Here is a 144,179-nt window from a genome sequence, read left to right as displayed (position 1 = left end):
TGGACTTTACTGTAGGGTTCAGATACATTGAGTTCTATTAGAAGTTCATTTTAGTTTGACTACATTTTTGACTAATGTAGCCCCCAAACCTTATGCTACAGTCACACTAGAGAAAACAGCAACTGGAGCCTTAAGTAATGAACTCGTAATGATCTCTTACTGACTTTGAAATGGTTACTTTCGAGGTGGGGAGTAGGTCTGCAAAACTCAAAGCCCTGTGTCTCAGACCCAGGACCATGATAGCCTCAGAGTGATTGCAATGTGTTTGGAAACAATTAGATTATGATTAGGTTTAGGCCAAGGGTTATGGTTAGGAATTCATTTTTGATGGTTAGGGTTAGTGGCTAGGGAAAGCATTGTTTGAACAAGGGACAGCAGCTTGTGCTACATTCCTTTTTACCAGCTGCCATTCAAAACGTATTGCCGTGTAGCTTGGCACTAAAAAAAATAAAAAGAAGAAGAAAAAAAAAGAAACGTAGAAAACCAAGGAGTGAAACACACATCCTGTTATTTTGTCAGTGTCACTGGTGCAATGACAGGAATAGGTTGGGTGGGTTGAGGAGGAGGGGGCAGTGGGGTGGTTGGTTGGACCTTGAAACCAAGCAAGCAAGAGAATGGACCCAACTGAGCAACGGGCTGGCAAGGCAGGCGAAAATAAACAGTGGGCTTGAAGAATCAATTCAGCGTGCCTGTCAGAAGACTGTCAAACTCCCCTCCATGATGGACAGTCTGGATGTTCACAGTCTATTCGCCGCCAGGCTGCGGAGCGGTGAGTAAGTGAACCATGCCGGCCGAGCAGACAATATGAAGAGGGAGTGCAGAGCAATATCTGCTGTTGCCATGCTAGATCAGCATAAACGTCAAGGCCACTCTGGTGTGGCCTGAGGGGTCTTCTGGGGAGAGTTACATCCAAGAGGTGGGTGTATTTGTGCGCATAGATTGTCAATATATGCATATGCTTGCAGTGTGATACGTATTAGTCACTGCGGGATTGTACGTGAAAAGTGATAACAAAAATCAGCCTTGAAATTTCAATTAACTCAATTCATTTACTTATGGCTCGATTTCTTTTTCATGGTGTCCATATACGCCTACACGAGTAGACGAGATGAATTCACAGAAAATCTCATATAGGGATGCTGTTGTGAGCAATTAACAGCTGGTTTTGTTCTCAAAATTAAGCAGAACACCCCCAAAACAAACAGAATCGTCTGTAATTATTCATAATTATCGCCCATGTTGTAGCCATGCAGAGACACCCGCAACGATAACAGGATTTTTTTTAAGCAGTTTAAGAACGGAACTCATCCAGGAGTTTATGCAAGACAGATAATATCATTCATCAAGTCTCGGGGAGGGGAGATTTGTTTTCCCCTTGTGTTTGACTTGTCATCATTGCTCAGTGGTGAGTAAATTGTGATTAAAAATAGATTACCAGTTAAAAATGAAACCTGTAACAGCAGACACTTCTTGAAGTTTGTTTGTTTTTTCCTTTAGTTTACTTTGATTAAAAAAAGAAATATATGTAATGCATACTAGCATTCTAACAATATGTAATCTACAAGCCTGCAATATTTGTAAATGATAATATTCATTTGAAGCTATAATTTCACAGAGTGCATAATCATTCAGATTATAATTAACATCTCCATGCATATAATAACTGATTGGTTACAAATTTTATGCTACCCCAATCATCTGCAGATTTTCCTAACATGCAAAAAAAAAACATCCAGTTTTTTCTTGGTGATTTTTTCTCTTTTTTTTTTTTTACATACAGCTCTCATTTCTTCACAAAGATAGATGTTTAAAATTCCAGCCCATGGTGACCTTTTGCTTAGTGGGAATTCACATGTACACATGGTGGGCTATTTTGTGTAATTAGAGGTCTGATCAGGGCTGGTTTGGTGTGATCATGGTGGAATTAATGTTTAAACACTCACTGAGAGCTTTATTTCAAACACGCCCAGTCTAGACTAGTGCAATCCAATATAGCAGCTATCTAATAAATGATCCTCGGTGGACCGCTTTTAAGGTCCTCTGTAAACCCCCTTTAAAAAAAATTTGCGCTGTTTTGCATGTGGTTTCTTCTAATTTTACCCCACAGTTTTTCATGTTAGTTTGAAGTGCCTTTCACTTCCTCCAAGCACAGTGTTTCATTTTTGATTTTGTCCCCAATGTCTTTGGAACTTCCAAGGCATCTTTTACAAATGTAAGACATAACACAAAGTTGTTTTTGTGAGAGTAGTGTTTTCCTTTGTGGTGTCCTTCCATTTACACTTATTCTTACACTGTCTGTGGACACACGGATAAAGGTTTTAGCAGGTTGTAGAGATTTCTGCAGGTGTTCTACTCTTACCCTTGGGTTCTTTTTCACCTCTTTCGGTATTGTATGTTGTGATCTTGGTGTGATCTTTGCAGGATTCCCAGTGCTTGAGAGAATAAGAACAGGGTTTATGTAACAGTTTCATTGTGGCTTGTGAAACCCAAACTTTTCTGATTTTGTGCATTTCTATAATGTTTCTTATACATTTTTGTGAATGGTTCACACTGACCAGTTATTACTGTGATGACGTTCTCAGTCTCTTTTTATTCATAAATAAGGGCACCTCCACTACCTTTACCATCAGTCTCTTTTTCGTAATTGGAATGCTGGACATCGAGTCAGTGTTGTGCGATGCTGCAAATTTTGGTATTGATGTGAGAGTAAACATAGAGCCAGTATTGCTAATACCAATACTGGTACTTTTCACTTATAAAGGCAGCTTATGTACTGGAGATCTGTGTGTCATGACTACTGAGATTAATCATCATTGAATTGCAAACTCTGAACACATTTTAACAACCACTAAATCACTGTAATTGTTACTTTTTAACAATAGTTCACACACGAAATACAACTTTAAGTTGTTTTTTGAATGTATTTTAAAACTGGGCGCTTTATAGAGTTGTAATATAAATGTCCATCCATCTACTTTCTTCCGCTAATCCAGGACGGGGTCACGGGGGCAGCAGCCTAAGTAGAAAAGGCCAGACCTCCCTTTCCCCAGCCACATCCTTTAGCTTGTCCTGGGGAAACTAAGGCTGTCATAAAACGGCTGTGCAGGCAGGCAGGCAGGAATGGACCCAAATGCAAACTCACAGAGACGAAAAATAAACTCAAAAACACAGCTTTATTAGCTGGCATGGAGGTGATACAAAGACTGGGATTCTGTAACTTAGTGAAACACAGGACGTGGCATGGAACTGAGGGAGACACTGACATGAATACACAGAAGATGCTTGAACCACCTAACCTGGCCCCTTTTGATGTGGAGGAGTAGCGGCTCTACTCTGAGCCCCCTCCTGAATGCCCGAGTTCCTCATCTATCTCTAAGTGAGAGGCCAGCCACCCTTTGGAGAAAGCTAATTTCCACTGCTTCTTATCCGCAATCTTGTTCTTTCAGCCACTACCCAGAGCTTGTAACTAAAGGTGATGAGGTAGGAACATAGATCAACCAGTAAATCAAGTGCTTCGCTTTTACATTTAGCTCTCATTTTGCCATGACAAACATTTACAGCATCTGCATGACTTCAGACGCTGCACCAATCCATCTGTCGATCTCCTGCTCCTCTCTCCTCTTACTCGTGAACAAGACCCCAAGATACTTAAACTCCTCCAGCTGGGTCAATAGTCCTGAGCCAGAGTGGGCACACCACTCTGGAGGTGCTAATTCTCATTCCTGCCACCTCACACTTTGCTGCGAACTGCGGAGGTTGTCACCTAATAAAGCCAACAGAACCACATCATCTGCGAAAAAACAAGAGATCCTGAGACCTCCCAAAGTGGAAACCTTCTCCCACTCGGCTAGGGTTAGAAATTCTGTCCATGAAAATTATGAACAGAACTGGTGACTAAGGCCAGCATTTGCAGAGTCTAACACCCACCGGGAGAAAGTCCGACTTATTCCCGGCAATTCAATCCCGGCAATTCAAGCCAAGCTCTTGCAATCACTGTATAATGACAGAATGGCTCAAAACAATGGGCCAGGCAGTCCATACTCCCGGAGCACCTTCCACAGAATACTCAGAGTGACACGACCAAATTCCTTCCCCAAGTCCACAAAATACATGTTGACTGGTTGGGTGAACTCCCGTGCACCCTAAAATATCCTTAAGAGTGTAAGGAGCAGTTTGATTTCCTCATTAGCAAATGTTAATTAACATGTGAATGCTTATATGAAGTTTTCTATTGAGCACTGAGCAAATAATGTTTAAGCATTTGCTGGCTTTTTTCACATATACTTTTCTTTTATGCAGTAGAACACGATGTTTTTGCTAACAATTTAAACCCTGATCATATTTCTCTGTGGACTGTGTAGTCTTTTAGTTGTTGCCTTCAGGCAAATGTAACACAATCTACCTACTAACTGTTTAGTACTACTAGTATTAAATACAAGCAGCAGCCTGCTGCAATACTACATATTGTCACTGGCATTTGACCAAACTAGCAACCACTAGCACCAAACTAACAAGGTCAGGAACAAAAAGCCTTGTGCCTGCCCAACACTGAATCACTGAAATAGACATGTCTTACAGATCAGCCTGACGATGCATTTAGATGACTACAGCATGTATAAGCATAAGAATATAGATAAGTATACACGAATCTTCCAACTTTTTGTTAGCTGTCTCATACAGTGCACTATATCTGCATTATTGAAACTCAAGTTTAGACTGCACAGGCATTTGATGTAGTCCTGCACATTCAAGGTAACTGTTTAAATCCAGCAGAACTGTCCTTTTTACCCCCTCCTCCCTGTTTGTTTCACAGTGACTTGCTGTGTCGGAGCGTTCATGCTCCATTGCTCTGGTCTGAGCGCTCAGCTTGCCTTGGGGTGTCTAGGTTCTGCAGCGCAAGACAGTAAATCCTCCCGTGTCTGATGGCTATTGATTAGGTATTCACATTCTGCCTCCCGCCTGGGAGAAAACAGCTCTGGCCTCCACTCCCTTTCACTCATCATCCCTGTCTCTCACTCACTGTTGCTCTTCCAAAGATATGACAGAATACAGTATACTATGTAGGATATAGGCACCGCTTTGCACTTTATTTCAGCCTCTCCTCAACTCCAAAAGCATTTCACTCGTGCTTTTGTTTATCTGAGATTATGACCCTCCCCTGACAGTGTTTCTCTTTTATTTCCTCTTGTCTTGTCATTTCCTCTTTGTCAAAGCCTAATTTTCACCCCTCTCTGCTACTCTAAAAATGTCACTCTCGTCATTTCTCTATGGGACACAGCGAGCACTGTGGATGTCATTACCACCCACTGAGGGAGTGTGGAAGCATTGCGTACTTGCGTGTCATCGCTGATCATGTTAATATATGCAGATGAGACTGTGCATATGAATCAAGTGTTTCCCCTTGGTGGAAGGTCTAAACACAGCTGACCAGGCATTCACCTTAACTGCTCCGTGACACCAGCTGCAAAATGCTGAATGAGAAGCAACTCGAAGGAGTAAACAAGTAGGCAGCCCTCAGAGGAGATAGAGAGTAGCTGTACATAGAAATACATAAAAACACATGAAAAAGAACAGGCTTCAAACACACACACAACAAAAGGGAACAGTCTGACGTGATTAGTGCATTTATTTCAAACGAAAAAAACAACAACCTCTCATTGACTCGTTGTGCTCATTCTGCTGAGAATCTCACTTCCTCAATAACTAAAGTCGTGTTGAAGCATGGCAGTAAAAGTAATTTAGGAGTCAAAAATTGGAGCTAAACTATTTATAGCTGAGGTGTGAGTAAACAGTATGCAAGTGCAGGTTACAATCACAACTTGAATACATCATTTTTATTTCCTCAGTATATCTCAGTGCCGCAGTTTAGTGTGTGTATTTACAACCCTTCGTCTCATGTCATATTTCACCAACGCAGCTTTTACCTAAAAATATGAGCATAATATAATCTCCTGGTGAAAAAAAACAACAAAAAACCCCAAGATTTTACCTTTTATGCAGAACTGACTAAATCTCAGTAGGCATTCGTGTTTGTGTGAGAGTCGGAGGCCCTTAATGAGTGTGTCTGTGCAGAAGAGGATGTGTTAAAGTGAGTAGAACTATAAGTGTGTGTGTGTGTGTGTGTGTGTGTGTGTGTGTGTGTGTGTGTGTGTGTGTGTGTGTGTGTGTGTGTGTGTGTGTGTGTGTGTGTGTGTCAGAGGGAAAGATAGAGCAAGTGAAGGATTGCTTATTTTTTTTATTTTCTGTGAGAAAGTGCAGTTGTGGAGAAGTGTGCTTCTGTGTATGTGTGCAAAAGATAGAGAGACATGCTTTCAGGATTTTGTTTAGGGATTGTCACTGTGGATGTCAGTGCGTACGTGAGTGTATGACAGAAAGAGGGATTACAGTATGTCTATGTGGGTGTATGTTTTTCTGTATGTGTCTGATTGTGAGAGAGTAAGAACAGTATGCATTCTTGTTTTTTTATGGGTCTCTAGAAATATATTGGCCTAAAATAAGTCTGTTTTCAGGATCTGACGCTCCTACTATGCTTGTGCATAAGCTGTGTATATTGGATGCATGCGACAGAGGATCCATAAACTGCCGGTCGCTGAGTTGGAGGCCTGCCCGGGAGCCTCTGCTTACCTTCTCTCAGGTGATTTAGGAATCTATCGATTTCATAGTCCTGCTTTGTTTTTCTGCTTTTTCATAAATAGCAGATCAAACTCGTGATCGCCCCTCTTTGTTTTGTTCTCTTTCTCCTGTGGGCTATTTTCGCTGACATTTCCACCACTATCCATGGTGCAGGGAAATCATTTCATTTTTCTGCACCTCTGCAGGCAATCCCAGGCAAAAACAGTGAGGATGATGACGAATATCCTGGGATCAATAAATAACGGTGCATAAGAAGTGTGTGATTAGCTCAGTATCATGGTGAAGTTAAAAGAAATAGTAAAACCACTACTGATGTTGTTAATGCAGTGGAATTAAATTCATAACTTTTTAAATAATACCAGGTTTAAGTGCTCAATTCAACCAAATTACAGGAAAAGGGTTGTCTTGGTTACCTGTAATGGTAAGATGAAGTGATGTGAAAATGGCTCTGATTTAGGTATCCACCTCCGGCGGAGGTGGGTGAGTTTTTTGTGGTGTTCATAGTATTAAGACATCAACAGCACTGCCTCACTGTGTCGCGTAACTGAAATCTCTAAGACAAATATCTCAACAGTTGAAAAATAAGATTAATATGACATTAATCAAAGTGCATGGGTGGTTTGGAGCACTTCTCAAAAGTTTGTGTGCACAGAGCTGCAAAATTTCACTGCTTTGCACTGTGACGAACACTCACAAGTTTGTCTGGAGCTTTCAGACAGCAGTAGGCTTTTCTATTTTTAGCATGTCTTTTAAGCTATGCAGAGAAAAAATTAATAGCATTAAATTACAGTCATAAAAGAAAGTTTTCAAATGTACACATTAATAACATGTAAGGGTGTACTTTCAAAAATACAGCCTTATTGTTTCTATAGGAATTCCAACTTTTAACCATCATCATGGACGGGTGGTGATCTGGTCTAAACAACCTGGGCAAATTCCAGTCATTAAGTCAACCATGAACTCCTTATACACCAAAGTATACAGTCCTCTGGAGTCAAACGTGAGCATTTAAAAGTTGGACAAAACTGAGTCATCCAATAGGACATTGATCTCAAGCACAGCAGCAAATCTACAGAATGGCTGAAAAAGAAAAGAATGACAGCGTGCTGCAAAGTGTTGCCGTCAGACTCCAGTCATGAACCCAACTGAAATGCTGTGGACTGAAGCAACGTTGTAAAGAAGAGTGGGCTAAAATCCCTCCACGACGATGTGAGAAACTGATAAGATCATACAGAAACTTATTACTTCATGATAATGTTACTCATAGTGCTTCTACAAGCTATTCAATCATGGGCTGTACTTAGTTTTTCACAGGACTGCATGGAGTCCTGTGAAAAGTTTTTTTCAGAGGACTGTGTGTACTATCAACCTCATTCATCCATCCTGTGTCAAACGAAATGGGATGTTCAAATGACATCTCTGTCTTAAACAGACAGAGTAAAAGTGCCTAAATACAGCAGCCAATGGCGATGAAGCAATAAGGATTATGGGGAAAAGATAAACAACGTAAATGTTGACTGATGTTAACAAATGGAGTGGAGAGTTAGTCCAGACAGGGTAGTGATTATGTGCCTACATTAGCTGATTGTTTCATTCAGACTTCCAAATTGCTGGTTCATCCATCGCCTGTTTAGATACGGGCTGACTCGTCAGGTCAAGTCACATTCACGCATGTTTGTGGGGCTCAAATTTTAATCTTCTTAGCGCTTTTCAACGCCGCTCTTCTAATAGGCTCACGGTAATGCTCCGGGTCTTCCACCCCTGCACCCTCCTCCACATGTTTCCTGTTTATGTTGGAAATCTAATGCATTTATCGAGAGGCGGTTTGCTCGCACCTGAATTCTTTTTGCTATTACAGATTTGTTAAGAATGGTGCCTTTTCCTTTAAATCTAAATGTTGAATCATTTGCTATAAAAGGTCAACCACTGTTCAATCATTTCCTTGGCTGAACAATGGCTGTGATAAAGTCAGTAATATTAATAACAAATAGTTTAATGATGATGATCATGAGGAAAAAATGGTGACAGTGTAATAATGATGATGTCATAGGAGAGGTACGAGCTTTTATGATGATGATAATGATGGTAGGAATTATCATTACGAGGCTGATATTAACGATGACAAATAAGGTGATGATGAGAGAGGTAATACGCTTTTTAAAAATAACTGCTTCAGATAGGAGTTATTTCGAGGAGTCAAATATTTGTCTTACTGATACAGGTTTATTTCTCACCTTGGTATTTTGGGGATTTGTTTCAAGCGTGACTGCAGAAAGGTGAAAAGAGAAAGTCTGCCTCCTTCTTTGATGTCTTTAAAGCTTTTAGGCATGTCAGTAGGGAACAGTGTGGACTGTCATGGTCCAGGATGAGGATCTTGGTTGGACTGTCTTCTCTGTGTTCAGGTCAGGTTTGGTTCCTCGCTCCAGGCAGGGTCAGGCCTTGAATCCCACTAAACTCACCTGCTCTTCTTTAGCCGGCAATCATGGACCTGTTTCGATTACAGTATCTTGTTTCCTTGTGTATTAATCACGCAGTGTCTCTGTCGCCAGGTCCTCTTGGTCTTGAGCGAGAATTTATGACTGTTTGTTACTCACCTGGCCTCCCAACACTAGTCCCGTTTTTCTCACGAAAGCCTCTGGGATTGTGCCTCCCCTGCCTCACTCATTTCCAGACCTCAGAAAGGATATCAGAACAGGCAAGGAACTCAGAACCTACAAGCCTCTGCGACCCTCACATGACCACCCCACCCTTGGGAACTTGTCCCCCACCTCTCTAATTAAACTCACTTTTGCATTATCTCCAAACAAAGTGGTGGTTACTCTGGACAGTAACCACCAGCTTCTAAAAGCCTCTAACTAGCTGCTCTCCTCTCTTCTAGAAAGCTGTTTCCAGTGACAACCGCTCCCAGTGTCCCCCCCCCCCCTTAAATCCCAGTTAATGTAAATAAAAGCAGACCTGAAACTGTCAGTTCCTGTCTGCACCTCCATTTGAGTCAGAAACCCTCTTAATGGTCTAGCTAGCCCATTTTTACCTTTATATATTTCATATACATGAGGGTTTTCTTGCCCATATAACACATAATGCAATGGAGCACACATTTATAACCTCATTAGACTGTTCTGAGTGGGGAAAACAGTGTATATTTCTGACAGTAAGGCTGTAAACAAACCTCCTTGCTGATTTATGGGATGCGCCCTCTTGTGACACCAACATTATAGGAGCAACAGAGCTCCACTGAACTTCAATCAGTGATTTCTTGTGGTGCAATCAGATTAAACCCAGCAGATAACAGCACAACCCCGAAGTCATGAATTATCAGCTAGCTAGCAAGCTTGGTTCACAAGGGATCCACAGAGTGAATCCACACGGGTGTTTTTGAAACTTTTTTGTTTATGTGTTTGTTTGATTCACAACACATAAATGCCTATATACACTCTTAAGCCTGTCCAAGACTTTATTATTTATTACAGTTGCCAATTTAACATTTATATAATAGTTATGACCTTCAGTAATATTTTAATATTTCAATCTCTTTGTTCAAAGTCAAATGAATTAATATGCACAATATTGTCAGCCTCATCTTTTCCTTTTGCAGATACAGTGGATCCAGTCAAACATCACAATACAAAGGATTAAATGCTTTTTCAACATTTCAGAATTAAATTAAAATGTCAATAAAAGAAAGGCAATATATAGATGTTCTGCTACAGATTCCAACATGTTAGTCTAAGAAACCCGTCTTTTACCTAAAACTCAGCAAATGTCTGGCTAGGGAAGGAAGCAACGCTGTTCTATTTGCTAAGATGAACAGCAGACCTCTGGAGTCAGAGAGTCAATAAATATCTGAAAATGACTCGGTTCTGTAATGTGTGCTCCAGCATCATGGAAAGCGAGCTCTAACTTGTTATTGATGCAGCGAATGGCGTTCAGGTTAGGGTTGATCTTTCACGTAGGAGAGTGGCTGCACCATCACTTGCAAAACCAACAAGCCGTGCACATAACATTTATTCAGAGCTGCCCAGCATATCAAGCCTTTTTAACTCGACTGCACAGATAGCAGCCCCAGTCCAAATGCAAAGTTGCAGATTTCTCCCCTTTGTCGGCAGTTCTGATGTAGGCAATCGGCACGTGTTTGAGACTCAGTAATGTTTTGTGAGGCTCAGGTAAAATATGCAGATCCAGTGCTATGAATGCATTTCATGTATTCTTTTATTTTATATAGTTATCACAGCAAAAAAGCACTACTTGGTGGCATAACGAAAATTTAAAGTGGAATGGGATCTGAGATACAAAAAATAATTCAACAGAGGCATGTAGACTATAGGAGGGGAAATCCCAGTAAATCCATGGTATCTGCTAATAAATCCATCCATCCTGTCCTGCTTATCCAACTCAGTCAATGCCAGCTGTCACAGTTCATGAAGTAGAGTACACCCTGGACACTTCATCAGTTGTTGCAGGGTTAACAAAGAGAGACAGAACCGTTTACGCTCATATTTGCAACTACGGCTGTTTTAGATTCACTAATTAACCTAACATGCATGTCTTTGGGAGGAAGCCAGAGTACCTGGAAAGCACACAGGCTTGCCACACAGAGGGACGTCAGCCAGGCTTAACCCAAGATCTTCATGCCGCCCTCGCTGCAAAAAAAACAACAACAACAACAAAAAACCCCGTGTAAATAAAAGACTAAAATTTCAATCTTCAAAACTGGAGCACAGACTTAGGCGGGCTGTTAGGGAAATTAACCGCCACTTGATTGAAGCAGAGTCTTCTAAGCATTGTTATCTGTGAAAATACTTTGAATTGTCTCAACGTGTTTTATTGTTTTCGGTAACTACCCCAAAACATTTTCACATTTTTATTTGAGCTCCAAAATATTGCGGGACTTGATTCTATAATTATTAGACGTCCATGCTTTGTCTTTATAATAATGATAACAAATTAGTTACTGCTGAGGAAGAGACTGGTGAGTGGATATAAATGATATAATGGCTAATATGATAATGATTGTGCTAATGATGAGAATGACATGACAAATGAAATGCTAAAGAGTAAAGACAGCAGCACTAATGAGGGCAAAATGAGAGGGAATAGAAGCTAGTGGCAGGTTTGCACCAACTAAGCCAACAAGTAAGCTCAGGCCTGTCTTCATATCAGGGGAAACAGCAGTGAAAAACTGCTCCCCATCGTGAAACAAACAATAAAGAGAGCTGGAAAGCAACCATAGCAACCATTTATCTCAATGTAATATCACTGATGGCATAAGGGTCCAAATTAGTTATAAAGCTTCAATTCATACTTGCATTTAGCTAATTTCCCACTGAATTATCATCCCCCTTTATCTCAAAAATGGCATCCCAATTTGTCTCTCTTTTTAGGGGATTCATTGGGATTTTGAAGCAGGCCCTATCCCTTGCGGATATGCATCTCCAAGAACACAGATGCTGTGTTGTTTGCTTTGCTGAGAGCCTCAAACTCCCCACAGATGCGCTCATTTCCCTGGGCAAAGGGAAATGACATGCCTCTGTGCAGAATTTGGACATATTCCCACTAATGATATAGAAATACTTGGCTAAGCAATTCTGCTGAGGACAGTTCCTGTCTCATTTGGGCAAGAGTCTTGTTTATATGTACGCAGCTCTACTCAGAACTGTGCTCTTATGTCACTTTCAAGTAGTAATTAGGCTGCAGACTGAAAAAAAGGGCCGCGTGTTGTGTGATCCACCGAATGAAGTCTTAAGCGCATATGCAAAATGTGGGCAAGAAAAAACACGTCAAATTGGAAGAATAACTGTGCCCAGTGCAACCCATATGCCACTGATTGTGGTTTCTCCAATTGTCTTGTGTAATTATTTAGCAGGAGAACCGCAGAGATCCGCTGACCACAACCTTGCCCTGGGACACGCTGCCAGCAGAATAATAATAAAGCACAAGAAGAAAATTGAGGCCACTCTCTCCAGTCTCAGGTCTTTCATTCGACATGAGTCAGACAGCAGAATGTGTTTGTATCATTTTGTGAAACCTAAATTAAATCTAAGTAGATGAGAGCAGGCCCCCAATCCTCTGAGGACTTTGTTTCTGTGTGAAAGAAGGAAGCAGGAGCAGAATTTAATATGGCTGAAACTAGCATTTGTGTTGGCAGTGTTGATTGTATGAGAGAGTGGTTTAAAAAAAAAAAAGCCAGGCCAAACTGAACCACTGGAATAAGCTCTGGGGATAAGTTGAAGGATTAAGGGGGGGAAAGGAAGACCGGGGCAACGGGAAAGAAGTTTCAAAAACGAGAGAAAGTGTCTACAGCAATGAGAGGGGGGGGGATGAAGATGAAGTGAGGCAGAGAGAAAAAATGAAACTGTCTAGAATGTGTTGAGACAGAGGATGAATGTTTGAGGCTATAGCTTTTAAAAACTCCAATAAAGTCAGCTGGCTCCTGGCTGCATTGGAAAATGGAAAAAGTAGGCTTTGAGTGGCGAGTCCAGGGGCCAGTGGAGCGAGGAGGGGCCCGGTGAGGCCAAGCAGCCGGGCAGCCTTCCTTTGTGAGCGAGAACTCATTTACAATGGTTAAGGCAGGGTGAGCTGCACTTAGATAGGCCAAAAAGAACTGCAGCTTTCATCTGCAGTCTTCAACAGAACTCCGATCCATCATGTGTTTGTAATGAAACACTAGATAGTTACAGCATTTGTTAATCATGTTCCTAAGACATGAATGCAGGAACACTTTGCACTGTGCCTTTGCCTGCCACTGCATGACTTATATCCAGCACAAAGCTTTGCTTTAAACCAGCATGGGGTGAAGTTGTGGAGGAAATGAGCCTGCTGGGCAATGATATGACTAAGAAGCTGCTCTGCTCACAGTAAACACCAACACCGTCTGGCCGGGCTGCAGTAATGACTGAAGAACCCTGCTGTGCCCTGACAGCCTGCTCCTCTCCACCTTCAATATTAATATCTTTTCTTAAAGTCAGGCAAAAAAAAACCAAAACACATCTGGCAATATGTTTTTGTTGTTGAACACAAAAGGTGAAATCTTGTTTTTAAGTCGTTCCCACAAACATCTCTCGAAGAAATGGTTTTTGGAGGACTAAACGTATTTAGTTCTTTTTGGTAAATTGTTTCAGCTAAACAGAAAGAGTTGAGCTCACGAACAGATGATTTTATCAAAGTGAAAATGAACAACTGCAAACACCTCTAAAGCTTATTAATTAAAATCTTTACCCTGCACAAATTGAATCGTGAAAAGGACACTTTGTGTTTCAGCAAAGGAATTTGCTGTAACAACTTTTTGGCAGACAATGTCCTGATGCAATTATTGTGCTCAGCATCCCAAAGCTTTGTCATTGCTTTGATATTGCTCGTTTTGGTACCAATATGCCTGCACAAACAAAAGTAAAAAAATGCATGCGGTCTTTGTTTCTAGGGTCTTTAGGCATTTATTATATTACATTTGTAGCCAATTTATATTATAGTTAATCTTCTACATTTTGTAATATTTAATTATCATTTGTGTTCCCTGTCTGTGGTTGTCTGGTTTCCCTGAGAGACCAGAGTGAGCCTTGTTCTCCCCAGTTAGTCAGTTAGTCCTGCCAAGTTTGTACATCCTAAGTCTGGGTCTCTGTCTAAGTGTTGTGCTTCCTGTTTTACTTTGATAGTCTCTCGTCTTGTGTGCATTTTGTTCAGTTTTGCTTCCCTTGGTTTATTAGTTGGATTCTGTTCAGCCGTGTTCCCCGGGTATCTCCACTCTCCCCTCATCTCATGAGTGTATTTAAGTCTTCAGTTTCCATTTGTTAATTATCACATCATTGTCAATCCTCCCTTTGTGTTCTGTGTATAGCAGTGAAGCCGCCTTTTTGAGTTTATCATCAGTCTCCAGAGTCCTGCATTTGGGTCCACTCCCAGCATTGTGACAGTATCCTACATCATTACACCACTTCATGTTTTTAATATAGTCATTATAATATGAACATACTGGATTTAACCATCAGAACTTGTAACACTGGGGATTACATTCAGGTCAGCTCTGTTTTGCATTGTGTCACTGCTGCATCACTATCTATCGTCATGCTATTACTTTATACTCTTTTGTTGACTTTTATACTGGGTGCAGCATCGCCCAGAGGCTTTGCTGTGAAAGTGGTTCTGCCGTTCATGTATTCCTGAAAGGTATTAACCATCTGTGGTTTAATTCCAGTTCTTTAATGGGGTCTTCACTCTGAACAATGGCTGCTAGCACCAGGACACAAAAAAACGCAAGCAGCCAGAAACAGCTGGTCTCCATGGCCCTGACACGTTGCAGCATTTTTAAATACGTGCACATCAGCAGTGATGTAGCCTTCAGTGTAGCATTAGAGTCAACACATGTGGGCATGTTATGTGAAAGCTCTAACCACTTGATTAAAAAATATTGCTCAAAGAAAGCAGAATTGTTCAATGAAATTCAGTTGTTTTTATACAGCACAAAATCACAACAATCACCTCAAGGCTCTTTATATCGTTATATAAAACCCTACAATAATACAAGTTTTCAGCCTAATCTTAAAAGTAGAGAGGGTGTCTGCCTCCCAAATCTAAACTGGGAGCTGTTTTCACAGATGACAGGCTGAAGCCTCCACTTCTCATTCTACTTTTAAATATCCTAGTAACCACGAATAAGCCTGCAGTCTGAGAATAAAGTGCTCTGTCGGGGTCATATGGTATTAATTGTTAAGCTTTACATCTTTAAAATACAAAGTCGATCCACAACATTAGAAACATCGAGAGGTAAAGTGAATTTTTAGTATCCACTGGAAAATACTGCGAAGTGAAAACCAAAGGAGAGAAAAGGTTTTTTTGTGGACTCTGAATCAAAACCCAAAAAACACATTCAGTGTGTGGCTCGGAAATATTTATTTTGCAAAGTCACTTGAATAAACCAAGGGTGAGCTGCAGCAGAGGTGACCACAGGTGAGGTTTAGTTCACTAAACAGGAGCAGGTTTCTGTCAAAGAGAAAGACTTATGTTGAGAATTTATTTTGCTTTTGAGGCAGCGAGAAGGCTGACTGGTCAGGAATTTTCCAAGAAGAAAACAGTAGAGGGTGGGCAGACCGGTGAGTGTCTGGAGGTAAGTGAATTCACAACTGCTCTTTCTGCAGGAGAGAATCAGCTCAGAATTTGAGAAGCTATTTGCACAGGAAGAGTCCTTCGGGTGACGCAGCAGGTTGCTGAGAGGCAGAGAGAAACACAAGGAGCTTTTAACCATCATAAGAGACGCTGATTACCACAACCACTTTCAACAACAAGCTTGAGCTGGTCCTTAAGTACTGGTGAGTGATGAACAAATGAGGAACAGGTGTCTCCACCAACAAGTGGGAAACCAGTAGGTGGAGTCCAGGGCAGAGCCTGTCTATCTCCATGTGAAAGCAGGGAAAAGGCAAAATCCCCAGACCATAACAGTTTAATGGAAAGTATGTTTCTGAAAACTGCTCAGTAATGACTTCAGGAACACAGCAAAACCCTTAAACTCCTATTCCAACCAAGGTTATGCAGCATACACTGGCAAAAGCCTCCACATGGGCTTCACCCTGCAACCAATAGGATCCAAGTGTCCACTGCCAGTGTCCTTGGACACCGCCTTAGGTGATTTATAAATGTCAATGGATTGTGACCTGGTCAACATAAGAATTTTCAATATATATATATATGTTTTTAGATATAAAAACGTGAAGGTATTGAGTATTAGATGACCAAAAAGCAGATGTATTTTCAGGATTTCATTCATCTTGCGGTCCGTCACTTTCATGTTGCAATTCATTACAGGGCCCCATCCACCTGTTAGGAAGCAGCTTTGTGCCTCAAATGTGTCGGGTATGTGCATAAAAAGCATTTGGCTATATTCAGAAGCAACTCCCTTGGGAGGAAAAGCATCCATTTTAGGGACAAGAACACAGTATTATCAAGGCCAAAAAGTATTTCCTGAAGGTATAATCAACGTTTGAATATATTTAGCAAAGAAGCAAACGTGTATTCTATTGCTCCACTTTTCCCCTACTTGGAAAGAGCTGAAAAGTTTGTAAGTGAAAACACAAGAGAGGTATTTCTCTGTCACAGCTGTCCAAATATTTCTTCCACGGTCTTGTCTTCTTGGCAACATGGCCTTCTCACCCTGATCTGCAAATATAGAGCAGGACAGGCTTCATTGGAGAAACTGCATTTCCTGGCAGTGCAGTGCAGACAAGAGTGAAAAGGTGCTACATCCACAGAGAGGGCGTGAGTCAATGGATTTGTCTGAAATTAAGAGCCCGTGGCCAACGAGAGATGAGGCTCACCTCGACGTCATACATAAATCCCAACTGCTCTCATTATTAAGTGAATTCATCTTGTCAGAAGCCGAGACGTGGCTCAATTTAGGCTCCAGATTGCCATCCAGCTTTATTGAGTGGTGTCTCTCCCAAGTCAGAGGGAAGAGACGCCCTTGCCAAACAAAGTTGGGGTGATGACGTCCTCCGTCGACATCTTTACAACTTCATCTTTCACTGACTTTGCATACGGTTGCACTACATGTTCTCACATTGTGCTGAGTCACAGTGATTTGGTACAAGGGGTTTGTTTTTTTTCTCTGTTAGGTTAGAACAGTGTGCATGTTTGTAAATGTGTGGGATTGCTCAAAATGTCAATTTGTAATGTGAGGTTTTGGTTTTGTTCTTTGCCACCGATGTGACCTATTTTATATCACTGTTGCTAACTTTCTCTGAAAGCACCGAAATCAAACTCAAAACACACACCTGTCTCTGTGTTGGTGTATTTCTGTGGGCGGTTTGTCATTATTTTGCAGTCTCTTTTACATAGCATAACAGTGGGAATGAAGCCCCAACTCCAGTCCTGCTGGTTAGCAGACTGAAGCCAGCATGGTCACTGTTGCATCCATGCTTGTCACTCTGGGTGTGTTATCATTAACAGAAGACAGATAGCAGAGAGGAAAGAAACATGAGGCCACTCGATGATCGATGTGGCAGGTCTCTCTCTTTTCGTCTTTTGCCCTCTCATTGTCAGTCTGAAAGCGAAAGGACTGTTTTTCTTCGGCATCTTAGGGTTCGGTTTGTTTTAAGAGGGCTGAATGTTCTGTTTGATAAGCTGGGGGAATGAATTCCTGGTGAGTGGGTTAATCTTGGGTCTGTGTACTCCACAGGAAGAAAATCAATTGGGGTTTTACTTATTTATTTATTTTTAATCTGTGTTCACGCTCAGCTGGAAATTTGGTTAACTTGTGGAAATAAGGTGTGGAGTTTTTATCACAATGAATTTTGTAGCCAGGTTTGTAGGAATGGTTTCTGCCTGTCTAGTCTGGAGTGTGGAATGATGTAAAGGCATTTTAATGATATTTTCCGTACTGTGAGAGCAGATGGCATCTTTAAATTAGCCTGTGGATTTTTGTGTCTTGTAAACAAACAGTTATATGTAGTCAGTTTTTTCTCATCACAATACATCGTGCTGTTTTTGTTTGTTTTAGGTTGGTAGATAATGTATGTTTCCTGGCACATCGTGTTGTTCATTAGACCATCGGTGTGGAGGAATGAGGACGTGTTTACTTTCAATTTCAAGTATATTGATTGTGATGTTGTTTGAGATATTGGCTGAACATGCAGCTTAAGCCTTACTAATAAGGTGTTTTTCCATAAAGCCATTGTGAAATCCATGAGTTTAACTCAGAATTAGACTCTGAAATAGGTCCAGGAGCTATTTCAAGATGTTATTCAACTCCTTGCCTATATGGCAAAAAGAAACTTCCAGGTAAATATGAAGCTTTTACTTTGTCACTTGGTAAAGTGAAGTACAAATAGGTGCTATATTTTAGGATCATATATGAATGCTTATAGAAAAATAACATTTTTGGAACTCGAAAGAATCAAGGAATAAAGTTGCATCTAAGAATCAGTATTTATTAATGATGCTTATCAGGGAAACAGTACATGTGCACAGAGCTACGAGGCAACTTCCAGGAAAGCTGACGTCATTTTCGGTAGAATTGATTGGTCAGTAGATGATGATTTCATACCTCAAACATAACCTACTTTAAATCAGCTTAGGTCTGCAGCGTAAGTTAGCATAGCAACATACCCTTTAGCCACACCAGAAGCTTGGTTTTTAATTTAACTGCAAACTGCGATCAAGTGAGTTGACAAACCTGAAAATCTCGAACAACAATTACGGCTTCTCTCTTGCTCTCACCTTAATGTTTTCTTTAACACCTTTTATGCAATATTACTATCATTTTTATTATCTCACTTCACCCGTCTCATCTTTTGTGGCGTGTGTGTACCATAAGCACAGGAATGTGTGACATATCTACATCAGATCAGGCATGGAAAAAGCCAAAGTCCACATTAGGAGATTTGGAGTGCTGATGGAGTAAATCACATGTTTGTTAGCCAGCATAATGTGGTTTATTTCACCCATCGTCTCCACTAAATAATTAACTGTTGTTAATTAATTTTGGTTAAATATGCATCTTCACAATATTAACTTTATAAAAAAAAAACACTATGTAAATTTTTAAATGTGACGCCAAGGGGTTCTTTACAAGCATGCATATGTAATGAGTTGGAAGCGAAAGTCCCATCTCACTGCTGCCGTAACCTTGTGCATGATGGCACTCATGCAAAGCACAACTTCTTGCTATCTGTGAGATGGAAGATATGGCCAACATGGGAATGAGAACAGGCACTGTGTTTTTCATTTCTTATTTAGAGTTTGCTTCCTGTGGTTTCATGGTATTGGTATACTGTGAGGCCAAAAAAAAAAGGCTGGTTTTGTTTTTTTAAATGTGACATTTCTCTTTACAAAAGGTGGTAAATACTGTTAGAAACGTTGCCTGTATTTGAGCTGTATTAAGCAACAGATCATCATTTACCCTTTAAAAAATTTAAAAGCTATATATATTGTAGATTTTTCAATAGCATTGACAAAGTTAACAATATTTTTACTGCTGGTGAACAAGCTTTACTCTGCATAGTAATGTTAGAACCCTTGTCTAATTTCCAAAGAAAATATTGAATTTCTAGCACTGGAAAAGCAATTTTATCTAACAACGTGGCCACCTGCTTTGGCGTGATCGCCTGGTAGCAGGCACAGCAAACTCAAGCTGCTTTGAGCAATGTTCATCAACAAGATTGGTCCACAAGAGGCCACAGTCAAAAATGGTACTTAAAACCTGAGTGCATACCATAAAATGAGCCTGTCTACATGTAGAGGCAGCTTCTTGTTAAGTTTGATTTATAGAAATAGCATGAAATTTATGTTAAACCAACACCATGATCCGTGATGTAGACTGGCTTTTAACTTCCAAGGAAAGTAACTACACAACTGTGATAGATCCACCACTAATATGCCCAAAAAATACAGTTTATTGATTAGCAACAGGATAATCCTTAAATTAAATAAAATGAAATAGGCCATTGTATCATGTTGGTCACAATATTGGCAATATCCTTCTAGTATATTGCCAATATGTAGTACTGTGTGAAACGTTTTTAAAGTGGTGAGCAATAGTTCTCCAGGCTCTCTGAAGATCTTTCAAAGTTTCTTTGGGCATTGGCTGCTTTTTCACTTTTCCTTGTTTGGTGGTTAAGACATTAAATACTGACTTATAGCAGAATTGAATGAAGAATAAAAAAGGCACTTAACCTAAGGCACCAGTGGTTGTGTCCACACATACCAATCAATTTTGTTAGGAACATATTTTGGGTTGTATCTAAGGGCACTTTGTTAGCCTGTTGCTAAAACACAGTATTTTTCCACATTTCTTTAGTTTTATAAAGTATAAAATAGTATTTTTTTTATACCCGTTAGTAAACAAGATGATTTCCAAGGCAATACTTGCCAAAAACATGTCACATTTCAGCATGCCATGTCATGTGTCCTTATAAAAATTAATGTAAACTGGAGAAATAGAGAACAAAAGAAGTGTCAGGACCAAAAACCATCGACAGCAGATAAACATCTTTTCAAAATTGATGGAATTACAAGCATAGGAAAGTACCAGATTTTGATCCATTAAATACCATCTGGAGAGCATTTAATTGACAATGGCTTCATTTTTCAGCATGACAATAATCCTAAACACTGCCAATACAGTAAAAGCGTCCCTGGACAGAAAAACACAAAATGGAAAACCATCAGGCTGTCACATGTTGGCTGTGAAGCAGACAGGTGGGACACAAACCTGGACTCAGCAAACAGAAGGTGAATTTAAATCGCAGCTTTATTGCTGATAACAGATTGAATTAATTAATGATCAAACATGGCAAGTAGAAACTGGGTGGTTGGGAGATTAAGACTAGGAAAGGAACATATGGATGGACAAGTACACAACAAATGACGAAGACAAAACAAGGAATAGAAAGAGATGCAGACAATATATACACACACAGGAGGCGATAGGAAAGTGGAGACGCCCACACACCCCACACAGCAGGGGCAAATCAGGAGTAATGAGGCATGGGAAACAAAACTGAACATAATGCACAAGAAACCATAAACAAGCCACCATAATAAATCAGGAAGCATTAACACTGGGACAGAGACAAAAACACACAAACTTGACATAGACAAAAGGTAGACAAACATAAAGACAAGACTGACATGGGAGATGTAACACAAACGCAGACTAGACACAGAAAAATCTCGAATAACTACAAACTATAACTATCAATACTGAATATGAAAAAACACACAACCCGAACAAATGTAATTTTAGATCAACTCAAAACCGGTTCAAGTCAAACAGAGAATATAATATAACAGAAACTGGAAATCCAAAAGTGAAAACGTTGGGTCCAAAACCCAGGATCATGACACAGGCATGGATTGGTCTCCCTAGAGTTCAGATCTCAACATTGCTGAAGCACTGTGGACTCAGCTCGACAGAGAACAGAACGAAAGACAGCCAAGATTCAAAGAAGAGCTTGGATTGTACTTCAAGGGGCCTGGAGAATTACTGCTAAAGACTAAAAAAAGTTTTGCTAACACTGTTCAGGCTGAGTTGAAAAAGAAAAGTGGGAATACAAAATCTTGACTTTCATGCTGTACAACATCTTTTCTCGCCTTATATATCATACTTGTGTGTCAATAAATTGTGTAACCTATTTCCCATTTTCCTAGCAAAATATAAAGGTGGCTTCAGACTTTTACTCACTACTGTATGTCATTTCCGTATTTTCATAGCTGTGACGATCCCTGTACAAACTCAATTTGTTGGAGTCTTTTCTCTTTCTCGCACTGCATTTCAGAAAAAGTGACTTGTTGTTCAAGATCTATTAACTCCAAGTCCAACATGATCACCTCAGTTTCGGTTGTGATTTCAGAGCAATGCAGACGCACTGATGCACAAATATAAATGGGAATAAAACATCACCAAAATAAGCCAAAAAAGGAAGTTGTTTGGTTAATAACTGTCATTAATTCCCCTATTTTTCTCTCTGTAATTTACAGATATTATCACATTGTGATCTAATTACATCAGTCTTTTATTTATCTGTTGTGCTTCTTTTGTAGTGCTTTCACTCTCTCCACTTCATTTGGTGGGTTTGTGCCCATCTAGAAAGTTTATCAGACACTCAAAAGAAGTCTTTTTTTATTCATAACTCTCCTTAATTATTTCCCACCTTTTTTATAAAAAGCATTTAGCGTGACATGAAAATAAAATACATGCTCTCTCCTTCTGTGTGCTTTGGAATTCATTCATACGGTCTGCAAAGGCATTATACATTAAATGCTGATACCTGATACACACACACACACACGATGCACACAACACACACTGTATCTCTCCAACCATTCACTGCCTGTGCATCTCCCATTTACAGCAAGAGATCTTCCAGATAACCCACTATCTCACAAATTAGAATAGTCACTCAGCCAGCTCCTCTTCAGCACATTCCTTAACCGCAGCAGATTTGTGACAGTCTCCACCACCAGGATTCAATTTAACTCTCCACTTGACATGCTGAGTATGAGATGGTGCTTTAGAACAATCTTTCTTGCGGAGGTGACAAGGATTTTCCACCGAGGCAAGTTTCACTGCTGACTATGGTGCATGATTTGGAAATGCCCTTATGTGCAGAGCTTGACCTTGCGTGCTTGTTTTACAATGCAGTCAAATGGGTGGCATTTTCAAACTGAGTGTAGCTACTGATGAGTTACATAGTTGCACAGCTTTACTCCCTCATTAAGTCTAAATGTCAGGCACTGCCACAGATGGAGTCATTTAACCTAGCTTGTGACAGTAAACACAGCTACTGCTATCAACCAAGAAGCGGTGCAGGTACAACAATTTGGGAGCAGATGTCAGCCTCCCTTTCAGTACAGCGCTCTTAAAATCACATATCATAAACCTTGAACCTTCTCAGCATAGTCGAATACACTGAAAGTTCTTGACCTCAGCGTGCTGTGAAGCAGTCTTTGCTCTGCGGTGCAAAAAAATGTGACTCAATGGCTTTTATGGGAAATAAAGGTATGAATCACACAAGAGAGATGGAATTAAAAATGCTGGGAAGGGTGCATTGAATATGAACAAATGCTGGGAACTCGCCAGACAGCAGAATTAATGAACCTTTAGGAATGAGTGGTAAAATAACTGACAGGCTAAACTTCAAATATACATTATATTGTGCACCTTATTGCTTTGAGGGCAAAGAAATGCTTTGTTTCCAGTTGAGGTTTTAGCCATTACCACTTGATACAATACACTTTTATGGTAGTTTTTATTATTTCATTTAAAACCTTAAAGTTGCTCATCAAAATTTACCCGACACAAACATGTTGTTTATTACCTTGTTTTTTCCTAGCAATGCATCCCAAAAGCTGGAGATATAAGTGATATAAAACAGACAATTAACAAATCCACACATTTGAGAAGCTGGAAGCAGCTTTTGATGCTCTTAAATTAATCTGTTATCAGAACTCTTGTTGTGTTGTTGTATTGTTCATTCCTAATCAGTTAATTGTTTTGGCACTATTTTCATCAGTGCTTTTATGTTCTAGCTCCACACCTTGTCAAACAAACACTGTCAATTCCAATGGTTAAATAATTTCCTTGTTTATTGTGTATGGTTAAAAGACTGGTTAATTAAGTGATTATTTTAACAATGCATTAAGCAGTTTGGTAAGTTTCCAAGCAAAGATGCCAGACATCCCCTAGTCTCAGTATGTAAGATATGAGCTTTATGCATATTAATATAGAGGAGCAAATTAAATCTGCAGGCAAGTTCAGGCTAAATTTACACTGTGTTATTTGCGCGTAACATGTCTGACTCTCCTCGTGTCATAACACATTCTCTCAGTTTGGCAGTCTGTTTAAGCTGCAAACATCCAGTCTTCTCCTCATATTATGTCTCAGTCACGCTAGAGTAAAAATAGGATGGCAATCTCTTTGCAACTATGAAAAATGAAAAAAACAAAAGACGGGTGGTTACATTGAATTTTTTGCACATTCAGCCACCAACTACAAGTCATTGCAGTAACTGGCTGGTCACATAGATGGCAAAATAGTCTGAAGGTTGCAAATTTTCGCCTAATTTATAAGCACGGACAGACTACTAACACACTACAGCCAGTCTGTACCGATCTGCAGTCCATGTATTCGCAATGAGAGACTCGACTCAGCTGGTTGTTTTTTGCCTATATAACAGCGAGGATGCCAAGCACCTATGTCACTTTGCAGTTAAATTGCCATCCAGCAGCAACTATATGACTCATTGTGAAGGAATTTCTGAATTTCCATCTCAAATCTGAGCTTCTAGTTAGACTGTTTCATACATACTTCTGTGTATGTATGTTACAAGAAATTTGCAACAAGCTTTGATAGATTTCATGATCTATCAGTTAACTGCTGAATTATCACAAGCGGACTGGATGAAAGTGGCAACTTGACCCTGTGGAGCAGGGAAATTATTTTACTGCTATTGTTAAATAATTGTCATCATTACCATTGCATTAATAATATAATCTGGAGTTTATATTGCATTCAGGGGTTGAACAGTGTGTGTCTTTCAGAAAGGCTAAAAGTCACAGGCTGACAGGAAACAGGCTTGGAGAGTTTTGCAGAAGTGAAAGTTATTTTGAGCAGCAGGCTAAGACGAGGCTTTAACAATGTAACAGATAGCTTTAAGAAGGCCTTAAGATGTTATGCATACAGTTATTATGTTGACCTTGTATTTCAGATGCAGTTATGACTATTTTATACACAATGCATATCTGTGCTTATTAAAGAGTTGGAGCTCGGTCAATTAATTGGGGGTTGGAAGCTTTGTTCGGCGCGATGTCCGGACAATCTATTGTGCAAGTGACTTGGAGCCATAGAAGGAATTGCAGTACATGCTTACAAAACACTTATATATCAGATCATTTTATATTAAGGTTTTAAGTAGAGGTTCTTGGTTAAAACATTTATTTAGTAGAAGACATACACATAGTCTCAGTGAGCCTCTGGTCTGGTGAAAGGTCAGAAGTGCAACAGGTGAATTGAGAAAGAGCATGTGAGGTCGTGACACACACACATGAGTTAGATTTATTTAGAGGAGAGATTAGTCATGTCTCGGCAAGAAAGAGGAACAATTCACTTTAAGACAAGAACGGAAAGTACCAGCCATGAAAATAGAAGATGATCTTCTGGGTTAAAAGTCCTTGTGGTGTTGATCTGATCTATGTATAAAATGTATCTGTGACGCATGAAGGGGCGTCAGTAAATCAAACCCTGATGCTATAAAATATCTGTTCATGCTTTGATTAAGTTGAAGCTCAATTGCTGTCGGCGTACAGAGTTGTCTTCCCACACGTGTGTATTCATTAAAAATCATTGTTTGACCAAGACCTTCTGGACCATGGGTGGTTTGTACTCTCCTTCCTCAATTTTGAACCTTAACATTTGGGGGCTCGTCCGGTGGTTGAGGAGGGAGAATTGGAGGTGTAGATGGAGAAATTTGGTCTGAGGTGGTCTGACGGGCAGACATGAATTCCAGTGGTCGAAGTGAGTGGGCATAAGCCGGCTTATCCAAAAGGTAAGGCACTACCTGTTGAATTATTTCCAAAGTGTGCCAAATTGGATATGATAAAATTTAAGTCTACTCACTGAAGTTACTGGTGGATGTCTGTTTTGATTTTGATGAAAAATCTCATGAGTTGAAGCAGTTAGAGTTCTGCTAAGAAGAAATGAAAGCAGTTAAGAGTCTGATAAGAAAAGTTTAAATACTGGGTTGAAGTCCCAAAGAAATTGAGTTCGAGTCTCAAGTAGTTTGGTAGGGAATTGGTTATTTTGTTGGATAGAGTCCAAATTTGGTCATAAGAGTGGACCTGAGCGGTCAAATTGACCACTAGGTTGCATCTGCCTCAGTCATACACTTGTGTTGGGTGTTGATTGTTGTTTCAAAGTATTATAAATTATTCTAGGACGGCAGTTCGAGTCTGCTAGGAAGCGCAGTTCTCGGAGGTAATGCTCCCTCCCGGCCAAGGACGCTTGGCCCTGACCTATCGGCGAATAGGGTTAGTACGGTTGGCAACCGGGGAGAACTTGGGAACCTCCAAAATAGCTAGGAGTTAGAGTCTCCTTACCGTTTGGAACGGTAGTCTGCGCTTTTTTGGACAGGAGAAGTTGGACTTCGGGCGTGTAACTTTAACCTAACACTTCGGGGTAAGCCTTGGCTGTGAAACGCCAAAAATAGAGCTTCAGGCAAAGTTTGGGTTGGTTGACGCTTTTAAATTGTGTTAGGGACTTTAGAGATGAGGCCAGAAACTGTTGGACAGATACTGGTTAATTGGTCGCAAAAAACTCACGATTGGGGCGATCGTGGCTCAAGAGTTGGGAGTTCGCCTTGTAATCGGAAGGTTGCCGGTTCGAGCCCCGGCTCGGACAGTCTCGGTCGTTGTGTCCTTGGGCAAGACACTTCACCTGTTGCCTACTGGTGGTGGTCAGAGGGCCCGGTGGCGCCAGTGTCCGGCAGCCTCGCCTCTGTCAGTGCGCCCCAGGGTGGCTGTGGTTACAATGTAGCTTGCCATCACCAGTGTGCGAATGTGTGTGTGAATGGGTGGATGACTGGATATGTAAAGCGCTTTGGGGTCCTTAGGGACTAGTAAAGCGCTATATAAATACAGGCCATTTACCATTTACCATTTATCCGCTGGGCGGTTATTTTAAATTTGTCGAAATTGTGTAGGCGCTAAAGCTGACAGATCTGACAGTGGTTGTAAATATAAGACGTCGTTGTAATATAGAATAAGAAAATTTGGTGTGAGAGATCTCTGTGTGTCGAGTCAGTAATGCACTGACTGCCTGCTGCTATTTTTAGACGGTGTGTGTGAGTGTGAAAATGCAAATTAGTAAGCAGTGAACTGTTTAAGCCACAGTTGGTTTTACAAATACTGCTGCAAACATTGTAGAGTGTGTGTTTAAGATGCCATTTATGTTTACTAGAGGGTTATAAATAAAGTTTTGAGTTGCCGTAGTGGATGTATAGTAATTGACTGAGTTTGGATGCAGATATATAAATATATTGAGTGCACTGTATATACTTAAGACTAACACATTACTTTCAGTAGTAACTTTTCTCCAGCATTAGTTGCTGGTGTGGTTTATTTTTTCAATTTCTTGTGTGTGCGGTGAGAATTAATGGAGGTTTCAATTTTTCGTTTGTTTGTTTTTGACTTGCTCTTTCTGATTATGACAAGCATGTCTAAAATACTCTTAGGAAAGTGTGTTTTGAGTTATATTCCTCAACTCTGGTCACAGTTTAAGTGTGTGAATGCGGTGACTAGAAGGTTTTGAATGATGAATAAAGGTGTGAGAGGTATTTCTTTGGTGATGTAAAGTAGGATGTTTTAAAGTTTGAAAGTGTTTTTAATTTGAGAGAGGCATGAGTGATGTTATAAGAGTTTGAGTTTCTTTTTCTTTCAGTTTAAAAACACATAAGTACATACACTTGGTACACCCGCTTACTCTTTTACTTTATTAAAACAGACGGTGTATTTGAGTTTGAATTTCAGTAATTGTATGTTGATATGGTAATTTAGTTTATGTTAGGTGAAGGAGATGTCCATCTCTGCGTCTTGTAGGATTGAAAGTGAAAGTTGAAGGTTGTGATGTGAATGCTGTGAGTACTCGATTTGAATGATTCTGTGTGATGTGTATAAAATACTAAATAATAATGACACTATGAAAGTTGATAGTAGAGTGAGTGCAAGGTGGTGTGTGAACAGAGGAAGTCTGAGAGAGAAGTGTGTGCGTAGGCAAAATGCAGAGTGTGTGCGTGAAATAAGGGAGTATTGTTTTTACATCAAGGTTTAGTAGAACTAAAGTAGAACGTCACAAACAAACAAAAAGAAGGTAAAATGAAGAGAGAAAATAACTGACAATTACATTAATGAATAGAAAACACACATACACAAAGTGCCATATGTGAAATTATTCTAGGAAGGAATCAGAAGTGAGATAGTTTAATATAAGATGCAATGAAGGAAGCAGCATACACTCCTTTAATTTCCAGAGCCAGTGTGTTCCCTCCCCTGCCCACTTGGGCCCCGTATCAGGCGAGTATGGAAGGCTGGATAGCCCATGACGGGTAAGATCCCACCTCGAAACCCTGGGACAACCTAAGGCAGGCACAGTCACGATTACTCGGCCTCACTCAGTCCCGGTGAGCTCAGACTCACGGGTGAGATGAAGGGAAGAAGACGGGACCTCAAGGGTAAAGCCGCTGGGCTGAGGCAGAGGGGGAGAGTGGCAAGTGGAGCCCTACCTTCTGGCTGAGGACAAGGAATGCTGCTATTTAAGGTAGGAAATCAGAATTTGGGTTAGTAAATTTGGGAAGGAGTAAATTGACTGTTTAAAGGCAAAATTATGAAGGAGTCTGACACACTGCAAAAGCAACATATGCAAATTCACACACACAAACAGAAAATGCATTAACCTTATAAAGACAAGACAAGCTCATGATGATTATTTGTATAGATACTGATTAAACCTGGCCAAGAACACAAACATATGCAATGAAGAACAGCTTGCTATTTTGTATGAATGATACAATGGTGTGAATGTTTAATAAAATACATTTGAGTTTGTAATTGAGGAATAGAAGAAGCCATATAACAAAGGGAGTTATGAAAGTGTTTAAAGTAGTTTTAAAAAGAGTGACTTAGGAGTGCTCTCGTACTGAGTGATCAACACTAGTGATCACTGTTGAAAGAAATAAAATGATTTAATGAGTTGGTAATGTTTAAACATATGTTTCTGTTGTTACAGCAACTCATTGAGAGATGACTCAGTATGCAAATTAGCTGGAGTGAGTGGTGACGAAGGAACTTCCTGTGTGTATGTGTGTGTGACTGAGGAAGTGACTTTCAGAAGAGGAAGCATGGCAGACAAGAGAAGTGCAGATTTGGGTAGGAAATTTATAGTTTAGTGATATGTTGTTGTAAGGGGGTTTTATGCTGAATTTCAGTATGTTAAAGGGGGTGATTTTTGTGTGCAAATTGTGTGGTTTTAATGAGACTTTCGGTGTATTGAGGAGGTGAAATTATGTGGTGGCAAAACTTTTGTGTGTTTAAGGTTGTTGAGGTTGTTGTGGTGAGGGGTTGATTCTGTCAGTTAGGTTGTTGTTGTTGTTTTTGTTTTTAATAGAGGGAGTTTTAGGAAACATCGACATGTCTAAAATTGGGCCCATTATTTTGTAACAGTGCACTTAAAGAAAACCTGTCAGGTGATTTTGTTTTGTGTTTTGTGAGCTAACAATCAGCTCTATTTTTTCATTTCTGTTTTAAGCAGGCCTGCAACAGTGAATAACGGCGCTGAAAATTCTCGGGAGGAGCAAATATAAGGGGGCTTTCCAGATTACAATTGGCTGAGGAGAAAGCTACCTGGGGACTATTCAGGTCGTAAGTCCCTGTAAAAAGGATTTTATGCGAGTCAATCCAGTCCAAAAGCATAAAGAAATATTTTCCTATGGAAAATAAAAAATGACTGAGCTCATTTTGCTGAGGGTGGAGAATCTGGCGTGGGACGCTCCACTATTAGCAAATATATGGTGTGACTGCATGTGAATGTGTGACTGGATGAAGGTGTGGATGAATACATGTGGACAAACAATTTGCTTTTGCCAGAGAAAATTTCTGTTTTGTTGACTGGGGTTAGATTATGGGATTATAGTATATTGTTGGGAGAATGCCAAATGCTAAAGGGGAAATATTTTTTGATATAACTCAGTTACCATTAATTGTAGAAACACATGACTGATAACTGTTCTGTTTTAAGTTTATTTTTATGACATAGATTGGATCATGAGTGGGGAAACTGAGCATTTTTAAGTTTTGTATAGTATCTTGACACATGAAATGTATCAAGATAAAGGGGGGTTTAGGGTTTAATAATTTAATTGTTTAATAATTTAGGATCATTTTAGGACCTTTTGGGTTTTTGATCATTTGGATATGGTAAAACTGAAACTGTTATTTTTAAGTTAAGGTTAAAGGATTAAAGTGAACTTGTCACGGTTTGCGGGGCAAGCCGTGTGGAGTTGTAGAAAAGGACCCAAAAGGCAGCAGCTCTGGTGCAGGTGAATATTTATTTACAACGGTGGGCACAAAACAGCACTGGTGGAAAAACAAGAAACCGGAAACCTAAACTGGGTAAGCTAATAACACAAACCAGAAACGAGGATGCAGGGAGGTTCGGGGAAATACACAAGAGACGCAGGGAGACCGAGGGGAAACAACACAGACGAACCAGCAACTATCATAACAGAAGACACAACTTAAATACACCCAGAGAACACAGGGAGATTACACACAGGTGGGGAACACAGGTGACACTGATAAACATAACGAGACAGGGCAGGAGTGAACACAACATTACGCATACTGACGAGAGACTGTCAAAGTAAAACAGGAAGTACACAGAGGTTCAGACAGGAGGAGAGAGAGCACGGGGAGAACACAGACATAACAGGCTGGGGGAAACATGGAATAAACACAAAGAGAGACGAGAGCTCATAAATACACAGAGGGGCACAAGGGGGTAAGAGTCACAAAGGGAAAAACACTTAGGGAACACCACAACAGGACACCTCAGAAAACCTGGCCTAAATAAGGAGCGAAAATACAAGGAATCAAGAATACTGGGCCAACATGGCCCAGGACCATGACAGAACTGAATCCTGTTTAGAAGATACAATGCCGGTTTTTCAAAGCTGTGAATAATTCTTAGAGGGAAAATTAGTGAGGGTTGAAGGAGTAGAACAGCTTTGATTTCTTTTTTGATTTTTAGAAGTGGTTATAATGTAGGCTTACACAGACAGATATTACACAGAAACACACATTTTGAACCTTAACAACCCCATTCGATCACCATTTTATCGCCATCTCTTGCAACAAAGTCTGTTTGAAGACAGAAGCTGACTGTGAGTGATCACAGACCTGTTCCCCATTCTTGAAGCAACCATTTCAAAAGCAATGAGATCACAGAGCATACTGCGCACAGTCACAGTAATTATGGTCATGACATGTCAGTGCTACTTTTTCTTTCTGCTGCCATCTGCTGATTCTCTTCCACCAACCCAGCATCCACCTGTAGGCTCCACCGTAAAATGTTTTGTCGTTCCCATTTTTTATTCTCCCTGGTTTGGCTGTACAGACAAAAATGAACTAATTTAACAATAATAATAATAATAAATAACACATGATAGCATTTTTCTGTATTTATTATATAAATCTGTTCGTTTAAGTCAGATTTTTCATGTTTGATCTTTTTTTAAAAACTATCTTCATTATCTTTCTATCTTCATTCATTTATAAGCTGCCATCGATATGCCATCATTCCAACATGATTTAAAAAGATGATGACATTAATGACAGAGGTGACAGTAGAAACTGAGCTGCCTTATCACAGCACAGCTTCCTCTCAAGTGAGGAGGCTTCAGTGACACCTGCTGGTGTACTGACACAAGAGATCCCACAAGAGCGCTCCAGAGCTTTCTCAATTTGACCAGCAGAAAAGTGCCACATTATTTCTTTTGTGAGTTTAATCACCAGCTGTATTTACATACCCCAGGAGTAAGCACTGGCGAGGTGACATTGAGCAGAAGCATAAACGCCTGAGAACCGAAGAATAAACAACGAATGTCACAGCTTATAATCCCGACACAGAGCTAAATACAATATTTAAATAAAATGACAAAAATCAAATGCCCATAATGTAGACATGTTGGATTTACTGAGAGGACAATGAATGAACTGACACTCATGAGAAATAAGACATGAGAAATTATGAGACATCGCCATCTAGTGTTTAAATTAAAATGATAATTTAAAGGTAAAATATTTATTTTCTTACCAGTTACTTGCTGCATTTTAAAGTAGTTTGTTCATTAAACTCCCCATAATTCCCTAACCTAATATACAAGATAAAAATCAGAAGATTTACTTTTATGAGCATGATGTTTGTTTTGTATCTTGTACATTTATAACCTGTGCAACATGTTAGTACCTGTGTCTTTATTTTTATTTTTCATTCAAGGTAGTATCATTTATTACCATATAATTACAAGAAATTATACAACCTGCATTAAGAATTTAAAGCAGCTTAGAAGGACTTAAATCTAGGACCTCCTGAGGACTTCCTGTTCATGTCAAGTTTAGTAGTCTACCAATAATATAATTTATTAAAATTTAAAAATGTGTCCTGTAGTTCATTTATTATTTGAGATATATTTATTTTCATTTTCCCCCAGGCTTATGTAACCCTTGTATTCAAGAGCTGGAATTTCATTTTTATGCACAAAACACTCAACCAATCTCAAATGACCTTACCTTTTGAATTAATAACTAAAATTGACTTTTGTTGTAGCAAAAACTCAAAAAATTGCAAAATATTTGCTTTCAAAGAGAAGCCTAAACTCAAAGAAGGGGGAAAAAAATCAATGTAAGCAAACTGCCAAATGAAACTGTTGAAATTTTGCATTACCGTTGAATCTGTTTTACTAATAACCTGCTTTGTTTCCCTATTGTAAACTGCACTTTGAAAATTCTCAAACTAGTAAATTAGACAGCTCATTTAACTGTAGACCCCCAAGGATCATGCTGCATTTAATGCATTTATACCATGCAATGTGCCATGAAATTTTTTGACGAGCACAAAATGTACCTTGCTGCCCCAGGTGCAATGTGCTGCACAAAATAAATAAGGTGAAATGAAGTGATACAGCGTAAGAGGTGTATCAATAGCAGAGTAATTAATGATGCTTAGAGAAAAGCCCCTTTGTGACAGCGGGGAGTCCGGTGTGTGTGCAGTAAAAAGAACCATTTCATTAAATAAACTCTTTGGCTTTGTGTCTGACTTTATAATGTAAACTAATAAAAATAAACTTTACATATATTTTAAAAAGCCCAGCAGACCAACATCAGTTCTGTAAATCTTGTACATCGCAGCAATGCCCAACACGTTCAGTGTAAAGAGAATGCAACATCTCTAATGAAACTGAAAGGATCCGATGTCTTCATGAACGAACATCTGATAAAAAGAAATGCGGACATTGCCAGGAAAGCACGTTACTTGAAGAAACAGGGAAAAATTCAAAATACATGGACCACCAACTGCAAAGTATTCATTAAACTCAATGGAACACCGGAACAAGCCAAAGTGTTGGTCATCAGAAATATGGAAGAGCTGGACAAATACTGAGGTCAACTTACTCTGGAGGTATGAATACACATGTGACGTGACACACAACACAACACATGGCACAGTCCAAAAGAACTTCATCTGCATCCGGCAACAATATCAACATGACTCATTGGAATTCTCTTTATGATAATCTGGAACTGAGAACATTTCGATACACAGACCATAATGTTCTAGACTTAGAAAAGGATATAGACCCGGAAAATAATTTCTTCTACAACATCAGCTGTAACTGCTGCTACTTCACTGATGAACAGTTTAAGCACACCATCAACACGGAAAATAAATTATCAATAATCCATTTTAATAGCAGAAGTCTGTATGCCAACTTCAACAATATAAAGGAATATCTAAATGAGTTGACAAATCCATTTGGAATTATTGCCATTTCTGAAACATGGATCAATGCGGAGAAAGGAATGGACTTTGGACTGGAGGGATATGAAGTGAATTTTGTAAATAGAAGGAACAAGAGTGGAGGGGGAGTAGCTGTGTATGTGGATAAAAACCTAAACTACAAGGTGGTAGAAAGTATGACAACTGTAATTGATAATTTACTAGAATGTATAACAATTGAAATTTATAAGGAAAAAGAAAAAAATGTAATAATTAGCTGTATATATAGAACACCTGGCTCTAGTATTCAAGTATTTAATGACTTCATAGAGGAAATATTCTCTAAAACAAATCAAAAAGTTATGTTTATCTGTGGTGATTTTAATATTGACCTGTTGAATCCAAAAAAGCATAAAATGACCGACGAATTCCTAAACACTATGTACAGTTTGAGTTTACATCCTAAAATAACCAGGCCTAGCAGAATTACACCACATTGTGCCACCTTACTTGACAATATTTTCACTAACAATATGGAAAACAACATTGTGAGCGGATTATTAATTAATGACATCAGTGATCACCTACCAGTTTTTGCAGTTTATGACACTAATTATAAGAAAAATCAGCATGAAGAACAACTGAGATACAGACGTGTAAGGACGGAAGAAACTATGACTGCATTTAAGAACGATCTATTAAATCAGGACTGGGACAAGGTGTACAAAGAAGCTGATATTGATATTGCATATGGCATATTTTTAAGAATATTCATGGAGTTGTACGATAAAAACTGTCCAACAATAAAATACAACAGAAAGCACAAATATTCAGATAGACCATGGCTCACTAAGGGTTTACAAAATGCATGTAAAAAGAAAAATACACTCTATAGGGAATACCTAAAACAAAGAACAAAAGAAGCTGAAAATAAATATAAAAAATACAAAAATAAGTTGACCAATATTATACGTGTATGTAGAAAGGAGTATTATAGTAAAATATTGAACAACAATAAACATAATATGAAAGGAATATGGGATGTTTTAAACGGTATCATTAAAAATAATTCTGGACAACAAAGTTATCCACAATACTTTATCGATAATGGCAATATTATGGAAAACACTGCTGATAAGGTCAACAGCTTTAATCATTATTTTGTAAATATTGGACCAAAACTGGCAGAACAAATTCCTGAGTCACTGCCATCAGTAGAATGTAGTGAAAACCTGATTGATAGGAACCCTAACTCAATGTTCCTCACATCAGTGGAGGAAAAAGAAATAATTGACATTGTACACATGTGTAAATATAAAACATCCACTGATTGTAATGATATTGACATGAAAATCGTCAAGAAGGTCATTGAAGGAATTGTAGGACCTCTAACATATATTTGCAACTTATCATTTCAGACGGGAAAAGTGCCAAACAAAATGAAAATAGCTAAAGTTGTGCCGCTGTATAAAACCGGGGATAGACGCCACTTCACAAATTACAGGCCTGTTTCTTTACTACCACAATTCTCCAAAATCCTAGAAAACCTGTTTAATAAACGATTAGACAAATTCTTAGATAAATATAAATTACTCTCTGACAGTCAATATGGATTCAGATCAAAAAGATCAACATCTCTGGCATTAATCGAATCAATTGAGGAGATTACGAATGCTATAGATCAGAAACAGTATGCAGCTGGAGTATTTCTGGATCTCAAGAAAGCATTCGACACAATCAATCATGACATATTAATTAATAAACTGGAACGGTATGGGATTAGGGGGGTTGTACTGCAATGGGTGAAAAATTATTTAAGTGACCGGAAACAATTTGTGAAGCTGGGTGTCCATTCCTCATCATGCTTGGACATTGCTTGTGGTGTTCCACAAGGCTCTGTACTGGGTCCAAAATTATTTATTATTTATATAAATGATATTTGTAAGGCATCTGATATATTAAAATTAGTATTATTTGCAGATGACACAAATATTTTTTGTTCTGGGGGGAATCTAAAGGAGCTGCTGGATACAATTACTTCAGAAATGTGCAAAATTAAAAAATGGTTTAACAGGAACAAACTATCGCTAAATCTAAGTAAAACTAAAATTATCTTATTTGGGAATTCCCTTAGAAATGCACAAGTGCAGATTCATGTAGATGGTGTGGAAATTGAAAGAGTACTTGAACATAAGTTTCTTGGTGTGATTATAGATGATAAATTAAACTGGAAGTCTCATATAAATCATATACATAACAAAATTTCAAGAAGTGTCTCAATCTTGAGTAAAGTAAAACACATTCTGGACCACAAATCACTCCACATTCTCTATTGTTCCCTGATTGCACCGTATTTGAATTACTGTGCAGAGGTTTGGGGCAATACTTACAAATGTTCGCTATCATCAATCTTTATATTACAAAAAAGGGCCATAAGGATAATCCATAAAACTGGTTACAGAGATCATACAAATCCACTATTCTTAAAATCAAAAATTCTAAAATTCACAGATCTGGTTCATTTTCTCACAGCACAAATTATATATAAAGCAATAAATAACCTGCTTCCTGACAATATTCTAAAAATGTTTTCTAAAAGGGAACGGGGATACAATTTGAGGGGGGAATTAAATTTAAAACATCCTCGTATCCGTACAACATTAAAAAGTTTTTGCATCTCTGTGTGTGGAGTGAAGCTGTGGAACAGACTAAGTAAAGATATGAAGCAATGTCCAAGCATGGCGCAGTTTAAAAAGCGGTTTAAGGATATGGTTTTTACAGGGTACAGGGAAAAGGTAGAGATTTGATAGGGTGTTCTTGTCTAATATTTTCATGTGTGTGCGCATGCACGGGTTTGTTGGTATGGGTATATATGTATGTGTATATGTATGTATGTATATATATATATGTGTATGTGTATATGTATGTACATATATATATATATATGTGTGTATGTGTGTGTATGTATGTGTGTATATGTGTATATATATATATATATATATATATATATATATATATATATATATATATATATATGTGTGTATATATATATATATATATATATATATTAAATATATATAAAATTGTAGGTTGTGTATCCTTCAGGTGTTAATGGGGTTATTGAAAATGTGTATATGTGCGTATGTGTGTATATACGTAGGTATGGATAGATAGAAACATATATGTGTATATATTAAAAAAAAAAAAAAAAAAAAAAAAAAATTACACATAACATATAATGTAATTACAAGGAGGTATTTCTGTAGTCTATTGATACTAGATAGTGGAAAAGGGGTGGGATTAAATAAGCTTATGCTTCTTCCTGCTCCTTTTTGAACATGGACGTTATTTGGAGTTGTGGTTGCTCGTTTTCCTTTTGTTTGCTTTGTTCATTTGTCTCTTTTAATTCTATTTTTTTTTTTTTATACTTTTTCAACATGTTCAAAATAAAGATTCAATCAATCAATCAATCAATCTAATGCTTGTCAAATTTATGACCTCGTTGAATGTATGCAGTATATAATGACATCGGCTAAACCTCACACAAATTGCTGTTAGTCAATAAAAATAATTATTCCATCTGCAGTAATTTATTTTTGGTACCGTGGCTCTGCTACACATGAAGAACGAGCACACCTCGCTGCCCATCCATGCACATAAATTAAAAGCCTAATAGAAATGAGCAGCAAGATGTGTCTGCATCACATAAAAGCAGCAATCAGTGACAACAGATATGACAGTAGTAGTTAGGTCTGACAGCACTATAAAGAGAAAATAGGGTTACATTTGGCTCCTAATACCTTTTGGGGTTAAGAGTCAAGCTAAAGTTTAAGTGTCCTGTATGAGATTTGGTAATTGGGTGTGTAGATTGATATCAGCTGATATATCCCGACTGGGCTGATTCTGCACTGACGTTTCTGAACAAGTGCTGGAAGTAACGGCGAACCAGCGATGGTCTTAATCTAGTTGAATCACCGTTATCATCATTTTAAAAACTGCTTAAACCTGTAAAAGTCACCATCAAGTTGTAAGAATCAATACCTGCGCTATCTGTAGATTAATGAGTGCAGTTATAGCATATTGTGCGTTAATGTTATCCTTTGTTCACCCATTTCCTATTACAACACTCTGAAAGCTGTGACAAAGCTCTTAGCGTAAATGTGACTTCTTCTTTTTTTAATAGACAAGGAATATTTTCATTCTCTCTACAATAAATCAAATGACAAGAAGTTCCAGCAAAACACAATATAAGCATTTCATCCTCATACAGTCCCAAAAGAGTTAAAACATTAGTGTGTTACACGCAGGCAGAGCTGCACTCATAAACATCTGAGTGTCAATACAGCGCCTAATTAGCAGCGGTGGAAAATGAAAGCAGGCGGAGGCTCACGCTGCACACATCAGTGAATCAATCAGTATGAATCTGCTCAGTTTGCATAAATGTAAACAAACGCTTCTTCTTCTTTTTTTTTCATCTAAATCAATCAGTTCCCCACCTATGAAAAACAAATGTTATTATGCTCATTAAACCATCATTCACCCATGAAATATATAAGGGGTTCTCCCTTTAACCTTAACACTGGAGTTTTGGGCCCTTGCCCCCACTACCATCCTTTACTATTCCAGGGCACTGAGTAGGTATTTCAGTATTAATTAATTATGTCCTTCGGCTGAATGTCCCAGCAAATAAAAATACTCAGGGGAGCAAAAGTTATGCAATCTTAATGAGCAAGCAATTTGAATCTTAAGAACTGCTGTCTCTAACAGAATCAGCATTACAGCTATCATCAATATCAGCTCCAGATCCATATCTGTACTCTTTATGTGTGCCCAGGATCACCATTCCCAACATCTTTATTAGTTTTTTTTTAATGCTGATGTCCGTTTTTTCATTTTCTTCTGTTTTAAGTTGGGACAGGTGCTTTTTCTTCTTTCAAATTTCAAATGTGTTGCTCCTGTACTCTGATTACCCCATTTTTTAAATATAAATACACATATCACAGATATTTCCGTGACACCTAAGCTCAATCTTCAGCAAACCTTTCTATGAAGTTGACGTCATTAAAAGCAGGCTAGACACTCCACACAGGTAAACAAGTCATAATAACGTTTTTGTTAGAGATGAAAATGTATTCTCTGCCAACATTTGATGCTGGAGGAGTTTTATCAGTTTTCACTTCACTCCATTTACAATTATTAAAACTTTTGACTTGTAATTTCCTGCAACTCAACCCTTTGTTATACAATAAATTCTTCTTGTTTTAAATACAGTACAGTGTTAGATCCTTAGAGGCCTCAGTCAGCTTAAACATTTCCTACTATGTTTACATTTGGTAAGTGCTCACTTACCAGCAGGTTACTCAGTAGCTTAGTTGCTATTTTAAGTAAAGCCAAACAAGGGAAGTCTCTCACTTTTGCAATTGTTTAGCGATGCCGGTAACATACAGAAGTGTCATCATCTATAGGCACTGCAAGTGTCTATTAGTTGTAATGTAACTCTGTAACTCTATAGGGCAGGGTTTCAAATTATCCCGTGCCTCTTTACCAGTGCCTTTAGGAACACTATTGAAATTAATAACATTAAAAACAACTTTTATTTCCAAGTTTCCCATGTGATATAAACCCAGGTGGGATCATTTTCTAAATCCAAGGAATGGAAGTCATAATATATTTTCTAATATATTATATCTGATGCTATTACTCCAAGTGTTCTGCATTGGAACAATTCCCAACTCTCTGCACGTGAATTGCACTGTGTAGATGTTTACACTCACAATATCTTGTTTCATTAATCATGTCACTTGGGGGAAAGAGGGTGTTACCATCCCCAATGCCCTCATCAAAAACAAAGCTCTCCAGACAGAAGTGAAGCAGGTGTTTTCTATTACATGTCATGAATATGAGCTCTTTGACTGTTCACCACCAGGACACCCATTAAATATCCAATATGTCATCATTAAAATGTTGTAAATGTCACCCATTCATAAAAATGTTTTGTTGCACCGAATACATTTTGGAAAGTGTCACGGCAGTGCTTCTCTTCCAAAGTGTTACAAATTCATATGATAATGATATTCTAATGATACTCTAATGAGCTTTTAATTAGTCTGCTCCATTTTGTTTCTGTTTTGTAGTATCAGATGGATTTCATGGCCTGAAGAATGATGCGTGCCAAGCCTGCATAAAGATTTTTTTTTTTTAATCCAATAACTTTTAATTTCATGTGTTGTAAACATAAGGCAGCACTTGTGCTTTATTTCCCACTGCTGCCTTCAAACTCAGGTTTTACCTGGAGGTAGGGTGAGTGTGTGCGTGTTTTTGATATACTCATAGTATGTTATGGGGCATTCAAATGTTATCATTGTGGTGACCATTCTCCTCTTTTTCAATAACAACAAATAAATATATAAATAAAAGCCTTCATTGAAATGAATCCATCAGTATAGGTATGAAGATTTTGTTAAGGGTGATAGTAAACTTCAGTTGGGGTGGATAATGATTAGGATTAGTCATGTAGTTATGGTTAGGTTGGTCGTCATTCCGAAGCCTATGAAGTCATAAAAATATAGTGTGCATGTGTGTGTGTGTGTTTGTGTGCCAGTTTTGAGCCTTTCTAATTAAAATACTGCCTACAGTAGCAAGAAAATGCCTGCTTTATCTGCTCATTTCTCTACAATACTAAAAAGTTGCCTTTGCACCACATGATGGCGCTGTGGCATCAGCTTTATGACTCAGACCACTCAAGCAAATTTGTAGGTGGGGGTTGTATTTGTGCTTTAACCCGTTCGACTGCCACTACGTGACGGTTTACGGGCAAGACTGGGCTTGCTCCTGGAGGAGAGAGACCTCTCAGAGGCACAACAGATATTTTTCAAAGATGGATGGAAAAGCAGCAACAAAATAAAAAGCCTCTGGGCATTAAGAATTTGATTTCCTGGCTTATTTCTCAAGTGAAACTGAAACCAGTGGGTAGAAAAACATCTGTGTAGTAGTTCATAGAGAATAGTACAGATGGAATACGTCTTTAAGGGGCATCCATACACTTCCTTTTTCTTTTTTTTCAGCTATTGCTTGGCACTATTTCAAGCCAAGCGAGGTTAATTTAGAGAGATACAGCAAAGGCGTACTTACATTTATGACAGACAGTATGTTTTTTGTTGCATCAGCTCCAAGTTGATGATCCTCTGTGCATAACGTTAGCAAGCTGCAATTAAAAATGAATATACTGTGACCATGACTGTGAATTAATAAATAAATAGGTCTTGGCACGGACAGCTGAGGGTGATCATGCACAACCTTCGCAGGAGTGGTTTACAGCCGGGTGACTGATGACTTGTGCAGAAGCAGAGTCCACTCAAGAATGCTGTTACCGAATGTAAAATGAATGAGCTTTGCAACAACATCACAGAGCTGCATTACATAAAAATCCTGTGCATGACACTTTGCTACACCTTTATGTTGTACTGTTGTAGGCCCCCAAAAACAACAGATGTTCTGACTGCTCAGTGGCCATCTAACCTTAAGAAGCGTTTTATTTATGAAATTTAGGTCATAGCCACGTAGCAAATTACATACATCCAGTTTCCTAACCAGAGTCAAGGTGGGAATATTTTAGCTGTTGCGGAATAAGAGACAGGGTACAACCTATACAAGTCACCACTCCATCACGGGGCTCTAACACAGAGAAATAACCAATTTAGAATCAACTATTATCCTAACAGTCTTATCTCTGGACTGTGGGAGGAAGCTCAGGTACCCAGAGAGAGCACATCTGGGCACAGGTCAGTGGTTTCAAACTCAGGTCTCTTTTGCTGTGAGGTGACAGTCCTAATCACTTTATAAAAACGTCTTTGGGTTTATTAATATCTCACAATCTTTTGTATTTAAGGTCAACACACACACACACACACACACACACACGTTGTGGCTAAAACTTCGTAAATGTTTTTTTAAAGCATTACCCAGACTGTAAAATACTTTAGAGGCAAGTCCTTGCCTGTGTATTGTGCAGTTCTTCGAGTTTTCATTTTGGTAGATGGATGTAAAATATTAATAACACAATTTGGAAAATCTGCGTCAGCGAACTACCGTAAAAACATGACTCACTCTAATGTGAATTCCTGTCATCCCTTTACCTGGTGGAAAAATGTGGGGTAGTTTCCTTCTTCTGTCTACACATACTCCCAACTGCATTTACTGTGTAAAGCAAGACAGAAATGTTGGATATTAAAGCTATTTGTCTTATCGCTCAGTTTAGACATACGGTTATTATGAGGGCAGAGAATATGCCAAGAGTAATGCAAGAGGCTGTAACAGATAAGTGATGGCGAGTGAGAGCTGATGACCTAATACTGTGCACAGTGTCTTTATTCTGCACTGTACCAGTCACAAGGTCGAGTACCACGCTTACGGGGGAGTCGTGCCCTCCATTGGCCGGTGACACCGGGTCTGTCAGTCTGTGAGCTCCCATGCAATTCACCAATCCAACGCGGGTGTGCGCACTGCCGCTTTCAAGTCAACGATTCCCATCAGAGTCTGCATCACTGAGAACGACGCGCAATCAGGAAATTAGACCTACGCGCCTTCAAAATAAATGAAACAATATGGTTTGCAAATGAACTTCGCACTGGCACAGAGCAGTAAAGTGCTTCTGTATCACCGCCGGATATACTATAAAAAGAGGAAACACAATTCAAAATAAGGAAGAAACAAGACAAAATGAGGTTCTTCTGTACCCAGCAGGTTGATTCTGTTCATCTGGACGTAGCGTTTTCAATGGGAGAAACGTTTCGTCACTCATCCAGGTGACTTCTTCTGTCTTAGATCATTTACTTACCTGGATGGTTGAGCATGCGTCAAGACATCAAGACAAGGTTCTTCTGTTTCACAATAAAACGAAATAACTCGGATTAACTAACCTGAGAAAATCAGCAACCGTAGGGGTATTTGAGATGTCTTAGTCCTTTCCAAAACAGAAATAATAAATAACTTTTCTTTTGTTTTATTTGCCAGGCCAGACAATACACTGAACACAGGTTAAAACAACACAGTTGAACACACTGTGGTGTTTGGAAATGTGCAATGAATTTGCATCTGTTTACATGTTTGTTTTATGATGTATTTGTTGTATTTTTAAGTAAAAATACATAATAAGAATAAATAATATATTTAGTTCCAACCCTAAAGTATATATAACTCCAGCTCCACTTTAAGCTACTGCACCTGAAGCGCGCGCATTCTTTACTTTGAAATTATCTCACCGGATGTGGAGTCTCATCCCCCTCCCCATTCTCCGATCTCTGTTGACACCGGCCATTCAGCAGATCCCCACAGAGCAGCCTCGACTGCCGGATTCACAGACCCCAGCTCCCCTCAGTTCCTGTTTCCGCCGCAGCCGTCCTACTCAGTTTTGTGGAGCAACACGTCTCGGCTGTCTGCTGCTTCAGGACCCAGCCTCCGCAGCTCGGGTCGGGTGCCTCTGGAAGCCGGCGTATCAAGTCAAGGTAGGTAGCGGATCACGCTGCTCGCATGGCGGAAATGTTGAAGCAGCAGAGGCAGTGCTCAGCCCGTTACATCCCGGCCTGTTGACTGCGTCGCTGGTTAGATCAAACAGCGGTCACGGTAGGAAGCGATTTCAGGTCCCGTTACATCCGCGCTTTTTACTCTCCATCAGGGGGTCTCTCTTGTTGACACCTGGCTGCTTTACATACCCACAAACTGCCTTGCGACCCCCCCCCCGGTTTATTTTTTTGTTTTGTTTTTTTTTTTACCGCTCGTTCGCGTTGAGAAGAGCAAGTGCTCGGAACAAATTGGTTTACAGTGTGACCGCGTCAGGACCCGGGTAGTTAGTGTGAAAGCGCCTTTTAAGACCCAATAATCACCTGAATGAACGTGCAGCGGGTTAATTTTTGACATCAACAGTGCTAGAAATGTGTAGCCTATATGCTAGCCGCTTTTCTATGTGTCGTTAAATAAGGATGCAATGCTTTTGACCTCCAGTCTCGCGCACACAACGTGTTAATAAAGACACATGACACCGGCGTGTGTGTTTGACAAGTGTCTGCCTCCCTTCCTTTGCTGTGTTGTATTTATGCGTGGCGGCCAGACAAAGCAACTGCCTGTGTGTAAGCCTCAGTGCACAACTGCTAGTATCTGGAATCGCTTTGTATCACCAGAGCCAGGCGTGCGTTTGTTTTCGATATCTGGAGGTATGGGTAGTGTTTGCTGAGGCCTCTGATATGGGGTTTTTGAGAAATAAAAACTGCTCAGTTAAGTTCATGCTGCATCGCGTCAGGTAGGTCAGAGGGGGTGAGCTCTGCTCCCCATCGTGCACGTTCCGATAAAGCTGGCGATGCTGTGCACGACATCGCCCACACGCACGGAGGAAGTATGTGTTTTGTGTGTGGTGTAGTTCCACTGATAAGAATCTGGACCGTCAGGGCTGGTAAGGCCTGAGGTTCAGCTCCCAGCAGGAGCACCCATTAGAAGATGTATTCCTTCATAGTGATGTGAGGACCACCAAATAGCTCGTGATAAATGTACAACTTAGGCAGCAAAAGCTCTTGGTATATGAATGGCTGTAATACTGCGATGATGTCAGAGCTCTAGCTAAAATCAAAGCATGTCAGAAAGAAGCATAGTGAAAGGCTCTTGTTTAATTGTGTTCCATAAGACAGATTATAAGTGCGGTATCTTATTTCTTTTTCATAAAAATCGATTTGTAAAGGATGGCTCTCTTTCTTTTTTTCTTTCTTTTTGCTTGACTTTATTATTTCATATCACTTAATGTCTGGAGCAGATATTACAAGATATATCTCATCTCCATGAAGCACACAAGTGATTTTTCTTTCTTCAATGGCATATGGCCCGACTATAATTTATTAGTCTGTAATGTTGTATAGTGCCACAATCATCCCCAGAGTGTTGATCCATTTGCTGCCCATATCCCTTGTGCTCCCATTTGAATTATATTTGCTGACAAGGGAGAAATACAACACCTATGGACAACTAATTCATCATTAATGTTATCTAATAAAGTCAGCCTTGGTAACTGGAAGCAGATTGATTGAGTTAGTAGCCCTAATCCATTCATGAATAAGTAAACAGCTGTATATATTGCTGGGACAGCAGTCTATGCCACGGCAGGGGAGCTCGGTCTTGGATTCCAGTGGCAGCCACTGTGCTGCTTCAGATAGACGCGTGGTTATATTTGAGTTGCTTTAAACTGTCAGGGGGCAATTATTTTACATAAAAGCAACTGTGACTCACGCTTTGGCAACAATTTGCTTTGATCTGGGCTTTGCCATTTGAGGAATGAATGGGCATAGCCATGGGTGGACCCATTTATACCAGCCAAGTATTAATAATTTCATTAGAGTAGTTCATTCGCGGGTGTCTTATTTGGGTGAAGCGCTTAGATCAAGCAGTAGTGATAACGCTCACATGCAGTTACCCTGAAAATTTACTTGGCATGTTTGAACTTTTTTTTTGTAAAATGCCACCCCTGATTGTGTTCCTTCTGTTTGTTGGGTTTATTAGAATAGACACATATTACATTTGCAGCTATGTAGCTGCTGGCACGCATGATACTGCATCTATAATGCAGGAGAATGTGCTTTCCAGAGAAGTACACTTCAGCTGATCCATTCCCCCCCCCATTCCCCTTTTGTTTCCCTGCCTCTGTCTCTGCCCTTTGCGCTTCCACCTTCAGTGCCTCATGCCGCTGTCTGTCTTCATTTTTTTTGACTAATGACTTCATTAAACATATTACTGTTGCTCTGGCAAAGAGGTTGGATGCGGGGCGATGAGCAAAAATGGGCGGCGACTCATTTAATAGGTGTATTTAACGTGTGCACGTTTGTCACGTGGCGAGCACCGTTCCTCTGTTTGGCTTAGCGCAGCGAGTCCCTGCCAATAGGGCTGGGCGATATGACCCAAAATTCATATCTCGATATTTTTTAGCTGGATGGCGATATAAGATATATATCTCGATTTTTTTTTTTTAAGCCATAAAGTAAGAACAAAAAGAGAGTTCTTAGTCAAAGCTGTGTCCCAGATGTCACACAGGCACTTTTATTAACATACAGCACAGATGTACATGAAAAATTACTCAAAATTAAATTATGAGCATTCATTAAATAATAATGCTCCATAAATAAAAGAAAACAAGGTTGTTTTTGTGCTAAACAAAGAGCTCACAATTGTGCAGTCAAAATGTAAACTAAAAGACGCTGAGCGTAATAACAAAGACAGATTTCACAGCTGCTCTGTTCCCAAGTTTTACTGTGTGACTGACAGCCTGGAGTTTGAAATCCGCTTCATAACCACCTCTCTTACAGGTGCCATTTATGGTCCTTATACACACACAATACGGTAATATTACGTTGAAGCACAGTACGTATCACTCCGCGAAGCTCCTCGGTAGCCGTAATGCGCCGACAATCTATCAAGCGGTGCAGCTCCGTAGCTTACCAAAGTCGTACTCAAACATTTTTGACAGATTGCTGAGCGCTGTGTACCACATAAAATCGGTTCGCGGCCATCAAGCACAACCAGAATTCATACATAAGGCGCGCTATCAACTTTTGAGAGAATGAAAGGATTTTAGGGTTAGCGCTGTTAGCTCGTTAGCATGTTTAGCTCGTTAGCACGTTGACGCCGTCCAGCCCCACGCATGGGGCGATGCGCAGTAACTCGTTAACGGAGATTTGCCGTGTCCGTCTTGTCGCTGCCTGCACGTGAAGCGATGGGGGAGGAGGGGGAGTTGTCTTCAGTGAAGGCGAGGCGGAGTAACGTTGCGTAGAGACAAAAGTGGACGAAAGAGAGGCAAACTTGCGGCTCCACAACTATAATTATAACGTAACATAGACTATATCGATATAAAGGATATTGTCACATCTTATATCTCGTATAAAAATATATCGATATGTTTTAAAAACTCGATATATCGCCCAGCTCTACCTGCCAAGTGGTGTTTTTATTTAAAATAGGATTTGTTTTTCATTTCAATTCTTTCTGCAGCACCAGCCTGTCACCTGCACAGCAAGCGCCTCTGTTTGCATGAAAAGCCATTCTAATTTCAAGCATCACAGTGTTTTGGCTTAGTGTACAGTTTTTGTGTGTATAATGCTTGATGTTGGCTTCGGGGTGCTGTGTATACATCCCCTTTCTCCCCCTGTTGTCCCAGATATATCCTTTTTTTTTCTTTTTCCCCTCTCTAAAAATGTCAGACGGATGAGAAGGCTGAATTGTGCTGTGGAGGAAACAAACAGCACATTTTGAAGACATGCTCCCAGTTTTGGGGCTTCATGCTATAAACACAAAGAACAACTGAAGTGAAGAGGCTATGCAAGACATGGCAGTGCTTGTAGGGAGATGCAGTAACAATGTTACCAAAAGAGGCTCATCCGCAAGCATTGATTTGTTGGTATTGTTAATCTCTGTGCTGGGTATTCGAATTCCAGACAATGTACTGTAAATAGAGCAGAGGCCATTGAAAAGACGCTTTTGCTTTTGTTGTCCCTGCTTTTGGGGAGAAAAAGGCGGAAATGATTATGTATGGAAACATGGACACATACCCATTTTTGAGCCGTATTATCAGGAGCTCGGTCTGTAAAGATAGAAGAGATAAAGAATAGCTGGTTCATGAATGCGGTTCAGTGAGCAATTGCTGTATGACTAGTGCTGGCATTTGGCTGGCATTTTTCATATTAGAGGGGTTGTTTGGGGTTTGTTTTATCTCTCTTTTGCCCTCTAGGATTTGAAAACGTCCTTATGGAGATGAGAAAATAATCACTAACATATTAAGATGTTAATGAGTTTGTTGGGACTGTGTTTTGTGGGTTTGGCTAGGATCTGTAGAAGAAACGAGCTGAGCAGCATTCAGGTATTGTACTTTTTGTGCACCTGCAGAATGCAGCATTTCTAAAGGGCAAAATCGGTAGGAAAAAGACCTTTCTGCATCACTCTTCTCCTGCTGTCATCCTGCTGGAGGGCCATTATTATCCGTATTGTAAGACAGAGTGACTGTCTAGTGATTGCATGAGCCAATCACAAGGCGAGTATAGGGCAGGTTTCCATGGTGAAAAGCGGGCTGGCCCGTGAGGTTGCTGAAGCTCAGCTTGAGTAGGCTAGCCTGATCCAGGCTGATAGCATTCTCCGCCAGCAGAAGAAGAAAAAGGGCCCTGGAAGGCCTGCCCTGCTGTCTGCCTGTCTAAATGTCTTGTTGTTTGTCTTCCCATCTTTACTCGCTTGAATATCTAAGGACAGGATAGAAGAAGAAGTTTGGAATAGGAATTCAGTCAGACAGGCGCAATAGGAGCTTGAGCCGATAGCCATGTGCCATCAGATTTGATTTGTGTAGGGAGTGGAGATGGATCACATGTCTTTGCTACATCTATCTCGGGTGGGGTTGGAGGATGTTAGAACATGCACTGGGGTTGAGGGATAGCTCTGAGTGTACCCTGTTCCTGTTACTTTTGTTGTGACCAGTCAGACATTCGGACCAGGGCTCCCCCTAGAAGAGTATGCTGCCCCCTCTCTGTTTGGCCCTGCAGGGAGGCTGCCCAGCCTGCAGTTCACCCGCATCACTGAGAATGTGTACTTGTGCGTGCACACTCCCTTGTGTAGGCTTGCTTTTGCTTTTTCTTGGGGAGTTATTGCTGCAGCAGTCTGAGGTGGGAAGTGGGTCTTACGACATTTCTTCTCGGCTCATTGGAGCCATCCATAAATAGGCATGTACCCATCCACTTGCAGCTTTTAAATTTCCTCCTTCCCCTGTTTCTTCTGCTTTTCAGTAGGAGGCACTTAAGTCCCCCTTGCTGCACACTCTCCCACGTGCCTTTGCATTAATTTATGTCTTTCTATGTAATATATGTATGTATTCTAGTTTTGTATCTTTGTGTAAGCATCACACGAAGACAAGTAGAATGCAAGCGGTGCCTTTTCTGCTTGTGGAACTGAATTCATATGGGTATGAGACACAGTGGGAATTTTTAGCTCATCACAAGTTGCTCAGGGATTCACTGTGGGACACAGACAGCTGAAACCACCCATCTACCCACAAAACCCCTGATGCTCAGTGCCCATGGCCCATCAAACAGCCTTGTTAACCCCTCTGAGTCCACAGCTCAGGCCAGGATCAGCACAGGCATGGAGGGCTGGAGGGATTCAGAGATGCTAAAAATTCTTTGCCATCTGACAAGTTTACTGTGCTGTGTTGTTTTTATGGACCCTACACTGTCTAAGTTAAAACAAGATCTAAAATTAACAGACTCTAAGGAATGTTTTGAGCACAGGAGATTCCAGAAAGTACAAGTCGTCACTAGTGTCATCCAAGGCTGAACGGGACAGATATTTTGGAGTAAAGAAGAGGCAGATGGGTATGGATGGAAAATTAGGAGGGAAGAGAGTCTCAGTAACTGGGGCAGCTGTGTAGCTTGAAGCACAAATGCTCAGATTGCCCACCTCACCCCTGCTTTAAAAAAACAAACAGAGTCAGAGAGCCAGATGCTGGACATTAGGATCACAGTGACAATAATTCGCATTCATTCGAACACAGAATGCACAGGCCCTCCACAACACACACACACACACACACACACACACACACACACACACACACACACACACACACACACACACACACACACACACACAGGGTAGAAAAGAACACGACTATGAGCTCATCTGACAGAATGGGTGCATTTCCCACACTTGGGTAAAAAGGTTGTGTGACAGGCGTGCACGGGGGTTGTGGATATTATTCTGTTTTCAGCATCAAACGAAAATTCCCAGCAGCACACAAGGACTGCTGAATGTCCTCCATTTAGCCAGTGGTATCCAATGGTACTAGCCAGTATTGGATGGCCTGCATGTGACCTCTATGCAGGTCCGGAGAGGGTTCAACCCCAGGCTCCTGTGAAAGTGGGACCTGGACTGTGATGAAAGGCGTGCATTATCGTTCTCCCAGGCAGGGGGCCTATTTGTGTCACTGTTGCCAGGTCTGCTTCCTGAAGGGTTTATTTGCCTTGATGGGGAGAGTGTTTGGGGATTTTTGCAGTCGCACTATTGATCCTTAAGGGAGAAATTCATCTCTGTAACCTCCATTGAGAGGTCAGAATGCAGGGTCAGCCACACTGTGTGGCCATTGTAGCTTGAAGAGATGCCGTGTTTAGCACCGAGCCCCCCAATGTGTGTGCCAAGTTCACAAGAGGTGGTTAATGTGAATCTGTCCATCTCTATATTTGTCACAGAGTTCACTATGAGTGTGTGTGACATTTGCTGCGTGTGTTACTGATGGTTGTCGGTGTAGGGCGGCGGCTGAGAGGATTGAGTGGGATCGTAGAGGATTGGCCTGATTGGATTTCCGTTGTAGGAGGCTTGTCACCTGGCACAGCATGGCGCTCTGGAAGACAGCAGGGTAGCAATCAGACAGCAGTCACACTGTGAATATACAGCAAAATTTGCATTCAGGCATTGCGGACCCAAGCATTCACCGTAAAAAAGAAAATATTAGATTGCACTTTCTCTGTACCGTAAATGATGACTCACAGATTTATTTATTTATTTATTTATTTTAACCAGCTTCAAGAGACCTGCATACAATGCAGTTAAAAGATATTTGGTGTTTTCTGAGTAATATTGGTTAGTTTAGAGCTGATTGTAATTTTTAGGTAGTATTCAGTACACCAAGTATGCACTCGGTATGTTAAAGTTAAATTGAAAAGGCTAAAACGATGGGGCATTTCTATATTACGATCGTTAGTCTGTATTTTTCAAACTAGTGATGATATAGTCATCCCATACTGACGAACCGATACACCAAAAAAGATCCTAAAAGCTCAGATATGCCCACTCTGTTTCCCTCCTAAATATGAACTGTCTGTTTCCCTAAGCTGAATAAAACAGCTTGCTCCATTGAGCTTGTCGAGCCTTTTTACTGGGGGTTGTTGAAAAGCACTCTGGGAAATATAGGAAATCGCTAACTGAAGTAGAATTAGATGTGGAAAGCTGAAGGAAAGTGGGCACAACAAAATAGTAATTATAAAAATCACAGAATAACTCCTGGAATGCATTGTTCATCACATATTGATGGTTTTCAGTGCTGTGAGAGCATCTTATAAAATATATTTTTTTGTTGTTTTCTCAAAGCTCTCTTTTAGTGCTTTCCTTTAGTGGATTTAATTGAAGACACCAGCCAAAAGTCAGATGGCATTTTTCTTTTTTTAAACAAAGAAGGACTTGAATCTTAACTAGAGAACAGCAAAAGGTGCGTTCATCTGTAATCATTAACATACTTTAACCAATTAAGTCCTTAAACCTAACATATTAAGGTCTGTCTAACAGATTCAAATTGAAGTGGATATAAGCAGCCGTCTCCTAGTTCAGTTTCTATGTATAAAGCCCATCTTGGAAGTAGAGCTGGGCGATATATCGAGTTTTTAAAACATATCGATATATTTTTATACGAGATATAAGATGTGACAATATCCTTTATATCGATATAGTCTATGTTACGTTATAATTATAGTTGTGGAGCCGCAAGTTTGCCTCTCTTTCGTCCACTTTTGTCTCTACGCAACGTTACTCCGCCTCGCCTTCACTGAAGACAACTCCCCTTCCTCCCCCATCGCTTCACATGCAGGCAGCGACAAGACGGACACGGCAAATCTCCGTTAACGAGTTACTGCGCATCGCCCCATGCGTGGGGCTGGACGGCGTCAACGTGCTAACGAGCTAAACATGCTAACGAGCTAACAGCGCTAACCCTAAAATCCTTTCATTCTCTCAAAAGTTGATAGCGCGCCTTATGTATGAATTCTGGTTGTGCTTGATGGCCGCGAACTGATTTTATGTGGTACACAGCGCTCAGCAATCTGTCAAAAATGTTTGAGTACGACTTTGGTAAGCTACGGAGCTGCACCGCTTGATAGATTGTCGGCGCATTACGGCTACCGAGGAGCTTCGCGGAGTGATACGTACTGTGCATCAACGTAATATTACCGTATTGTGTGTGGATAAGGACCATAAATGGCACCTGTAAGAGACGTGGTTATGAAGCGGATTTCAAACTCCAGGCTATCAGTCACACAGTAAAACTTGGGAACAGAGCAGCTGTGAAATCTGTCTGTCTTTGTTATTACGCTCAGCGTCTTTTAGTTTACATTTTGACTGCACAATTGTGAGCTCTTTGTTTAGCACAAAAACAACCTTGTTTTCTTTTATTTATGGAGCATTATTATTTAATGAATGCTCATAATTTAATTTTGAGTAATTTTTCATGTACATCTGTGCTGTATGTTAATAAAAGTGCCTGTGTGACATCTGGGACACAGCTTTGACTAAGAACTCTCTTTTTGTTCTTACTTTATGGCTTAAAAAAAAAATCGAGATATATATCTTATATCGCCATCCAGCTAAAAAATATCGAGATATGAATTTTGGGTCATATCGCCCAGCCCTACTTGGAAGCGTCTTTCTGCTTTTACGTTCAAACGAGCGGCATTGTTGTTTCCTTGGATTTAAACTTGTACAAAGTGCAAATTTTATTAAAATTTTAAGCACAGCTAGATTGAATTTGTTGGAATTCAAACACTGTCTGCTCATCCTCCACAACTATGTATCTGGTAGATAACATCACATCAACAAACACAGCCCAGATCGGTGTGCTGTCCGTTTTTTTTCTCTTTAATTTTGTCTGTCTGCTACTCTCATAAATCTGATCTTTGGAAGGACTGCAAGATGTCAGCAAATTATCCTAAAGCACTGCAGTCCTGGTGTTCCTCAAAGACAGTAACTCAGTATTGATTGTGGTGGACAGAAGTTTTTTTTGGGTTAATTTTCCAGATAAAGAGAAATGTTTGCTCATTCCGCAAACTGGGGTCTCTCAGAAGAGATTACAGCGTGTTCCTCACGATGATTATACCTGTGCAGCGTGCTCGCCCAAAGACAAAAGAGAGCAACACTGCAAAATGGGGACAACAGCGCGTTTGACGCATACTGCAGTTGCGATGCATTTGCAGAATGGATTCAAGGTTTTATTAGTTAGCTTAATAGATGTAACTTGAAACATTTCCAGGAGCTTTTGCTTTTGGTATATAGTTGAAATGTGTCTCATGGGACCTCCTTGATGTCCAGTCTCATGCTGGTTAATGGTATTTCTGGGTATTAAGGAGTACTGTGTGCCAGAGAAGTCTCACTTCCAATCTTTCATTTATTGATTGAGTTATAAAATTAATTTGTAATGCTCATGTTGCAGGCTTTGCATTAGAGCAGTGTCAGGATGAATTTCCAGTCCAAGTATAGTGCAGATGCCAGTTGTTTGTGGGTTGCAGTACAAAAAATGAGTGTGTGTGTTTATTCCCAAGACATCATTTACATCAAGTTGTCCATCCATCAAATAGGAGCAAATTGATTTTTTTTCTTTTTCTCAGTTCCACATCACTCTTAAAATATATAATTGGAGAAGTGAAAAAGATGTTCTTTTGCAAACGGTAACCGCAACTGTACAAATGAATCAAGCTGTACTTTTGGTACAAAGCAGTGTCTGAGGGGTTTACATGCGTCTTTTTTTTGCATGTACTGACATCTTTCCTGTAAGGTTACGCCTTCACAGTTGCTTCACAAAATAATGTTTCAGGAACAAACATCTTCCTGTGTTATTTGTTGTTGAGCGTAGTGTAGAAGTCTGCTGCAGCAGAGCGCACTTTCTTTTCTGTTACTCGGGTACAACTTGAACTAGTGGCTGCTACAGTGCAAGGTTAAGTGTTCTCTGGTGTTTCTGTAACATCAACCAGACTTCTATATATTAGCAGTTTGCTTGGAGGAAGAAACCAGCCTGAGACTAAAGGTTTTGATGTGGAGAAGTGTGTTGGAAGCTCATTTTATTTCTGATAGCCGGAAAGAAAAGAGGAACAAAGCAAACATTTTCATTTTCTCTCTCATCATGTATCTTTGTCCCAGCTTTGGTTCCTACTTGCTTTAATTTCTGATTTATTTATTTTTTTAGTTCTTGTTGGAGAGGAGGATGTTATTTCTCAAAAAAAGAAAGAAAGAAAGAAAAAACTCCCAACAAAAAAACACTGCAGCTGTAACATCTTGCTCTGTTTGTTTACCCGGGAAAGACTGTGAATCCTGCGGGACCTATTCTCCAGATCCAGCACCTGTGCTTTAGCTCTGAGTCAGGTTCATAGGCCACCTTTGCTTTCCCACATCAGCACTTTTCTTTTAAATTTTGTATCTTGCTGTCTCTGCAAGATCGTTGATGCCACTGAGTTCTCCTCTGTGTTTGTGAGAGTGGCAGCACTGGCATTCACCTATGGCAAAGCCCCTTAGTAAACCAGCATGTGACCATTTGCATCTGACATTCTTGTCATGTTGCCCTAGAGGTGTTGCATCATATAGCCTCACCTCCTACTCTTCCCATCTTTATGTGCTGTCGCTGTACCATCCCCACCACAACCCCACTGCTCCTCAGTGCCAGAGCTATCAGTGCAGTGGACTTTAAAGGGCCTGCTTGGCAGACCCATTTGTCAGTTTTAGCTGTGGTCTGGGAGAGTAATAACAACGTGCCAGTCAGATATAAGAGCCCCTAATGGGGACTCAGTGAGATGACACAGCAGTCCAAGGCCTATTATGCAGTTGGATCTGTATAGGACAGATGGGGAGAGAAGACAAAAGAGAGCAAGTGACCGACTGGATCAAAAAAGGCAAAACTTGAAACATTCCTCACAGAAACGGCAGGAAAGTGGAGCACAAGACCAAATAGACAGGATGGAGGTATTCTGAAGCAGTGGGGATGCATTCTGTTTGTCTACGTCGGTGGCCCAGAGCTAGTTTTGACGAGGATCGAGGAGACACTCGTGTGATGCCAACCACATGACCAGATTTTCAAATATGCATCTGTGAAAAAGCTGAGTGACGAGCTGCTCCAGAAACAGAAAACAGCCTCTCCCAGCCTGATTTTCTTTCTGTCTTTTTTTTTAACTTTACTTTGATCTTGTTACAACAGCAAAGAATTGAAGTTGGCACATCAACTCAGTGAGGAGCTTTTCAACACCTAGCAAGGGCTTTGCCTCCTCACTTTGATTTGTGGAGTAAATGAAGGATTTTCATAGATGAATCAAGTGTTATGGTTGTCCTCCAACTTTTGATGTTTTAAATAAAACTGAAAACAGTTGCAGCCACCCGAACGGCGGATGAATGAAGAGAGCCGCAACCCCGGACGCCCTTTTATTTTTCGCCACTCCACTTGCACTGCACAGAGCGTGTACTCGAGAGTCATAGTGTTACCCTATAGTTGTGTCCTTGATTCGAGAGGTGATTTACATATCCCCTCTTGAACTACTTGTCCTAGTGAACGAGCAGGTCTTTACAGCGTGAACAGGGACAAGCCCGACGAAGGTCAAGCTGTAAAGGTCAAAGTTCATCTGTAAGCTACCCCATCAATCGAAAGCTGACCCATCCACTCGACTGAAATAACAAAAGACCTCATGCACTCTGTCTCTTGTTCCTTCATGGCAGCATCATCCGCCTTACTCACTTTTTGCTCTCCTCTGGCAATTGGCGCCCTAATTGAGGCACTCTTGAGCCATGTTTATCACCGTGGCAACGTTGCCCTGCAGATAATCATTGTCTTGTGGATTAGCATAACAACAGAGAAGAGGCTTTTGCTTTAATTCCTCTAACACTGGACCAAGCTCCTTTGTGTCGGCTCACCTGCCAGGCTTGTCTTAACTGGGATTAGAATCATAGGCCCTCACATTGCGCTCATAGTTATTTGAACTCTCTCAGCGCCTTTGGATGTTTCTTACAGAAATGATTTTTACCTAATCATTTTTGACCATTTCAAAGTTGGGAGGAAAAATGTGAATCTCCATCATCTATTCAAGTACTCGGGTCCATTAACTAGGCTTCATCCTGCCCTGCTCTCCTAGGATGTGAGTTATTAAGATTATCTATTTATAGCAAGAGAAAGGAAAACACAACCGCTAGCTTTGTCCAAGCAGCTTGTAGAGTATTGTTTGTCCAAAATGGATTTAATGCTGTTCTTGGGTCTTAGGTTTTGAAGATAAATCGATATGTTTTCAGATAAGATAAAGGATGAAACAATGCAGTTTATAGCTACAGTACGTGCAAAAATATTGAGCCTCCTGTCATTTTTTTTATATTTTACTATGGAATTGGTGCCTAAACATTCTTGGGCAAGCTTTTTTCTTCCAGGCTTCGCATGACTCTTCCCCTACATATTGATAACAACTTCCATCCATCCATCTTCATCCGCTTTATCCGAGGCCGGGTCGCGGGGGCAGCAGCCTAAGCAAAGAGGCCCAGACCTCCCTCTCCCCAGCCACCTCCTCCAGCTTATCCGGGGGAATACCAAGGCGTTCCCAGGCCAGCCGAGAGATATAATCTCTCCAGCGTGTCCTGGGTCTGCCCCGGGGCCTCCTCCTCCTCCCCCTTGATAACAACTGGAACAAAAAAATTTAAATTTACATTCATCCCTCAATTGACGCAGATTTTCATTCCAGTTGTAGAATAGTTTCTTTAAATCTACCCTGCACCCTCCTTTCTCAGGAGGTTCAGCGGTGAATCAACGCAAGGCCCAGATGCATCTCTGTGGTGCTGTGTCAGGTGTAGTTCTTAAAGAAATGACTTTCAAATACTGTTTACGTGATGTAGGCATGCTACTTCTTCTTTTTGTCCTGCTACCTCAAATTTTGTAAAGGGTACACTGCACACCATTTCAAGTTTTCAGCTAACAGCTCGTTGCGACAGACTGCTAGTAACAAAGTGTCTAAAGAAATCATCAATTCTCTTGCTAAGTTAATCTTTATCCCCTGAGTTGGGCGCCTTGCTGCTGTGCTTTAGTGTTTATTAAGTTAGTGTTAAGTGGCTGAACAAAAGGGGGGGCAACATTCTTTTGAACATGGTCACGTATATGGACTGAATTGAAAATGAGTGAAAAAACGGCCCATGTCATCCTCCTCATTAGAAGTATTAAGAAATGAGGGCCAGTGCAAGATTTTTGCACAGTACTGTATACAATTTGATATCACATTAAATAAAGTTTCCTAATCTCTTTTCTGATGTGTCAATGCTTGTAACTTTCAGGCAGCCCTGCCCCTACACTTGCTCTGCACCTCCAACTCACTCACAAATAACTCATTGCTCAAGTTGATGCTCTGTCTTCCTTTGACCCATTTTTCAAAAAAAAACAAAACTCTTATCTACCGATTGTTTCCTTAACCAATTATTCTTAAAATGCACCTCCTTCTGCTCGCTCCAGAAATAAATTGTGTGTGAAAGCACGTGGTTCAATATGCTTCAAACGAACTAGTTAATATTTGCCCTGCCAACAATTTAAAAGTGTTTAGACCTTTCAGAGGTGCGAAAAAAGTTGGTACAGAGACTAAATTTAAAACTCTTTGTACTTTTAAAATCTTTGGATACCTCACCAGTGTTTTTTTTTTTTTTGTTTTTTTTTTAAATGCCTGTCTACATGAAGGGAGCGTGCTATTCAAATGCTCAGTTTGTTTCAGAATGTTACAAAAATTGTTGGAGGCGATGGCTGTTTCAATTCCTGCTCGAGCACGCTGACAGTTTTAATCTTTGTTGGAAGTCGTAACCTAGCAGACACCAAAGTCTAACCTGCAAATGTGAAAAAATATTCAAACTAATTCAAATTACACCCATGTAACATTAATATAACATTCAAAATGGCATGCAGAAATGCCTGGCTGGATTTGTGAGAAGTGAGTCACAGCTGGGAGAAAGTGGGCGGCTGGTGGCAAGTGTAGGGAGAGGAGGCAGGCATGTAACAGGAGCACGCTATGATGTCCTTTCCTAATCTGCCGGTGCACTGCAGAAGGGGCTCCCATGGGAGATTGGGTGTAACCACTTGTCTGTGCCTGCTGGCAGAGGGGAGCTGGGAGAGAGGCGGAGGAGTGAAGGGGAGAGGAAAGACATATGGGGGAGCGGGGGCAGCCGCTGACCTCGTAAGCGCACAAGATTAGGAAGAATAATAAAAAGAGGTCTTTGCAGTGCTTCACTAATACGCGTGGTAATTTAAAGACACTCCGAAAAGAAATGTCAGCGATGTGTGGGTGGACACATTTAATGTGTGCGTATGAGTGAGAGCGAGAGAGATGGAGAGAATGATGTACACGCAACAATCCCCATGGAGGATTCCTGTGGTAAACCATTCTCAGCGTCTCAAGCAAACAAATGGTGAGCCGTGCAAAAATAATTTCAGGCCCTCTCAAAAAGATGACCACACCATGAAAAGGAAGCTCCTTTTTACGATTAGCAGGACTCTATATGCTTTTGCCCCACACACACACACACACACACACCCTTCTTTGTCCTTTTTATTTTGTGGGATGCTGGTTTCACACGTTTCCTGCGGCTGAGTGTGTTATCCCTTTGCCAAGCTTTCCCCCATTCTGATTAGCTGGTTCTTAAACCCAGGAGCCAACAGTGTTTAATTCAGTTTAACTTTCACTTGGCAAGACCATGGCAACATAACATAGCCAGTAGCTCTGCATAACATTTCTCATATTAAATCTGACGAAGTTTTGCGACCATTCTTTGACCCATTTTTTTCCTAAATAATCTAAATAATGATTAACACTCCTGGCTCGTTGTGTTCACCTGCAACATAGAGCTGAGCAGTGGGGGAGGGCGAGTGGTATGAGGTAGGCTGCTGGAGGAGGTGACATCTGTGACCCAGAACAACAGTGGTGGATGCTGGACACATGCTCCTTCCTCAAAGGCTACTGGCACCCTTTCTGCCTCATTGGGCTCATGCCCACAAACACACACACCACATTTTTAAATACATCAGAATGAAGCCACTGTACATTCAGTTACTGTGAAGTGAAATTGATTCAACTTACCTTTAGGATATAAAGACTGTTTAAAATATTTCCCCCATACACAATCATTTTGCCCGTTACACTGTATAGATTTTCTTCTTCATTTGAGACTGTTAACCTACAGTCAACGAGCTGCCGGCAGTAACTTTGCAGAGCTGATACTAGCTCAGTTTTTCCTAAACTCAAATGGAAAACCCATCTGAGGAATGACTGCTGCTCCACTTTCTTCATTATTATAACAGCAGAGACACACACACACACACACACAAAATGTACTACTGCACATGTGCATTCCAAATTTAGAACTTTCTCTTGCTTCAAAAAGTGAAAATCAGATGATTGATCGTGCTTGCGGAGTTATTAACCCATTATATTTACAAAGCCATTAGCTGCCTGATAATTGAACTGTTAATTAAAGAAAAGGCCTTAGTTCCCCCCTACTGAGTCCCAAACCTCCCTCGCTGAGATGAAGACTATTGCATACAGTAAAGTCCACATAAGCCACACATACACACACACACACACACACACACACACACACACACACACACACACACACACACACACACTTGTCATTACTAATGCTGAAATCTCAGAATAAGTCAAAAGTGTTATTCTTTAATTTTCTTTTCTAAACACAGCTCTACACCTCCGTGTTGCCCTTTCCGTCTTCCAAACTCTCTAGAGGGAGTGTGTTTCTCCTCCTGGTTTCTTTTTGCATTCTGATAAAGCAAACGCTCCCTCTGATGTGCTTTATCTCCTCTCATCTCCTGCAGTAAAAGACTGTCTCTGTTTGTTTTATACTTCCTGCCAGCTCTTTCTTTTTACTTTTTTTTTTTTTTAAAGCCTTCTCATCTCAGGCGACACCCAGTGCTTCATCCCAGCGCACAATGGATCAAAATTGTCAGAATAACTAAATGGTGTGCTGACCTACCTCCCGACCCTTGCTGTTTATCAAATTCTATCATATACTGTAGCTGGATACCCTCTACCCCCACCCCCCTCCATCCGCAGCCTCCCATTCTGTGAAAGGTATAGATTTGTTGCTCCACATCTCTGGCAGTGCAGTGCTCTGTTTGCTTACTGCCGTTGACATAGTGTGTGTCCAGTGCAGTCTACGCTTGGCTGCATCAGGGTAATGCTGCTGGCTAGCACAGATCCAGCAAACAAGCAACATATATTATATTGGAGGCAGAGAAAGAGGACGTATATAGCCAAGGGGGCCACAGTGTGGATGTTTTGTATGCATACTAGTGTTTTTTTTTTTTTTTCGTCCATGATTGTGTTAGTTTGTGCATTGACCTACTATGGTGGCTACTAGGGCTGGGCGATATGACCCAAAATTCATATCTCGATATTTTTTAGCTGGATGGCGATATAAGATATATATCTCGATTTTTTTTTTAAAGCTATAAGTTAAGAACAAAAAGAGAGTTCTTAGTCACACTGTGTCCCAGATGTCACACGGGCACTTTTATTTACATACAGCGTAGATGTACATGAAGAAATTACTCAAAAATAAATTATCAGCATTTATTAAATAATCATGGTCCATAAATAAAAGAAAACAATGTTGTTTTTGTGCATAACAAAAAGCTCACAATTGTGCAGTCAAAATGTAAACTAATAGACGCTGAGCATAATAACAAAGAGACAGATTTCACAGCTGCACCACGTCTCTGAACAGGTGCCGTTTGTGGTCCTTATACACACACAGTACGTATCACTCCGCGAGGCTCCTCCTCGGTAGCCGTAATGCTCCGACAATCCATCAAGCGGTGCAGCTCCGTAGCTTAGCAAAGTCATATTAAAACATTTTTTTGACAGATTGCTGAGCGCTGTGTACCACATAAAATCGGTTCGCGGTCAGTAAGCACAACCAGAATTCATACATAAGGCGCACTGTCGATTTTTGAGAAAATGAAAGGATTTTAGGCCGTGCAGCTCCTCCGGGCTGCATGTCGTTAGCGCGGTTAGCTCGTTAGCGCGGTTAGCTCGCTAACACGTTGACGCCGTCCAGCCCCACGCACGGTAACTCGCTAATGGAGATTTTCCGCTTTCATCTTGTCATTGCCTGCAGGTGAAGCTATGGGGGAGGCGGAGTTGTGTTCAGTGAAGGAGAGGCGAGGCCGAGTAACGTTGCGTAGAGACAAAAGTGGACGAAAGAGAGGCAAACCTGCGGCTCCACAAGTATAATTATAACGTAACATAGACTATATCGATATAAACGATATTGTCACATCTTATATCTCGTATGAAAATATATCGATATTTTTAAAAAACTCGATATATCGCCCAGCCCTAGTGGCTACACTGCAAGAAGCACTAGACCCAGACTGTGTCAGACCTGCTCTAACCAGGCTTAAGGCAGTGGTGTAATGGCATCAGTCAAACTTGCCAGAAGGAGAAGCAGGGGACCAGTGCACAGCGGGCAAATTTGTGTACACTCACAGCATGCAGCTTTGCATTGCTTGTTCATGTGCGGTCTAAAGCATTGGTCAACATAACTCTGGGAAACTGGAAAAAGAGAGGTTTAAATCGTCAACTGATTAAGCTGAATAAGAATTAAAATAACAGTTTTGTAAGCTTTCAGTTTAAATCTTTGAGTTTTGGAATGTAAGTCTGTCCAAATAAAAAAAGAACAAATAAACTAAAGGCTCTAAACTGGAGCTATGAGATATTTCATTGTTTAGGAACATCTTTTTCCAGCTCTACTACACTAATGGAAACAGGTCAAGTCAGGCACACAGTTAAAACACAGTTGGGTAAAAGAACAGCGGAATGAATCACTATATGAGGGGATGCTGAAAAGGTGAGGATACCCTTTTATCAAGCTAATGCCGTAAATGATACGCTTTGAAAAAGCTGACTACTGGATGCTGGAAAGACGATGAAAACGCTGGAGCTGTAAGCCTCTCTGCAAACGGGACCTATTATGTTCATAACTTTATTCCTGGGCCCTGTAAGAGTAGCTTTGCGGTTTAAAAGTAATCCTTATTTACCTCATGCAGGGTCTTTGTGCAGCCCCTCAGTTAATCCACTTCCTGGACAAAGCTGTTTCAGCTTCCTTCCTGCTCCCATTAAGGCTGATTGGCTTTCCTTTGCAACCAGAAGATTTAAGTAATGGGTAGGTGGTGCTCCTGTACGTTCAGTCTCTGCTCATGCACATCGTATAAAGCCAAGAGTTGTAAACAAATAAATAAAGAAAAAGCATAACAGCTCCTCTTTTTATAGAGCTGCATCTTAACCTTAGAGACAACCAGTTAAATGAAGGTGTAATTAATGTTTCTAAGTCAGTCAAATAAAGGATAAATGCAAATAAGTTAATAAATAACTGCTAATGTGAAATTTGAGTAAATCTGAGATGCCCAATCAGGATTACACAGTCAGCAGTCGTTTAGTGAAGACTTGTTTGCAAAGGACTTGCTCCAGGCAGTCTTCCTGCCCGTCCACACTGAACTCCAGTGCCACCACGGAGCTTTGTTTTCTTTCTCTAGCCTTAAAATGTCTCTTTGTGTCTTTGAGAAAGCACTGAAATTAATTTTACAGTAGGTTTGCCACTGGCTTTAGAGGCAGTTGGCTCTGCCTGAGAGGGGCCACTGCCCTAAAATAAAGGTGGTGAAGGATTGTAGCTGGTTTTCTGTTCACTTCCCTTTTTCCGTAAAGCATTGATTTCATTTAATTCCGTGGCCATGAGTTTAAAAACGTTGCTTTTTTTTGGTTTGTTTGTTTCTCGCTGTGGATTTTTCTGTCTCCTGCTACATTAATATTTTCATTTCATGTCTTTCATCATATTTGTCAGCCTCTTCATAATTTTCTGTGGCATGTGAATGCAAAAGGCTCAGGTCATGTGATTAATATCAAAGGACCAGCAGTTCTGTTAAGGGATGCCCCTGTCAATATGCTCTGACACACTTACAATATCTCATTTTCTCTCCATCTGTCCCCCTGCGCTTCCTTTATTTCTCACGGCCCGTTATATAAACACGGGTTGCTGACAGATATGTAGAGTCACACAAACTCATCATGGCCTCCTGATAACTGTAACGTTGCTTGTACTCGATCCGTCTCTTTCTCTCTTTCCGCACACATGAAGGCAGACACTGGCATGAGCTCAGGTGTGGATATGAGGTGACAGTCTGCGCTCCCTGTCAGATCCTGAGCTCCCACCAACTTTCCAGATGGCCATTGGAGTCGGCTCCACGCCTTCTGCTCACATGACACTCCCCGTGTCCTTCCAGCCCCTGCTCCCTTTAGCAAAGTACAAAATTGCAAATGAAGAGAAAAATGTTTTGCACACAATCTTGTAGCAATTACAGTTTAGGGATTTCTGGCACTTACTTCCAAAGTGAATTGCAAAGTGAAATATACTGAAAAGGTCAAAGCTACAAAACACTCTGTTTCTGTTGAAAAGCTTAATTCTGAGAAAGCCACGAGCCAGAAAACCTTTAAAGTTTATATATGTAAACGAATGACTGTGGATAGGGATAATGTCATTTTGATTTGATAACTTTGATTACTGTGGCCACTATTTACTTAGGGCCATTTCCTTTGTGTGTTTAATTTTAATCCAACTGAAAACCAAATAGATAAATAAATGGGGTGGGTGTGGGTGGGGCTTGCGCCATCTGCTAGAGTTAGACCCACACTAGAGGGTGTTTTTGACCCCATCTCACAAAAGCCACTGGCAGTCCCTGTTGGCTGCAGCCTCCACCAAAGTAAAAAAAAATTGCTGCTGCTGCTGCTTACCATTAAAGATATTTCCACATGAGGAAGGATACATAAACTTTGTTATGACTCTCCATTATTTTGCTTAAGCAGTTTGGGTGAAAACACTGCTGTAAAGTAGAGAGATGTGCTGGATTCAAAACACAAGACAATACAAGAGCATCATTATGTCATTACACAACCTTGTGGTGGGGCAAGCCCAGAAACGCGTAACTTAGCCGGAGGTTTCCTGGTCAGATGGCTAAACCACTTCAACTTCAACTTGATGTTTCGTTATCCTGATTGAGCTTTTCTTCCTTTCTCGTAGGGAGAGCTTTTGGAAGAAGCTCATTTCTGCTGGTCTACAATCTAATGTGGTCATAGGTGAGGGTTGGAACGTAGATCGACCAGTAAATTAATGGCTTTGCTTTAGCTCTTAGCTATCTCATCATCACAGCAGACAGGTGTAGCATCCCTATCACCACTGATGCCTCACCAGTCATTTTGTCAGTCTCTTTTCTATTTATTTTTTATAGTTATAATTACTTAGTCTCATCTTGAATTACTTGAAACAGGTGTGGTGTCTTTTTGGCCTTTTTAGCACATGAAGTCTGGGAAAAGTCTCTGGAGAATCAAGCTGGGACGTTGTCTAAAGTTGGACATCACACTAGGGACCTGGCAGGATAAGGACCATCATGCAATTCAGCATCTGGCAGTTAGACTGGTCAAATCGAAAACTTTAGAGTTTTAAAAATTGCTTGTTTCCTGGTGTTCTGTAAACAAAAGCGTAGTAAACAACCAGCATTTCAAGCTAACTCTTCCTTTTTTCAGTCAAATTCTAGATTTGCATTTTCGCAATAAGGAAGTAAAAAAAACAAAAAACAAACAGAGATAGAGAATCATGTAAATTTGCACAGCAAAAATGGGAAGAATGACTAGCAGGTTCCTGGTGCAGAAGCTTTAGTCATGGGAAAGACCCACCAGGCACTCACTATATTTATCTCGTAGGCGAAAATGAAACAGCTTTTATAAATGGTCCAAAGATTGAATTTGCTGGATATGTCAGCAACACAAAAACAGGAAAAACTGACTTGAATTTTTTTATTTCTTTCTTCTTTTTTTTTTAAACACAGATCATTAAATTATTCAGTGAAAGTCTGCAGAGGATGTGCGCACTTGTTTTGCAATGCCCTGTTTCACATTCATACAGCAGCTCAGATTCACTGGGGGAGTCCTGCAGGAGAACCACATGTTTGTTTCTTACAGTATGCCACAGCTATGCCCGAGCAGGTTGGATAGTGTGTACTTTACCAGTGGGTACATGTGGGAGTGGGGGGGAGGGTCATTTAGCATCATTGGGGGAACTTCTGGTCATACTGCCATGTGTTTGACTTGTTCCTGGTCTCCATTTATCAACCTTGATTCAAGCCACGTGTTAATCCTTTAATTTGGTTCCCATCATCACACCTTTCTCTCATTATTGCTACAAGCCTCAGCTATTCAAAAGATGTATTCCCATTTGCTCTCCATGCTCAGCAGCACCCCTTTTCATTAACGTGCTTCATTCACTCAACACTGTTCTGTTAATACATTCCTCCTTTCACCCCCCAAGTGAATTCTTTTGTGCTGTGTATTATAAACTCCCAATTTTTTTTTAAAAATCCCCATCATGATCATCTCTCCTGCCGCCCATTCCCCCTGTTCTTTTTCATCCCCTTTTAGTCTTCCTCGCCATGTGCTCTGTGTACCCATCCTCCCACAACCGTCTCCCCCTCTCCTTGCATTTCGCTCTCCCTCCCTGTCTCCGTCCTTACTGCAGGGTTGAATCATCCCCGTTTCTGCTTGCCTTGTCACATTTGGCCCCCATGCGTGGCTGTCCAGGCCTCATCACACGGCGATGGCTCTAGCTGGGCTGACATCTCGCCGCAGAGCTACAGGCTTCTGATGTCCGTGGCGCTGGCGCTGACCTGTCCCTCACTGCAAAGCACTGACATCATCAAAATTGAGACACGTTTCTGCCCCGGGGGTTGTTAATTGCCAAGTATGGTATGAGCATCCATGTCATTTTCAGATTAAAAGACGAAAGAGACATGAGAATTTTTATGTCTTCGTCCTTTTTTTTTTTTTTCCTCCCCCTTTCTTTTTCTTTTATCAAAGACCTGCACTAACTGGCTGCAGATTTTTAGGCCTTTTCATGTAGTTCGTATCCCGCCGTCTCCTCACTTGGTATTCTTTGGTTGTTGTCGGTTAGAGGGACCACATCAGCACTATTCTCTTCAGAGCTGTCCCTCACAAGAGAGCTAACTCTTCCACGCACACTCGGCTTCAAACGACACACCTCAGATCACACGCGCGCATATGCTCACATGCACTTTGAGCAGCAGAACTTCCGCCCTTGATGTGAAAGTGCATACAAATGGCAGCAGCGGCAGACTCCTCAGTGGAAAATTGAGTCACGGTCCTTCTGCTCGCATACACTGACAGGCAAGCCAAGCAAAAAATGGAATCAAAATGTCACTATATTGGGGAGTGTGTGGGCATGAGCAATGTTTCTGCGTGATTCTGTAATAAGCACATGCAAATCAAATCAAGCCAACCCCAGGCTCATTAAATAAAACATGGGGGTAGGGACAAGTTCCTCCTCGTACTGTAACCTTGCACATTCATAATAAGTGCTCCTCCCTAATGTGAAGTGGATAGATGTTATGCAGGTTGACATCATGTGGCTGTGTGCTTCTTAACTATGTCCTGCTGTTCTGCAGGGTCCTGTAGTATGAGGTCATTGTTCAGATTTGGCTTCTGCAAGACGCGTTTTGATCTGGTACATACTTTCCTTTTGTAGACTGTGCCACCAAATTTATCCGCATCCTAAAATCTGTTGCAGTGAGATAATACTGCAACAGATAATTTCTTTTTAGTTAAAAAAACAGAAATACGTAATAAAGCATGGAGCAAAATAAACCATAAAATGCACCAAAAAAATGTAATTTGACTTATTTAAGGGCTCTTAAATATTAGGCCATTATTTTAGATATTTCATAAATTTAAGGATAAAAACTTGGTTGAGATTGCTCCTCTACTACTGGCTGGGAGTTATTTGTCAGCAAAAGCATTCAAATTGTTATTGTTTCAGTAATTACGGAGGATGCAGCAATCTAACCTTTTTATTCCTTGCACGGTATTAAATTGCTGATGTTATCTTGCAAATGCAGAAAACAAGGGATACCAGCAGAAACTGCTAGCACTGAAAATCACTTGATGGGCCGTTACTGAATAAAACACTAGATTTTACAGTTCAAAAGATGGCCTTTGGCACTTTCTTGTAACCACACAAAAGTTGCATTTAGGATTACTGACTAAAACCTAGTATGTGTAGCAAATGTGTTAAATTCATTTCCATCCCCTTAAAAATATTTCTCAAATTAAAATTCAGTGGCACTAATCAACACCTGAGTGGCATGAAGTTTGACTGAGCAGTGTGAATCTTAGTAACTGTTGCCAGAGCTAATGAAGGCTAGTATTCTCCTTGTGTTCAAGCAAACTCCATTTCTCTTTTGTTTATGTGTTTTTGTTATTTAAATACCACGTTGTGTTTTGGCTGTACCACTTGGTCATGTGAAAAAGAACGTTTACACAGGACTCTGCAGTTTTCTGAAAAAGTACACCTTTTTGACTTCCATTGGAATTAATGGATTAATTGGAAGTAGCACCCAGGTGCTGCTAATGAAATGAAGCATTCGGGTGTGTGTTAACACAAGAGCTGATGTCCCAGAAAATGAAATCCAAGGTCAGGCCGTGCAGTGCAGATAGTTTTAAAAAAAAGAAAGAAAAGAAAACCCTCAACAGCTATATCTCAGGCTTCGGTTAGCATGTTAAAGTTCATGACGGTTCAGGAAGCTGAACAAGAATGACTTGTTTAGAGGGGTTGCCAAGAGAAATTCGTTTTTTTTTCTTCTAAACAGAACAAGGCAACACAGCTTAGGTTTATAAAGTTAAATCTGAACCAACCACAAGTTTAGGAGCAGTATCTTTTGGACAGGTGAATCTGAGATATTTGGAGATATTTGACCATAAGGAACAGCTTAAGAAAAAAAAAAACACACACACACACACACACACACACTTTCTACCAACTGTCATGCACAGTGGTTGGAGGAGTGATGATTTGGTCTTTTGTAGCCACAGGATCTGGGCACCACAGTCAACCGTCAACTCCTCTGTACACCAAAGTATTCTAGATACAAATGTCTGTCAAAGGCCAGCAGTCTGACAGCTAAAGCTAGGCTAAAAATAGATCATGCAACATGACAATGATCCCAAGCACAGCAGCACATCTGCAACCGAATGGCTAAAAAAGAAAAGACTTGCAATGGAAGTGTCGCAATGGCCAAGTCCGAATCTAGACCTCAACCTGTGGTGGGACCTTAAAGAAACCTGTGAATAAACAAATGCCCATAAACCTCAATGAACTGAAGCAGTCTCTCATGCAGCATTTTCAGTTTTTATTCATTTTAGAATTTGAATTCTTCGGTATTTAAAGGTATTGATGTACAACTAAATGCTGATTTTATGTTTTTTTTCCTTTGCAGGCATAAAGCAAAAATCTTGTAAAGCCCACTTATTTTGTGGACCATTTTAAAGTATTACTGCAATATCTGTAATATAGTTCATTTATCAAAATCTGACAGCCTCCTGCAGTATTAGACGTCACTTCTGTCTCTTGATTTGATTTAAGCGCTGCCAGGATAGCTGTAACAAACACTTCTGGGAGATGGGCAGAGAAGCTGCTGGGTGTCAGGATTTGATACCCCCACTGATCTTGGCGATCTCTAGCCAGCGCAGCACGTCATAGGAATGAGAAAAATAAAAGGAAAGGAGAGCCCATTTAGATCTGGCCATGCTGATCCATCCAGAGTGATGGGTGAGGACTGCGGCTGTGACAGACAGTGTTCATTAATGTTCCAGCTTTTGCTGTAGAGTCCAATCAGAGGTCTCCACACACAAGCACTCTCAAAGACTAAACCTCTCTCACATACACATGACCATCCAAGCAATGAGACAGGCGGGGTAAGCGTAGGCACTGATGGCTTCACTGCCTCAATTGATGGGTGCTTAGAGGGGAGTGGAAAAAGGAGAGCAGGAGATGCAGGGCCAGGAACACTGAGCATGAGAGAGATGAAGCGGCGGGTCTGCTCTGTCGATGACTCTCTGATAGCCTGAGATTAACGCCACTTCTGCTCAACATGCAAAACCATTACATTAACCCATATGCTGCCCAGCTGTTTCTAATAACTGCTTTAGCCCTGAAACGCTCTTTGGGTGTCACCAGGTACCCTACAACTCTAATAAAGCTGCCTCACTGCTAGGTGCTGAATTATACTAGTCAAAAGCTGTTAGTCATTTAGCCAATGCTTGTATCCAGAGTGAGTCACAAGGACGGCAACAATGGAATTAGTTTATGGTCATAAATTGCCAGCGGTACAGGGTGCCAATATTGCGTAAATAGCTAGCATAGCTGCGTTGTGGCAGAATGTGATCGTGAAACTACAGTTGCTGCAGTGTGACAGACTTGGCAAGGATCAGAGCAGTGTCTGTCACAGCACCGCGTGTGTTTGTACTGTCATTCAAATGTTTACCTCCCAAATACCCATCTGAAATGTAATCAGCAATGTGTGTATTGATTGTAAGCCTGTTTGGGGGTGTGATTGACTCAAACGCTGGACAAACAGCCAGATTGCCTGCAAGCATTTTCCGTAGATAAAAAGGACAAATGCTGAATGGGTTTGCCTCTCTGTGATCTGTCCTTGACCTACCTAAGCACAGGAGTGTAAAGTAATTATGCTAGTATGTGAGTAAGTATGCTAGGGGTGTTTTGTGAATGGGTTGCTTTATAGAGATAAGTCCATTTTTAGTTTAATTTGAAAGTGTCAGATTCTGCTTAAACATCAGTGTGATGCCATTGCTGTGAAAAAGAACCTTTTTTAAACCATAATTAATGAAAGCATGTCTTGTTTTTTGTTGGTCTGCTCAAATAGATTGGATCTATAGGCAACCAGAGCAAGTTTCCTCTGAACAATAGAAACGATATGAGGAAGAAAACAACTTCCTCATGTGGAATAGAGTTTTTGCAATTCTTACCAACAACCGTATTTAATATGAAGCAGAAGATTACCACTGAAATATATGTGGAAGATTACAAATTGACAAAAGTAATGAGTAATAATCAAAAGTCTCGAGCTTTCCTCAGCTGTAATTTAACAGAAATTGTAACTTTGTAAAAGCCAATGTGTAATTGCCTCAGTAATGATGCACGCATGGAGAAGCGTTTTAAATTGAATTTTTTGAAACATTTTTTAGGAAAGTCTTACACTCTCCAGAGAGCACTTGTCTGTTTCACAATTATTTAACTTATCAAGTAGCTTGTGTCCCAGAAAACGATGCGTTTTTTAAATCAGTCTGATTGTTACGTTGTTAGTATCCTTCATTAATCTCGGTTCGTTAACTAATGCTATGTGTTATATAACTTGGTTTAACTTTGATTTGCTCACATTTTTCCACAGTAAGCGTTCTGCTGTATGACTCTAACCTGAGCGTGCATATCCTGCTTTACTGTGAAAAGTCCTGTGTAATCACATGAGGCAGTGGGAAGCAGACACGAGAGCAATCATTCTCATTAGCGGAACTCATACTTCTGGGTTTGCTCTGTGTGTACAAGTAGTTTTAAGTGTCTGCTGGACACATAACAGCCTACATAGCTTGGAGCGGTTGGGAATGAAAACAGATCAGGTTTTGCTCCATCAGGAGTCGGGTGGTGTAATGAATTCCAGTAGGCTGAGCATGCTAACGAGTTCATTATTCCTGCTTCGTTTAGGGGTAATTAGCATTTTGCATCCAAAGCCATTCAACATTGGCTCGCTCGTGTCGAATTAGGGCAAGTGTGAATTTAGATAAATATTTGCATAAGCGTGATTTCAGTGGTGGCGATTCTTCTGACACATCTAAAACTTTAGGGAGTGAAAAGGATCTCTATCGAGGTTCAGAATCTCTTGATGGGACCATCAACAGAGCATTAATACTAACCTATTTGCCGGCTTCAAACCTGCTTTCTCGCCATCATTTTTTGTTTTCATATTTCTGCATTATCTTAACAAGCAACAAAGCATACAAGCTAGATCAGATAAGAAGACTTGTTTAGGTGTCAGAATAACAGCTTCCTTTAGTTGTTTGTGTGCGACACTTATTCTCTTATTTCCTTGAGTACGTAGTCATGACGGTGGATGTGCAAATGCATTTATTTCAAACCTCAGAAGTCTCCCGTGCTTCATTAAATATTTTTTACGGAGGACGTCCAATCAATGTTAGTGAAAAGACAGATTCAAGCACATCCCAGTAGAGACAGATTGATTTTTCTAAAATGTCAGTGATTTACTTTCTCTTACCAAATGTGCAACATTGACAGTTGCATGTGTTTTAGCCCTCATCAGTACATTTTTGTACATTTTTACTTCAACAATTTTGCAGACCCCAGAGGGGTCTAAGGAGCTTGGAAAGAAAAGCGTCCGGCTTGAAGACGTTGCACCTCTCATCCGAGAAGCTTCTTCAGTTCTAAGGTCAAATGGTGGAGAGTCCCAGATTTAAGCCTTATGGGAAGTAAAATGTCTTCAAGCAACTTAAAGAAGTCCAGACGCTTTTCTTTCCAAGATCCTTAAACTACGATGACCTGGATGACTTGAGAACCTTCACAGACAGATCCCAGAGGGCTTTGCCAAAATGTTTGATAGTTTTTCCCCAGCGTTATCCATAAAGGTTCATTATGATTACAATAATATATGTTGTCTTCACTTGAAGTCGCATTACTTTTGTGCGCAAGATTAAAGCAAATAATGTCTCTCCAGCTGTTAACAGATGCAGTACTGCCAAAAAAGGGGGGAAAACTTGTTCACAAAAGTAAAACATCTAAGTTAGTAATTAGTGTGAAATGTATTCACAGGAAGGTTTTTTTTAAATTGCTGCCAACAGCATGAGGCACATCGCTTCTACAATCAGACTCAGATATGGACTGGAAATGATACATTACTACAATGTTTGCTGTGTGCATCAAGTCTCCACCCAGTGGTATTTTTCACAGTGAGCCTTTGTTGTCTTGAATAAATAGACATATTACTGTGAGTCCAGAGTGCAGCCCACACTGCTGGTTAGCCACAGGCACACGCTCAGTCTTCAAGGGGAAAAACAAGTTCATTTGTTGGCTATTTTTTACCTTTAATGGTCTATATTTAGGAAAGATTCTAACAATTTAGAAAAGATCATCAGCGCTATAGAAATAAAGACTTGACAAACTATTTCTTGGAATGCCTGCATGAACAAAAGAAAATCTAGGAGTTAAATCTCGTGAGGTTAGGAGAAGAAAGTGTGTGGCAGTTTGGTAAAATCGTGCATACATGTTACTCATAAGTATGACCTGACACATTGTCACAGTTATAGATACACTTAATCTGACTAAGTGAAGTAAAACACAAAGTGGTATTGTTCACATTTTTATTGGTCATATTGAGTACTCATTGACAATGCAAGATGGAAAAATTGAAAGCTTTCAACATAGTGACTTTTAGAAACTCTCTTATACCCACTTATAAACATTTCTCCCTATAGAAAACCATACATTAATATTTCTGGGATGTATAACATAGCATTTTGGTTAAAGTCAGCAAGATCTCAGTCACGCAGGCCTGGAGACTGGTTGGCAACATCCAGTTGCTAAAGGAAAACCTGTATTTGACGATTGATTGCTGGAGTTTGTTGGCTGTCGCTAGGTGAAATTAGCTTCAACCAGTGCATTGAAAACCTTTTAGCACATTGCTGTAGCCGCCCTTGGTTTGCATGGAAGATATCGACTTGTCTGCAAACACTTACCATTTCCTCTCTGAGCTAAAGTGAAAGTTGAAACTAGAAAAATAATTCAATGGAAACCAGAAACGTGCAGTGTGGAATATTCGCGTTCAATAGTTTAGGTTTCATTTCTCACAATTTAGAAGTAGATTGCAAATGTTTGTAGTCAAGTCAGTGTCTTTGCATCCAATTTCACACTTGTGACTGCAACCACCAACTCACCAACCAGTTGCAGAATACAGAGTTTTCTGGTTTCAGCAAGACCAGTGTTTTGTTGGGAGGAGCACACATCTCATCAGTAATCAGACTTTGTATGAAAAGTTCCAATTTCATCATCTTAATTGAAACAGCTGACTCCAAGAGCAGCCTTTAAAGCGGTTGTTAGAATGGAGGTTAACTCATCATCAGTGATGGCATGTTTACACCGAGCACGTTAAGTTGGTATTAGTGATTTCTTTTTTAACACTTTTCTAATTCTTCCCTGAAACACCCGTGGTGTGTCTGGAGCTGTTTTTAGCTCTGTAGATGTGACGGAGGGTTGTACATTTCTTTTGAAGAGCGTACCACTGCTTGTGCACAACTGGGATTTGTAAACTTCACATCACAAAGATATCTCGCTCTCTCTCTTTTTCTTTCCTCTCAGAAATGTGGAACTTGGAAAGAAATAATAATCTAGCAGATTTCTGCAGGGTGAATATTTAGTTGCTAGGCAACGGTTTTTGGCATTCAACAGGAATCCTCAAGTAAAGGAGATGGTGAAAGAGGCAGGCGGGTTGGGGTGCGTTTGTGGCAAAACAGAAACATGAGTGGATCAAAATAGGTTGTATGAACAAAATGGCAATTTCCCCAGGCTTGAAGTGGCTGTGTTGTTTTGACAAATTGGCCCACATGTAGGACAGTTGTTTACCAAACCAAGGCCATTTGAACAGCATGTCCCACCATTTTTTTGCAGCTACTTTAGACAGCACTTACTCATATCTATATAATTTTAAACAGTGATTTTTTTCTTTCTTTTTTGGGGTGGGGGGTATTGTAAAGCTTCTGTGTGTGTTTTTTTTGTTTGTTTTTTTCCTAATAAAAAAAAAGAATGTTTTTATTTTTATTTCAGGAACCTTTAACGCACTTCACTAAACTCCTGCAGCAAGCATAACTGTCCATATTCATCTACTCTGGCCACCGTTGTTGCTCTTTCATCTTCTTTGACTTGTTGTAGCCATTATGTGTCTCTCTCTGCCCTCGGGCAACCAGTGAAGAAGTCCATGACATTGATGCAGGATTTTCTTAACATGGTTCCCCATCCAAGCTCATTTTCTTCGTCAAATCGGGAGTTCGGATATTTATAATCTTGGGGCACCAGCTAATGGTATTTGCAGAGTGAAATCAGTTTAGCGCGTGTTTTCTGTAATGGCTTTGACTGCGTGGCATTGCCAGCGGCCGTGTCTTGAATGGTGGAAGGATGGCTCTAATTTGGGCTAATGGGTGACTCAGCCATCATCATCATGTGTCCCTCAGCGGGCTGCAGATGGCTGGTGAGCCATGGGTGCAGCAGAGCCACCCTTGCACATACAGAACAACGCGATACATCAAGCCAGTGACACTTGCAGCTAACTCTGACCTTTGCAGAGCCGCATCCACTGAGCGGGGGAAAGATAAAATGAGACTTGCTTGGCTATGGGTGAACAGAACACAGAAGAGGTTAATCAGTCCCCACGCTAATCGTTTAATTTGTCATAGATTAGATTAAAGCATTGAACCTTCCCTTGAGCAATAATCTTAGTAGATAGCTGCGGTTGTGCATGTATCAAATACCTGGGAAATGATAACGCATTCTGAGCGACTGCTTCTTTTTGCTCGACCTCAACTTATCTCCGCGTGCAATAGAGACGAGGTGAGCAAATCACAGTGGCAGCTGGAAAGCAAGGTGTTGGCGGGGGGCTGCAGGTTCCTGCTGGGGCTTCTGACTGAGGCCAGGCAGGAGTGCTGCAGTCCCTAGTTACATTTCACAGTATCTGCTAACAAAAACAATTCCAGTAAACATTCACGTACAGCGTTCATATTCGACAGCTCATCGTAATGTTTTGTCTCATATCACCAATGTAGCCATATGCATACTGCCCCACCCCCAGACCTTCCCATCTCCACGTAACCTTGGCAACAGTGTCACATTATTACATTGTAATGATCTCTGTGGAGGAGAAAGGGTAGGTGATGGGAGGTGGTAGCATGTGGAGGTCCCAGCAGTTTACATCTGTATTCAGAAATATAGGTTTGTCCCCACCCCACCCCCACCCCCCACCGAGAAGCATTCCCAGGGGTCAGAGTTCTGGTCTCCAGGCAGCTGTGCTGCGCAGGCCACAGTGTGCAGCCTGCCAAAGATCACCCATGTGATCTGGGTGCATATGGCACATCTGGATTTTGAGGAAGTAACTAGTGGCTGATATGGAACATCTGTGGTTAAGCCACTAAAAGGAATGAGGATGACTAGCTTTTCTGTGCATACTGACTTAAACTGGGAAGTCTAGGGAAATTAACAACTCTGCAAGGCGTTTTAGACTTTATATATGCTAATTAGGTGTGTTATTTTTTTTTAAATGAAAGATTTCAGAAGGCTTTATTTAGGAAACTCATTCACTCCACAAAGTTTCTCTTGAGTAGATGGCAGATGATAGCTCACATGGCAGCGGGCTACCATATGCCATCTACCGAACATTCACTGCCATAACAGGTGAATGTGAATAAAAAGCCTGTTTGCCATTAATGATGGTCATTGTAATCAAAAAGAGATACAATTTGGAGTATAGACCTATATTGTCCAGGTCATCTGGTCAATTGATTGGTCAGTATGGCCTGCACTGCCCCAAATGTCCTTGTTCTGACAATTACTAGAAACTTCTACAAGAACCTTAATAGAATCAAACTGTTTTTCCCAATCAACGTTTACTATACGTTTACGCAGAGCTGGCGCAAACTAATTCATGCCGTGTCATTGTCACAGAACACTGCATTTTGTTCATAAACAATAGGCTAATTTGTCAATTAAGTTCAGCTTACGTGGTTCCAACAACCACAACATGAGCTTGTAAGATCTTGGATATTTTATATGATTGCTCTACTGACAGTTTTACAACATTAAGCACGTTCAGCAACAGTGAATGTGAATATTAGCGGCTCCACCCAGATCAAGCTGGATATGAAGGCTACATCTATAATAATAGAAAACCAAGACTTTCAAAGGTTGATTCCAACCCTGGTAATTAAAATGATATATAAACAAAGTCATTCTTACCAGCTGCCTTTGTCTTGATGGCTAATCAAGATAAAAGTGTTAAAGACATTCATTTATTTTCTGAGTGATCTTATGCCTCAGTAAAGCTGGAACTCACTACGATGTAGTAACAGTATCTTTTACAAGAGTTTAACTTTAAATATAATAGCAAGTCCTTCATTAAAATGTTGCATAGCCAAACTTCAATGTATCACAGGTGGAGGAAATTGGATCTAATTATTCTTGTTTCTTTTCGGACTCCAGGCAGTTCTCTCTATTGCAATTTTAAATGAAAAGCTACAGATTCAAAGCCAGATTGAAGTATATGTGAATTATTGAACTACAGTTAGCATAATGAATTGTACTTGTATGTAAATTGGTGTGGGTGCACATAATTACATCAACTTGTAAGTTGTAATGCTTTTTAATAAAATAGCCTTGAATATGATGCACATTTTGTGAAGCCCCTTTTGCATTGGCCAAAAAATAAGTTAAAAAAATCTAAAAGTATATTCTTGTTGTTTTAAATAAAGATTAAAACACTTCCAATACTGCATATTCCAGTATAACCCTATCACAAATTACAGCCTGTGAAATTATAATAATAAACTGTAACACGGTTAACAAAAAGTGCCTTAAAGGCTTCACAAAAGTACAATTTGTATTCCAGAACTGTTGCATGGGATTTCATTAGAATTTGCAGATCTCATGGTATATATTTTTTCTCGTTTGGAGACAAGCACCTTCCAAAGAACATAGAACATATTCAGTACAGTGACAGTGTTTCAAGGATTAGTATGGCAAATTTGCATGACTAAGTTAGGTAACATTAGTCGTATTAATTTGAAACGGCGAGGGACTTTCTTGGCTGAGTGAAAATAAGATATTGAGCTGAGTCGATGAAATGTCAACAGAAATGCAGCCAAAGTACAGCCTACATCAGTTTGGACACAAAGCTGAAAATTAATAAAAACAGGTGTCAAACAAGCAGTGGGCTGCGGATTTAGATGTATTTTACAAGCCATTAATAAGCATATTCCACGCCTCCATCGCCCATTACTAAAACTGACTGCCAACTATTAGAAAATGCTGCTTATACCACAAGTTTTTTTGCATTTAATGAAGCCTAATTTGCTTGTGTGCATGGTTGGTATAATTTCTCTCAAAGTCCTGCTTTTCCCAATGACACACACCTCTGTCTCTAAAAGAGTCGCTGGAATCAAATCAAATGAAGTCAAACGCATTTCAAACGCCCCCACCCCTTTTGAGGAACTCCCCATGTCTCTGGCACCAGCGTAAATATGAAAGTGTGTAAACATCCAGCTGAGCGCACGTGAGAGTTACGCAGAGCACATGCACAGACTCGAACGCAAGCATCGCTACATAAAGATAATTCAAAGCAATGGCATGTCACAGGTTGTGTACATAATGTTCCTTCCTCACTCCCCCGGTAGTCCCACAGTGCCTAGTTGAAAGGACCTGTAACCCAGCGTGTACAACTTTTTTCTTTCTCCCCCAGGAGACAGCCTATAATGAGAAGGCACCATTATGGGTCCAGCAGGAGCCCGTGCCTCTGTGCCGCTGCTACTACCACAGTTACCCATGAGGTCTTTTTCTTTGTTAGTTAAGGGAAAGAGCAGCCGCAGACGTCCCCCGCTCTCTGCTTGTTAGCCAGCAGTAATGACTAGGCTGTGGGGAGCCAGGCAACCAGGCCAAGACGCTGGCAGCCCGTTCCCCTCTGCTGGCCCTCAGCTCACCGACAGGAAGGGGAACAGAAGCAGACACCACAGAGGACACACTGGGAGGATCAGATCCGACAGACTGAGGAGGAAAGGAGGAGTGTAGAGGGGAGGAGAGTTCTACCTCCGGACAGACCGAGACCAAACTAGACCATTACCGACACACACACAAGTACGCGGGATCTAACTATCACACTGCCAGTTCATAGACCTGGGATTATATCTGTGCTAGCTGAGCAAGATCAATGTGCACTTTGTACAGAATGTGCCTCGTAGGTTTATGTGATTCTCCAGGATCGTGTATTCACAGAGATATGATTAGAATTCCTAAGCCGTGTGGTTGTTTGAATTGGAGAACTTTGTAATAGGCAACATCTTTGCTCAGGGTTTTCCAGCACAATCAAATAAGATTTGCTTTTATCTCAGATACAAAATACAATAAAAACAAAGTGTGCCTGTGGTGTTTTAGCACATGAAAGCAATTTGAAAATACATTTCACAGTTGAGTTATTTCTGTGATCTTACATGTAGCAGTTTCCACATTTTTATTTATAAATGATCTATACGCAGTCGCATCGCAGCGTGCCGTCGAAGATGGATATCACGTAAGACCGGATCAATAATCCAGAGGGCGAGTCATCTGGATTACAAGGCAATATAGTGGCAGTAACACGGAAAAGACTGTTTGTCACCATGGCCGCTGAAGGTTACCCGGAAAATCAATGTGAATAATCCACATGTATGTCATGTAGCAATAAATATGTGGAGACAATATATATTTTAATGCACTCCAAGGACCTATTAACAATGAGGGACAGAAGCTGAAGGATTTAAATTCAATTCGATTACCAGTATTTTGGTTCGCAGAGCTGAAGATGAAACCGCTGATGCTGCCTGAGGGGTGGATTAGCTGTTTAGGAAGGATTTTGATGCTCGGCGTCGATAGTTTGCGGCGGGGAAGTAGTGAAAAGCCGGGGCAGGAGATCTTAAAGACGTACACCAGCAAGATGCGTTTTACCACAGAAGATGGCATTTCACCAGTATGTGCCTCAGCTTCGTCTCCATCTCTTTATGTGAACTGCAGATCGAATGCAACATTGTGTAAAGACTCACAAACAACATCTGCAGCAGTGGCAACCGTGCACTCCCTCAGTGCCTCGTTTTCCTGCCAAGACCGCCTTTGTTCCCTCTCATCTGCTCAGGCCATCATCCCTTTCTCTCCCTTCCTTGCTGTTTTCTGTCAGTGCCTTCGGGAAGACCCATCTTTCATGTGAACTGTTGACTTAGCACGGGCTCGGCCAGTCCTGCACCGTGGATTCACTTGAATGGAACTGAGCTGAGCTGACTGCAGTGCTGAAACACAATAGGCAGTGCATTATTGATTGTGTTTGTGATCTAACCTCGGTGCTTGGGAGTACCCCCACCTCCCCCTTTCCCTCCTACTCCTCCCTACCTATGCATAATTTCTGCAGCAAAACAGAATTTTTTCCCTCCCCCCCACTCTAATGAAAACTTGGGTGAACTATAAGAGATTTCCAATAACTCTTGATTTGGCATTTAAGTGCATCTCCTTCTGTTTACCCACTGGTGGAATCTAGCTCTGGGCCTGTCAGAGGTCAGCATGGCAGACGGGGAGAAATGTAGAGAAAGCCTGTACAAGAGCAAAACGGGAGAGCTCTGTTATAAATAGATGTCATCAATCAGGGGAATGTCCTTCATTTGGCATGCGTCAGTCCTGGAGGGAGAAATGCATATTCAGTCTTGAACAATGACTGTCAGTCACACTGCTTTGCCTAGACACATGACAGCTGTGCACAGTAGCTTGTTACACACTCAGGAAATAGGCGCTGCAAGCAAGTAGTGGGGTAAAAGCTCAATCATTCCCCAAGGGAACTAAATAAGCAACAAAATATTATCCTCCCCAGAGGACGATTGATGGACTTTCCTGTTGTCTAGACTCGATTCAGCATTGATGTTTAAGACAGCTGACTCGATGCGCAGGAAAGATTACATATTCTGTGTAATGTTGCCATCATGTCTGATGTGCAACATGGCCGTCTTGTAGAATCCCAGAACGTCACCAAGGAGAACGTGACATTTTCCCTGCGGGTTCTCCCCGACTGATCCTCGCAACTGTAAAGGGTGCGGTATGTTGTTGCCGTGTTATTGAAACAAGGGATGCAGCTGCTCCCAGTTGGATCACAGTGTTCCGCCAGCAGTGGAAGAACTGTTTAGTCTCTCCCTTCACTTCCAGATTTTACAAAGTCACGTTGTGTAAACTCCTGCTCTGGCTTTACGGAGTACTAATAAGGTCTCAGTGGTGCCTTCCCTGGATAGAAAACGCATACTTCGGTTTTTGCAGGAACGCATTCATTAATTTCTTTATTTTCCTGTGGAAGAGACGGTAGTAAGAGTTGAGTTGAACAGTGCAGCGTTAGCACTGCTTGGCACGTCGAGTTGTTTTCACCTGCTGTTAATGTAATCTGAGCAACAGGTTCTGCTTAGTGGAGAGGAGAAAAGTAGTGACTGTTTTCTCAGGACTTGTTAATATGGGTCAAGGTAGACTGCATGCCAGTGTTTCCTTTTAGTATTTAGCAAACAGCATTCCCTAGAGCTGCTTTTTTTTCTTCTTTTTTTTTCAAATGGACTCATGTAACTTTTTTTTATTGTCCTCTGGAGGAACGTAGAGTTGAACCATTTAGGGCCAAGCATGAATAAATACACTGAAAAGGCCTCTGGTTATGAAAGACCACAGAGGGAATGTTTGCTCTGTAGCCTGTAATTGTCAGTTTCATTACACTAACAACCAATTCAGGCAAGTCAAGGCTGAATGTAGTGAATGTGATTAGTGTCTCCACTAAAGCAGAAACACTTCTGTGTGATGATAGGATTGTTTTACTACAATACCAGAATAAACTCCTGTCGAACCAAGCGAAGGAAATCATGCCAGCCGTGCTACCTATAAATCGCACAGACCTTCCACTTATGGTCCACACATGGAAACTGTTACACAGTCTATACATTTAAGTACAAAAGACCTACAAACAACTCACATCAAGTAGAAGGAGCATCCGAGCGGAAGCTGATGGGCAAAGCAGACACAAACAGTGCCAGACGTAGAGCCCGAGTGGAAGAGACAGAGGAGAAGTGAGGCGGACGAACGAGTACGGACCCGAAGCAGAAAACGCAACCTGACGGAGACGAGGAGCTCTGTCAATATGGCTTGTGTGGTGACACATGCGTGCCACTGCGGTGAAAGGACACAAAAAAGGCAAGAAGCTTAAAAAAATCATGGAAGCAGAAGGACAGAGTGATGTTAAACATAGGCTGCAACGTGCAAAAATCAGATATTCACTTAAAAAATTGTTCTCCGCGTGTCACAGATTCTACAAATTCCTGCCTAATCAACAGCCGAACTCGTTAATATCCAAAACCTCTCAATCCAAACACTGCTAAGTATTTTCTCGTCATTAAAAGAGGGTAAGAGTACTTTAACATTTTCAAACAACCCTCACCCAAAGCCAAGCAATTAAATGGGAAAACTCAGTGTAAGCTTACCCAAGTCTGCTCCAGGCAGGTCCCGCTTGGTTTGGGTTTAAATGTCAAGCTCTAACAAAAATCTGTAAAGATGAGGAAGAGGAAATGGAGTTAAAAGGAAACCAGCGAACAGAATAAAGCAAAAGGGAGTGAAGCGGGCAGTTGAAAGGGGGACAGTAGCACACCTGCAAAGAAGCAGTCAGGCAGGGGTAAGTCACAAAAACACCCAATCTCAGCTTGTCAATTATTAATTTTTGGAGTCTGCTTTAGCATTTATTCATGCTGGCTTCCAGTTAGGGTTGCAAAGGGGCGGAAAATTTCCGGTAAATTTCCGAAAAGTTTCCGGTAAATTTCCATGGTAAGTTAAGCTTGGGAATTTTGGAAATATTCCATATTGGAAACTGTCCATGGAAATAATGGGAATTATGGAAATTAATGGGAATTTAGGAGAACTAACTGGGAATATATTATTTCCAAGCATAAATATAAACAGAAATCATAAGAAAACCTCCATGCAAAATGTTTTCAACAGTTATTTCAACAGATTTATTTGTAAGTACAGTAGAATAGAACACGTTTCAATAACTTGTTTCATGGATGAATAAAAACTGAAATGTTGAGTTCAATATTACCATCCCCTAACCCCGCTCATTCAAAAATGCCCCCTGTCCAAAAATCTCCACAAAGTCTCATTCTAAAGGTTAAAAGAAAAATGCCACTTATCCTCCAAAACGTCCCATTAAACATGCAAATCTTCCTTCAAGCAATCGTCTTTTCTCATTTTTGCTCAGTCAATAGACTCTTCCTGGACCTCATCATCATCCAACAACATGTCCACTTCCTCAGCATCCAACTCTGAGTCTTCCTCTTCAGTGTCACTTTCCAGCCTTGTTGAGGATGGCTCTGTGTCAGGCTCAAAGAGCCGTAGGTTTGCCCGAATGCCGACCAGCTTTTCCACTCTCACATTTGTGAGCCTGTTGCGAACCTTTGTGTGGGTGTTGCCAAACAGTGACCAGTTGCGCTCGGAGGCGGCTGATGATGGTGGGATTTGGAGGAGGATGGAGGCTACAGGTGCAAGGGCCTCAGATTCACATAGTCCCTTCCACCAGGTGGCTGCAGATATGTGCTGGCATGACTGCCATATTCCATCCCCTTTCCAAAGACCTTGCTTTGTTTGATACTTTGCCAAACTGCCTAGAACTTTGCCTTTATCGAGACCCAGGTGGTCAGACATGGCTGTAATGACTGCATAGGTACCGTTGATCTCTTCCCCAGAAAGTATGCCCTTGTCATATTTGGGGTCCAGCATGTATGCTGCTGCATGCACTGGCTTCATGCAGAACTCCCTCCGCTGTTCCAATGACTTGACCACAGCTGTTTCCTCTGCTTTCAGTAGTAGGGAAGTGGGCAGAATTGTCTGGATTTCTTCTTTGAGTTCTGCAAAAAGGCACTGGACATCTGACAAGATGGCACCATCCCCATCTATCTTCGCTATTGCTGCTGCAATAGGTTTGAGGATTTTCTGACTGCTAGATACTCTTTCCCAGAACACATCATCCAAGATGACCTTCTTGATGTCACTGTCGATGCCTACAGACTGGGATATGGCCATCTCTTGCAGAGACTCCTTTCCCTCCAGAAGGCTGTCAAACATGATAACAACACCACCCCATCGCGTTATGTTGGGAAGCTTCAGTGTAGTACTCTTGTTCTTTTCCTTTTGCTTTGACAGAAATGTAGCGGAAGTTACTTGTTTGCCTTTAACATATTTCAGAACTTGCTTCACTCTCTTATTCAGAGTGTCCATTGGTTTTAGTGCCATTATGTCTTTTAGGAGAAGATTTAGTGTATGGGCTGCACAGCCAATAGTAGTTATATGAGGGTAGGTCTCCTCCACATGTGCCCAGGCAACCTTCCTGTTGGCTGCGTTGTCAGTGACCAGTGCAAAAACCTTATCTGGTCCAAGGTCATTGATGATCACTTTTAGCTCATCTGCAATGTATTGGCCTGTGTGTCTGTTTTCCTTTGTGTCTACACTCTTGTAGAACACAGGCTGAGGAGTGGTGATTATGTAGTTAATAATTCCTTGTCCCCTGATATTGGACCATCCATCAGAGATGACTGAAATACAGTCAGCTTGGTCAATGGTCTGTTTCACCTTTGCTTGAACTCGACTGAACTCTTCATCCAGTAGATGAGTAGACAATGCATGTCATGGCTTATTTAGCATCTAACAGATGCTAGCATTTTATTTAGCATCTTATCAGATTGCTATCTACCAGATTAATACATTTTATGTGATATTCACAATTTAAACATTTAATGAATATATTTTCCCATAATATCATCAAAACTTACCTCACTTGTTAAGTCCACAGGCTCAAATGTGTGCCTTCAATACTCTTTGTCCTTCAGGCTCAAAAGTGTGGTCCATGTGTACATGTGATGGAGGCATGCACAGTGCCAGTAGGTGGTCTCAATAGCCATGCAGCAAGCTTGTGCTCTGTACATGTGATTAAGGAATGGCATGGATATTCAAGTGTATTTGAATTGCATTTGTTTGTTTTTGTCAATATTATGCTAAAATATACTTTGCTCAACTATATTTAAGTTCCCTAAGAAGAGCCAACCTTCAATTTTGAAAATTCCCACTTTATTCCCATAAATTCCCGTTAATTCCTGTTTATTCCCATAAATTCCCGTTAATTCCCATGGAAAGATTCCATCTTTGAAAATTCCGGGAATTTTGCAACCCTACTTCCAGTCCATCACAGGGCCGATCCAGACAGGCCGATTCATGCAGTTGTTGGCAAATTTGAATTTTCATTTCATCTCACATGCGTGTCTTTGGAGAGCAGCAGGCAACCATCGAAGCTGTGAGAAACTCTGAAAGCGAACACGGAGGGTGAAGTCCTGACTATTCAGTTTGAATATCTGACAGATACGGTGTAATAAATTTAGGGAAGGGCGTTTCAATCCTGTCCCTTCCACACAAACACACCCGCAAGCAGAGAGACCTGTTCATGTTCAGTGCTTTTTGTTTTGTTTTGTTTTTCTTCTTTAATAGCATGGTGTTTAGCAACGTATCAGAAATAATTCGAACTTTTTTAAACTCAGAAACAGAACTTTAGAATCGAGAGTGTGTCCTGGATCAAGGTGGTTAGCACCTAATTTCCTAATTAACCTAACTTCACACAGAACACCCAGGACACCAATTTATAGAACCACCTCGTTATTTTTGGGGGTCTGTATATATTTTTTTTATTTGAAAGTGGTTGGTATCATCTATTTACATTGTTGCCACCTTCTGGCAGTTGTACCACCAGGCACTGGTAAAAACAACAGAAAGAAGAATATTTTAAGACGAGAAATAGTTGCGTGACCCATCCTTTATTAAAATCCATAAATCTCTAATGCAGGACTATTTAAAGTGGATTCCAGTCCAGACTTCATAATAAAGTCTTTTGTTTTAAAGGGAAGACAGGAGACTATAATAAGCTATAAAGTTCTTCTTTTTTTTTTCTAGGCTAAATGCCTGAATTTAAAAGGTAAACTTTGCTATATAAGCATGTCACATGTTACTGGTGATATGTCTTTTTTGCATTGTAGAGGATTTAAGGTCAAAGAGCAAAGTAGCTAAGAGGTGAAGACGAGAGGATGGAGGTAATGTAGCGGAGAGCGATGAATCTGTGGGAGCTATGTGTTACTGCTGTTTATAGAACTTCTTCTCTGTATTAGTCAGGACTCGGGCCCCTCGGGGAACATTTTTCATCTCTCCCTCTGTCTTGAGTCTACCACCGCCATCTTTCTTCTGATTACCACCTCCATGGATTCCTCTTTTCGTACCACACTCATTTTTATTTTCCCTCTTTGTCTTTCAATACAACTTTTTTTTTCTCTTTAAATCTTGGTGTTCTTGCTGTCTGGGCATTCTTGTGCTGTTTACTTTCCCTCTTCTTTATTCTCAGTATTCCTCATCTGTTGTTGCCTAGATCTCGCTGTCTTTTTTTAAATTTATTTTTTATTTTTTTTAGCCAAAGCTCTTCGTTTTCTTGCTTTATCATTCAAGCCTTGGCTTCAGAAAAGGGCACTTTGGCTTGTGGAAGGGGGAACCACATTTGCCCTGAGCCATATATATAATGGGAGTTAACCACTGACTGTAAATTCTGTTGCAGAGGATGAGTGAGGTAGGAAATGTGCAGCGGTTGGGCGCGCTGCTTATTGTGTTGAAAATGTAACTTATCGCACAAGAGACCGCCGAGGACCCTGTTCTCGTCAATCTAGGTTTTTATTGGAAGATTGCAATAGAAGACCAGAACAATTTTTCTCTCCCTCTCCCCCCTGTGGCTGGTGTCCCTTAACCACTGATTTCCAACCTCAAACACCTTCTTCCTCTGTCTGTTCTCGCTGCAGTGACATTTCTTATTTTCTCCCTTTACTTTCTTCCAGGTCTTGTTACGTGGGCTGGTCACACATAAGGTCATTTCATCATGATTTTGTCTTTCTTTTCTTTTTTTCTTCTGGTAGCAGATCAGAAAGACTGTTAAGAGTGTATAACTGAAGTCCTCCTTTTAGAGCACTTTTAAAACACCTTTTTTTTCAACTATCAATTTAATTGTGACTTGATGGCAAGTTATAAGAAATGGCCCAGAGTGCGAGCCTGTCCACCCTGTCTCATTCCAAAGGTATGATTGTATTCTGGGAAAAAATCCATATCTGGTAGATACGGACATATCATATTATGCATCGCTGCATATTCCGATGATAAAAATCAGGCAGTTGAGGACAGTGTAACTGTAGCTATGCACTCACTGTCGCTCTCTGTGTCCTCTTTATTCCTCCTTCTCACCTTTCCTCTCTGGCCAAAGATTTTCTTCTATTATCCCCAGTTTTTTGTTTTTTTTTCCCCCCTCCACTCGCCTTTCTCCTGTGTATTCTGCCACTCATTAGACCACTTTGAAGTGACCGAATGAAGGTTGGCACCCTCTATATGGGGTCACTGCAGGCTCAGCCACCCTCCCTCACTGCCCCCATCACTTTAGCTCGTCCCCGGCACCCCAGGCTGTGAAAGGTCAGCCGTCATTGGGACTCATTATGAGTAACAGAAACGGACAGTAGCTGTGTGTGTGGGTACCGGCAGCAGTATAGATCATGGTGGAGGTAAAGCACAGACCTTGAGCTTGTGCTTTTTTTGCTGCTCATAAATAATGATGGTCATTATGCAAACCACTTAATTGTGGTATTCATAAAGTAAACAATCCATTTGTAGTTTCCCCTAATAAACACACACACTGAAACTTGATGCCCTTTATGCACCAACCATGATGTATATAGCTGCATGAGTGGCATTGATACTTGCTCTATCCCCGCCTTCTCTCAAAGCCAGTTCATCACCCTCACTGAAATGTTGAATTTACAATCATGTCCTTGACCACGTCTGGACCCCGAGATCCACCTTCAGTCGTCAGGAGACAGATTGGGTTGGCAGGCAGAGCACCCGCCCAGTTTCATTTGGGCATAAAACGTCATAAAACACAGGACTGATTGGTGGATTTTTACGGCTAATCATATGTCCCTGTGTCCCAATTAAAAGCCTGTTTGTATAAACCTCTGGCATAAACAAGCCTTAGCCCACCCACACCCCATGAGGGCATGGGGTGTGGGTGTTTGAGAAGTCATGTTTGTGGGTACCTATCTTTTGTCACTATGTGAGCACCTGTGCATGTGTGAATGCGTGTGCTCGTGTATCCTGCTGTCAGCGAATTCTCCATAGAGATAACCTTGAAGGAGAGGCTGTGTGCTGAGCTCTGATACTGAATGCCAAGCTGCAGTGGGCTCAGTGGTTGTGTGGCTAGAACTTCTCTGAGACATTTAGCCACTTCTCTGAGATTTAATCCCAAACTTGCAATGAAGTGGGCTGCCAGAAGTGGTCTTGCTGCCTCCAAGTTATCATCAAAGCCCCTTTCAGACATATGCTGTGTTCCATGTTGGTTTTGTGTCATATAGTGTTTATATCTAAAGGATATATGGTTTGGTTTGGTTTGGTTTGTAAAGACCTGTTTTAAACCCGTGGACTTAGTAGTTTAGACTTGGAGTCAACTGCCTGAATAAGCACCCTGGACCTAATATCCCATACAAATTTGCAAATTACTGTCAATGTGGCTCAAGTGTGAATGTATGCAGTCACATTTACAACACTCTCAAGAATTGGGCTCTTTCCAGTAACCTGGAAATGTAAAAAAACTAGAATGTTTTTACGCATACGCATCAACCATTAGGGTTTCCATTCTATGCTATTAGCATGCTGTAACTGTAATGAATGAGTTTAACGGTGAGGTGGTGTTTTTTGGATGCTGGCAGTGGGGAACTATAATCACCAACAGGTGTAGCAAGAGCTGTACTTATATATCTCAGCCACTTAGGCAATGTTTTATGGCTTCAGGTCCACCATACATTATTCCTGTGAAGACTTTATTATTTCGTCTTTGTGCTTTCAGCCTTTTTGATTAAACAAATTAAGTTGGTCTGGTTTTAGTAATGCTTGTTATTTGCTTTGTGTTCACAAAGTTTAGACCGAATCTTTGCTCCCGTGAGACCTGTTTAAGAAGATGATACACTATGCGTCACTATAAACTAAAAGTATAAAGCTCCTCAAACTAGACATTAACCAGCAAAAATACTTGGCAACAATAAAGTAAATAATATCCACCCTGTAGCGCAGTTGCTTGCTATGCCCAGTTTGAATTTAAGCCTTGATAATCAGCATCTTGGCCAGCAAAATAACAAACTGGAGAGTGGTAAATGGCAGAAGACAATTTTTTATTTTCTTTTTTTCACCCAGATTTTGTATGGAGTCATTGTATTTGGTGACCCTTGGTTCTATGATGTTACTGTACTGTTATCTCTAAGACATCAGAGATCATAAATCAAACCTGTCATATGATAGGTGGCTGGATAGTAGATGTTATATTGTATTATAAGATTTTATAAAACTAAAATATTAAATTATATGAAATACTTCTTGTTCAGATATTTCAGTATATCTTGATAATCTCCCAAGCACACTTACCAGCTGCTTTATTCAGTCCACCTTGGTGATACTGGGTTGGATCCCCCTATTTGCCTTCAGAACTGCATTAATTCTTCATGGCACAGATTCAACAAGCTGTTGGAAACATTCCTCAGAGATTTTGATACATATTCCCGTGATAGCATCACATAGTTGCCTTAGATTTGTTGGCTTCATATCCATGATACAAATCATCTGTCCCACCACATACCTAAAGTGCACGTTTGCACGGAGATCTGGTGACTGTGGATGCCATTTGAGTACAGGGAACACACTGTCATGTTCAGGAAACCACTTTTAGATGATCCGAGCTTTGTGACATGGTGTGCCGTCTTGCTTAAAGCAGTCATCGCAAGATGGGTACACTGTGGTCATAAGGGGATAGGCATTGTCAACAACAATATTCAGATAGGCTGCGGTGTGTAAACAATGCTCAGTTGGTACCAGAGGGTCCAAAGTGTGCCAAGGACACCAATACACCATCACCTGAACTGTTGATACAAGGCAGACGGGGCAATGTTTTCATGTTTTTACACCAATTTTTGGCCTGAACTTCACAGTAGATATCAAGATTTATCAGACCGCACAATGTTTTTTGGGTTTTTTTGTTTTTGCAATTTTCTGTTGTTAGTGGGACCCGTCAGTTTCCAATTCTTAACTGAAAGGAGTACCACACTGGGTGGTGTGGTCTTCTGCTGTTGGAGCCCATCTGTTTCGGGGTTCAAATTCAGAAATGATCTTCTCCACACCATTGTTGTAATAAGTGGTGCAGCAAGAGCCGCACTTGTATATCTCATCCATTACGGCTTTACTTGCGCAATGTTTTATGACTTCAGGTCCACCATAGATTATTCCTGCGAAGACTTTATTTTGTCGTTGTGCTTTTAGCTTTTTGTTGTAATAAGTGGCTGTATGAGTTACTGTCACCTTCCTATCAATTAGAAAAATCGTGGCCATTTCCTGACTACTGACATCATCCAGAGAACTGCCGCTCATTGGATATCATGTCGTTTTCTAACCATTTTCTATTTCTATAGAGCAAAAAAATGTTTTGAAATACTCAGACCACCTGTCTGCCACGCTGAAAATCATATAAATCACCTTTCTTCCCATTCCAATACTTTGTTTGAACTTAAGCAGGTTTTCTTGACCAGATCTACGTGCATAAATGCATTGGTTTGCTGCCAGCACCCCCCCCCCCCCCCCCCTTTTTTTTTCTTTTTCTTTTTTAAAGCTACCGTGTTTCCTGCATGCAACTGCAGAAATTAAACTCTGTGTTGAAATGATCTCAGTGTATAATGCATTAGCTATGGGCTTTTCATGTATATAAAATGCATTACATCCATTTGCACATCATGCCCTTTCATCTTGCCAGTTCACCATCTAGCCGTTATTCTCCTCTTTCCCCACGCCAAGCTTTCACCCTGCCTTTTAGCTTAAGTTAATGGACTCCTGCACATTCTGCTTAGAAATGTTGTAAAGTAAACAGCAGCTCATGAAATATTCACCGCTCTCCTCTGTGTGGAGGTGTGTGTCTGCGTGTGCAGTCGGCTGTACTAAGCCGTGCGACTCCCACACACCCACTCAGAGTCACACGCATGCATATGAAACACAAGGGGCACCCCAAAAAGCTAAGGGTGTCTCCGTATCCTGGCTCTGAGCCAGCAGAGAAACGAGTGGGAGCACTATGGCGTTGAATGACTCATACATTTGCTGATATTCATACTGGCGGGGGGAAAAAAAGTCACACTCAAAATTCAATCTCAATATTTAGTTGCAAATGGCTGAAAACAGGAGGACAAACATTTCAGGTTAGGATACTCCATCCAGTCGTTAAGTGATCACGTGACGAATCCTACTTCTGGGCCTAAAGTAGTCTGCGTTTAATATGGCTTTTGTGTTGTTAACATGTTTAATGTTTTTCTTCTATTTAATCTCAAAAAGCTCCTAAAACAGTCAGTGATCACTGTTGACCTCCCTCGGCTTTTATTACCGCTAATCATTTATTTAAGCTCAGTTTTTAAAACCTTAGGATGTAACTACAGCCCAGCCCATGCAGCAGTATATGAATGACTAACCTCGTATTGTGGATGGATTATCTCAGTTGTTCTCCTGGCTGAAGTTTGGTCCTTTTACAGCATCCTGCCATGCGATTACATTTGTTCCTGACCACCAAGAACACTCACGTTAACTTTTATCGAGTGGAAAAAATGTTAGCTTGTTTATATTATGCTAACATAGCTGTGTCGCTAGCGGTCACGTAGCACATCATTATATACCAGCTAGCCAAACTTCAGTAACCCTACAAACATCACTGCTGTTTAGTTTTCTGTCTTCATTTATGCTGGAAGTGATAACAGAGCTGTACCTTTTAATTTGTTTCCAAAACCCCGCAGTCAGGACACGCTATATTGTATTTAGCGAGCTAACTCCCTGCTAACTTCTAACTCCGTTAAATGTCATAAATTCCGTTTTCATGGATGCCTGGATGTTAAACTCAATTGTTACACCTGGTAGAGCAGAACGCTGATCATTTTATTAAAGATGAAAGACTTTAGACAGTTTTTCAACTCTCAGTAATGCCATAGTGATCGTTTGATATATGGACCTGCAGCGGAGTTTAGGCCCAGACGCGGCTAGTGACGTCAGACTTAACGACTGGATTGTATGTTATTCATAATCCTGAACCATGCTATTTCAACTGTTGCTGTTTCATTTTGGATCCTTTTTTAAGTAGGAAGGCACCAGTTTTTAAAATTCTGGCCCGATAATGTTTTTTAAATAACAGTTTGGATGGTAGTTAGAGTTCCTTTTAAATAAGTTTGCATGTTGAATGGAATGGTGGGTGAAGCTCTTGTTACTCTCTCAAGTCTGACATTGAGACACCAAGGGTTTTATCTCCCACTTTGAGAATGAAGAACAAGGGACACAGTCTGTTCTAATGACAGAGCAGGGTTGTGAGCACACTGAATAATTCCTGGATAAGCACCAGCCAAAGATAAATGTCATTGTTTGGCACTGTGATATTAGCAGACATTAATGGTAGTCTGATAAATACCATTCCCTGATTCTTTTACTCATTTTACATTTGATGTATTTATACAATACTTAAAATGTGTCAACCCTACGACTCCACTACATATATCGTCCTTCCCATGTAAACAGGAAGCCTAAGGAATCAAAGGTCGCTGGACTACACCTCAACACCAGCTGACAAAATAATCAGAAAGGCTGCTCTACAGCGTTTGGAAGGAAACCATAAGAAACCAGTGCAGCTTTGTGCTTTTCTTTATTTGTTTTTTAAAAGGCTGCTTCTCCAACAACAGCTTGTTCACTTGCTGGAGGATAAATAATGGTTAAAAATTGACGCCAGTGCTGCTACATCTGTGCCGTCCAAACACCAGCAAGAATGCCCCCTGCTTTGTGCTCGTAAGCTGATATGGAGAATCGCGTGTCTCCAACCGGCGATATGCTGGGATGGAAAATTCACAGTTCTGTTGAATACGTTGACAGTATCAGCAGAAAATACATCTTCTTTTCAATCATAGGTCACATTTAGATTCATCTGTCAAAGAGATATTTCTGCATCAGAGCTATGAATGTGTAAATGGCTTTTCCACTTTCATTTTTTTCCCCCCATCGGCATTCTTTCACTGCTGCTCTGCATTTGTTCCTTATCCTCTTCTACCTGTCTGTTTTCTAGACACATGCATCATATCTCCCTGCCACCGCGCTATAAACCACGGCACAAACACAATCTGCTATATGTCCTCCTCAGGGTTGCCCTAGCAACACACACCAATGCATCTCCTCCGCCAACAAAACGATAAGTTACTATCTATAGCCGTATAGGTGACTCTCTTAGAGTTGTCCTCGAAGTAGAGTGGTTGTGTTGGCGTAATAGAAGCCGTCCTTAGCAGAGCCGCATGCATAATTCAGTAGTGGACCTCATCCCGGCGCTTATTGTCTGGAGACCGGAGGCCGTTGATAAGAGATAACCTCTGCTGCAGCCTTAGTCACTCGGAAGAATCACCAGCAGGAGTGAAAACGGGTCAACTCTGCTGACCCCTCGGGCTTCTTTATGTTGCCACAGCACAGTGACATTTTGTGACAGGTCTGACAGTCCACCCTGCAGTGCCACATGTACCACACCAGCCTTGACCGTGAAGGGCATAGTGAGAGAATGATGATGTTTGAAACTGTACTTGGTGGGATAAGGAGGAGGGGTTTGGGGGAAGGAAGCGGAACAAAGAAGAGGCACGAAATGGCCAACTTCTCTAAAATCTCATTGTCAGCATGTCTGTCAACCAGTCCAGCTTAAAAATGATTGTGCCACAGTGGGGAACTTTCATTTATTTAACTGACTATTATAATTTCCATTATTTATGTACCCCCCATTTGACTCAAGGGCAGATGTGAGAGGTTTGCAAAAATGCAAAAATCTTCAGTGCTTGGCTCGAATCAGCTATATTTCTAGTAACATATTTCACTGACAGATCTTCATCAGTGGAATAAATTATATCAAAAGTATCATAGTAGAAAACATTTTCTCTTTAATCAGGCCACATTCTGCATATTGAATAGATGTCTCCTCATTCATTTAATTAGAAGAGTCATTGTATGTGATTCTCTTTTCCTTTGACATTTCATCACAGCCAAGGCTAAGCTGTAAGGCACAATGAAAAGGATTTGTTAAACCTTCCTCATTCATTTTATGGAGACATTGACAGGATTTGATAATTGTCATAATGTGCAGTTAGTAAAGATGGATTTAATATAAGGAGATAGAATTAACCAATAATCCTTTAGGTTTTCAACCTCTTAATGAGTATTTCTATTTTATGTTGTTTGTTTTGTTTTTTTGGTTTAACTGCAAGTGGTTGATCCAAGGTTGTGTTATTTAACATCTAGACACCTTGTGTTCTCAGTGACATGGCTGATTTTTCTCACTTTCAGCATTTAGAGAGCTTAATAACCTCATTGACATACTGAGATCTAGCCCATAAGTGAATGGATATTAGCTCACGAAAAAGTGGAGCTCACACTGAGGTGGGTTGCAAAGCAGCTTGCAGATATGGAGTGAGAGACAAGCTGTTAAATCATGCAGCATATCTGAGATTGCCAAGAAGAATAAATGAGCCATGGGCTGATCTGCCAGTAAAGTGGCTGAGCTTGACTTTGTGGCTTTCCATTACTAACTTTAGTCATTAGTGCAGAAGATTATTGTGCTTGGTTTTCATATATGATATACCGTGTACACTACACGGCCGTGCAGTAGACTGGTGACCCATCAAAGGTGCTCCTTGTCTGTCATCCTATGAGAGAACAAGGACAAGATTCCCTATTTGATCCCAAGAGGAGACAGAAATCCCTTTTGGAGCTGCATCAAGAAAGGCATCCAGTGTGGAAATCCACCAAATCATGTGACAACCCCCTTCTGAATAAGGGGGCAGCCGAAAGTAGCTTAAAGTGATAAAGAGGACTTGCACAGCATAACGTTTTCAGACTTAGTTTGTCTAGTACGAGTGACGATTTAGGGATAGGTCTGTTCCCCATAATTCAACGCGGTATTCTCTTCATTTGCCAGTCCCTGCTGATGAATAACCTTTTCTGTGAAGTCTCCACTTTATATCACACTTTCTCTGTCAAATATTTTTGATGCCTGGCTCAAGCCAGTACTGGTGACCTCTCAGACTTCAGAGGGCTTCATCCAGAGCCACAGAATAGCTTATACAGCTGTTTTTTGAAGTGCTGTTAGTGATTGTCATGAAGATGAATTTAATCATTTTTTTTTTATTTATTGTGTGTGTATATGTGTATTTTGTCCTTTTTTAGCGTTTCATTATCTTGACTGATACCAGTTCACTAGTTGGTGTCCCAGTAAGCCCATTTCCTTATGTTAATTTCCCCAAAGTTCTCTTATTATACCGGTTAAAATATTACTAGCTCAGCTTAACTCTTTTTTTTTTTTTTTTTTTTTTTTTTTGTATAAGTAGAACCAATAGCTAGAAATTTTATCTCAGAATTTTCTCATATCCGATTTGGCAGCAGTTGCCTGTCTCATCCGGCAGTTTCGCATTTATCAGTTTTAGTCTGCTGCACACGAACCTCATTATATTCCCTCAAACACAGTGACAAGGGTTTATGCAGCCTGGCTTTTAGTAAAGTCCCAGTCGTGCATTAGCTGGTGGAGTGCTATCCTCTCGCACCTCTTATTTTCCATAATAAAACACAGCTCCGCAAATCTGTGTGCCGCATGCATAAAGGAGAGCCACCCTTGTGTCAGCCCAGGTTAGTCACAAAAGGAGCACCGGCAAAGAAGGAATGTCTGCTCAGATTTTAATAATCCCACATCATTTGGTGAGGAATGAAGATGAATTGTTTGCAGCTCGTTGTTTCAGAGATCTCAGCTGTTGCATTCTGGGCAGTTTGCGCCACTGAAGCATGAACAGCTTCTATAGCACTGCAACATGGCACCATTAGTGGCCTACATATCAGCTATGCTGCTATGGCATACATGGTTAGTTACTCTTAACCTACTTCCATGCTGCCAGGCGAACTCCAGCAGGAACGTTTTCTTCTATCTTGAAAAGCTCAGAACAAGAAACACCAGAGACATCGTGACGTTGTCAATCAACCCCATCCCACCAGCTCCGCTCACATAAAGACTAAGATGCTTGGCATTACTCCAGCACACTCAGTACAGTCAGAGATGTTAGCGTACACACACATTCACTTGGATGAACTGTACACGCACGCGTATCTGCCAGTCTTCATCCCATCACAGGACTAGTCTCTGTTGCGTGGCAGGGCTTTGTTGGGGAGTTGACAGCGAAGGTTGCTTCATAAACCCGGCGCGCGTCCATCAAAATCTCCCCCGCTGCTTTGAGAATGAAGGGAAGTGATGATCCAGGGATTTTTTTTTTTTTTTCTCTGCCCTATTAACTCACTGTATCACCTTGGCAGTGTTGTATTCTGTCACCAAGGCTACCAGGATGGCAGGGGGACACTTGGGAAGAAGAATGGTCAGTCTTCCGCAAAAAAATAAAAAATAATAGTCTTCCACACAAAAATAAATAGTTAAATGTCGGATTTAGTTGTGCTTTAACTAAGATCGAGGAAGAGCGTGTTTGAAGGGCGGTTGTAGGTGAATTAGTGGTTGTGTCCGGTTCGTGAAATAAAAATGTCTTCGCATAGAGGCTTCTGTGTGTCGACTTCGTGCATGTTGAGGAAGTGACTGTTGACAGACTGGAATATGTGTGCGTCCCTGTCCTGCCTCGACAGCAGTGCAGCATAGCTCAGGGATTGCACATCGCTACGTATATGCAAATTGCAGTGTCACACTGATCAATCCTGTAGGCTGCTGAGACAGGGTTATGTCAGGACTAGTCAGCAGCATCTTGGCTGTCTGTCTGCCAGTCTGTTTGTCTGACCTGTTCCACACTGTTTCTGTATTGCACTCTTCTGTTGGATGCTTTGCTCTCCGCTTCTCCTCTTCAGGAATACTTCTGCCAAGTTGACCTACTTGGCAAACTATTCAGTGGCTGTAATTTGCTTCTGTTTCCCTATTAAGCACAGAATGTATTTGCAAATCAAAACTTTGTGCAACAAGTTTAACTAAGTCCAGTGTCTTTCTTTTATTCTACAGGATGCAACTTGAATAAAACATATCCTGTGGGAGTGGAAGGACACAGAAAGGTGGTGTTGGACGACCTTGTCAACAGGGATCTGGGTGGAGGAGAGAAGATACCAATCAGGCTGTGAAAACTCAGACTTTTGAGCATATTAGCCAATCATGCTTTAGCACAGAGGAGAGGCTGGTTTATTGGCGGAGAAGCACCCACTGTATTTTTACCAAACACTCCTTGGTCATAAACAGACACATTTCCCATCTGTCATTTCCCATACCTGCCGAGATGTCAATGCCACTGTGGCATTTGTGGTGACAGAGCACAAAGTGCGTGTGCGCATCCGGCTGGGAGGCCGGCGGGTCGGTGGGTGTACAGGCACACCTAGAGGCATTTTTGGGTCGCGTTGCTGAAACATGCGGCCCTGGGCGGGTTCATGGCGTTGGATTACCCTGGTGCTTTTGGCCTGGGGAACACTCCTCTTCTACATTGGTGGTCACTTGGTGAGGGACAGCGAGCATCCGGAGCGGTCCAGCCGGGAGCTCTCCAAGATCTTGGCCAAGTTGGAGCGACTCAAGCAGCAGAACGAGGACCTGCGGCGCATGGCCGAATCGCTCAGGTAAACTGCATGTTTACTTACTCGCATGCTACAATTAACCGTTAATATTTCTTTTCAGTTTAAGTCCCTTTACTTGCACATGAGTACTGGTTGTGTCTTTCTTGATTGAATTATTATCCACCATCTTCTTTTTCCTTTTCTGAAGATGTTCTGTAGTATCAAAGCAAAGCTAGGGTAGAGTTTGTCATTTTGATCTGTATTTGTAGGTTTTTTTTAAAGTTTTTATTAATATGGATCTATTCCCAGAGTTTTGTTACTACTAAATCTAGAGATCAGATGTATTGCATCTCTTGCTTTGCCTCTTACGTAAACTTTTGAGTTGATAAAAGTTCTGTTGTGCAATGCTTCCTTCCTCCTGTCCAGCAATGAGCACACAGTCTAGATTCCTGGTGGCCCAATCAGTAGTTTTCCAAATGAATGAATGTGGCAATGAAATGATTGTTTCTTAACAATTTATGGAACTTTAAGCAGCATCTGTCTAAATCGGCATCTTGCGTCTGGCTTAAAGTTAAAATGCTTGAGTTGGGTTTTATCAGCTGATCAGTGTTCAGTTTCAAAGCTCATCACGGGTGTTGCAGATGCTGCCTGTGACAGACAGATGGATGGTCTGTCGCACACCTCAGCAGATTTTGTTGTGTCATTTTGGAAGACAATAGCACATTGTACGAGCCCATTAACCACACAGCGTCTTTCGCACATTCACTCTATGTGTAATAGAGACAGATGGTTCTGCTCTTATCGCCGCATGCCGCCGATGTTTCTATGCACACATAAAGTCTACGCCTGTGCATGGGTGCCTGTGACTGCGCATGCATGTGGGCGGGAAGTGGTAGCGCGATCCAGTGTGTGCCATATTAATAGGGAACTTCAGATGTTGCCATTGCTGCTCCTCTGTGATATTCCGATTCACTTTGATGCGGGGCCCTCATCGGTGTACACAAACACACGCGTGCACATTGCTTCAGACAGCTGGTCCCTGATTAAATCCCTTGCTTTTGTAATTATTCAAAATTGGCTTTAAAACAAAGGTGGAATTCATGGCATAAAAAACAAGTGCAGCTTTCAGTCGGCCAGTGTCCAGATGGGTCCCCGGCACACTGCACGCTTGTTGCTTGTTATTGAGTTCGGTTGTTGATCTGGGACTGAGGTCTCCGCAGTTGTTTACTGGGGCACTGCTACAGGGCCTTCACAAGTCCCTCTAAGCTTCTGCTAAGTATCCAGCACAGCAAGCCAAAAGCGGGCAACGGGCTTTCTGAGGTCAAGCTTTATGAGCTATCGACAGTAACAGCGGTTGGTTTGTCTTGTTCACGTCGTTGTCTCTTTGTGCATGTGTGTGCTTGTGTGCGTCTGCGTAATAGTCAGATACAGGTCCAAGAGAGAACTCCAGCACCTCACCCCGCCGTCTCTCTCTTATCCCTATATGAGAGCTCTAATAGACGCAAAAAGGCTGTTAGTGAGCTGCCCGTCATCCCTGCCACAGCCTCTTACTTCTCTGTTCATTGCCTCCTCTTGTTCCTCGTTTCACTCCTCCTTCACCTACAACCCTCCCTCCTCGTCCTCCTTCTCCTCTGCCTCATTCTCCTACCAAACTGCTGACAGGGGTATGGCACGGAGCCAGACTCTATCCCGCAGGTTGTCACAGAATGACTGACTATGTAACAAGTCACTAGCTCACTGATCGACTAGCGGAACGCGTGCCTAACCCAATTCGCAGTTTTACACGTTCTGCAGATTTGGTCCGAGAACATGAATCTCTGAATCTTGTACAAGAACCTGAGCCAATCCTTTTAAAGTACCTAACTATCACATTAGTGCGCTCATTTTTCACGAGTGGCCTCAAACCCATAAAACCGGCGTTATTGCACATTTTGCTGAATAGAAACCCACTGCACTGACACTGATGTATAGTTCAGAGTAGAATTTAACTCTGTTACTGTCATCGCACCGCAGCAGAACTTGATAGATGTGTTATGTATTATCAGGCATTGTGGTGCATTAATTATATACCTGAAGGGATCTTGTTTACATTGTCTCATTCTCTTTGTAATAGAGAGTGAAGCGGCAGCAGTTTGCACGGGATATTGATTTTCTTGATCAAAAATTAGGAAAGTCACTGAGATGACAAAAAATGCTCAGTTCTACAACCTTTTCTCTGCACGCTTTTTACAAAGTTTTGCTGAACTCTTCATTTCTGAAATGGAATTGTCACATAAAATTAATCAATCAGCACTTAGGTTCAAATTAGTATCACCTGGCTGGCCTACCGATCGAGTACAGCAATTCGGTTATTCAGGCCACTCCTGTGCAATTTGAGTGACAGGCAGCGTGCCAGCCTACCAATCACCCAGTAGCATTAATGAGAGGTGAGCACGAGGTCAAGTTGCTCGGTCTGTCTGGCTCCACCCTCTCTGCAGCTGCTTGTCACCTCAGGCGTGAAGCCAGTGCTCCTCTGGAGACGGTGACACGCGCCAGCCCGATGGTCTGACATCGGAGAGAACGAGGAGCGAGAGTGACAGCTGGGCTGAGCGATGAGGACCTGATCAATTCCCCCAGGCATGCCAGCAGAGGGAGGGAGGGGACAATGCAGAGAAGGAGAAGAGGATGGAAGCATGATGGATGGCGTGAGGACTGCGCTAAGTAAAGAGCAGCAAGGAAGAAATGAAAAATGAGGACAGAGGGGATGAGAAGGGTTGCCGAGACCACAGTCATTGCCTTAATCTGCTTTAAATGTTATTTCAGCCTACCCCAGTGCTAACAGGCTGAGATATACAATCAAATACTAGACGCTAAAACGGGCAGTTCTCTAAATTTATCTTCGATAAACAGTTCAGTGTTTCAGGTGACCCAGTGCATGTAGTGTCCATGATTCAAAGCAGATACAAGAAATTATTTGCATACACAACAACATGTGGCCCTGATCTAGGACAGAAAAGGGCACGATTTAGACAAATTGTCTTTACAGGGTTTGGTAAAATTGTCTTTTAATGGTATAGGCCATTGGCCATTAGACCTCAATTACTTGCCTTCTGCGTGTCCTTGTTTGTTGTTTAGCTTCTGGCTACATTAGGTTGTAAAATCTACACAGTGCTTTTTTGCATACATTTGCCTCATATGTCGCTACCTTTTATGTTAAATAGAAATTTGATCTCTAGAACAGATATCTTTTCTGTGAGGCTACTGTTCTCTCGTGTGAAAAGGGACAGTAAGAAGATCTACCTATGCTGTGATTTAAGAGTTTAAGAGTGCAAGCGCACCGAGCAGACGCTGCTGCCGTTTACAGACCTGAACTCCCATCGACCCGGCCGTCGCTCAGGCCCAGCGAGAGATGGTCTACTACCATAGACACTAGCTCCATTGTTGAAGCTGTCTGGGGTCTGGACATCTCTGTCAAGTAGGACTCAGAGCAGAGCTGGCTCGCCCTGGATATGCTGAGGCGTTGAAGCATGCGAGGCAAAAATGCACCATTCAGAATCAGTTTACTTGGATGAACAGTGACTCAGTGGATGCAGCAAAGGAAGGAGGCAGGAAATGTAACTAATATGCCACGGGGTTGAAATATATTATGCAAAATTGCAAAACATCTACGCATATAACGTCAGCAAATAATACTGTAAATGGTGATGGCATTTATCTGTTTTTAAAAACAAATGTTGAACACTGGTCGCAGTTTTCATGGTAAGAACAGGCTTTTCCACCAATTTGTAGTATGCACTACGCTTGTATTGTTGTCGTTTATTAGCTTGACTTATTAGAGTCAAGTGACTTAAGATGTTTGAATTCCCAGGAAAGGCTGGAACATGTCAGTCGAGCCTTAAAAGCTTGTGATAATTGAGATGTATATAAGCAAGCATGAATTAAGGTTTTGCAGAATATATGACGTTAATTTGTTCATCAGTTTGGACATGTGACAATTAAATGGTAAATGGCCTGTATTTGTATAACGCTTTACTAGTCCCTAAGGACCCCAAAGCGCTTTACACATGCAGTCATCCACCCATTCACACACACATTCACACACTGGTGATGGCAGCTACATTGTAGCCACAGCCACACTGGGGCGCACTGACAGACGCGAGGCTGCCGGACACTGTCGCCACCAGGCCCTCTGACCACCACCAGTAGGCAACGGGTGAAGTGTCTTGCCCAACGACACAACGACCGAGACTGTCCAAGCCGGGGCTCGAACCGGCAACCTTCCAATTACAAGGCGAACTCCCAAATCTTGAGCCATAATCGCCCACGATTATGATAACAATGTGGGATCAAGTGAATAAAACCCGAGTCACATAGGCCTAGAGACCAGGCAATCACTGGTTAGGACACAAAAATGAGGATTACCCGAGTTGTTGTGAGTGGTTGCTGGAGAGTGATGGAAGCTTTCTACAGACCAGTTGACCAAGTGGGGCACAGACCGAAAACATGTTTCAAAAGGTGGTAAATTTTCATTAAAGGCAGTTTGTATTGCACTTTTTTTTTTTCAAGTCTTACTACTGCTGGGTTAGCAGTTAGTATGTATATGCAGAAAACATGGTTAAATACAGGCAACAGTGGAAGTCTTCCAGCAAATAAAACAAACACTAGGAGGTTTTTGGTGCAGCACCTTTTTGTAATAAATTTTACCCAGTGAGATCCGACAATCTCCAGGAACCACTGCCAACCAGTCAGGAAGTACATTTTCTTCCCTAGCAACTGGTAATGTAGTATGGGGGACAACTCCAATGTGCACATGATATCATGTGAGAAACCTCAATTCCTTTGGGTCCAAGTGCATCAATTCTGCTTGACCTGTAGAAGTTTATTTGTTTAATGTGATTTGATTAATTATGTAAGGTTTATAAGTTAGTAAACACTTTTAAATTACTTCATTAATTTAATTAAGGGGATTGAACTATTCTCAAAACCGAATTGGTGGCAAATGGTGGTCTAATACATTTTATCGTATTTTTTCCCCTTTAATTTGTCACATATAGGTCGACTGTCTTTACTACATGTGTAGGCAGTAAAGACAAAGTCTTCCACTTCAAGCTTAGATCGGTGGTGGGAATTCAAATGCACTTTGAGATTTTTTTGGGGGGGGATTTTACATTTTTGATCTCAACAGATGTCTGACTGTTGTTTTTATGTTTTTTTTAATAATGGAAGTTAATAGTTTTTAGTCTAGATTGGCTCAATATTTATCGTAGATTTTGAGCTCTGTGAAAGAGAAATAGCTAAAGATTTGATATGTTGGGAGCATTTTGTTGAATTCTACATAAAGGGCAGCAGAATGAACTTTTGATAATAAATAAGTTGCAAAAGAAATACTTGCATAAAAAGACATCTATATTTGTAATGGGACATAAAAACCCCACTGACTGCACTACTGCAATGTAACCCTGCCTCTTTTCATCCCCTGCAGATGCCAAAAACTTTTCAGGTTACATAGATCGCCTCGTCTTCTGTTTTTTGTGTCCGTGTGCTTTGTCAAAGAACAAAGGAAATGATGTCACTTTGTAATTGTCCTACTTCCTGTACAATGGAGTAACTACTGGATTAAGGCCTTTAGGGACGGCTTTTCTGAACAGAGTTAGCTGTGAAAAAAGATACTACAGCTGATATTTGGTTTGAAAATGCACCTGGGTCCTTTTTAAAAAAAGATCTGTGTCAGGAAGCTGTAACGGGACACATCATAGATTTCACGGAGAAAAGAAGCCCTGATTTAAGGAATGCATATAAATATCCGTGGTGCCACAATGTTATGCAGAGGTTTAGCATTCCATGATGCAGTTACGTAATGTAGATGTCAAATAACCTCTCTTTTCTCTTCAGTTTCCATGGCTTTGAAGCACAATGCTCAGTTAGTGCTCAGTGAAGTGGGAGGCCAGGGCTTCTGGGGAATGAGGGGGAATTTGTGTGGCAAGAAAGGCTACTGCAACTTTAAAAGTCTCATCTTTATGCCTGCCAGCGACTGATGTTCCTTATTTATGGAGCAAATTGAGTTTGCATGCCTTGATGACTCATTAACATGGCCTTTGCAGCACTTCACTAATGCCCCTGTGCATTTGGACATATTCAGTTTTTAATGAGTTTATGTAGAGAAATTGATTTTGTATAATGTCAGTGGCATTTTTTTTTCCTTTGGCTAATTTGAACTCTGTTGTCAGAGTGCTCATTTGTATTTTTATTACATGCATGTAATTCATATTCATATAGAAAGACAAAGTTTTGTATTATTTGTGTTTGTCGGTTGTATAAATACATGCCAAAGGACTAATGCCTGTCTTTTAAGTAGATCCGACTACTCTGAGTGTCGCCGGGGCGGCATCTTGCCATGACGCCAACGCAGATTTCGAAAACAGTACCAGCATCACAGTCGTGCCTGGTAACAAAAGGGCCGCCATAGTCTCCGGAGCACTAATGTAGCACATGATAGATGCTGTAATCAGAGGGAATTCCCACTGCGTCTGCCGATAAACAGTCAAAGTACAGTAACTAATTGTAAATAATCAATTTAGTGCTCTAGTATAGCTTTTATGTAGCTGTGGTTTTTCTGAAATGGTAACTTAGTGTCATCTTTGTATGCTATGATCCTGCCACTAAATCAAATTTGTATCCATTAAGGAGTTAAAACGTTAGCCTATGGAGGTATTGCATTACAAACTCAATGCATTTGCCATTCTTGTAGTAAAAGGAGAACCGTGTTCTAGCTTAAGAGTTGCTTTTATTTGTTTCTGTCTTCTACATTATTTGATTAAATGTAACACATGGCATTTCACCATCATTTGCCTTTCACTTCAGAGACTGCTCAGTGGATTCTTGGGATATTTTTGTAAAACTGTAGAGTAGGAGACAGGTCGGCCTTAACAAACACGGAGAGTGATTCAGTGCCCTGTGCATAATCTTGAGCTCTGAATAAATAAATCAGGACAGGGCTCTGGAACGCTGCGCTGTGGTGTTTTTAGTAAATGAAATGGAATTTTCAGTGGCGAACACTGCGAGATGCCAGCTTTCGTGGCTTAGTTTTGAAAGCAGCTTTTAAGTCAGAAGAGATATGGTTCACTAACCAGTGCATGATGGAAGATAAACAGTTTCACTAATTCATCAGAATACTCAGCTACATTGTTAGACTGTTAAAAAGTCAGTTTGGTGGTAATCGAGTTTGTGTTCCAGCGACTTTTACATCAAGTTAGCCTTGCACTACATGTGATTTACCTGTTTTCAATAAAGATGCAAAGACATATCTGCAAAAATCTGACATTTTGATAGATTTTTGACTTGGGTGGGGAAAACAACATGACATTGATGTGTGCAAAGGATTTTTATCTGTCGTCAAACGTCAGTTTTGCTGTGGCTAAATGTTCAAGCATTGTGTGACAAAGAGCTCAGAGACTCTCTAATATATCAAAGTATTTCTGTATGTGCATCTGCTTGTCACCACAACACTTTTACGGTTTGCCTCCAACTGATTACTGCTTAAGATATAAATGGGTAAAACACCAAATTAGAGGTTGTTTGGATTAGAGTTTGATTTTGAGGTTCTCCTGCCTGCTGCATATGTCAGTTTTAAAGATGTTGGAGAATTTTTTTTCTTCCTTGTTATGATTTGGAAAATATATTTGCAATTTTAGAATTAGGAAAATGTTCCATTTGTTTCCCTCAAACTAAATTTGTAATAAACATTTTTTTTAAAACCCAACAAAGAATCAAAAGTCATATATTGGCTGTTAGCCCATTAAAATCACTGTAAATTTAAAACTCATGGCTTTATTTTGTCTATTCTAAATAAGCAATTTAAAGACTTACAAGTGCACAACATATACATCGTGTGACCCTTCATTATTGAGATGAGAAAAATGAATTTATTGCAGTGTCTCCTTTATTTACCTATTTAATTTTACATTTGCAGCACAGCTTATCTGCAGAGATGGATGTTTTTGCTCTTTTCTCTTACTAGTGATGTGCATGTTCCCAAATTCATCTGTTATATCTCCTATTGTGTCCGTCAGGATACCAGAGGGTCAAGCCGATGCCGGGTCCTTGGCAGCAGGAAGGCTGCGCTCCCTGGAGGACCAACTAACCAGAGCCAAACAGAAGATCCACAGCTTCCAGAAACTTACTGGAGATGGTAAGCAGAGTAGAGTTACCTAAAAGGTTGCAGGGAAGAATTTGGCACAGAGCTTACAAATATGAGGAAAAAAAAATTGATTTTCAAGGTGTGGGCTGTCTATGAGCTTTGAGTCTATGACTCCTATGAGCTTTTTCCTGCAGCGAGAATCTGAGTCTAGTCTGGCGTTAAGCCTGCTCTAGCTCTGGAGCAATAATGGCAAAGCCACATGATGAGATGGACAGGGCTATGTGTGTATTTGCCACCCTAAGCATGGTCAGAGGGGCAGGTAAGCTGTCAGGTGAGCAAAGAAATGTGTGAATGAAATGGAAGCAGTGTGGATGTACCATTGGCAAGAGTGAAAGGTGAGGGGAAAAAAGAGAAAAGGGGGGGGGGGGAAGACATGCGAGCTTGGAGGGCAGAGCAGGGTCAGTCTCTCCATCTTGCCGCAGGGGGAGGAAAAAGCTAAAAATACCCTTCAGCTTTTTTCCACAAGGGAGGCACTAAAGAGAAAAGAGAATATGTGAGAAACAAGGGAAAAAAATAAGAGCTTTTCCCTCTTCACCAACTCCTTCCCCTGCTTGAGGCTGTTCTTTCCTTCCCTCGATTTTTTTTCTTGTTTTTCTCCACAAAAATGAGAGCAGGCAGCTGTGTTATCCATGTAGGTTACTCCACATTGTTTGGCTCGGGAGGGGTATAGAGATCCTCCCTGTGTTCGAAAAACACGAGAGCGCCATCGCAAGCAGGAGGGATCAAGTTGTTAATAATGAGGTCAAAAAAACACCCAGAGACAGAGTATGAAAGAAGAAGACTCTAATGGTTATGTTCCCAGACCTTGCTTTGTGCTTGTAGGTTATTTACGCTCTCATAATATAATGCTCAGATATTCTGAAAGTCCTCCTGGCACCTTGTTTCTTCTAGCTGAGTAACTCAATAGTTCTACGCCTGTGCCTAAAATGTCACAGAAGCTGAGTGTCTTTGTTGGTCCTTGTAGGTCCCGGGCCCACTCAGGAGGAGCTGCGGCGGAGGGTGGAGAATGGGGTTAAGGAGTTCTGGTACTTTGTCCGCAGCGAGGTGAAGAAACTGGCCAATGTTGAGCCCAGCGAGAGGCAGAAGTACGCTGACACACTCCTGCAGGACCTGGGACACCAGGAGAGGTGGGCTGCTTGGAAAAAATGGGAAACACTCGCAGTGAAACCAGTGATAAATTTAAAAAAAAAAAATCATGTTTTGTTTTTATGTCTTTGATTTAGTGTCGCCATCTTAATAAGGTGCAGGCCTGGCTAATGGCTCCTTTCTGTGTGGAAGGCTTTATGAAGTCTGCAAAGATTTCATCTTGTGTTAAAATCTGGGTGATTGTGGTTGCTTATGTGGTTTGGAAATATTAATATATGCACATAAATGCTATCTGTTGGTTTGCTTTCTCTGTTTTTCGGAGCAAAATTGCAGCAGGTTCGGTCGAGGAAAAGCATTCTACATCCTGAAAATAATATACTTTGTTTTGTAGGGTCTAAAAGCATTTAAAAATCCCTCACCTATCAAACTATTAGCTACTCAGACTTTTTAGTCATGTAAGAGGCCCCAACACTGGACAGTCCACAGAACTACAGCACAAGCCTGGTAATTTTCCATTTAAAACGCCTTTCAAATCAGGAAACAAAAATACATAAACCACCTGTAAATGTTCAACATTTGCAGTTAACATACAGGAGTTGGCGCAGTATCCCACTCGAAAAAAAAAAAAGTCCCTGCGAAAGCGCATGTAATTCCACCCTTACACCGCCCCCGGGATAAAAGCATATAAATGTGCTGACAATTATATGTATTTTTGCAGCAGAAGGGTCAATAATGCTGCCGTTTGGGACGTTAATGACAATCTGCGGGGGAATTAGTTTCATGGTCCCTGTGGTTAGTGCTCCAGGCCAGTAAGGACAAGTGATGAAATCTATAAGTTCATTATGCCACAGAGAATGGAGCTGTTAAAAATCCCAACTCGACATCCAATGCTTGGTTAAATAAGTTTATCTGTTTGTTGCTAAATTAATCAGAAGTGTTTCATATTTCACAAAGTAGTTTATAAGTTTAAAAACTAGGGTATCGCATCGAAAGCAGTATTGAAAAATTAAAAACGGCTCTGAGCCCTATTAATATGTAAGGTGTTTTTCAGAGCCTCTCCGTTCTTTTGGTTAGGATTTTAAAGTAACAGTAAGTAACACCCACGCACAGCTTATCATACGTGTGTCCAAGTGTAAAGAAAAGGGCTTGCACAACTGTCAGTCATGGCTACTTTTGATCAATTCTAACTTTTTTGTCACCTTTAGGACTAAATAATTATTAAGGTACCAGTTAGTTATTTAGGCAAACAGGTTTTTAAAGAGACACTGTAGGAACTTGGATTATAGATGTGACTAGTGCTAATGCCATCTGTAATAAATGGGATAAAATCCTGATAGTCTTGAAAGCAGTGCTACGATAGCTGCTGAGTAATAAAGGGCAAAGGTCATGGACACACTTTCTGTCATTTGGATTGCAGCTTTGCAGAGAAAAGCCGGGTGTCACTTTGCCAAGTGGCTCCATTGTAATCCCAATGAAGTGGCTTATAAAACCCATTGTCTTAGTCATTGCTGCCTAAGAAGCTTTCCACAGACTGATTCCACCGCCTAATACACAGGCAGACATGAGCACACGGTCACAGACTTTCACACGCATTCGCTTTCTATCTAACGTCCCTCCCTCCTCCCCTTCTCGCTGCAAAGATGGAGCAGAGGTGGAAAGAGCAGGGAAATGTTTGACTTAAATAAATCCTTGTTTAAATTCTGCTCAGCAAGGTTGAAAGGTCATTGCCTTGAAAATTTCCAAGGCAAAAAATGCAGCACGCTTAAAAAAAAGCGCTGAAAGTGCTGAAAATGATCACTGCATTATAGAGGGCTTTTAATTTGACTAAGTTTTACAGGTAGCTCATAAAGAACTGTCATAAAACAACAGGTCAAAGTTTGAATGTCTGCAGCAGGAAATTAAGCAATCAAAAATGTGTCACAGTAGTGGTGCCTCTCTCTGTGTGTGTGTGTGTGTGTTATGGTTTCTCGGTAATATGCTATAATAGCACTGTAAGCTCAGTGTAAACTTAACCTTAAGCCTAAAATAATCTAGCTGAGATAACGGTTTAAAATCACAGTTAAAAAGCACGCCATGTTAACCTCCTAAGACCCAAACTCTTCCACGGCATGCATTTTTAATTTCTCTTTGACATCTGGGCATATTGGGACCTGATGAATGTAAAAACAAAGAATTACCAAATTTTATTTTATTTTATTTTTTGTTACCTGATTTTTGTTTCTAAGAAAAAAGAGAGTCACATATGAGGATATTCATTTAAAATTTCAATAGAACCTTAGCAGTATAATGTCCTCGTAAGTGGATATCAGGCTATTGTTGAGCAAAATTGAGTATTTTGGTCTAAATAACCCAAAATGTGATGTCCACATATGTGGACCGTAGGTCCTAGGAGGTTAAAGGCGATCATGTGATATTGACCAAATCTCCAGAAAAAAGACTCTATTTTTCTAACACCAATAATCTAGTTGATCAGACTGATTTGCATACTGTAGAAAGCACCCAGAGAAGGAAATGTGTAATTTGGGCTACAGAACATCTGGCAATTTTTATGACTTCTGTTGAGATAAGTTATATTCAACAGTGCTACAAACATATCCGCTGGGTAGCCTAAACTCATATAACTGCGCTTCTAGAGAATGAAAGCCTCACTGAAAGCCTGTAACTGAAACCAGAATAAATTCACAGAGTAGAGCACAGCAATTAAAAAAATATTTAGATGATAAAAAAGAACCTCTTGTCTTTCCTCCCTTTTGCACATAATCTGTCTCAACTGACTCGGTGATATTTATGCTTTAATCTGAAACCTGTAATTGCTCTGCAGTCGGTGCTGAGAAAAGTTGTGCAGCTGCAGCCTTTGGCGCTTCACTTTCGGCCAATCAAAGGCTGTGGCAAAGCTCACGAGCTTCAGATATCCATAAGACCCCACACGCTTAGCCGCACACAATGCAGTGCATATGCTAGGTTTCATATCAGCGCGGTGTTCTCCTGCCTTGCTGCCAAATCCCTCAGGGCTTGTCTGTGGATTCCTTCTTGTTAGGTTTTTGCAACGGGCCAGTTTGCGTTTCCTTTGCACAGAGGGTTGGTTATGGCTCCCCTGTGCACTACAGGAGGAGACATCCATTTACACGCTGTGGTTCCAGCTTCAAAATGGGACAGTGACTAATGATGCTGTCTTCGTTAGCTTTAACAAGTAAGACGCCATTCGCTGTGCCGCACTGTTAAAAAGGGGCCATGGTACGGTTTTGTGTCGCACACATTTAGAATGCATTTTCAGACATATATGTTGTGGAAAGGAGACACGTAAGCTTTCTCAGATTAATTATGAAATAATACTTTTCAGGTTTCTCCTCTGCAGGGTTTTGGATTGTCAAGTAGACGTATTATTAACTTTTCAGCATATTCAGCTGCCTCTCTAGTCAGTTTCTCGTCCTTTGGCTTAACACCAACTCAACTTCCTTAGCTGCATGTGAACCTCTTTTCTGCAGCAGAATTCTTAAAGAGGCGCTCCTGCTCGCAACAGACCCCCAAAACAGAAGAAGTGCTACTGTCGCAAGGCCCATGTCTATACAGTGGATGTGGCACACACCCAGTGGCAGGATGAAATTCTGCATGCTGATTCACTGTTGCAGCTCATTTGGGTCTCTTAACGGAACTGATCTGTTGATAATTTGACATGTACGTCCCCTGCTGTAACACTTTAAAAAGTTTCCTGGAAAAAAAAAACTCTATAGCAACCTGGACAGGAAGCCACCCAATAGGAAAAATACAAGATGGGAACGGGTGGGGTAAACTGGAGTGAGCAGATTATTTACTAGTAAATGGAGATGCTTTTGTTTAAAAAAGAAAAAAAAAAAAGATAAGAAAATGGTGAGTTAAAATACCTGGGTGGTCTACCTACACCTAACTGAAGTTTATGTTGAAGAAACACTGCGTTACTTTCATCTTCCCTGCGTGTCCTTGTATGCACTGCTGATTATACGTTAAAGAACTCTCAGTCACACAGGATGTGACTGATTTGGGTCAAACAAATGACTAATAAATTATGTGTGTCTGCGCGTGTGCGTTTGTGTGTTTGTGTGTGTGAGAGAGATGCTTTTGCATTTGCCCTTAGCTGCATATATCTCAGTTCTCGTGTAACTTTGGAAGTGGATGGTCACGATATTAAGCGGCATGTGACACATACACAAATTTGCTGCCAGCAGCATGCAGATAGCCAGCTTAATCCAAAAAGCAGCTAAACAACCAGAAAGACACTGTTGTCAGTCAGCATTAGAATTTATTTCCTGTTAATATAAAAGACTATTCAGACTTTGTAATGCTTTACTCGCACAATATACTCTTGTCTGGTTGATTTTCTTATCCAAGTGTTTCACAGGTAAGGTGTATACCATTATAACATTGGGGAAACATTTCCTTTTATTGAGGACAGTTTATGTCCAGGAAAGTGCAGATAGAGATTAGAATAAAAATTGATTACATATTATGTAAGAACTCCTTTCGAATCATTTCATCATGTAGATGAAAGATAAAAGGAGCCGGCCGAGGTGGTTCGAGGATCTGATGGGGATACCTTCTAGGCGCCTCCTGGGCATGGTGTTGCTGGGATGTCCTACTAAGAGGAGGCCCTGGGGCAGACCCAGGAAATGCTGGAGAGTTTATATCTCTCAGCTGGCCTCGGCGTTCCCTTGGATGAGCTGGAGGAGGTGGCTGGGGTGAGGGAGGTCTGAGCTTGTCTGTTTACACTGCTACCCCCACAGCCCTTCTCCATATGAGTGCAGATGGATGTTGCACATTTAATACTGCCCACATATCAAAAATAGAAGTGGGCAATATGGTTATGGACTAAATATGTAATTTTTTTGATATTCTTATATCTTGATATCAGTGGCAATAAATTCTATTAATTTGTGAATTACAGCCAACCAGCGGTAACAAAGCCTATAGCTTTGTTTCTGTATTTCACACAGAACTATAACCTGTGAATCCTGATTGATCGTGGGCCAGATGAGCCACTAGTCATTAAAGTTCTAATTATTTTACATTGTAATCTCTATTTCCAGTACAATTCATATTAAGCAATGTTCATATTACCAACAAATTGACTTTTTATGTCCTTAATTAATATTAGCCTGTGACTGGATACGTTTCACACACCCTGAAAGGCTCATGCTTTGCACAGCGAAAGATGATTAACTTGTTGACCTGTTAAGGACATAAGGTTGTGTGTTTTATTATCTTTGAGAATGTACACATATTACCAAGGAGTACCTAATATAAGTGCGCTAATTGCATTTAAAAGCTCTGTGCCAGATGTTGACACTGTTAATGAGAGCAAAAGAGTGTCTGTTCTAAATACGGGGGGGGTTCAACTGCAGTCAGATTATTAAGTACAAGCCTCTCAGAGATGTACTTTTGCTTTTTGGGTAGGAACTGTGGGCGTTTGGCACTAAAAGCAATGCTCATAGATGTGAAGTGCAGTGATTTGCAGATGCACTGCTTTTAATCTGATGTTACTGGCAATGCTCGCATCTAGAAAAGGTGTTTTTTTTCTGGGGGGGTGTGTGTACAGACCTAACAAATTACACATGCCTGGCAGACTTCTCGAGCGATAAATTTTTGAAATTTGTGTGTCTGCAGGTCCATCATGACAGACTTGTACTACCTCAGCCAGGCAGATGGAATTGGTGAATGGAGAATGAAGGAGGCTAAAGACCTGTCGGATCTGGTCCAAAACAGAATCACCTATCTACAGGTATCCACAGACACAGCAGCTGCTGAGCCAACTGGACTGTACCATTTCACACACAAACATACACAAAGGTGTCGGAGACATAACTATGCTGTGAGCATCGATGCAAATATTTTCTTCACACAAATAAATGCACATATGCATAAACCAGAAATATCTTTCACACTTGCTCGTCTGATTTGCACCGTCCATATCTGTCAACATCAGTTTGCACAACTAGAAGGTGAGTGGTACCATAGCAGACGGTTTCAGCAGTTACATTTGACAAGCTTGTTGTTTGTCAGCAGTTTAGTGTCACCTACGCACATGCGGCAAAGCACAGAAACGCAAAGTGACAGATCAGCACATGTGGATATGCGAAAATGTAAAGAAATCTCAATGCACTACAGTAACAGACACAAATGCACACACTCACCAAGAGTCACAGAGATGCACATACACTTACAGGCCAGTGCATGCACAACTCAAGACGCATTCACTCGCTTCAGCTGCCCTGCTCCCCTTCTCCAGCTCTGGTGCTGCAGGGTTCCCGGGCGGGGCGTTGTGGTGCGGCACCATGCCCTGCAGCATTAATGAGCCGGTGTGTTTGACGAAGAGGACCCAGTCAGTCTGGCTGGGTGGAGACAGCACCACTAACAGCTGCTGTCACCACCGCTGAGGGATCACACCGCTCTACCAGCTGCCATCACTAATTCATCATACACACATTCGTGTACAGATGGATTCATCCGCACCTATGCGGGCAACTGGCGCACATTCACACAACCTCAGCTTTACATATGCACACGCTCATACCCGAAGAGTGTGTGCATGTGAGTTTGTGCGTGTGTCTCTTTCAACATCCCTTATGCATACTCACACATATATACATACTCACACAGACGGACTCCTCCCTCCTGTCCTCCTGTCTCTGCCACTCGCACCAGCCTCTCCTTTCATTCCCGGTTTAACTAACTCCATTTCTCCGTCTGCTCCATCTGTCCACTCGCAACATCGAGGCTCACTTCTTCAGATGGCGCTCTGTTGGACAAGCCTTTCATCTATTTTTGCACTATGAGCCTTTGCGTAGTGGTGTTAAAAGCTAATGAACAAAATCATGTTTTTGATCTTTGGTGCTTTTGCACACCATTTCCCAGAGAGCACTTATCACTATAAATCTGTCCAGTGCTTGGCATGGCGTGCTTGTGTGCTTATAATCACAATCACCCTAGCCAGCTCTACAAAGCTTTATTGCATCTTTCAGCTGATTTGTTTTGCTTTTATTTGTGCAATTTTGGCCCCAGCAGGCAGCTGTTTTGATTCAAAGAGCTACTGTACAAGCTGAGTAAAAACTGGAGCTTTGGCAGCTCTGTGGTTGTGTTCACCTGTTACAGCTTTAAGATAGTTGTCCAGATAGATTTGATCACCTATGCCTCTCAGTGCCAGAGATCCAATCAGAGTAATGTTTACTAATCACTTGGAGTAAGGCATAAATCAAGTGCTCATGTCAATGCCAAAGAAGGAAAGCAGATCGTGTACCTGTTAGTAACACATCTAGAGACATGAAGAGTGCGAGCATTCATCCCATCACACTGTTAACGCTGAAGAATCAAAAGACAGTCTTGATCTATGATTGAATGGTGTTTTCTATGGTGTTAGCTTTTGTCTGTTGTGCTTACATGTACCCTTGTGCGTAGGTATAGAGTTTAAATCCCATTAACAAAAAGGAGACTTCTCGTGTAACTGGAAAAACAATTCAATAGAAAACCAATTGCAGAATGCAAAACGTTTTGCCGTTGCTTCCAACAAAGAAACTCTTATCAGGAAAAACAAAATGTGAAATAATTTCATAAAATGATCCATGAATGAATAAAGGAAACGACACATGCTAAAACCTTTTAAAAAGTTCTTCCTGCATCGGATTTTCTAATAATGATATTAGATTTAGTTTTTTTCTGAAGGTGAAGCTCGTGCAGCCATTGTAGATGTTCATGCTAATTAACCAGTCCCTCTAAATGGTAAATGGCCTGTATTTATATAGCGCTTTACTAGTCCCTAAGGACCCCAAAGCGCTTTACATATCCAGTCATCCACCCATTCACACACACATTCACACACTGGTGATGGCAAGCTACATTGTAGCCACAGCCACCCTGGGGCGCACTGACAGAGGCGAGGCTGCCTAAATGACACGCGATTGCACCTTCATGTGTAAAATATGTCACAGCCTGTCAGCAAGAGGTGTTTTTCCTAAAAAGGCATCCGTGAGGAAAATGCAGAAGCTTTAATGAGCTGAATATATTATGCAGTTTATTGCTGAAACATCAACATATTATTGTAAGTCTCCTGCCAGCAAAGCGCAGCAACACCGATTTTACTTCAAACGTGCCGGAGTCTTACTTTAGAGGGGGTCTATTATGCTCATTTACAGCGTCGTATATTCTACTTTTGGACTATACTACAGTAACTTCACACGATTCACAGTTCAAACTAATACTGATATATAACTGCTCATCTTACAGTGCTCTGTTTGAAATGAGCTGTTTTCACTCTTTTGTCTTTCCCTTTAAGTTCTGGGCCTTACTCTACGATGCTTGTTCAAGGATATCTTTCCATTATCTGCATTCGTTTAGTCTAACATTGTCGATCTGTTTAAATGATCACACAAAGGTTGTTATCTACTAAGTTAACCTGCATTCACACAAAAGGGCTGGTGTTGGCAGCATCTGACGAATCCTAAAGTGGCGTTTCACAGATCACATGACTCTTCTTCCACGAAAATGATCACTATGAGCCCCTACAACAGAAACATTATCAAATGTATAGAGAACTTAGAAAATGCAACTTTAAAATGAAACACTGTTGAAAAAAGGACACATATTGATCGTTAATGATTAATTTTAGCGCATTAAACAGGTAAAATAAACATTTTAATTCCAGTTGATTGTTTTATCACAGATTGTGTTCTAAGTGCTGCTATTTATTTTCTAAGGTGACAGCTGCACCTTAAAACTCTGAAACTTTAAACAGGATCCATTTAAACATTAAAGTTTACTAACTAATAAACAAGAAGTTGAAATCGCTTCAATTTGATTCGGATCCAAGAGAAATTAATTTTGTCCCAGCCGGTGTGAAACTGAATCTCAGAACAACCTGCTCCTACTGTTCAGGCACAGACGTCTGAGGGATCTTCCAGGAGTTGTGACGCTATTTTCTGGAGAACTGATTTATCAGTAGGTAGTGATTTTATACCTGTTGATCTCTAAACTGGATCTTAACCTGCTCCAGCACAGGTTAGGTTCACAGCATAAGTTACCATGGTGATTTAGAGATCTTGCCTGGATAAGCCAAAATCCTGCTTTGTAGTGTAGGCCTCTCATTGGTTGCCTGTTGTAAACAGAACATTCACAGCCAGAGCCTGAGATGACAGTATTAAGCATGCCCCCTCTCTATGACAGCACTCAGATCCAAGAGGAGAAAAATTGCTTGAAATCAAACATTTAGAACAGTCTTAAGTCTTGGTTTTTATTCATACGTGCACTGATCTCATGTTTTTTTTTTACATCTAATATAATCATCCAGTGTGGTAAGATAAATGCGTATGACAAAAATAGGAAAACACAAAAGGAGCCCTTTGAACAACTTGTCACGATTTCAGCATCACAGTGGATAATTACCTAAGCTTGGCATACTTCTGTCTCAAATTCAGTGGTCCTCAGCCATAGTCCCTAAATAAACAATATCTCCGTGGTCTCTCTAGTGCAAATCGCTCTGCAGCTGATGCTGTGTTTCACACTCAAAAAAAGAACAATTTAAAGAGCCACTTAACCTACAGTACAAAGCGCTACTCGAAGGCTGCCTTTGTGCATGCATCGGCCGTCATTATCCTTGAACCACGTCTCTTAAGCGCTGCAGTCATTCCTGCTACACCATTACCGCCCTGGCATCCAACGGTGGCCTCCACGCCGCGAGATTCATTCTACAGAATGATCTCATGCACGTACTGTGACTCGGGGGCCAGGTTTGACACTGAAAACAAGCTCAGGATGCCACTGTAGATTATTAGTTCAGTAAGTTAGCCTACACCTATGGGGGTAGTAGCGGCAGCCTGTAACTCGAAGGGAAATACCTGTGTGGCTTGTTCTGTCACCTCTATGGCTGCTGTAGCCTGTTCATGTTATTGAGCAGCAGCGGTGGTAATCAGTTTTCTTCACATAAAGGATCCTCTCTTCTTTCCTTTTTTTCCTTTTCCTTTTTTTATTGCCTCTTGTCCTCTTTTTACATTCATCACCACGTTTTTTTTTTTTTTTAATGCTTTCATCCCTTTTCCTCGCCGCTTCCCTCTCCTTCCCTCCTCCTCCACCCTCTCTTCCTTTTCCTCTCCTGCTAGTGTATGATAGGCAGCGTTAGCCGGTGGGTGCCGGGCGGCCTGATTACTGTGAACCATCCACAGCTGCAGCAGCCTAATGAGGAAAACACTCCCATCAGCCGGTAATTGCTGTTTAGGAAGCTGGTTGGCATGAGCGTTGTGGAGTCGCTCAGACCGGCTGCTGAGCGAATCGCTACCCGCCCGGCAACTCATCGACAGCACAGCATGTGTCACTCTCTTCTGGTTTCCAATTTTTTTATTTATTTTTTTTAATGTTAAAAAAAAGAGAGAAATCCTTGTTTCTTTCCCCAGCGCCTCTCATTTGGTATTCTCCCCCTCAGACTTTGTATGATATTGAAGCTAATGTTCAAGAAGAGGAATGAGACTGAAGTAGTGGGGAAGATGGGGGATTAGAGGGAGTGGAAAGGGGAACAAGCAGGAGGGAAGTTGCAAGAAATAAAGCGCTATAGAGTGGTAAAAGGAGTGATTGTAAAGGTGAAACATTGAGAATGCAGCAAAAGAAAGGGGCTGTGAACCGTGAAGGCATGAGCGAAAGTAAATGATGAGGCTTTCAACAGTCTACATTTTTACTTACTGTCAACAAATCACAGGAAAAGAGCTCATCTGACAGATTGTCATCTTTATAGGCTCAATAATTTCTTGAAACAGGTGGTAAACTGCAGTTTAATTGTCATCAAGTGTTATATATTTATACATGGTATATAATACTGGGAGCTATACTTTGCTTAATGTTGATATGCACTAGTAAATATGTATGAAACTGAAAATGTTCTACAGTCTCTATTTTTACAATAATGAAGACAACAGTTTCACACATTTTTAGGGCCATAATTTGTTGGATTAAGGTTTTGGTAGTAATCAATATGTGATTGAAGTAGATATACTTAAAGAGATTTAACGAAAAGGATTTGGATGCACTTTGGGGGAAATTATAGCCATTTTTGTGCACAGTCCTCTATTGTCAGATGCTCAAAATTAGTTGAACAGACTATTATCATCTAAAATATAAGGATTGTTTTTAATTACTAAGATGAAAGTCTTTCCCATCAGTGGCTGCTTGTAGTCTAGAATTCATAGACCTCTTCAAATGCTCTTTTTTTCTCCCTTGAAATGCTCTTCCGGGCCTTTATCAAAGCCACCTTTAGTTGCTATTTCTGTAGGCCTCTCTACATTCGTTTTTGTAACTAATGACTGAAAGGATGCTATGCTGGGTTGAGATCATGCATGAGACTTGGCCATTAAAGAATATTTAAATTTTAGTTAAAACTGAGCAGAGAGTATAGATCTGTACATTTCACAATTCATCCCAGTGTTTCTACCAGCATTCATATCATAAATAAAACGGCAGTGACCCAGATCCACTGCCAACCACACATGCCTATTCCATAACACTGCCTCCCTCATGTCTGACAGATACAGTAGTAAAGCAACTGTTCTTCGGGAAATAATCCTATTAATTTAATAATAATAATAATGGATTGCATTTATATAGCGCTTTTCGGGACCCTCAAAGCGCTTTACAATTCCATTATTCATTCACTCTCACATTCATACACTGGTGAAGGCAAGCTACAGTTAGCCACAGCTGCCCTGGGGCAGACTGACAGAGGCGAGGCTGCCATATCGCGCCATCGGCCCCTCTGGCCATCACCAGTAGGCGGTAGGTGAAGTGTCTTGCCCAAGGACACAACGACCGAGGCTGTCCGAACCGGCAACCTTCTGATTACAAGACGAACACAAACAGTTGTCTAAGCATTTCACTGCATGTCGTACTGTGTATGTGACAAACAAAATTTGAATTTGAATTAAAATTTGAAAAATCACTATAATTCTTAAGCACTGTAACACTGTAGAAGTATAGAATGTATATCCTTTAACAATAGAAGGTATGAGACTAAAAAGGAGAGGGGGAGGAGGCAAAATTAATTTAAAGAGTAGAGAAAAATAGCATGTACAGCAGGAAAGGCAACCTGGGAGTAAGCAGGCATCGTGAAATTAGAGTGGTGTATTAGATAAGAAAAGGACACAAAACAATATCAGCTATTTGATATTAAAAGTCACAGAGTAGGTCTTTGAGAGATACAAGGTGGAGGTCAAGCAATAAAAAATGTTGAACCACTCTTTCCTTCTCCCAGAACCCCCCAGACTGCAGTAAGGCGAGAAAGCTGGTGTGTAACATCAATAAGGGCTGTGGTTACGGCTGCCAGCTCCACCATGTCGTCTACTGCTTCATGATCGCTTATGGCACCCAGCGCACGCTCATTCTGGAGTCTCACAACTGGCGCTATGCTCCCGGCGGCTGGGAAACAGTCTTTCTGCCCGTCAGTAACACCTGCACTGACCGCTCTGGGGCCACCACTGGACACTGGTCAGGTGAGTACACACAAAATTAACAGCACAACAATGAATTACAGACAGTGAAAGCCTCAGAGATGCCAGTTGTGACTAGTTACGCGCTGATTTCTGGACGATCCCACCTAAAACAGGCTTTGCCAGACCTTTTCTTTCATGCTGTTACAGCGAAAGCAAAGTGTGAATTGCCTGGCTAAGCATTACTATGCAATTCTTGTTAAAACGTTTTGGCAGCCGGTGTAGCAGCACGTTAATGTTCATAGATTTTATAGCCAAAAAGGAAAAAAATCATTTTCTGTATGCACCTTACTCCTCTGACCTACAGTAATTTTATATGTGCAAAAGTCTCTGATAGAGCCTAGAGGCTGATATTGAAGGGAAAATTCTGATTCACAATTTCCTGCACATCCTGTAGGTTTCATCACAGACCGAGCATAAATAAACTGCATCAATTAGAGCTAATTTATGGAATCCTAGGTTAAGAGGACTTGTCATTTTTCTGTTGTAGCCCCAGGCTGTGGCAGAGACTGACTGAAGGGTCTTATATTCCCATACAGCTTCACTATTGCATCATTTTCCTGTCAAAAATCTATTTTGACACCAAGGTAATTTTCAGCTGAATGTAAAAATGCTTTTTTACACGTATGTTAGTGAAAATAAACAGGATCTCTTTCATTTATAAACAGTCCATGGACCATTTTTCATCAAAGTAGGATTGTTATTCCATCTGCGGTACTTTACATTTAGCACCATTGCTCTGTTCTGGTACACCCTGCCCTTCAGTGCACAAACATGGAAAGACAATGACATGATTAATGATTAAGTTAGAAACAGCGTGAAATGGAGGAACAAGGGTAGAGGTCAATTGCAAAGCATCTTCCAGATACATCAACCTAGAAACTGGCGACCTCCGGTCACACAAGAAAAATGTGTATTCCTTGTTTGGCTTGCAGGTGGTTGCTGGAAGTTAATCAGTCAATGACTCACCCATAACCACAAGTTGCTATGGAAAAAACTGTATTATCCAGCTGACTGGCAAGTGGGTGCAGATGGCTGATAGTCAGTAAGGGGTGCTGCACAAAAATCCCCTTTGTGATTATTTTTGCAAAATGAATTAGTTGACCGTAGTTTGCATGGAAGATGCAAATTGACTTGTCTGCAAACCCTTGCCGCCTGTTTTTGTTTTTGTTTTTTTATTAATAGTAAAGCTGAAATGTGCAAACAAACCAGAAAATTGTCGAAAATTAGCAGTAGCTATAAACCTGTGTGCGGTACATCAGTTTCATGTCTTGCACTTGAACTATGTTAAACTGCACTGTCCCTTTTAAATAAATAAATAAATTCAATAGAAAATTTGCTTTCACATTAAGCCTTAGCAGCCATTTCCAGAGAAGTTGGCATCTTCCATGCAAACAACAAGAAACCATGACAATATGCTAAGCAATCAAAGCGGTCTCAAGAGGGTTTTTGGTGCAGCGCCCTCTTCAACCTCCAGAAACCACTTGCCGACCAGTTAGGAAATATATATATTCCCTTAGCGACCAGTGGCGGATATGTGCTGACTGGTGCTAGGGCTGTGTGCCTGGGGGACCTGAAATAGCACATATTCCAGGTGAGCTCTGTCCATAGTACATGTGGAAGGATATTGGCTGACTGCCATAGTTGGCTCATCTTGCCTGAACTAATTCTATGCTTGATTTTTTTTTTATATTTTGAAGACATTTTACGTATATGCCAGGGGACACTTAAAGGGAATATAAATATTCATGCAGGTTTGGGGCATAGCTTTAAACCCGAGTCTCTTATTTCATATTTCACATTTGTATTTTTCGCAACAGTAGAAATGCCCATACCAGCACAGCTTTAGGCATTTGCCAAAGGAATAGTCTGGCAGCAAAACCAGTGTCGTACTCATCACCTTCAGATTTACATACAGACAATGCTAGTATGGCTGTTGATTCATGGTGTTGTTATTTTTGCGTGACATTAGAATTCTGCACACTTCCAGTTCATTGTGAACACAGTTGAAGCAAAAGTTAGTTCGTATGTACAGCTGATACCAGAATACCTTAGGCCAAAGATTGATGGGGCTGTTGGGAGGAAAAAGATCTCCCTACTAATGCACAGGCAGCAGAATCATTTATAAATGAATTCAACCGTTTTATAAAGTGCAATTTTAATATGACTGAGTCCCACAGTATATGTTTGTTTTTCCACTTCTAAGCTGACATTACCGGAGCATATGTAAAAGGAGCTCAGTTATGACTTAGAAGTGTTACTATGAGACTGTACCTGCCTCCCTCTTTATCACGTTATCTTCCACTGCCTCCTCGTTCTCGTCGCCATGTCCTTTCAGCTCTTCATTTTTCTCCTATCGCATTATTTTACTTGTGCTCTCCTGGGCTCTCCCTTCTTATCTCCTGCTCTCCCTCTGCCTTCCCTCTCTTATTCTCCTGCCTTTCATGTGTCCTTTTCCACTTTTTAATGTATTTCGTAGGAGTTTGTCTTGCAAACAGTCTCCTATAGATCCATATATGCCATCTGGCAGCGCACATCAGCAGGCAGCTCCCTCCAAATGTCACTACCCTCCTTAGGCCTTTTAGCATTCTGAATTGTTGTCCTTATAAAAGCCTGCAATTTGCAGAGGCAGTAGTTTCTGATAATCAAGCCAGCTAACTAGCTGGGCATAGCTAATGTAATCCTGTTGGGTACTTGGCTACGCCTGTGGTCATGCCTGTTTTGTTAACAGTGCAAGCAAGTACTTTCCTTGGGGCACTAGACCACAAAGGGATGCTAAAGCCTTGGATTAATAAGTAGATATACATTGAATATCTCGCTAATTAAGTGGAGTGTTTGCCCATGCCAGTGCAATTACAGTGTTTAATGTAGTGAATACTGATCTCTTCAGAACTTGTAGTAGTGCCAATACAAGCTGAATTCCCAGATGGTAGTGAGCGCTCCCTTTTGAGGACACTTTATTTTCTACTTTTGTTTCTCTCAAATTCTCCTCTTCAAAATGTTCTTTATCATTTGGTTGTGAATGTCACCACTTGTTTGTGTTTACATTCATGTAGAAACATGCTTTGGGTTGTCCTGTACTGAGTTATGCCTTTGTATTGTTTCTGTTTATGTGGTAAAATTGACTTTTCTGGTATATTGTGTAGCAGCCCTTCACGATTCCAATTTCCTTATATATCTATACATGGTTCTCCCACTTTCTGTTAAGTGTTTTCCCCCAGGACGTGAGACATTTATAGACCTAGAGAGGATCTATGGTTTATGCGTATGTGACAGGGTGTTTCTATCAGGAAAACATAATGCTTGCGGGAAACATCAAAGATAGCAACGAAGTCATTATGGGACCCGCTGATTTTCTTTCCGCAAATGGGAAACAAAAAACAAAACATTACAAGACGATCCACCCTGAAATAATCAGGACATACAGGGTTGCCTTCTATGGTTTGTTCTACAGCTGAAAAAAAAGAAGGATAGGCTCTTTTTTTGCTTCTCATCCGTAAACACTCTGCATACTCTTTCACGTGATTCAGTTTATTTTGAAAGGTCTCAACAGGATCTTGAGCTTTATTCTGAAAGGTTTATGTAGAAATTAAACAAGCGGACACGCGATGGTTTTACCGTCGTTGTTGCTAACGACAACGTATAAAAAACAGGCTCTTGTCTGTCCGTAGTGTGGTTATATTAAATATTTGAGAAAGAGAGAACTTTAAGAAATTAATATAGCCACTACAGTGACCATCAAAACGATGAAAAAGTGTGTGTGTGTGTGTGTGTGTGTGTGTGTGTGTGTGTGTGTGTGTGTGTGTGCTAACTATATATCTCATTATATCGAACAGCCCTAATATAAAATATAACAATTTTTAAGGATTGGGGTAGTGATCAATATACAGTATTAGTATTTTCTAGTCTCTTTTCTCTGTTGGTTTTGGACTCATCCAAGTGACCTCTCACTTGGATGAGTGACGAAACGTTTCTCCCACTGAAAATGCTACATCCAGATGAACAGAATCAACTTTTGGACAGTTAATATAAACATAATTTACACCAGATAGGACCTTTAACTACAGAAAAAGACTATATGGATAGAACCATAAACCCATTCAGTGAAGCTTCTGGCACACAGTTGTTGTGCTGATGTTAATGCCAGAGGAGGTTTGGAAAACACTGCGCTTTTTGAGTCAACAGAGTGTTAACAACTATGATACACCAGGCAACCACCGCTCTGTAGCTTTACGTGGTGTGCTACTTTGTGACTGAGTTGCTGCCGTTCTTAAACACTTAAACTTTGCAAGAAATGGCAAAAAATAATGCATTTCCATATCTACCCCTGCTGACTGTTTATTCCACTCGTTCGTGTTGCTCTTCTGCCACAACTTTTGTTTTCAGTGGACAGCTGGAGAGCTTAACACCGTCACTCATCTGGTATAACAGACTAAAGTCTCGACGCATAGAGAGGAAACCAGGCTTCTTTTGGAACAATGCTTCGTTGATCAAAGAGCTAATTTGCCAAAGAGAGAATATTCCTTTGAGGTTCTTTGTAGAGATATCACTGCCTTCTGTGCAAGTCTGAGAGCATCAGGAGAAACATAATGTTCCCTGCCATGGATAGACTGGAACAAGAGATCTCCAAGTTCATAAACTAAGTCTCAAATGTATTATGAATGGAGAGGCTCCATATTTTGAGTCTGGATGGTGTCACTCACAGCTCAACAGTTTCTTAGCCATGTTAATCTCATAAAATATTCATTAGGCTCTGTATACATCAGCGACTTAAGTTTAGGAATTCTGTGTCAGTGCAGGCCCATGTGCTCTAAGTGATGATGTATACAGGAAATGAATGTAGGGGTTTTGGAGTTGAGATACAATTTAGAGTAGCTTTGTGGTCTAATTAAGTAGCTGTGGGAGGAAGACATACTGCATATCTGTACATTTGTGCCAAGAAGTGAAGGCCTCGAAATATGCTCATTCCCCCTTATGTGAATCGTGCCAATTCTGTTATATAAGCAAAGACAGACTTGGGAATATTTTTTCTTTTCAATATTTAATGCTTGCAACCAATTTATATTCAGTTCATGCTCCTGCATGCGCACACACACACAAATTGAAGCCTCTGTTGCTGCCCTTGTTTTTAACATGTTTTTTATGTACCCTTTCTGTGAAAGGCCATTTTTAATGACTCATTATGCCATTTATCTTGAAGTGTGCTATGGAAGCAGCGTTTGCAGCTGTACTAGGGGCTGTCTGTGGCAGTTACAAAAGCCACTTAAGTTTGACAGAACACAGGCCTCAAACTTGTTTTTAACCTAAATCCGGGGTTTACGCGCAAACTCTGCTCAGGCTTTAAGACTGAAAGAGAGTGGAGGTTGTGTCTGCCAGCCATATCCCTTCTGGTGAGATGAGATTAGCTGGAGCTCTTTGTCTGTGTTTTTGGGTGTGAATACATATTTCCCTTTTTATTTGGGTCTCCATTAGTTATCATTGTCAAACCAAACCTTGTTCCACTGTTCAGAAGCTTCTGTACACGTGCACGCTCATGTGTCCATGTTCCCACTGGCATTTTTGTGACTGGGTGCATCCATGTTTGCATGCTTGTGTGCATTTCCCACTTTTGTTCACACATGCAGGTGTGTGTCATGCACCTGCAAGTGTCTTTGTGTAGAGGCAGTTGGCCTTGAAGGCTAGGGGAGGTCTGGCAGTGCTCAGGGGCTCTTTATTTCCCAAAGAGGTGACCTTCATAATCAGCCGTGCTCAACCCTTCTGCTCAGGGCTTCTTCCAAGAAGGACTTAGCCTAAGGGTGCCACACCACCAGCCACCCCTTCAACCTCTCTCCCCAAACCCTCAAATCCAAATCTTTGCCTCATCCCTCTGGCCCTCTACAATCTTGACAGAAAGGAGCTTGACTTGGCCTTTCAGCAAGGAGAGGTGAACAATAGCTGTCAGTCATCAAAGCTGGACACACTACGGTTGAGGATTTGGACTGATAGTGGAACCAGGATAGGAATTAATATAGAAACTATGACACTCTATCATACTGTATATAGAGTGAGCATTTAAGTTGACAAAAAAAAGTCTGAAAGGAATGCTGATTGTTTTGTATCTGCATCATTTACATCTTTCATTTGGCTTGAAAAGCTTTTATTTCCAAGAGTTTTTAGAAAAGCTGGTTATAGTCATCTCATGTGCACAGAGACTTCCTTCAGTCTCTACTGCTGTTTGCTATTTCAAGTTGCTTTGTTTCACTCGTTATTCTGCAGTGAGCAGCGTTTGGCGCTTTAGACAGATCAGCAAGATTGAGTTTCTCTGCCATAACTCTTTGTTTAAGTAACAGCCAGAGGATCACCTGCACACACTTTTCTGTGTTAACATATGGGTAGGAATGGTCTTTAAACCAACTACCCAGTGCTTTCACTGTCAGCCTCACTAATTTAACATGGAATATATAATGAGCGATGGAACCATTGCAGGACAACTAATTATAGCAGAACATGCTGACATCTGTAAGCATTACAACTGCACTCTTAGAGCTTACCTGACACGTCCACGCCAGGCGCTACACTGCAAACTCAACAGTTCCTGTAACGATTTCAGATGGAATACTATTGTGTGTCAGTAGAAACATTTTTATTGTGAAATATTTTTTCCAGGCATATCATATGCATCTGTACCCCTCTCACCTGTTTTTTGTTTCAGGTATTGAAATCTTAGCATTGCTGCTTGATCAGTCTGTTAAAAGTGATGGTAGTGGGTAGTAACAGGTTGACCACAGTTTACATTTAGAACTAGCTTAATTCTTTGTGGAAACATTTAGAGGAGATTGATCCATACTGACATGATAGCATCACACTGCTGCACATCCATGATGTGAATCTCCTAAGATGCAGCAGAGACATTTGCAGTTGTGACCTTGAGCATTAGCTTTGGTTATTGTGGTAGTCTGCACTCTGACCTAGTCCTACACGTAAACCCTGGCTAGTAAAAGCCTGTCCAAACTTTTAACAAGAAAGTGAACAGAGTGCACATTCTGACGTGACTTGTTGGAATGAAATAAGTGTCATGTGAGACCTAGTTTTTAATTGACTGCCTGTTTTTATTTTAGGCCATATGGTTTTCCTCCAGATTTCATATACTGTTTTCTTACCTTAATTGGTCAGTTTCTCAATCTAACCTCTGTTTGATCCAAAGCCTTTCAAGGGAAATTAATTAATTTGTATTTGCATAGCCCAATGTCACAAATTTTCCACAGAGGGCTTTGCAAATTATTCCGCATTTCTTCTATGCTTTAACCCCTGATTAGAATAATTGGGGGAAGAACTCGCCTGTAAGAGTTTGAATAGTGAGGGAAAAACTCAAGTATTCATTTAATGCTCTTCTTCTTTCTTCCAGTGTAAAGGGAATATCTTTTGGTTTTCAGTTGGTATTCAGGCAACATGCTGGGGGGTTTTTTGCCTTTGAGAAACTGTGACAAAGCCCTTGAAGTTTTAAAGCTACCTCCTCTGCTCTGATCCATGTAGGTGAGGCCCATGATAAGGACGTCCAAGTTGTGGAGCTGCCCATAGTGGACAGTCTCCACCCTCGCCCTCCATACCTGCCCCTTGCGATCCCCGAGGACCTGGCCCCACGCTTGCAGCGTCTGCACGGCGACCCGTCCGTATGGTGGGTGTCCCAGTTTGTCAAGTACCTGGTGCGTCCTCAGGCGTGGCTTGAGAAGGAGATCCAGCAGACCACTGCCAAGCTGGGCTTCAAACACCCCATAATTGGGTAAATATGTCCAGCTTTCTTGTCTGTATGTGCACGTTACTTTGCCGCTAAGTAATAATGGCTTTTTTTCTCTATAGCATTGCTCTACAGTAAACGAAATGAGAGAAAACAAAGACATAGCTGTGAGAGCTGTGGTGGAATACAAACACTGCTTTGGGTGAGGTTAATATGAGGTTAATAGAATAGTATTAAAATTAACTTAATTTGATAATCGTGTTTTGTTTGCTTATTTTTATTTATTTATTTTCTCTTACCTTCACCCTTAGAATGCTTTCGCTTTTTCCATTACCACACCGTCAATACTCAGACATCTTATATTCATGCAAATCAGCCTATTTAAAGAAATGTCATCACTCAGTACCCATCACTGAGTGTTTTTCTAATAGCAGTCGCATGCTATACCGGAGTGTCTCATTTTTATTGTAATGGCCCTATTACTAAATCCATGGAGAATACTGATTTAATATTTTGACTTATAAATATAAATAAATGCTAAAGGTGTGTGTGATTTCAGAATCAGTCAAACCTGACAAGAAAGCGGTACCTTTACAACGGTATTAAAAACGAGTGGCCTGGCAGCTTTTCTTTTACCTTCATCAGTCCTAAAGGTTAAGCCTGGCTATTTTTATTTGTTGTTATGCTGAAGGAAGTCATAAAGAAAAATGAATCTATTCCACTAGCATGTGTTGTATGTAGCTTTCCACAATGAAGTTGAGAAATTATGCTCAAGCATCCTTTTTTATTATTGTTATTATTCTTTTAGCTATTTAAGATGCTGCATTTCAAAGTTTACTGTATGATCATTTGAGTGAAAAATCTTTGCGTTTTGGATTTGGCACATGTAGACGAAGGCCTTCTGTGGCTACCTGCTTGTCATGAAATGTTAGCAAACCAAAAAGAGAACTTCTAACAGCTGTTGTCTGACAGCCCTAATGTTTTTTGGGGTAAATTAGTTCGTCCATGTTTGGACATTTGTGTTGTAAACGCACAAATCAGTCCGTGCGTGATTACATTGCACCGCCCATCAAAAAGTCTGCGCGTGCGCGAACATATCGCCCATCGTCGATTATTGGACTGATGATTGTCGGTTGAAAAATTTGTACATATCGCCCAACCCTAATTCATAATACTGAATACATTACAACTACCTGTTTACTATAAACTATAGTAGCATATGTAACATTCAGGGGAGCTTACAAACAAAATTTGGGAAAATGTTTTTCAGAAGCATTATGATATTCCACAGTTTCTTCTTGGCATCTCCCAGAGCATTGGAGAGCATTGTATGGTTCATATTTCAAAATGGTCATTAGTTATCTTTTACTAGACTTTGGTGCAGCCATTTCAGCTCCTCTCCCTACCGTTAAGACTCCTTTCTTTTGATTGGCTGTCCACTGCAAACAGAAGGTTTGAACGTCAAGTGAGTGGGGCTTAATAATAATAATAATGGATTGGATTTATATAGCGCTTTTCAAGGCACCCAAAGCGCTTTACAATGCCACTATTCATTCACTCACTGGTGGAGGCAAGCTACGGTTGTAGCCACAGCTGCCCTGGGGCAGACTGACAGAAGCGAGGCTGCCATATCGCGCCATCGGCCCCTCTGGCCAACACCAGTAGGCGGTAGGGTAAAGTGTCTTGCCCAAGGACACAACGACCAGGACAGAGAGCCCGGGGATCTAACCGGCGACCTTCCGGTTACAGATACGCTTCCCAACCCCCTGAGCCACGGTCGCCCCATGGAAACAGTCATGTGACCTTATTGAGGATATCCTCTATCACTGGCATCATTCGAACCCGGGAGAAGAATAAAAGTACTGAGTATTTGGGGCAGTCGGAAGCCTGACTTTTATCTCACAGGGATTACTTTTACATCCAATGACCTCATTAGTTAAAACCTGTTTAATATGAACATCCGCCACTGTCACAGTACATATACAACAGAAAAATTATCGGTCCTCTTAAAATTTGACATTTACGAGGTTACAAATATTTAAATATTACTTTTTAGGAAACTTGGCATCAGCTGTGCGGATGAGATGAGAGCATCTTTGCCAAATATGTCATCAGCAGGTCTGATTTCAGTCATCGATAATGTGTTCGCTTTTATTCTTAATGCTTAGTGTTGTGCCACCTCCAGAGATTTGGCTCGCAATGCTTGAAAGTGATTTGATACTCCTTATTGTCCAGCGCAGCATTGTTGAAAAGCATTCACAAGTATGACGAGATCCGTTCCCACGAGGGCCACTCCTTTGTGGGAACGCTCACAGTACTGTAAGCCACTTTTGATAGCAGCCTTCTAAGAAATGGGTTAGACATGTAGCTGTTTATTTACTTGTTTACTTTTCTCTGTATCCCTGTCAGGCACTCAGTCAACCAACATCCATGTGCTGTCTGCCAGCCCCTCTTGGCTCATAAATAATTCCTTCCTGCACCACTTCAAACCTGGATCAAATGAGACTTTGCGAATATATCTCGGCAGTTGTTTTAACCCTCTTGGTCTAGAAGTAGGGAGGAGGATTTTTATATATTAGGACAAGACACATAATCACTAGTAAGCTGTCAGTCATCTGAAAGTATGTGAAATGAGTGCCAGGCACTTTGCTGAGATCATCTTGAAATTCTGCTCCATCCCACGAGACTGACTGACTCCGCCTGGTGAAGGAAGTAGTTCAAAATAAAATTAAATTTTAAAAAAAAAAGCTAAGAGATATCTTCTAATATTTTTTGAAGTCAGCCTGCATTAGTTCTGTCATCCTCTTCATAACTCTCACATCCATATGTTCCTAGTCTTTCATAACTTCTCTTTTTTTCTTCTTTACATTTTGCTGCAAGCGAGCTTCCCAGGTCTCCTCACTTTTCCTGTCCTGCTTTAGTTCTCACTCCGGCTTGTTCCACTCACTCTCTTTCTTCCTCCGACTCTCTGTCCTTATTCTTTGTGGGCTTTTTTTTAACTTCTCTGCCTTTCATCACCCCTGCCACTGTGTCTCATTCTCCCCGTCCTCTTTTAGCCCCCCGCCCCTTCCTTTTTCACTTTTCTTTTTCAAATTCAGTGACTCATCCCAGCGTAGTCAATCTCTATGGGCTCAAAATGTGGTCATAAATATTTTGTACTTGTAATTCAGGATTTGTATGTGTAAAAAAGATTTGTGTGTGCGTAAAAAAGATTTGTGCGTGGACTTAGCCAAAAAAATCACCTGCAAGTTACAAGTACGAATTCTGACCCTATTTTTCTTCCTTTCATCTGATTGGTCAATGTCATGTCAATCACAAATGTAACTGTATTACCCTTCAAGGACCTGCAGTTCAAAAAAGTGCCCCTCCGACAGCCAAACCCATCTGTTCTCTGATTGGATTGTTACATTTGTGATTGACATGACATTGACCAATCAGATGAAAGGAAGAAAAATAGTTTCAAAAGTCCACACACAAATCTTTTTTACGCACACACAAATCTTTTTACACATACAAACCTTTTTTTACGCACACACAAATCTGTTTACACATACAAAACTGATTAACAAGTACAAAATATTTATGACCACATTTTGAGCCCATAAATCTCTACCATCTTCTCACATCCGCTCATTTATGATTGTTCTTCTGTCTTCATTTGTTCATTCTGCTCCAGGAGTTTTCCCGTTTTTATGCTTCTCCCTCACTTCTTCCTCATGTTCCCAAGGCATAGATCTATACCCACAATTCTCTCATCATTTTCCACACATCTCTATCACAGTTCTTTGTGTTCCCCCCTCCCTACACACGTATATCCCACCCTTTTCTCCCTACATATCGCTGGGGAAAAGGGTTATTGAAATGAGGCGCTGGGTAGAACAAAGTTTTTATTCCTTTTCCCCCCTCTTCCCTTCTCAGCTCTTGATATAGCCACTCCACTGTGTAGTGATGTTACAACAAAGTGCCTGTGTGCTTCTATCAGCACTGTGGGGGAAGGCATTATAAGTGTGGGGGGTTGGTGGATGTAAGATGTGAAAGTTGGACTGAAAGGAAAAGGCAAGAGGGCGGCACTGGTGGGAAAGGCTAGGGTTGATGGAGAGAGTACCAAGAGGGGATAGAAAGGCAGCTTGTCCCCAGAGCAACCAGCAACTGCCAGCCGACCTCACGTGCCTCAGCCACCACACCACCACTCATGCCCCGCTGCTCCCTTTGGATGCGAGCTGCAGAAAAGCTGGAAGCCACGGACTAAAAGCAGCAGGTCCGGCCTGCTGCGATTTAATATTAGAGGTACAGAGAGGGGAAAAAAGCAAGTGGGAACACTGCCACTACTGCAGATACAGAGGGGTTCCCAAGTGTTGAATTTACCATGAAGCCTTGTGTCATGTGTATTCTGTTTTTCCTTTTCTTTTTTTTGTAACAGCTTCTATTAGACTGCGCACATTTAAAACCTCTCAGCTCATTGTAAACTCAGGCTAAAATATATCTTTTGGAACAAACATAAAAAAAAAAATCAATAATACAAAAATCTACATGAAAAAAAGCTGCTTCAGATATTTTTCACTGACATTTTTTCTGTCCTTAAAGAGACTCTAGTGTATAAACAGCAGCATATTTTCTTTTTATTCAACTTTTTTAAAGCTTTTTGGTTCCTTTGAAAATTACCTGGATTGTTTTTAATCTATCATCTATTACTCGTGAAGTAGCATCTTTTTTCCCTTTTTTGTGTTGGCGGTAATCTCATAATAGATGACATGCTAACAAGTTTTAAAATGTGCTGATATGAAAAGCAAAACTGTAGTTTCCCGGGCCTTTCATATATATTATACATATCTGAGTTGATCTATTTTCTATATAAGGTCTGGTGTACACTAAAGGAAAGGTATAACCTTTTTTGTTTCATGAGTGCTCACCGAGCGTGATCTGGATCATGATATGACCATCACAGTCACCAAATATTCATCCATTAAAGTCATTTAGGGGTGATATAATAGCACTACCCACACTACCCATCACCAAATTGCCAACAGAGAATATAATTTAGTCTTTCATAGAGGCTTACTGTAGCCCTGACAGCTCATTAGGATACTTGATGATGGCATTATATTTAATTTGTCATAATCTATAATTATGAGCACTGGAGATAAATCTTAATAACAACTTTGACATGTTTTGGTGTCAAAGTACAAGTTGCATCAGCGGTGATTCTACAGCTTTTGTGTATGTAATTATCATATGAGCTGTTTTCTAAAGATTCAAATGTTAATAGCAGCTACAGTTCCAAAGCCCAGCAGCCCAGAGCTCCGGTGGGCAGAGTACTGAGGTCATACTCAAACAAATAATTCATTTTGTCTGTATGCTATTGTCGTAGTCTGCCAGGATCAGCGCTTGCTGCGTCTAGGGTGCGGGTGTATGTTTTTACACCCACCGTGAGAATTAGTCTGCCTTGGCAATATTGTATGAATAGGGAGGAGTGAATTGAATTATTGTGGCAGTTGTGTGGGAGAGCGCTGGTGGGATTGGGGGGGCTAAGAGCAAAGCAGTACCTCACAGCGGCCTCTGCCGCTCTGACAGAGAGAGAAAAGAGCGAGATAAAACGAGGGTTTGTGGGAACAAAAAAACGGGAGACATGAAAGAAGAGCAGGAGCAGGAGAGAGGCACCGTAACAAAGGATGGGAAAGCCTGATGTTGAGACCTCTGTCCGATCAGAGACATCGACGCTGAATGAAAGACTCACGGCGCCCATTCACCTGCTGTTCTCACCTCCATTCTGTGGGTTTCATTGCCACGTAAATAAAGGCGAGCAAACTCAATAGTTACTGATTGATCTGTGGCCAGCGGTAGAAATTAGAGACAAAGTGTTTATTCTCTCAACGTCTAACTTTTTCTACTTCTGCTTCATTCTCACAAAAGAGATCAAGGCAACCGTGAGGTCACAGAACTTTTTCAACTCCCAAAGCAGCTGAGAGATCCCGAATAAGTGGAAGTAAAAGACTAATAGGTTTCACCTAGGTGCCTCTGACTGTAGATTTTCCAGTGGAACTGCTTCTTGTCCAGCAGCAGACAGCTGGTTGTACTGGCCAGCTCCCATAGTGGAATTATATTAATGTGGAAAAGGCACACATGTTTGCCCCACCCCCCAAAAAAAGAAGTGAACACTTAAAATGTCTTTTTCTCCAGTCTCATATTTATAAATTTCATTTTCTCCCTGACGGCAGAAGTCACAATGTAGATATAGCTGGGTAGCTGCGTAAGTGAATAGTTATGGTTGGAATAAAATTGTGTTTCTGCACCCATCAGGTTGACAGATGGTTTTGTGTCCGAGGAGGAGTTCTCATCGTTTGTTCCGTTTTCAAGCTGTGCTCTTTTTGTCAGATGTACAGCAGTGACAGCACTCTCTCTTTGTCCTTTCTTACTGGAAGCGAGGACAAGGATACTTAAAAAAAAGAAAGAAAGGAATAAAAACAGCTGGGTTGGTCATTGCTCTTTCTGTCCATTTTTCTGTCTCGCTACATCCTTTAAACTCCTCTCTTGTCACTGTTGGCCTTTCTTGTTTACTTTGTCTCTATCCTAGCATTTTTTTTGTGGGTGTGCATTTACACTAACAATGGAAAGATTCCCCAAACATGCCGTTAAAGTAAAAGTGCTGTTTCCTTTTTACGTTTGCAGCAGAATAAATGCAGTTGTGAACAAAACATGAATTTACTGTTATTTTGAGATCGGTGTGGATTTAAAACTAGGTTTCGTCAATGACGGTAACACAAAAAAAAGTGTATTTTCTTTTCTCGTCACGACCGTGTGCTTCTTTTCCCCCGACTGTTATTGGCTTCTAACCGTTTTGAAAATAAATCCCTTAACTTTGTCACCTCAGTTAATCTGAATGTTTTCCATTCCTCATTTTTAGGAACTTTGGTCATATCTATTGAACATCCATCAGCATTGCAGTCCTGTGAAAGTTTTCACTGGACTCTATGCAGTCTTTTTCAGCCACTCTGTTGTAGATTTACTCCTGTGCTTGTGATCATTGTCCTGTTGCATGACTCGGGATCGGCCAAGCTTTTGGTGTCATACATGTGGCCTCTTTCACTCTTAAATACTTTGGTAGGAGTTCATGGTCAGTTCAAGGTGCTCCGCTCCTGTGGCTCCAGAACAAACCCAAATCCTCATCCTTCCACCACCATGCATCGTTTGTGCTAATGTGCTATATGTCTTTCACTTGACATGGCGCCGTGTTTTATGGCCCAACATCTCCACTTTTATTTGTCTAAAGGACATTTTTCCAGTCTTGTGGTTTGTTCAGATGAAACTTTGCAAATCTAATCTGTGCGTCATGCTCTTTTTTTAGAGAGATAAGGCGTTTTCCTAGAAACCCTTCAAGATGAGCCATACTTGTCTTTTTCTCATATTGTGGTGACAGCTCCACACTAGCAAAATGCCACAACCTGTGCTCTTTATAGAGGCAGCCGCATGTGGTGATGATCAATAAACCAGGTTCATCTGATTATCACACTTGGTTGCTACTTGCACTTGTAATTCCTTTCGGAGTCATAAGAGTTTAGGTTCCCTGAATGTGTTTGAATATAGACGTGTTTTTTCTTTATTTATTTATTTAGTTTTGGGGGGTTTTTGTAAGGCGCAGTAAAAATATTGTGATCAATCGCCGGGATCTTCAAAATACTTCAGCAGTTGCACATGTTCCAGTTATTGTAGATTACATTTTTAGCTTAGTCAACCAGTAACCAGTATTGAAACAAAATATGTTCCTCCGGCAATGTAAGCACAAGAACTAGGCACCGTGTAACGCAATTATGAGTTGCACCATCATAACTGTGTTACGACTGTTTTATGGCCTGGAGAGAAAATGCCGAACGTTTCAACACAGACTTCATTCAAGATATCAGAAAGCCAAGCAAATAACCAGTTTAATGCAATGAAAAACCTTTTGATTAGTCGTAACTTAATGGTGTAAGTTTAACATAGATGACTAATTTGTTGCCCTATCTTTGTCTCTCTGTCTCCAGAGTCCATGTGAGGAGGACAGATAAAGTGGGGACTGAGGCAGCCTTCCACCCCATAGAGGAGTACATGCTGCATGTGGAGGAGCAGTTCCAACATCTGGCCAGGCGTGTTCATGTCGACAAGAAACGGGTTTACCTAGCTACCGATGACCCATCTTTGCTGCAAGAAGCTAAGACCAAGTCAGTGTCTAGGAGTGTGTGTGTGTAATCTGTAAGAGTGTTTATGTCCGACTGATGCGTACGTGACAGCGTGTTTTTGTATCTGCCCGTGTTCATTTTGTTTCCTTAGTGTGTATTTGAAGTATTTATTTGTGTTTCCGTGTGCATATCACTTTCAGGTACCCAGACTATGAGTTCATTAGCGATAACTCCATCTCGTGGTCGGCCGGCCTCCACAACCGCTACACCGAGAACTCTCTTAGAGGAGTCATTCTTGACATCCACTTCCTCTCCCAAACCGACTTCTTGGTCTGCACTTTCTCTTCGCAGGTCAGTTCACGCTTTCCAGTTCATTTTTGGAGAGAGCACGAAACGGTGTCTTTGATATGTTTTCACATGAAACTGAAGGTCAGGATGGATTTGATGTTGGGATGAAAGCAGCTCGGAGTAACTCGGAGAGCTGACTGGAATGTTGATGCTTTCAGACACGGAGGCGAGAAAGCAAATACGGTTGATGTGGAGTAAAAATAAACCTTGTAATCTGTCAGGATGTGCTGTTAACTATATTTCAAGTATTCTCAAGCTCACGCATAAAGGTTCTTTTCATAACCTGCGTAAAAGCTGCTTTATTGATAAGACCTGCAGCCTTTCTGTTGTCAGCATCTTATATTTCGCCTTTGTAGTGTGCTCGCACACTCTGAGGTGTAGTTTAGCTTTGGCCAAAACAATAACGAGGCATGGACGACACTTTCCCCGCACTATTATGTTGCCTGCGATTTGTTTTGTACACTAACTAAAAAAGTGTTTATACTATATACCCAAGTAGAAGTATATTGATAGTGAATTTGATTTGGCTGGCTTATAGCCAGCGCCTTACTTTGTTCTTGGCTAGTGCTGGAATAGTGAAATATATAAAATCAGCACCACTTAGCACAGGGGTGTCAAACTCAGTCACAGAAAATTAATACCTGGATCCAACTCAAACAGCCACACTGTGTTGATATTTATTGAAAAACATACTTGAATTTATTGTGTTTTTTCAGCTGTTCTTCTCCCAAGACTTCTTAGAATTCAGATTTAAGATCTAAACGGCTCTGAGAGAGCAAACAAACAGATGAGATCACATTAAAAATAAAAGATACATAAGTGACATTAGTTTTTGTGTCTTACTTTCTTTAAAGTCTGAGTCATTTCTAACGAAATCATTTTCTCACAGCTTGTCGGCGGAGCTGGGGCATCGTTTTGGCGATAAAACGTGGGAACTGCGCAGCGCCCACGTAGCCATACTTTGTCTTGAGTGTTTCACTAAACTGGAGTTTGATCAGTTTGATTTAAATGTTTGTAGGTGCTCTTTCCAGAATGACTTGCTGAGAAAGTGAAACTTACTTTTCTGGGCAAATCTCCACGTGCAAATCTTCATGTACTATGCATGCTCAGTTTTTTTTCAGCAAAACGTCCACTTGTAGCAAATGTTGCAGTAGAGACCTGTTTTGTCATTGATTGGCAGCACGCAGGAAGAGACCAGCGTTTCCCGCTTTTCCCACATTTTAAGAGCTCCGACTGCAGCGTACATGTCTATACTCACACCATCCCGCTCCCGAAGCCGGAGGTTTAGCGCTTTGAGATGTTTCATTATGTTGCACAGAAACCCCAACTCACCCTGCCACTTTTCATGTCAGAGCTCTGTGGCGTCTCTCCCCTTGCTTTCCATGTACTGACAAATTTCCTCAGACAACTCGAAACATCTGTTCAGCACTTTCCATCGGCTTAGCCATCGCACCTCAGTGTGACGGGGCTTCACGTTGGGAGCTCACCTCCTCCAGAGGTGATGGAAATTAGCGACGATTCAAACCTTTGGCTCATGTAAAGTAAACTGTGGGTGTTGCTGTGCTCATTACATGTTTAGTTTTTAAGAGTTTTACCACACAAACCTTCCTGGTGTGTGACGCAGCGTGCAGTTTTTCTTTCAGCATGCTCACACGGCTGCTCTTCTCTCTGCACATAGCGGGCACTCCTGTCTGCTTAAGCTTCACCTCAAAAACTGCTTGCTTTTTGACTTTGACACATGACATTGCGCACTTTAACCATATTTTGGTTCAAAAACTCAACTTCAGTAAATGCTGCGATGTAGTTATTTCTTCAAATCTGTTACAGCAGCTTTACTTTGAGATTTGGTTTTTGTCTGCTGTGACACCAGACTATTTATTTCTTTTTCTTTTTTTTTTGTTTTTAACTCTTCTACCTTCTGGAGTTTCTGCTGTATGTGCACATCCCAGTGCCTGTTTTGGTGCTTCGTTTGCTCATGTCGTCTGATGGTATTTTCTTTCATTTTTCCACATGAGCTCCACACATAAAGGATAAACCTGTTTGTCTTATGTTATTGAGCAGATGCTCTTCCTCCCACCTGTATTTAAAGTCCGGCTTTTGTTCGTTCATTTCTTTAACTCAAAACGACTGGACAATCACAGGACTCTGCGTATGTCAATCAAGAGTCAGGAGGCCATAATTAACATGCCAACATACCAGCTATCGCAATACAGCCTGGGTGTAGTCCAACTGGTGTGCTTGTGCATGAGAGACGCATTATAGCTGGCACTTTATATAACTTAAAGGACCACAGGCCTTGCATTTAGCATGTGGGATTTAGCATTTAGCATACTACATACCATATTATGATGATAGCGTTAGCTTTCCCCATGTAGCATTTACCCTCTGACTGGATTTTTTTTTTTTTTTTTAATCAAAAACATTAACAAATACACATGACTTCATGCTTGGATTGCATGACGTTTTCTACCATATTGGGGATTGAGCACCTCAATATGAACCCACCAGTCACTAGGGAAGATCATGTATTTCCAGACTAACTGACAAATGTATCCTCGAGGTTCTTGGCTGTCACTCGGTGAAGCCGGTCATATTATGGTTGTTTAGTTTTCGTGGAAGCCACTGACTTATTTGCAAACACTTGCTAACTACCAGCCTTTTGACTTTAAACAATGTAACACAAACCAGAAATGTAGCCAGCACATTTTAAAAGGCAAAACTTTTATTTTGAAGGGGAATTTTTCTCCATCTCTGGTTTGGATCATGCTTATCACAATTTCACTGGTGTGTTTGTAGAGAAGTCTGCTTTTTTTCATTCAAACTACAGGCGAGCGTGCAAATCTGCTAGCAAGCAAAGCAATCACGAGGAGGTTTGTGCCAACATGTCAGGGAATACACATTTTTCCATAGCAACCAGTGGTTTCTAGGGAGTTGCTGACTGGTCTCTAGGTCTGTGTAATAGAGGCTTTACCAGGTGATTTCCTAGCATAATACTTGCAAACCAGACTGGGAATTCACATTTTCTGTCATGTAGTGACAGTAATAGAAGGATGTTCGTGGTCCGGGAGTCTATAGTGATTAATGGACTCCACATCAACAAGCTGTCGTTAGCTAGCATTGCTCACTATTGACACCATTGCAGAGCTGAAGCGCCACGGCACTCTGGAGCAGGCATTAAATTCCTGTTCTTTGCTTATCCACAAATTAATGCTCCTTACACTGAGATCAGTCCAAAGTCGGTGAGAGGCACCTGAGAGAGTCGGTACACATTCATAAATGTGCTGTAGGAATAAAAAGTCAAAAGTCAAAAATGTGAGGAAGCTGTCGAATTTATCAGTGTGAAACGCTTTGATAATCAGTCATGTGGTCACCAACAAACACACAGTTCCCATCCATAAGTCACTTACCATGTTCTATGTCTCTTTGGCTAGGACTGAAAATGTATATGTCGAAGTCCCTCTTTGTCTTTCAACACGATTATCACCAAGACGGCTTGAGATCTTGAGCATGTATGGATGTTTCTATAAAAATAACACCTGGCTGTGCTTCTGTTTCAGGTCTGCCGTGTGGCTTATGAGATTATGCAGACACTGCATCCAGACGCCTCCTCCTTCTTCTACTCTCTGGATGACATCTACTACTTCGGAGGTCAAAACGCCCACAATCAGATTGCCGTCTACCCCCACCAGCCCCGCAATAGCGAGGACATTCCCCTGGAGCCCGGCGACGTGATCGGCGTGGCCGGGAACCACTGGGACGGCTACTCCAAAGGCATCAACCGCAAACTGGGCCGCACCGGCCTCTACCCTTCCTACAAGGTCAGAGAGAAAATCGAGACCGTGAAGTACCCGACGTACCCCGAGGCAGACAAACTGCTCAACTCTCAAAATAAGTAAAAGAAGAAATGATCGAAAAAAAATTAAGAGAAGGAGTGAGGAAAAAAAACATGTAGTCTCCGATTCCAGAGAAGGAGGCTGCTTTTGTACAGAAGAGAGAGGCGTACTTAGTGCGCTAAGCTGAGAAGAAAAGAGGAAGCCTGTACCCAGGGGTGATAGGAATGCGAATGCACTCTGTGTGTTAATGCGTGAGCGTGAATGTGTGTGTATGTGGGAGAGAACGCGTGTGCGCACTTGTGTAAATGCCTGTGCATATGTCAGGTCATGGAAGACTTGCACCCTACCACTACTCCCCCGCCTGACGTTCTGATATCGGGTCCGTAGACATTTAGACGTGAACATTGATTTTAAATAAAGCAAGAAAACAATTAAAAATCTACACAACCGACCGAGCTGTCTCTCTCCCGAGACGGCGCCGGGACTACTGTAGAGTGAGCTTCGAATCAATGACTGAGGAGGAAAAAAATGACAAACTGGAAAAGAAGTGTTTTGATTTTTTTTTTTTTTTTTAATTTAATTATTTTCAGTGGTTTTGATTCTAATCTTGCCTTTTTTTTGTTGTTCGTTTTCTCTTGTTTTTGTTTACTGAATGTACTGGACCCTCTTCTCGCCACGCTCACCGCACCTACACCCCTCTCGATCCCCTTCCTCCTTTACCCCTCTTACTGTGCTTCCTCCATCTCGTCTCTTCACGTGCAATTAATTTTACAATACCATGTTGTGCTTTTATCAAGTGTCTTTTTAAGGTCTTAATTTTGTATGTATGGGGCTTGTGCATTGTATACTGTACTGTGTCCGTGTGTGTGTTGAAAGAGAGGATGAATGGGTGCGATCAAAGTGTGCCTGTGTGTGCTGTTTAAATCTAAGGGGCCATGTCATGACCAGGTGCCTGGTTACTGGTGAGCAGTTTTTGGGGTTTTTTTGTTGTTTTTTTTATTTCTTCCTTCCCCGAATGAATGTTTGTGCAGTTGAGACTGGCAGCGACAGTGGGGACTGTCCTCATCCCCTCAGAACAACGGGGAACGCCAGTCACTCCGCCGGTAACGAACAATGGTAAGATTATGTGGAGTGTGGTGAACTCACAGTGCACGCGCACAGACACCCACGCAGACACAAGAGCCGTCCCGGGGCTCACCAAACGAAGCACTCCACTGAGATAATGTCCTTCTCGGCATCTTTGCTGTTTCTTCTGTCCATCTGTTTTTCTTTTTGTTTGTCGTTTGTTTTTTAAAATTTTAACATTGCTATTTTAAAATAAATGAGGAAAATATGCCTATGTTGAAAATAATAATGATATGTCATATCAAAATTCCCCATCATGAAGGCTTTTTTGTTTTTCATAACTTATGTTCTTGGGCATTGTCTTTGATAACCACAGATCGAATAAACTTGAGGAACCAACACTGCATTTTTTCCTCCTCTGGTCTGGTTCTGTTCACCATCTGCTCCTCCGTCTCTTAACTCTCAACAAGCGCTTCACTCAATCAGGCTAAACATGCTTCAGCTACACTGCACTCATTACAAGCTGAGAATCGAGGCTTCATATTCTGAAGGGCATCCATCCATTTTTCGAGAGCATAACTCATCGCCCGAAGTTGATCTTTCAGTATCTCCGTTAAATTTTTTTTTAAAAAAACAGGAGAACCTTGACTCTTATCGGCGCAACTTGTGCTGAACATTGGGGGGGGGGGGGGTCAAGATCGCTGTCTAAGTAAATAAATAAAATCTGGGTAAATTCCCAGATGATTAAACATGCAACTATTTTGCTGGTAATACCTCAAATTAGTGAAGAAAATCAACAGCCTATTTATGCAAGATGATTCATAATTTTATTGAGGGGGTTATATTGGTTGGGTCTGATTATTGGGGGGGTCATAACCCCCCTAACCCCCCTGGAAGTTACGCCCCTGCCAACTCTCAAAGTCAGCGGTCTCCAACCCCCGGGCCTCGGACCGGTACCGGTCCGTGAGAGTTGAGGCTCAGGTGTGAAATGTATGGTTTTCAGGGTTTTTATCGGTTTTCAGCGTTATTTTGTTATCGTTTTTATCGTTCACTCGGTTATCTTGGGTCTTTTCACGTGTCTTATGAATAAATCTTTTTTTTTTTCGATACTGGTACTAGTTTTATTTTGTTGTATTTATCCGCGACACCTTAAAGGCCGGTCCGTGAAAATATTGTCGGGCATAAACCGGTCCGTGGTGCAAAAAAGGTTGGGGCCGTTGCCCAAAGTGATATCGTTTTGGAACCCTCAGATTAGAGCCAACTCCTAACTTCAAAAGCAGCAGTAGTTTGTTTTATAAATCATTCAGCAAGAGAGTGAATTTATTTGAGTCATTTCAAAGCAAGAACTCTTTAAATTTGTCTTTTGATTTACATTTCAAACTGAACACCAAGATCACTACCTTCACAACTGAGACATTGCCATCCTTCATTTAAATATAGCTTGTGACAGCTACATGACATTTCTGCCCCAAATGCCAAACAGGTTTCCCTGTGGGCTCACAATGTAGGTACGTCAGCGAGGCATTCATAAACTTCCTGCTCTTGTCTGCTGTCCTATTTCCTACTTCCTGCGTGTCTAAATCGTTTATGATCTTGTTCTCTGTGTCTTAATTTATGGGCTGTCTTGTTACTTTCTTACTTAGGGGGCTCTGGGAGTTTCATTACAGATCCCTCTTTAATTTCGACGCTGATCTGCATGCTTCATTGGACACCCATAAGGAAAGCCGTGGTGCTGGTAGAGATGATGAGCTTTTTGGTACGATTGAGGGAGAATAATAGTTTTATTGCTTTTTTTTTCCCCCCCTCCCCCTCCAACGCTTGACAACAATCCACAACCAATTTAGCCCACGTTGACAAAGCGTTCACAATGCACATGCAGTGTGCAGAACATCTCTTTTTCCCTGGAAAAAGAGTCCCTCGTGGGCTTTATATAAACGCAGCTAACTGGAGGGCACTTTAATTAAAATACACTCGTTGCTGTCACAGTGGCCTGTAACAGTTGTTTAAGAGAGACGTTAGTTCAGTTAATTATTCTGTTAATTGGCCACCGCTCCTGATAGAAAGCGTTCAGATTTTGCAGCAGGCAGCTTTCTTTCTCTGCACTTCTGGTGTAATTGTTGCACGGCTCTTTGAAAACACTGCAAGGCCATTTGTGTACCCCCCACATGCAGTTGTGTGTTAAAAGGGAAATTTTCGCAACTGATTACCTCACTCAGTTCCAAATGCATGCGTTTTCTCCACAGTTCCAGCTTTTTTTTTTCTCCCTTAGACTAATAGAGCAATATTCACACAAACATAGAGTTAAAAGACAAACTTCCTGCCAGTCGTAAAGAGACCCCCTATCAATGTGATTACACTGCAACAGATAAAAACCAGAAGCATAGAAAACTGTCCTCACTGACAGCAATTCTGAGTTATGAACAAAACGCTAACCAGAGCGTCCTAATATGTAAGTTTGTAGGTGACTGCATGTACAGTTCACCATAGAAAGAGTTCATGATGTTAAGGTACAGCTCATGGTAATGGCAGTTGTTTAAAAGAACAACTTAAATATCTAAAGTTCATAACAATTCAACCATACCTGGATATTTCACTTTCAGCATGAAAAAGTGAGCACCTAAGTTGGTGGAGGTCAATACCTGCAAATGGAATAACATTTTCTTTCTGTATATTTCTGTCTGGACCAAAGAAATTGATAAATCAGTCCAACATTATTTAATTATATTTATAGAGCGATAAAACCGAAGCCTCTAAACTGTTCAGTTACACTAGTGTAAAAATAGGTTGTCAGGCTTCTTTAGGAATAACTGGTAATTGCCTGCTCATTCAAGTTGGTTGCCCAGAGGTTGAGGTTGTTACACGCTCCGCTACTGGTTGCAAGGCAATTGCACAGTTCACCTGGTGTAAGGCGACCCGTCTTTAAACCTTAAAACTGACTCCAATCTCTCTTAGACAAACTGACAAAGGTTTGCAAATAATTACCATCTAATTCATGTATGTATTATATTGCCATTATTATTGCCAAGCACCGATGTCATTTTACAGTTAAATTGCTGGTCTGCAGCAGCTACAGGTTTATTAATTGGATGGTTTATCGACCCCACGAGGAAATTATTGTGTTACAACAGCAGGTTTTATAATTGCCAACTTGACCTGATTCAACCGCAGACTGATAGCAGTCGGCCTTGGTGCTTTTTTCCATTTTTATGTCTTCTTGACGCACCAAAATCATTCTGTCTTTGAAGCAACCATTGCAAGTTCATTGCACACGGTTTCAAGAATTTCATCCTTGCCTCGGTCTCCAGTCATCATTTTCTCTTGTGTGACTTTAGCACAAGAGGAAGAGACCATCAACAGAACGAGGCTCAGGAAGGGGAAACCATCTGCCGCAACTTGTTGGGCTGGCGAGAGGAACAAGATGACAGAAGAAGAAGAAAAGACTATAAAGAGAATAGACTTCAGAGAATAGACAAGCATGATCCTTGCCATGCATAAAATCAAGAGGCTAGTGTGTCGAGCATTTAAATCAGACAAGCTCGGACTGGGAAAGCTTCATTTTGGCTCTTGCTGATCTGATCTCAAGGACTTCGCATTGCCCTCTTTCTTACAGTTAAATGACCTGAAGGTGACGATTACTTCAGAGCCAATCTGGTGACTGATAACTCTTGTGATTGTTGTTTCAAAAATGTGAGCCTACCTTTTAAGTTTGTGGGAACAGACTGGGATTTCAATGTGGCCGTGTAACTGATGGAATTCATATTATAGATAAGTGGTTTCCCCGTCGCCTTGTGGAATTCTAATCTTGTAAAGGGCAGCTGAATTAATTCTGACTGACTCATGAAAAAAGGGAGAGGGAATGGAAATGATTATTGTAGTCCAGGCTGGCTCCAATCAGTACTCTGTTGGCACAGCAGTAACAAGTGAAGTCTGCCCCACGGTAGCTGGCCCACATCAAAGCTGAGGGAAGGAACTCCAACTAGAAATGGTCAGGTTTTTACAGGGCGAAGACTGTAGGTGACAATCTTTCCCATCATCACTTTAAATCAACTCAGCAATTAGCATGGGTTTGGATTTTATTAGCTCTGTTTTTTTTATTTGTTTTTTAACCCAGCTGTTATCTCACGTCACTATGAAGCTCATCCTATAAAGCTGTTTTTTGGCACGGAGCGGGCTCAGCTAAAGTGGTTAAGAAACACATCATGGCTCAGAGGCACAAAGGCATTTTATTTGGCACATGTGCTGCACTTCGCTATGATCCCTGCTGTGAATGCACTAAATCAGTAGTTTTAATGGAGTGCTGCTGGCTGTTTCCCTGTCTGGCTTTAAGACTAAAGTGAGCCAGGTCTTTGACTGATCTGACAGAGGAGCTCGGGCTCATCAAAGCGCTGTTCTTTTAAGTTATCTTTTAAAACTCATTTTTATCCCTTTTCTTATGAGTGACATTTTAATATTTTTTATTTTTTATTTTTCCTCCCTGTATCGCTGTGCTTGTTTGCTCTGAGGGGTATAAAGCGCTGCATAACCCTGAATTCAAAGGTACTATATGAATAAACGTTATTGTTACTATTATTAAAATAAATGGCTCAGAGACAAAGGCAGTGGCAAAATCCATTTGGTTTAACTGAAAGAAACAATGTGTTCGGGCTTTTCAGGAGATGACTTGGAAGCAGGTGTAAATCCATAATGTGAGCATCAGGATTCCTGATTGTGATGCATTGTGCAAGGACAAATATATATATATATATATTGATATATATGACATTTTCCTGTTGCTGACAATCTTCAACTTTACATATGGTGCACTAAATTTGGTGATACTAGATTTAAAGTACTATACCTGTAAACCTCCATTTCGTATTGAGAGCGGTGTGCTGATTTTTAGTTGAAAATAAAAGCAGAACACTGTTCACAGCAAGTTGTTTCACAAAGAGCACAGCTGGTCTGAGAGCTGGGTTATGCCACAGATAATTGAGCTGCAGTCGCTCGACTCTCTGTTTCTTCCTTTGTTGTAAACCAATCAAAGCTCTTTGTTATACCAGCCACATGAAGACAGAGTGTGTTATTAGCAATGATGTCATAATAATGCAGAATAATGATGGCTGTGGATCTAATATTGTTATTATTGTGTACAATGGTGTTTTAAAGGATAATTGTGGTTTGCTTCAGCTTCGGTCTTACGATAGTTTATTAGTTTTGATCGTTAACTTCATCGGCGGATTGTTGTAGGTTTAGCTGGGAATGTGTGAAACTCCCTCTGATAGTAAAACACAAGTAAACCCTATCATTACAGAGCTCAGCCTTCAAAATGCTTTGTTTAAGGCTGTTTTTTTTTTACCACTCTTGGCTCTGGTATTAGTGAGAATAGTTATCCTTAATGTGGTCTTTTCAGC

At 41.0% G+C, this 144,179-nt stretch overlaps 1 protein-coding gene across 1 annotated transcript; it reads left to right on the top strand.

Annotated features, from left to right (window-relative positions):
- Positions 1-43,004: 43,004 nt before the first annotated feature.
- fut8b (fucosyltransferase 8b (alpha (1,6) fucosyltransferase)) lies at positions 43,005-138,168 on the top strand. The gene is made up of 10 exons (XM_085372494.1): positions 43,005-43,164; positions 95,391-95,989; positions 103,975-104,093; positions 105,067-105,229; positions 110,826-110,940; positions 117,442-117,679; positions 125,189-125,435; positions 133,409-133,585; positions 133,744-133,894; positions 137,449-138,168. The coding sequence occupies exons 2-10, from the start codon at positions 95,787-95,789 to the stop codon at positions 137,785-137,787; spliced, it is 1,752 nt and encodes a 583-aa protein (XP_085228620.1). The 5' UTR covers positions 43,005-43,164; positions 95,391-95,786; the 3' UTR covers positions 137,788-138,168.
- The last annotated feature ends 6,011 nt before the right edge of the window (positions 138,169-144,179 follow it).

Source organism: Diplotaxodon limnothrissa, linkage group LG15, assembly GCF_057381915.1.
Source record: "Diplotaxodon limnothrissa isolate DT_005_m linkage group LG15, D_limnothrissa_male_GT1.1, whole genome shotgun sequence".
Classification (NCBI taxonomy): domain Eukaryota; kingdom Metazoa; phylum Chordata; class Actinopteri; order Cichliformes; family Cichlidae; genus Diplotaxodon; species Diplotaxodon limnothrissa.
This window is presented reverse-complemented; position numbering and strand designations above follow the sequence as displayed.

What these genes read in the sequence shown, in the direction of transcription:
- fut8b (XM_085372494.1), top strand. Translation starts at nt 95,787, where the DNA reads ATGCGGCCCTGGGCGGGTTCATGGCGTTGGATTACCCTGGTGCTTTTG. An exon ending in CCAGAAACTTACTGGAGATG is followed by an intron (nt 104,094 to 105,066) that starts GTAAGCAGAGTA and finishes TGGTCCTTGTAG; the next exon opens with GTCCCGGGCCCACTCAGGAG. An exon ending in TTCAAACACCCCATAATTGG is followed by an intron (nt 125,436 to 133,408) that starts GTAAATATGTCC and finishes CTCTGTCTCCAG; the next exon opens with AGTCCATGTGAGGAGGACAG.